The sequence below is a fragment of the Clinocottus analis genome, unplaced genomic scaffold, assembly GCF_023055335.1.
Source record: "Clinocottus analis isolate CAN_PGR_092001 unplaced genomic scaffold, fCliAna1.0.p SCAF_5, whole genome shotgun sequence".
Taxonomy (NCBI): domain Eukaryota; kingdom Metazoa; phylum Chordata; class Actinopteri; order Perciformes; family Cottidae; genus Clinocottus; species Clinocottus analis.
The window spans coordinates 3,565,783-3,668,194 of record NW_027176207.1 but is presented as its reverse complement, the minus strand read 5'-3'; the positions used below and the strand labels follow the sequence as shown (position 1 = coordinate 3,668,194).

General features: G+C 44.4%; 1 protein-coding gene across 4 annotated transcripts; it reads left to right on the top strand.

Moving 5' to 3' along the window:
• The first annotated feature begins 8,576 nt into the window (after positions 1–8,576).
• Positions 8,577–98,764, top strand: dscama (Down syndrome cell adhesion molecule a). Of its 4 annotated transcripts, none has more exons than XM_068600200.1 (33): positions 8,577–9,015; positions 28,591–28,908; positions 29,029–29,178; positions 65,897–66,043; positions 67,464–67,742; positions 67,940–68,215; positions 69,206–69,502; positions 70,849–71,124; positions 72,391–72,669; positions 73,016–73,135; positions 74,386–74,565; positions 82,797–82,993; positions 83,465–83,561; positions 83,742–83,870; positions 84,064–84,231; positions 84,820–84,890; positions 85,931–86,174; positions 86,473–86,619; positions 89,091–89,246; positions 89,531–89,664; positions 90,610–90,763; positions 91,370–91,487; positions 91,605–91,768; positions 91,928–92,026; positions 92,145–92,333; positions 93,018–93,308; positions 94,000–94,176; positions 94,273–94,303; positions 94,392–94,507; positions 94,601–94,750; positions 95,182–95,379; positions 95,534–95,836; positions 96,747–98,764. In XM_068600200.1, the coding sequence occupies exons 1-33, from the start codon at positions 8,973–8,975 to the stop codon at positions 97,124–97,126; spliced, it is 6,078 nt and encodes a 2,025-aa protein (XP_068456301.1). In that variant the 5' UTR covers positions 8,577–8,972; the 3' UTR covers positions 97,127–98,764. The 4 variants fall into 4 exon arrangements, with proteins under 4 accessions (XP_068456301.1, XP_068456300.1, XP_068456302.1 ...); XM_068600199.1 differs by having other exon boundaries at positions 94,601–94,759; XM_068600201.1 differs by lacking the exon at positions 95,534–95,836 and having other exon boundaries at positions 94,601–94,759.
• Positions 98,765–102,412: the final 3,648 nt, after the last annotated feature.

Below are 102,412 nucleotides of genomic sequence, written 5' to 3'. Positions count from 1 at the left end.
TCCCTCCCTCCCTCCCACTCTCCCTCCTCCCCCTCCACCCCGTGCCAGTCCCCTGAGACCCCCTTCTGCCATCTGTGCCGACCTGCCCCTAGCTGTCAACAGTTCAAGAGCGGGCGGTGGCGTCTCCCGCCTGTGCGTGGCAGCCGACGACACAGCTGTGCAGATGTTGCCGGTTAAAAAAAAAAAAAAAGAAAAGATGGCGACGGCGGCGACAGCGAGTCCTAACATCTGTGCTCCCTGTGGGAACAACCGAGCAGCACTTTGCGAGGAAGCCCGGTCGCTGTGATACAGTGTCATCGAGCTGATGGACGAGCTTCTAAACGTCCCGCGCGGAGTCACCGGCTCGTCAAGGCCTCGGAAAAACCCCTGCGCAGTCGCATAATACTTTGTCAGCCCCATAAATATGTTCTGAGGATTAATTCCAGATTAAGACGCTTTAAACAAAACAGATTTACATCAACTAAGTAGATCACAGGGATGTGATACTGAAAACACCCATGTCATAGGTTACACAACTCATCATCCAAATATTGATGTTCCTTAAATCTGCATAACAAATAATGATGTTTAAAAACATCCAAATGAAAATGTATCTTTATTGGCGTGATATAGATGTTTCAGTGAATGTGAAGCTGCTCTCACTCCTCTGCTGTTTTCCTGTCACTGGATGCTCTCCCCCCACTTCACCGCCTGCATGCTGCTTGATGCAGTCTGTGGCATGTGTCAGGTATTCCCTTCATTACCATCCTGCTGCTTGCTTGCTCTCTCTCTCTCACACACACACACACACACACACACACACACACACACACACACACACACACACACACACACACACAATGTGAGAGAGAGAGAGAGAAAACAGAAGGCAAAATGAATAAAAGGACTTCATACATTTTTATGACCGCACCGATAAGGTCAGTCATGTGCTGTGGTTACTAAGCAACACTGCCACCCCATGTTGGACAGTTACGGACCAGAAGAGTCCGACTCAAATATGTTTACTATTGCTTTGTAAATGGTAGTCGACCAGCCTCTCGCCTTCCCATATATATCTTGTCAGTGTAGTGGCAGTCTCATGAAGATGAACAAAAGCATAAATTCATCCCAATTTATGGAAATAAATCTCCCCAGCTAAATGTCTCCAAATGATCCAGTGATTTCATAGATATATGTAAAAGTTCAAGCAAGGCGAGCAGGATTATTTTGAACAAGGCCTCAAAATGCAAAATCAGTGCAAGTCATAGTCCATTATGGCTCAAGTAGTGCAAATATTGTACAATATTAGGTTGGACCATCACGATTTCCCTTTTGGTAATCATATTTAAAAAAAAATCTTTTTGGAAATGATTACCTTTTAGGTACATCTTTGTACATAAACATACTACATTTTACTTGCACTCTTTGTGTTCTATTAATTGGCCGTATTGCTCCATAAATATGGCCAACAAGAAGACATTAGAGCTTCTCTCCGGAGCCTTCAGAGTAACTAACTGACTTTTTAAATAGCTCGCAAACAATGTCACGTAATGTTTAGCGAATACAGAGTAGCTGAACGTTAACGGTTCTCCTTTCTTTCTTACTACTTTCTGGATCCCGACAGCATGCAAAGTTTTTATTTATTTAAATAAAGCACCTGCATACTGATTAAACTCTCGGAAATCCAACTTTGAATCATAATGAACTAAACAGAGACTTCTTAATGTGTTTTGTCTTCCATCTTTCTGCTTAGATTTGTTCTCTACTCGGCAGGACGCAACCTTACAGCTGACTGCGCTTCGACATATTCATATAGAGCATGTGGGGGCGGGACGGATGATGTTTTGATGCTAGTGGTCAAAAAATGTACATGCATAGTGAATCGCAACTTGTTAATCAAAACTGTTTTATTAGAATCATATTAAATTAGTAAATTTCCATGTAAAAATAAAGTCACAGTGTGAACTATTAACTGTCCATTCATCTCTACCCATTAAAGTTCACTCCCATAATGCCAGTTTTTGTCTCCAAACGGTATAAATCGGGGAGTAATGTCCTGTATGTACAAACATGAATGGGTGCCTTAATAAATACTCCATTTGCCGGTTGTGAATTTTGCTCCTTAACTTCCTTGAAATCTTAGAATTACCTCTGGATGACCCTGCTGTCCACTCAATCAGGACCGGACAGCAGTGCATTGAGCCGACAGATGCAAAGTAGTCAATGAGTGTGATCAATGTATAGACCCACTAAGGTTGGCCATCAAGGAGCTCTGCCCTGTCCATTCAATTGGTCACTGCCTTACAAGGGAAGGTGATTATGGAAACCAATGAGATAAAATGGGGGTTTTCAGCCATGTTAGTTCTCTATTCCTGGAAAAACAACAGCCATGCACATTTGGACTACTGCAGCTAACATAAGGAAAAATAGATGCGTCGGTTTGTGTTGTAGTCTAATGCCATGGATAATTGGCCAACCTTGGGGTCTGAAATGTGAGGCCGGTGTTGAAGTGCATTAAATTAGCATTCTTCCTGTTGACCAGCACTCCTTAGGTTGCAAATATAAGTCAGATTGTATAAAAGTCGACAAGAAAATGATTCTACTTCTCCCTTGATTTATTCCCTGAGTAAACATGAGTTTACATGTATAGTTCTAAGTCTTAAATACAGCATGATGTTCATTTAGTAAATTATTGTAAATCATGGTGATTTTAAAAGTAAAATATACCACAGGCTTTAGGGCGGGGCTACTGTGATTGACAGGTTGCTTCATTCATGATTCATCTTTTTGCGAAGAGACATTCCAGCATGAAAAGACGGTTTGTAAGAAATGAGCAAACCGCTTAACATTTCTACTGCAGCGAACATAATACAAGGCAGGCTGTACTAAATAGTCTCAAGCTTCAATGATAACTTGATTAAAGTTATGAAGTTATGATTGTATTTAAGATTACATTTGAATTATTAATAATATTTTACAGAAACATGCCACGCAAATACCACATTCCACCTTCTCTGGTAGCTATTATTTGACGTATGATATAATAAATCATATTAAATGAACTTGTTTTTAACTCAAATATTCTGCTTCAATCCATATTTGATGTTGTTCAGGCTTTCAAAAACAAGGCTTTCTGGTCCTGGCATGTCACATTTTTACCTGTATTCATCCATTTCTCTAAATCCATCATACCTTGCTTGCATGTATGTGTATATATATGTTTATACTTATTCTTGCTTGCATGTATGTGTGCATATATGTTTATACTTATTTCTTACTTATGTATACATCTGTTACCCCCTGTTCCTGTTATTATTTATTTTATTTTATCATCTGTGTGTTTAGCTTAGTTTATGGCATTGGGATGCTGCTAGTACGACAAAAAATTTCTCCTTGGAGATTAATAAAGTACTTTTCATTCATTCATTTCATTTCATTCATTCATAGATCATGGAAATAGTTTAAATTCTCCATCAGCAGTAACCTCATATATATTATCTATACCGCTGCAGATGTGTCTTTTTCTTAATGTGGACAAACATCAACAGATCGATGATATCAACTGTTGAAGTATCCGAGGCTGAATCTGTTTTTTTGTGTAACCTTCAGTGGAAAGCGTATCGCACATAGCTTATTTTCCAGCACACACAGCACTCTCCACCCTCTAATGGCGAGGTATTACTCTCAAAGGGGAACACTCGTTCCACATTTCTTTATCCTCGAGACATGTCGACTCATTAAACTTGAATTGTGACTTTGTCTCCCGTTCTGTTCAGAGTTTATGGGCAGAGAGCAGGATCCGAAGATGATCTAATGAAATGAGGGTCTCAAGATGTACGTTAGACTTCTGTTCCTCCATCTCTACCTCGTAATGTGGTTTGAATTATTCAGCAGCTGGACGCCGGCAACAAAGCTCCCTTATTCCTTAAGAGTCGCAGATTGAGATGAACCTGCCGTTATTGGTCATTTTTAAGACCTTATTATACATAGATTTGAGTGGGTTGTTTGAATATCATCAAAATACTTGAGAGTATTTAGTGAATAAGAGCCATAAAAGATTCCCTTGGGGCATTCAGCTCTTTGTAGTTAAGATTAATGGGTATGGTTATAATGTACATACATTAGGTCGTAAATGAGCTGCTACAAACCTGGAATCTCACGGAATAATTGAAGTAAACAGGAGAACATTAACGCACAAATAGCTTGACTGAACATTATTTTGAAACTGCTGAATATAAAGTTTTATATTGAGGATATAAACCTGTCTGAAGATTCCCTCATGACGAGCCGCTCCACAGCTCCGTTCTCTATTCATTACAACTGGAAAGGAGTTCCCCAACCCGACAAGCGTTCGCCACAAGGTGTGTGTGTGTGTGTGTGTGTGTGTGTGTGTGTGTGTGTTTTTAAAAGGCCTTGCTCTGGCCTCCATGTTTAATAATGAGCTCAGACTTCCTGTTGTAATCACGTTCCCTCACAGTATTACCGGCCCTGGCGTAAACGTTTCAACCTTTCGACTTCGTTTGTAAATCATCAAAAACCCCTAAAAGCCTGGAGCAAATTGGACAAGTGTTAGCTGTTTAAGCTAAACAAAACTGTCAACACAAACAAAGTATTATTACTTTACATTTATTAAAGATCATTAAGAGGGAGGGGCATAGTAACAGATGTTAATGCTGGTTGGCAGCGCTCTCTCTCTTCCTTGTGTTGTGTTCCTTATATGTTTGGTTTTCTACAATCTGTGGAAAAAAGGAATTTGGGCTGAAAGTTCGAGATTACAACCACAAAAAGCAAGAAGGCTGATGAACCACAACTTGTTCTGTGCGTCTGTCTGTTGATCTCACATGCACCCATTCAATCCACCATATTAGCCTCAAGCTGGTCTCTTTTCAGCGTTCGTAGCTATACTTACAAAAAGTCAAGCGAGGCGCGTGGGTCCAACAAATTGACATATTTCGGAAAGACCATATGCATCTATTGAGCGGAAATTGACACGTGCTGCTGTCTTTCCTAGGAAAATGCACCAAAAACGGGAAGTAACTTCTCCTAAGATCTACGAATCGTTGTATGAGAATACATAAAACACACTCTTGCTTTGCTGTTATGTTTTTATTTTAGTTTTCATACCTTTTTTCCGTTAAGATACGGCCCTGACCTCCTTTATTCTACATTTGGATGTCAATGCCCGCGGCGAGGTCCACCACATCCCTCCAAACTGAAACATTCCTATCATCAGGTGGATTGGTAGTCCATGATGTGTCCGAGGTCATCAGGTTGCTTTTCCTCCAGCACCTCTGTGAGGTTGACGTGTGGTACACACATTCATCAAACCTCTAGACGAATTGTAATACCATTTTAATAACCAGATCCAAAATAATCTGTCCAAGCCTTTAGTTTTTGGCCTAATACCTGCAAAACTATTAACGTTCCCATCAGCCCTAGCTGTACCTAGTGCTAATAGGAAAATCTTAAAATGCTCACACACTAAACTATGATGGCGGTCACTATACAGCTTCATATAAAGAATACACACCTGCAGTCACTAGTGAAAAATACCAGTTGACACTTGCTGAACATCACTGTCAATGTGAGCAACATTAGCATGTAGCCACAGTAGAAATGCATTTTCCCGCTTGACACAACAGCAGGTAACATGTCATTTATTCTCAGTCAGCCACAGCATCATCACTGCATCATGAACACCTTCACCATCATGCTGTCTATTGTAACATTTCACCGACTCATTCCTGATGAAAACATGTTCGTTACAGATGTTGAGGATGTTGAAAACTTGAAAACATTCACAAAGTTGTCATTTCTCTTTTCAAATGTATTTTGCATGCAGCAGTTTAAAGTACGTCCAAGTTGTTTTTCTTTCTTTTCTTTTTCTTTCTTCTTTTTTTCTTTACAACAAAGCTCACTCCTTTATCGGAGCTAAAACAGAAGTCCCAGAATTGTCTGGGACGGTTTTACCGTTTAAATAACAGAAGGGCTTAAAGAGGATAATACCTTTTGATTTGATCATAACCTCACAACATATCATGGAGTTAAAGCGGGGATTAAAGGAATAGGGATTGAGCTCTTTATGACCATGCAGAGCAGTGATTTTAATCCAATCTCTGTGCCCGAACATTGAAGAGAATCATTAACCATATGGCTGAGTGATTGGACACAACAAGACCAACAAAAAAAATGGGCAATGAATCAACAAGCCTGGCGAGGAAATGGGTCAGTGCCAAGTTAATTGGTACTCTCGGCTGTGTGCGTGTGTGTGCTTGTGCGTGTGTGTGTGTTTTGTCAACAGCACAAACCAGTGACTGTGTGTCTGTTGTAAATAGGTTAAATTTACTTGTTTGGATTTTGTTCCGTCTCATGTTGTAGCACTTACATATGATTGTCTGAATTTAGCTGTTTCGCAAAGTAACTTTTCTTCACTTCCATTTTTGACTGGAAAAGAGATGAGATGAGGAGAAAAAAAGTATATATCACAGACTTAAAAAAAAAAAGACTTTCTGAAGACATTCTGATTCAGTAGTGCGACTGCAAGCAAAATGTGTATATGGTTTCTAATATTAAATTAAAAGGTCGTGGGGTGCTGTGAGTGCCAGGCTGCTGACCAGTGCTGTGCAGCGGCAAGTAGAGGAGGCGTGAACATTACAATAAACACCAGGAATGGAAGACCAACAAACCCCCCTCAAAGAAGCTGAGTATGGGGGGGGGGGGGAGTAGATTAGGCAAATTCACCACAAACAAAAACCACAAACTTTGTATTCAATGTGTGTGTGTGTGTGTTGTGGGGGGGGAATCCCACCGCCTTGGTTTGGCATGGTTGGCCTCGGCGATAATGATCAGTTTTATTTCGGGGATGCCTGGCTGGAAGCGTCACGCAGGGCCCCAGACAGGCGGTGACAGGTTCCTGTATTCCTGGTGCAGAGCAAGCTCGTGTGCGGGGGTCTGTGATGTGGACGCTAAGTCTAAGAGACAGACACTGTATCTGGGCGTGGGGGGGTGGGAGGTTTGGGTGGGGGGGTGAAGCCCGACTCGCCCAGCTACTGCTGAACATAAATGGGCCACGTTAAGATTCAAACCGTCACATGACAGTGGATGTCGCCGCAGTAACAAAATCATTTCAAATTCAGCATAAAAAGCCAATGTGACTTTGTTATCCCAACACTGCCTGAAAAAAACACCACATGGATCTCTGAGCTCAATTCAAAATGTATTGCATGCATGTTCCACTCACATTTCTTTCAATAATCATGAAGGAAATGTGCAGATTCTGCTCCGTTGTTCATTGCTACATTTTAATACGGAGGTCACGTCTCAGTTCAAATGAGATGTATTGACACTGTTAAATCTTCAGCGCGGGGGTGCTTTAGTTTTCACATATTAATCCGCTGCCTCCTCCTGTGTGACTTGAATGGGGTGTGTGTGTGTGGGGGGGCAAACTCATGCAAGGGGGCTGTGGATGTCTGACATGGCTGCTGTTTGATGCCCCCTGGTGCATTGGGGGGGTCGCTGCTTATAGTTGTCAAGGTCAATTAATGAATGCAGGCGAGAGGCTGTCAGGAGTCCCCACCGAAATGCCCTCAGGGCTCATAAATTATCCAGAAACACACATTAAAAGACAGGATCTGATCTCCTCCAATTAAGATAATTTAGCATTTATTTTCCCCTCACCAAATGCTTACACTGTTTCCAGTCAGGTGTAGCCTACATCCCTCCCTCCCTCTCCATCCCTCCCTCTCTCTCCCTCCCTCAGCATCCATCCTCCAGCTTGCTACACCACAGCAGCACCAGCAAACCACAGAAGGATGTCCTGCACGGGCTAATTCTCTCCTGCTCATGCACACTTCCCCTCCTCTCTTGAGTGGGACACCTTGATCCTCCACCTCAGTGTTAAAACAATAGAGTTCTTCTTTTTCTTTCTTTCTTGCTGTCTCTAAACGCTCCTTCAGAGGCTCAGCTGTGCGCCCCCTCAAACACCCCCCACCACCCCTGCACCTTTAAGGCAATGGAGAGGGAGACAATCGGCTGCGGAGAAGGAGGCGAGGGTTTATTCCACGGTGCTCTGAGGCAGGGCAGGTTGTAAGCGCGGGGACCAGTGTGCGCAGTTTGTGTGTGCGGCTGCGGGGGGAAGATGCGTGTGCTTGTTGCTCGCCGGACGGAGAGAGGCGGCGAAGAGAGAATGAGTTCCCAGCGCAGCTAACAATCAACTCCACGCGCTTTTTAATCCTCGAGAAGAAGAAGAAAAAAAATCCAACTTTTACGCATTTTCTCCCCCCCCCCCCTCTCCTCTCTCCTCTCCTCGCCTCACATACCTGAGATGATACGCGCGGCCGTTTTCCGTGCATAGACTTCTAATTTATTTATTTATTATTTATTGATTGGTTTTTTTTTTCCGATTTTGGAGCATTTTTTTTTGTGTTTCGTTTTTGTTTTGGCTTCTTTTAATTGTTTAACCGTGGAGTTGCGTGCGCGCAGAGGCAGTTTGTCCTATGCGTCTCCAGCCTCTGACTCAGCAGCAGCAGCAGCAGCAGCAGCAGCAGCAGCAGCAGCGGCGGCACAGCTCACCTGGACCGGAGCGCACGGAGCCGAGCTCCCCCATGATCCACGCAGAGCCGCGCTCCGACACGGGGACACGGCTGCACTGAGGCCCGGCGCGGTGCGGGGCGTCCACAACACAAGGGGAGACGCGCAGCTCGTGGATCATACACCAGCTCCCGCCGTAGCACAAGACAATCAGCAGCAGCAAAGAAGCTCAAACCGCCTCCTCTTCATCTTCTTCCCAACGTGAAGGATTGAGAGGGAGAGAGGGAGAGAGAGGAAGAGAGAGGGAGAGAGCGAGAGAGAGAGAGAGAGAGAGATTTGCAAGCTCCCCTTTCTTTCATTGCAAATGACTTGTTGAAGAAATAAAAGGAAGAAATAACAAGAAGAAAGAGTGCAGGGAGAGAGAGAAGAAAAAGCATAAGCTTGGATATTGAACGGAGCGGGGCATGTGGATATTGGCTCTTATCTTTTCCCAGTGCATCTTGAATGGTAGGTGATGCGTTTGTGCACGTTAAACTTCAAATGTTTGTTCATTATTCCAGTGTACAAAGAATCTCCTAAATAGCCTTGTAAGAATTTCCATTTTGAAGATCTTGATTTTTTTTTTTAAATGTCCTTATCATGGAAATTAGAAGCAAAACAGGCTGTTGCCATGTCCTGACAGGCAGTGGGGCTTTTTGTGAGGTTCGATAGTTCTATCTACAGTAACCTTTATGTATGAACCCTGAATAAATCGTGTGTTTTTTCTACATTTAAGATAAGCCTTTTATCAAATGCAGACACACAACACAGAGCGAGAGAGGAGAAATGTAGGTTGAGTGATGGGTCTAGCCTGTGCTGCATGAGGAGCAGGGCATTTAAATGTGTTTGTTATTTTTAGTGCAATTTGTTTTTGTTTTTTGGGGGGAAATCCTAGGCCAAAAAAAAGAAACCTCTGAATTATTTCCCCCCTCAGCTCGCACCATGAAGGGTTATTTATCGCTCCTCATCAAACTGCATTGGGCCTCAGCCTGGGTGCATTTTCCTACATCATTTTTTAGATGCTTCGTGTGCATATAAACAGTTTGGCTTTCACAGTTTCACACGTGTGTCTTCGTAAAAATTATCCTTAAGTGAATCATTTAGTTGTAACACATTTACACCCACACCTGGCGCGTTCATTATGTGTTCGTTAGAAATCTTCAAACCTGCCTGTGAATTACATGCATACAAAAATTCACTCAATGAAATTAAAATAATTTCTTTGTGGACATAAAACATATTTCTCAGTTCAGAGATCCACTCAAAAGCATATCAATGACAAAATGTAGCATCTTTACTTTCATGCATTAATATATTAAGTACATGTTTTTAACATGTATATAGCATTTAAGGTATTAAATAACTTGCACAAATGATTGCATGTTTGCAAGCTTTCTGTTAGATCTGTCGAGAGTATTCTTCGAAAAGGTTTACATAGGTTGGCTGTGCTTTTTTTTTTTTTTCTGGCATTGCACCCGCCATATTAGAAGCACAGACATGGAGTCATTTTGGATTGGAGAAAAAAAAAATAGACAAGCCCTTATCACCCTTGCCCAACTGCACATCTCGCAAAATGCATTCAAATCCTCTTTTGTGCTCAGTGGATTCCTCTAAAGATTGGTTTGATAGGGGGCAATAGTGTTTGTTTTTCGACTAAGGGGGTCTGATTCTTTTTTTTTTACAGCGGATACAAGAAGGGTGTGTGAGGAAAGGGGGGGCAATGAGGAGGACAGGGGGCTGTGGGGTAGGGGGTGGGATGTGGCGTGTTGGGGGGCAGAAATGAGCTGGAAAAGAAAATTGGGGGCATTTAGACCTTTTTAAAAGGTAGAGGAAAGCGAAAGGGGGTTTTAAAAAAATCTAGAGTGGACACAATGTAAACTGAGAGTAGAGGGCGATGCGTCAAGCTAAGATGACAGGAAAACCATTTTGTGGCCATGCTGGAGGGTTCAATGAAGGCAGTGGTTATTTATAGGAGAGAATGGAGCCAAAGCAGTGACGACGGTGTCGCAAAGACCCCTTTTTCTTTCACCGAGGCGAGACAATCTCAAGAAACAGAGGACACCGTTGTCCATTTCACTTAGTGCTGTGCTGAAATCTCTGTTGGCTGAGCACGATCCATTGCTTCGCTTGTTGAATGGCTTTTTTTGTCAGTCTCTTTGGTCCAGGCAACAGCGTTGCAAAATGGCTGCTGCTAGAGACATCTACATGGAAACTTTGAATGGCAGCCGCGACACTTGTGATGAACGCCGCCGCGCTTGTGGCCGCGGCGGATGCAGTGCCGTCCATATATTGACAGACTCTGGGCTCATCTGACACTGACCTTTTCTATTGATTCAGAGATTGAAATGTGTTTTTTTTTATTTTGGTGTTTTTTTGTTTTGTTGTGGCAGCAATTAGAATTACCCAGAGTGCATTCTGACAATCCTCTCTTTGTATTACGCTGTATTTCTGCACCACGCTAAATCAACTGCAGGCAGATTAAAGGGCAGCGATTGCTGATCTTAGACGGTATTCTCTCTGCTGCACATCCCCCCCCCCGAACAGACCTGCAAAGATTAGCCTTAATGAGCAGCTTCCATCAGAAGCGAGCGTTTTGCACCTCTCCTGGACACGTAGCTTCCTGAAAGGAAAGCTTTTAGGGCTCTGGTCCAGTGCCGGCTGCTGAGGTTGTCTCTATGGAGACCTGGGTAATGAGTGCTGCTGCAGTGTGGGCTCTGGGCTTGAGCAACACTGCACTCTGTTCAGGTGACCCTGGCAATGCTTCCTGATAGATTTAAGCCCGCCACACACACTCTCTTGCTCTCTCTCTCTCTCGCTCTCTCTTAATAGTTCTGGGAGTCGCGTTTCATTTCAACACTCGGAATCTGATTGAAAAGGTTTTTATTGCCCAAACGCATGAATTGATTTTTGTCTGTTCGGTGTTTTATGAATGTTTGTGTTGATATTGATATTTGCATTGCCGTAGAATATATCGGACTACAGCTCTGGCTTCGCAGTGGTCATTTATGCAGAGTACCAACCGCGCAAACTCCATTTTGCTCTGAATTGGCGTTTGCCAATTTGAGGACACATTTGCAAGCTCATCTACAGTAGATATAAACAATTCACAGCGGTGGAGAGTAAAATCTGCTGCAGAGTTCACTCCAGTGGTGCTTCAGCTTTTAAAGTGCTCTGGCAGAAGTGTCTATTAAAGCCTAAATGGAATGGGAACAACGTATTCCAGTTATGAAGAGATGAAATTGGGGGAATGACATAATGTTGTTTTTGCTCAGCTAAGCTTGGAAAGAGGGGGAAGCGGGGCATCTGACACATGCTCAATTGGACGCTAATAAGCTGTGTACATATACAGCGAAGCTCCTCAATTGGCTCTTAGTATCGTTCTGTGCATGTGTATTTTTAGCTTGCCGTTTAGGATGGCGAGAGTCCGGCTGAGAAACAGTACCTCCGACTATTAAAGCATAAGGACTTTCAGAATGACTTGATCCAGACATCAAACATGATTAATGTGGGAGCAGCATTTTGTTTCTACCTCCCCGGTACAGATCTTCATAGCAACAAATCAAAAGGCAGAAAACAGTGGAGCGCCTGCATACCTGTCCTCAGCAGCTCCACTGTTCACTTTGATCAGGAGTAACTAAGGCACGCCGCTGACCCTGATGAGGACAGAGATTACAATCAATTACGCACAGAGTTTGCGATGAAGATATCACACATGTGGCCTTCATTCAACGGCGTGTATCCATATAATTATACCACTTAAGGGCAACTGATTGATTTTAATATCTGCCTGCAGGTCACTCGGTCTGAGAAAGATGGTGGAAACAAAGTAAATAGGGATTTAGAGCATGAAGTTTGCTCGTTTAAATTCCACCAAAGCTGCAATCTTTCCGAAACCAAAAATGCTTTTGTTATCGAAAACTAACCGTGAGTCAGCGACCCCGGGTCTCCAGTGTCAAAGTCCAGTCTGGACAACCATCCACCCGAACACATCGCTATGACTTGGGTGTTGTTTTTTTTTACAAAAACACTGGCAACGCAAAACGTTGCCAGGGAAAATAATCCAGAAAGAAATTATGTTTCCCTCAAAACCTGCTAGTTTGCGGTTTACTTCCTCAAACTTTCATTGACGTGTCATTTGGGTTTCAGACCCGCGTTCCTCCCTACAAACCAGAATATTTTGAGTTTGACCATTCGAAGATGCTTCCAAAGTTTGCTGCTATTTCAGCGTTGCGTGGAGGTCGCGTCGAGGTCAGTGGGAAACTAGGTCTGTGCAGACTGGTGTCGTTTGGTATACATCTGTCACTTCACATAGAGCCAGGACGGGGTTGACGGAGTCACGGCAACACACATCAGCAAACAACCAGTGAGCTCAGCTCCTCGGCCGCACACAATATCAGCACACCAGTCACCACGATGTAGGCCACCGGAAATGCTGAGATTCTTCTTTTTCTGTAAGTCGTAGCGATGTCTTGTTTCAGGTCCGACCAGACGACGCTATTTGCTGATGCTGCGGTGTTCATCACTGTTGACAAGAGGAGAATATCCATGTATGCGTTTAACCCACATTTTTAGCATTCCATGTTATGATAATGTTCAGTCACCACAGGCAAGTATTTCTTCACTTAATACAGAAGGAAAAAAAACAAACACAGAATGTAAAATGCCCAGAAGATTTAAAATGATGTCATATGAATTTCACAAAGAATTAGTATCGCATGTATTAATATGTAAATCTGAGCGTTTGCATCGGGGTCAGAGCTTTGATTCGTAAACTTAAAGGTGTTCAAGTCAAGTTTATGTTTTCTCTTGATTATAAATTCATGTTATGCATCAGGATTATTATTAGAAGGTATTAGTGACGCGCTGTTTTCACAGAATCACTGTTCACACCAGGATTTGTCAGTGCCATCGGGTCAAGATTTCTTTGTGCCGCTCCACTGTGTGTGTGCGTGTGTGCTTACGCCTTGGCCGACGAGAGTAGACTGAAGCATATGTTAATGGTTGCACATTGAACTGTTAAAGGTTTCATTTAACCCAGACCAGAATGCTTAAGGAGATGATGGAGTGTAGTGAGGCAGAAAAAGAGGAGGAAGCGAGGGTGGAAGAGGGACAGCGAGTCCGCTTGTGTTATGCGGTATCTAAAGCTCAAAGAATCACATCACATCAGCCTGGTTCCCCAAGCACAAACCAGGCTATTTTAGACACTTCCATAAGTATTCGACAGTCGTATTGTTGTGCTCCGATTAAGACTCGACAATCTTTATTGTACATCCAATCAGAAAAAAAGCCGAGGCTTTTACTTCATCATTTGGTCCAGTTATATCTCACAGAGCCATAATCTACTTTAATTGGTACAAGTCTTTGCACTTGTATGCATGTAAGGTTAAATAATGTCAAAACAATACTTTGCCCTGGTTTTTGCTGACGACAATTCGTGACGCAACGGACAAGAGAACAGTGTGATGATTTATTAAATGTCAGGAAAAATATGAAGTTGAATTTAATAAGGTCAAAGCAAATGGGGTGGAAAAACGCTCTGCCATCATTAGAAAGCCAGATACTAACAGCTATTAAGAGACTTCCAAGCTTGTGAATGTTTTATAGATAACGTGGACATTGTAATAGGCGCTTACCAGAATCTGGCATTCATATACTGTACATCTGCCACGTCACATGGATGTGGTCTTTAATTTGTGAAATACTCATTAACTGCGGCCGAATTGGACAGAATATTGCTTCAGGTTTGTTTTACCTCTTCTATTCGAGGGAGGCAGTACTTCTTTGAGATGGCACAGCGTGTCACCAGTATTACTTTGAAGTTTTGTGGCACATATCGCCAGAGTTCTTGAATGTGTACTAGTACAAGCGGTGATACAGTATCGGTGAGTAAACAATTTAGTTGTTTGCCGTCCGTTTGTTGGGCTGATGACTTAACAAGATGACAATTAGTTGTTTTGTTCGCGTCTGTAGGCTTTCATCATAAAATAGGGCAGTAGGTTAAAGCTGTGGACGCTCAGGTACAGCGAGAAGTCAAGGCCACGGCCAATGCTCTTACCTCATTGTCTAGTTTACACTTGATGCCAATGTGATGGATGATGGTGTACCGGCAGGCTAATTAAAATAATGTTATGTCTAGAAACTAAAAAGCAGACCGACTCAGGACCTTTCAGACATTTCTGGGCAGCTCCAGCTCAGCTAAAGACGACCCACTGGAAACTGTTCAACAGCAGAGGAAGCTGTGTGAGATATAGGATGAAGACTGAGCTTTCTGCTCATCATGCGTCACGTTTATGCGATTTGCAATAATAATTCATGTTTACTGGCAGCGCAGGCTCGGAGGCAGGGTGACATTCAGAAAGTGCCGTGAAATGGGCAAACACCTCACTCCATAGATCAGGGTTTGTGTTGAGTCTTGCCTCCACATTTACATATTTAACCAGCACATTTTTCCCCCTTGATCTGACCAAATGATTTTACTTGCCTGAACCCTCATCACGCTCTAGTTGCCTCAAGCTGATTTTCGTCAATCAAAGTCTCCATTTCAGGGAGCTACGTGTGCTCAGAAGAGGCGGAAAATGCTCAATTTTGATGGAATCAAACATTTTGAAATGTTGGTGCGTTGGCAAATAAACATTTTTGAACCTAGTAAGTAAAGTAGTGACTTCTCTGCATGTTCAAGTACAGCTGTTACTAGATGTACAGTAAGACGGTGCCCTGTGAGACGCTGTTATTCCTCAACATAAAACCCTTTAACTACCATAATAATAACTCTGTGATATACGTTGCATTATCTCACATTGCAGTGTTTGCCATCATCTTCTGTTTATACTTCCTACGATAAATACTTTCGGTTATTTCAGTTATGAACTTATTGTACGATATATGGACCTGACCACGATTAATTTTATATTATCGATTCATTGTACCATATATGGACATGACCTGGATAATTTTACATTGTTGACTTATCGATGGACATGACCTTGATCACTTTTGCTGACCTTGATATTGCCTTCTGTCTTTACATGTGTGTTTGTTGACATTTTATTTTTTCTTTTAGGTGTGATTTTATTTAAATTACTTTATTCATTTACAAATTTTAAAAAATCACATTCAAATCTCAATTTTCTTCCAATTTAGAGGTCCATTGCTCTTTGAAAGGGTGTACTTGCATTATTTTGTTTTTATATCATAATTATATATATACGTACATTATATATATACATTGCAAAGATGAATACGCAACAGAGTACTCAATATTCTTTACAAATCAAACGTGGGAAAAATATTTTTTTTTAAATACTGTAGTCTTTAAAAGGCTCAAACAACATGTTATTCTTGGCAGTGACATTTTGTATATTGCTACTTATGTGTAATATATCCATTGTTTGTTATTTTTGCCTCAATTACCAACTTAAGACTTCTTAATGAGCCAATAAAGGCTAATAATCTATTTCTGGTGACCGGGGAAAAATACCAGAATGATGCTCTGCGAGAGCTGGACGTGGCTTCATGGGGTCAGATAGATAGAACAGGAACCCAAAACATATTAAATTGAACATTAAACATAATGATGAACCATGTTATATTATTTTTTGTGAAGGAAAAAAAAAGGATTATTAAACCGTCAAAGCCTTTCCTCGGGAGCAAAAAATGATAAAATTGTAGAATCTGGATCTCACTTTGCAGTTTCTTCCCCCTGTGGCTGACTGCTGGACGGGTTCATTAGGCGTAACCAAACCGTGCTGATTAGCATTCCAAACCCAGCGCTCGTCCTGTTGCCCCGAATGTGTAACATTTTCAAACATTATGGCGAATGTTTCATTAAAGTGTTGCTCGCTCCCAGCTCCATTCCGCTCCAGTCTCCACTCTATCAGGCCTTCCCCAGAAGTGATTATGCTAATTGCTGTTTGATCAGATGATTAAATTATAATTTGATTAATCCCGGGCACTAAACGCTCTGAATACATTGATGTGTATTTTGCTGGCTGGCAGTGTTTGCACCCCCCCCCCCTAGGCCCCACTCCCGATCACCAGCCAAGCTGTCTGATGCACACCGTCCAGGTATGGGACAGGGATAGATGCATAAGGCTACACAGGGACGTGGTTATGAACAGGAACGAAACACAGTTTTTTCATGAAAACATGCTGATTAATAAAGGCTCACTCTCGCCTGTGTAGATTGAGTGCAGCTCTAATGCAGATCGCTGCCATTCTCTCCCCATTGCCTGTCTCTGTTACTCTCAATTGGCTGTGTATCCATCATAGTGATTTATAGTAGCGCTGCATGGACGGGCTCCTCTAGGACTAAATAATGAGGGTCCTATGCTGTGTGCCCACTATAGAAGTCAATGCCCCTCTGGCATCACCCGGTGTATTTTTAGTTTTGACTATTCTGCTTTTCCAGTCCAGTTATTATTTATTATTTTTTTTAAATTGAAGGGTAAAGGTGAGAATGTTCTAATATATATTTAAAAAGAAACAGAAGCTCTCATCTGAATAGAGTGGCTCACGATGTGTTTGCATTGGAGCAATAAGGGAGGACTCTTCTCCTGCGGTGGGGTTACTGAAGATGAAATACTCTCCCCTTTGAGGCAAATGAGGGCTGTTGAGGGGAGTGGATGCAGAGATGGGGGCGCGGTGTGGGGGGGGGGGGGGGGGGGGGCTTCTGAGGCACAAGAGGATGGCTGTGGGCAAAATGGCAACCGTGTCTAGTCATCTGACCCACAATCCCATTTAACCCCAGGACTTTGAGTTGCCCTCCACTGTCAACTGCTTATTTCGCCTCTTTGTTTCTCTCCTGCAAATGGCTTTTTATTTTCACCACCTCGAGATGAGGCAGAATCAACACAGCAATTCCTGCCGCCGCTTTTTACAGAGCCACAGGAATAACAAAAAAAAAAATACAAAAATAGCAAACGATTTTATGGTCCTGCACTCTTTTTGTCGGTTTTGACACAATTCAACCATACCAATGCAATTATGAAGATGTAAGCACAAGTATTCTGCATTCTTCCCCATAAATCCTGTCAATAAATCTAAGCAAAACTAAGGCAGCACTCACACTCTTACACACACAAAAAGTCTCTTTGCATGGACATTTCATGTTTATTGGTAGTGGTACTAGATGCACTGCGAAATACAAATGTTGAATGTATTTTTTGCGGAAGAATAAAGTCTTTTGCAGGATTTGAGAAGGTAAAGAAAAAGGAAATCCAAAACGTGGACAAAGTTACAGCATCTCCCTGCTTCCCCAGTGTGGATTACTGGTTCAAACAAGGCCCAAAGACCTAAATCCGATGCACTGATCAGAAAGAAGTATGTCTGAATGGACCCACGTCTGGCAGAAAAGGACACTTTTTTGAAAATTGAACAACAAGTCAAACCAAACAACGGCAGACAGCCTTGAACACATCGACCTCCAGCAAACATTTCCCAGTCTCATATCTCCGGCCGGTGGTTTGCTCACCAGCCATGTTGCATTTTTAGCTCTCAGTCAGGCATGTCAACATGTTTCGTCACCACTCGCCTTCAGTCATATGTCAAATCGAGTCAAATTCATTTATGAACAAGTAATTTAAGGAAAAAACGATTAGTCATGAAAAACATTGCAGAGTGCACATCATAAGGCACTAAAAGGTTTATTTTAACAGCAAAGACCGCCCTTTAATGTAGAATTCAATACATTGCTTTAAAGTTATGGCTCCGCTGCAAGGTTGGAACCCTCACAGCCGAAATGAGTTCAAACTCTGCTCGGATTTCTATTTTAATATTGTAATTTTTCAAATGGTGAACCGTGTGTATCGGCTATAGGCTCCTGTGCCGTGCTATAGGATGATATGTAGACGATCCTCGAGCTGCCAGCCTTCCTCCTTCAGCTAATCTCCTCGTTCATCCCTCCCCGCTGAGTTTAATGTCCTCTCTCTCAGCTCACCTGAGAGCCAGAGCCTCTCTGCCTCTCTCCGTCTATCAGCTCAGTCACAGTTGCACTTGACAGTACTGCCAGCCGGGGTGGGAAGGAATTTTACCGAAACGGAAATAATGCCTCTCCTCCAGTCTCTAAAAGCATGCACACAGTGGATATTGTGCTACGATATATTACATGGAAATCTAAGTCGAGTGCTGCAGAACTGTTGAGGCAAGAAAAGTCAATAACTAACAGCTCTAACTAAAAATCCTCTCACTGGAAATGTACTCCAGCAATATGCCTTTTGAAGACGGCACTACAAATGTGCCAAAAGTATCTATATTTTTTATAGTTATTTAAAAGCAGAAAGGGGCATTTAAAACTGCTCAAGCTAAAGTATTCCTGAACATGTACTGGAAATATACGGATTTAATTGGTTGCAGAGAGCGAGCTTTACTGTGTAATAGGATTGATATGTCATCCTGCTGGCATGCTAAATATGAAAAAAAGGTGAAAGAAACTTCTACATCAGCACCTTTAAGGCTCCTTCAGGGCTCGACATGGGCCAGTGAACTCTTGGGGCTAGTGAAAAATACATGTGCTCTTTATTAGGGATGCCCTGATTGATCAGCGGATACGATGTGCACCTCTGAATGTTTGGACCCAGATGGCCAATTAGTTTTCTGATGCTTTAAACAAAAGGTTTTAAACATCTTCATTTCAGGTAATATTTTTCAGGCCAAATCAAATCGTTTACAGGATATTCAACCTTTGTTTCCTATAAAAGCATATGTAATACTTGACTTCTTATCTGTTAAACCTTGCTAGTTCAAAACCAAAACGTAAAAACAGCACATTGCGGTTATCCGGGGGTTACGTTGGCACAACAATGCTTTCATCTAAATGCTAACATTAGAATATTACCATGCTCACAATGTTCACCATCGCAACTATCTGGTATCTGAATATGTGCGATATTTGTCTGGATCAAAGTGGAGGCCTGGCGTTGGCCAGCGTGGCTTCCAACGGTGATTACTTATTAGTTTGTTCAGAACATTTCAATCCCAAAGGCGAAAAACAATGTCGAAACACAGGCAGACATGAGCAGGGTATGTTACGGGTTTTAACTGGCTCTGTGATACAATATGTGCGCTAACTTCTGTGTCTCCAGCGCTCTGGAAGGAAAAAAAACGGCTTCTACATCAAGCTCTGATTCACACTTTGATGTTCGTGTGGAATACATGTTAGAATTTGATGCGTTCGGGAACATCCTGTCATTTCAACGCTGTGTCTCTTAGGAAGGCTAATGGAGCATTATGAATGTCTCATATGGTTGTTTCTTTACCTCTTGCTTCTTTCCCTTGATGTGCCTTTGCATATTAGCTTCAGCGGCAGCAGCTCGAATTTGTTTACTCGCTCGCAGGACTTTCCCTCCTCACCCGTCTCTCTCTTCTATTTCTCTCTCTCTTTGTCTCTCTCTCTCTCTCTCTCTCTCTCCCAGTTGATTTGCAGTATTAGTCCATTTCCACCTCGGTGATGTAACTGATTAAGGTCTTCAAAGCGCCCGGTACGTGGGAACTCCCTCCTCTACCGTTTTGGCGCTCATGTAAATGAGCGTTCATATGCATCAACTAACCCACTCCACGGCGACTCTCATCGCTCCCCTCCGGAGAGTTGACATCAGAGGAGGGTATCATTGGTTTTACATAGCGGCCGCGTGGCACTGAGCGCCGAGCCGCTCAACATTATTCATGAGGGCAAAATGGGAGCCGGTGATTTGGGAGAGCGAAGGGGACCCTGCTCTAAGATCTGCGCATCTCAGATCAGCGCCGCACTGCTCTCTGCTGATTATTGTGTAAGCCCCTCGGGCAGGAGGGGAGGGGGCTTGGCTGCTTACGCTGTCATCGCGAGGCCCTCCATCCCCCCCCCGTCTCCACTATCCCTCCCACTTTTTGCGACCCCAGCCCCCTTCTCTCCACCCTCCCTAGGCGGTCTCTGCAGAGCTCTGCCTTAATTACCTGCATCGGCTGCCATGAGCTGTCAGTGTGGCTCAGTGCTTGTTTGCCCCTGTGGAGCTGCCCTAATGTCTTGATGCCCTGGTACCCACCGTGGCTCCGCAGAGCTCTACGAACCCGGCGGAGGCCACACCGTGGCCCAGAGCCAACTGGACTCTAACGCTTAAACACACCAGCGACATCGGGGCGGGGGCAGACATGCCGCGGCTAATGGCTAATTCGCATGTGATAAAAAATCGTGGGAGGAAAGGTGAATATCAGGAGGCTGTCGCGGGGAACAAAACGGTGAGCGCCATGAACACCATGGAATAATGGCGAACCACCAAATGAGTTTGAGTCATTTTCAACAAGAAAACAAGAGGCGCCCGAGCCCATTCATCCAAAGGTTGATTAATGGTGTTTGGTTGAGGTAAACACCGGCCGAGCAAAAAGCCCCTGACACATCAGCGGGCTAATGCAGGGGCTAATGCATAGGCCTATTTATGTTGTGTGTTCGTGGGGCCTGTATTGATCACACATTTACTTAAATAAATTGCCTGGGTGATTTGGAAGCAGCCGCCAATGGGCGCCATTGCAGTGGAGGTCGACGGGTCTCGATGAGCACACAATACAAGGGAAAAATAATAGGCTTGTTTGTCATATTCTTCTGGAAAAGAGTTATTAATGAGTATCTCAGCAGCTGCTGCCTGCGCTCACAACACTACAGCAGCAACATCACTGCCTGCATTGACTCCTCACCGGCCGCGTCAGCACTCTATGTTTGTGGGGGCTTACAGACCCTAACGCTGCATCCACCCCCCACTACACACACACACACACACACATTCCTCTGACACGCCCGCCTGCACTCTCCTTGACCGAAGCGCGTCTGGTGCCCTTGAGCTCCAAGTGCATCAGCAGAGGCTCCGCACCTGCAGATCCACGGTCGGAGGCCTCAGCGCGCCCCGCCACCAATAGGTGCTGACATGCGGGACTGTCCTAAGCATTATTTCGCACTGCAAGAAGAAGAGACCTTCACAAACCCAACTTGATACCCCCCCCCCCCTCTCCATCCCTTTCCTACCTCCGCCTTTGAGCTTTGCTAAGACCAAAAACACAGGAAAAAAAGAGAGCGCATCTATTATACATGTGTGGGATTCATAATTGAACGATATCACTTTTTCCTCTTTGTGGTTTTGGCTCATGGAAAGATGATGTCGATTAAGACGGGCTCTGGCACAGTCAGGCATATGGTGACTGCGAGTGTGTGTGTGTGTGTGTGTGTGTGGGCATGATAGGCATGGGAGTGCGTTGGTGTTGGGTATATTATATTGTAACGTGTTTGATGCCAAAGCCGTCCTGAGAAGACAGATAGAATAACTTGGAAGGATTTGTACAGTTTGTACATTTGCTGAATTAAATATATAGGTAAGAACGCATCAACTTGTTTTTAATCCCAAAAATCTCAGGACGAAATTTAATAATTAATAATCCTTTATCATAGAGGAGGTAAATAAAGATTTGCGGTGCGATAAATAAGCAGCCGAGACATCTTTAGAAAATAATTCATTTCTAAAGTAAGATTCAGAAAACCAGCACTATGAGACAGAAATGCTTTGAGATGCGAACCAAAGCGTTGCACGGCTGACCGACTATCGATAGGGTCCACATAAATCTTTCATCTCCCTTTTCAAGACTCAGCCTCCTCTGGTTTTGATCTCTCCCAGCATTATCAATAGATCCTCAAAAGTGCGGCCTCTTCAGTCTTCAAAAACAATGCATTTCATATCTCCGAGATGCGCATTTGTATGTGTTACATCTTACTATTCTGTGACAGCCGTTAATGAGATTATTATTTAACGGTGCCGTACACAAACACACTTGATGACAGCCAACAGCCACCCACACTCTGTCTCCTTTGCTTGCAAGCAGCCGTATGATAAATTGTGCCGGTTTTTCTTGGGCTATAAATTTGCAACTGAATATTCATGTGATATTCTGGCGAAATGCAAAATTCTGTTTCTGTCATTTCTGCTTTATTAGATAATTCTAAGTAAGGAAGCAGAAGGAAATGAAGTGCGAGGAGTCAGGGTCTACCATTAAACTGATTTGAATGCACGATTGGATAAGTGGTCCAAGTCGGGTAACGTCTGATTTGTTTCTGAAGGTGCTAAATATGATATTGGGAGCATTTCTATTGTCGCCAACAGGCTTGTGATGGTTGAGTCGGCTTCTAGCGGCCAACTGATAACAGCGGCAACCGCGCAAACGATGGGGAAAAATGCTAACACTGTATCTTCACATATCTAATAGTTGTTTGCTGCTATATTCACGCTCTGAATAATATATTTAGCACCTTTTAATAATCAAATCACTTTCCCAGACTGCACCTTTTGCTCTTTAACCAGGACACTGCAGAGCGTAGCAAACATTTCCTCCAGCTGTACCGAGCCGTACTGCTTTTCCAGTCGCAGGGGCCCGTGATGGTCCAGCGGCTGATAGATTGAGATGAGTGCAGTGCGACCTCCTCTCCGGCTCTCTTCCCTTCACACGCGTTTGTTTGTTTTGCACCTGCATCCTGGTGTGAAGGTGGAGCGAGCCGGGACGTGAGAGACGGGGGTCAGAGGAGCGTGAAGGAGAGATGAAGGTGACTGAAGAACGCAGACAGACTGAGCAGAGCTTGCAGAGAAAGAGAGCGAACGGAGAAGGAATGAGGATTAAATGTATTCATTTGACGGAGGCTGTGGGACACAACTGAGACGGAGCGTGTCTTTGACCTCTCGTCATGGCGTCTCCCAGATCCGTCTCCCTTTTTCTTTGCATTCTCTTCCAGTCCATCTCTGGTGATAGCAGCCTGCTCGTCACCGCCGGAGTGCTTTCCAGCTTACCCGCCTCCCCACTCAAACCCCGCCCTCGCTGTTTTCCTTGGCACTGTGCTGAAAAATAAATGCACTCCCACTGTATGTACGTGAACCGGTGGGATCTGGCGGGGTTTCGTGTCCATCAGGCTTTCTTAATCTGAAGGAATCAGCCACCCAGAAATGGGTGGTGGTAGGTGGGGAGGGGGTCTCAATTTTTTATGAGTCGGTGCAAAGCGGATAGAGACAAAAGCAGTTCGGAGGCAGCCGCTCTTCTTCGCCCAGTCACCTTTCAAACACACTCAGACCGGAGGCTGCGTGATGTTTTGTTTTGGTTCACAGTCTCAGCTTCTGCAGACACTGTTCAAACCTTCTTCTTTTGATCTCTCTTTAAGGGTCGGGGTTCAAATACAAATCATGCATTATTACTTGATCCTTTGAGGTACAAATTGTACATTTTCATTACTTCATTTTCACAAAACGACCTGTTTGTGGAACAAAACAGACAATGGCTCAACGTGATGATACCGTATAACATAACAGTAATGTGAAATACTAATACACACGTGATTGCTACCGACCCATAGTTTCACTGTGACACTTTTGTGCTTCACTAAGACAGAAATATGAAGACATTATTCTTCTTGTTGTGCATATTTTATGAACTACAAGTCTTCAAAATATAGAATTTGTGACAGTGGCTGTCAAAATCAATAAAAGTCTGCCACCGCCTAGTATAGTTTGGATAATGTAGTGTATTGCTAATTACCTGTAACTACAAGGAGTCAGACGGTGTCACAATAACAGCTCTGTCTGTTATGGAGCAACAGTCGCACGGCAGCTCCCTGCTATTCCTAACAGATGCTGAGATTTTATGATCATCTTAATGGCAGATTTTCCTACTTGAGGAAACGGCTGACAAGCTGTTCCTCTGTGTTTACAAGTAAATTAACTCTCGATAAGCTCTTTGTGTATCATTATGGGTAGTGAGCCGTTTAGGATGTCTCTTTTTTCTTTTTTTTTGCTTGTACTTCGCGATTTACGGCGTTTTCACAGCTGCTTTTTTTTTTGTAACTGTGCTGCATTATTTGTGCAGCTGTGTTGAACACGTTGATTTAGCATATGCATCATTTTGAGGAAATCTTAAATAATGACAAATGTAATATGAAGGTTAATGCTGAGTATGGATCCACGTCTCTTGCACGAACACACTGAATGATCTGCGCGTCAACTACGAAACAGGATCAACTGTCACAAAGTACACACACGCACAACACGACCTCACGTGAGTCGGCAGGTTACTCATGTGTTGGTAAAATGACACCTGAATGTTTAAGGGTCAAGTTCTCGCGTGGCCAAACCGCCAATCAATAATAAATGACAAAAAAAATCCCCTGGAACCGAGATGTGTCATGGCTCCTCTGGCCTTATCTCTCCTCCCCTCGGATGCGGTGCTACAACCCGTCTGCCTCTCAACACCTCGGGGCCTCGTCCTCGGAAGCACCGCACGTGTGAAGTGAGTGCAGCTCGAAAATGTGCGGAAACATGTGTCCTCGGCGGTGTTTGTTTGTCTTAACAGGTTGAACGACCGGTGGGTGGAAGTGGCCGGTGATTTGAGCTCGCTCATTAGGAATTTATGAAGCGCTAAAATGTTGTGTCTCCGGGGAGGGGGGATTGGCAGCTGTCGCGCAGGCAGGCTGGCGACAGGAAAAAGGGAGCGAGGCCCGCCGCGACACAGAGAGTAAAGGCTGCGGAGCTACAGTGGAGGAGCCTGAAGTATTTCCAGCCGGTGAGTGGCTGTTCACAGAAAGCCACTGCTGAGCTTCAAAGGTCCACGCTGTACATCTTTTTATATTGTAAATAGGACCAATACTATCATCGATTGTTCACTGTGGAGTCATCATTTCGAAATTAGCATTTTTTCCTTTGGTTTGACCTGCAGATGTAACTCATTTGAATAATCCATGAGACACACTTTCATATTTTCATTGCAGTACCAATCAACCATTAACCTTGTATGGCCTCAATAAGACATTTTTGACTTAGCTGAAATAGCCTTGGTGCTGACCGCACTGCAGCGGAGACCCCATTAGTGTGATCGCCCTGAGAGGCGTCTTAAGAAAACACAGCGAGCATTTAGGGAAAATAAACTGCTGCAAAGAAATGACACATTAGCAAATTCACAAAAACATACACTGATTTGACAATATGCAGTACATGTAAAAACAGATGTATATATAAGGGCAGATCACTGACAATTTCCGCGAGCACAAATATCTCCTTTGCAAGGGCAGAATATCTCGTCCCCCTTCACTGCTCCTCTCGCAAAACTTTCACCTGCTCGCTCACCAAGGATCTTTCTGTTTGATCAAATCAGGGTTGTTGTAGGGTGGAAGCTATAAATGCAATCTATGAGGTACACCTAGCGAAAACATCTGCAGTATAATACATATATAATTACCCTACCTTCATTGCCATAATATTTCAGTGAAAAATGAACACTACAACCTTCTAGAAGGTTATTGGTGTATTAGACTGCATTGCTATTAGTGAGGCGACTTAACCTGCTGCTGCGTGTTGATTTGGATTGTACCGGCTAACAGAGCTAGCATCGTGCTCAGTTGTAGAGTGATAAGGCCCTGTTTCTTTTGTTTTGAAGCTCAGTTGTCAGTCAGTTCTGTGCAACTTGTGTTTTCTCCGTTTGCTGCTCATTTAGTCAAATAGGTGACGTTGTTCTCTTGATTTGATTGTGTTTTTGTCTATTTGCATGTGTTCAACATGTGTCTGCAGAAAATGTAGATAAGCGTCTGCTTTGGCGTTTATCCATTGGAGCGACACACATTTTTTATTGTCATTGCAAGTGGAATAGATGTGATATATGCTCAGAAACTCAGATCTCAGCCATTCAGTCTATAATGGTTATCAAAGGCGATGGAATTGATTAGAAAAATTCCAACATTGTTTTATAATGATTTGGCTCGAGTTAACAGTTTTACACCAGGTATTTTTTATTTTTTTATTTTGCTTTTACATTACTGTCGTTAGATGTACTGGCATCTACAGTATCGAGATAATGATTGCTAAGGCTATTTATTTAGTCGGTCCATAAAAAAAAAAAAGATTGATTGCGTAAGTTACCTGTCAATCAGAAAATAAGCAGCTATGAGATCACTTGTTTGTGCAGTGACTCCTCACAGAATGCCGTTTGAAGGATGCTATCCTTCTTTAAAGTGGAGAGACATTCAATATATTAACTACTACACTGGTACACAAAGAGTCTCCCAAACTGCATATATGGAAATATGCAACAAACAAAGGGAAAGGGGGGGCGGGGCAGTTGTCTTGCATTGTTTATTTTTCATTTTTCTCCACAACTCAGACACAACAGGGAAAATACTCAAAAGACGGTGGATGTATTAAACAAGTCCTCCACCCTTTCTTGGGATCCAGCCAGTATACATACCCTGGCCCTGTGCCAACAGTGTGGGTTGTCCATTACAGCAAAGAGTTGCACTGTCAGTTTTCTATCCAGCACAGTAACTTACTACAGGGGAAGTGCATCGCATTACATTGACTCGCTTCATTAGTTAAGATGACTTGGAAACATGCTCTGCTGCACACTGTGCTGGTGAACATGACAAATAGACTGCATATCAGCTTTTAAGACCTTTTATTTTTGCTGCCAATATCCAAATTGTAATTACGGAAACTGATTCTCAGTGAATGTTTGACACCAGGACAACAATGCATTTGTTAACAGTGATAGATTACCTGTTTCGATCGAAGATGGAACCTTTTTGGATGCAACCAAAGCCGCGTGACAGCTTTTAATTCGGATGAAAGCAGAGATGCAAATGAGTTTGTCAAGAGAGAATGTATGGTCGTTCGGCCGCGCGAGGGCAAACACAAGAGCAACGGAAAAGACGATAAATAACAACTCAAACACCTAAATATCTGGTGAACATTGTTGCTCACACTACGCGACACTGACCCTTCTATTATACATGTGTGCTTGCTCAAGCTGGAATAGTGATGCGCTTCTCCTCCATATGTTTACCAAGAAAGGCCTCTGTTGTTGAAAAATGACCCCTGAAGCCACTGAGAACTCTGTTGGGTTGCGTTGCCCTCTGAGCTTTTCGCTCAGCACAGAAAAGGATTGTGGGTATGTATATTCGTGCGTAGTATGTCGGGCTGATAAATCAGCTGAGTTTTTTCTAGATATATCATGAACACGTCACTTTTTCAGTGCCCGTGCACATACATTTGTGTATCCGGAGCACCTACCAACCCACAAACTGTGAAATAAGACGTCTGTTCATTTTGTGTATTGCTCGGATCAGAAAGCATGTGATTCAATGAGCCAATCAGATTTGGCTCCTCATCATATCGATGGCCGAAGAGCAAAAAAACCTATCTGAAAGATTCACTTTTTTGAGAATACAAAAACAAACTTGGTGTGGTCTTGCAGAATGCTATTTGTTAAAGATACACAATACAAAATACAAAAGAGAAAAAAAGAAGGAAAACAATACACAAAGTGCAGATAGGAGGTTCCCCCACACTTATCCTGGATCCTTTTTGCAGATATCAGGTTTTACACTTTGACCATCGATATGTCACATGCTGATTATCAACAGTTAACATTGTTACGTGTTGTGTTTTTGTTTGACGAACAGCCCCAAAACAACACCAAAATATTCACTTTACGATGATATAAAAAAGAGAAAAGCTTTAAATCCTTTCATGTTAGAGAATGTCTGACATTTTTGAGCAATTTCTTTCTCGACTATCAGAATAGATGCTTTATCAATACATTGATTGATCGTCTCTGGAGCTCCGTGTGGTTTTTACACGTGCATGTTTTCGAGGGAGGGTGTAAACTACAGACATGGATGTTGTGAAGGCGGTTCTGGCGCTCTGCCAGCTCTGTTATTTCCCATCCATCGCTGCTCCACCAGAGCTTTGCTGCAATGTCTCTTCATAGACAACAAGAGACGCTCCTGCAGCCTCGCTCCACTGCAGTGAGCACAAACACAATGGTCAACCAGGGAAAAACACACTCGGCCTAAATTCAAAGAAAAGCAGAGATGCAGGATAGCACAATTCTGTCAGATCATATGAGAGCTCCTCTGTTATGTGGTGGGGTTTAACAATAGTGGGTACAGTTTGTCAGTTTAATTATTTAAAGACCTCTGATATACAATGTTCGACTTTTGATAGGAAGTCAGAAAAAAATAAACCGTCTCTAACATTTCGCTTTTCAATGTCATTTCTCTCTCCGCAGTTTTCTGTGAAGATCTACGTTCCAGCTTATATTTTGTCAATGCATCTGTGCAAGAGGTAGTGTTTGCCAGCACCACAGGGACATCGGTGGCCTGTCCCGCCGCAGGCGTGTCCCCTATCTCACTGCGCTGGTACCTGGCCACCAGCGAGGAGATCTATGATGTGCCAGGGATCCGCCATGTGCACCCCAATGGCACCCTTCAGATCTTCCACATCCCCCCTTCCAGCTTCAGCAAACTCATCCACGACAACACCTACTATTGCACAGCGGAGAACCCCTCAGGGAGAATCAGGAGCCAAGATGTCCACATTAAGGCGGGTGAGTTTCTCTGCTTGTGGATGTCTGCACGACTGCAATTTCATAACGAGTAGCTTGTCGTTCAGTATTAGCAATGTTACCTGTCTCATGCACATCACCTCTCTGTCCCGTCCTCCCCAGTCCTACGAGAGCCCTACACAGTCCGGGTGGAGGACCAGAAAGCCATGAGGGGCAATGTGGCGGTCTTCAAGTGCATTATCCCTGCCTCAGTGGAGGCCTACATCACTGTTGTGTCCTGGGAGAAAGACACACTGTCAATCAACGCTGAAAGTAAGTCGTGTGCATCCCTCTTTATGAGAGTAACTACAGCGTCATGTCTGAAAGTTCAAATTCAAGAACATAGATGGTAGTTTGGAGTTAGTCGCCGATGAGGATCTCGTGTGGAACACTGTGACAGCGGAGGTGTGCGCGGTCTTGAGCTCCCCGTAGGACGTGAACCCACACAAAGGCCTCGCTCGTACCAGCCGACTGGGCCAATTTTGTGTGTGTGTGTGTGTGTGTGTGTGCCTGCACATCCACGTCTGTCTGACCCAATGACGGTGAGGTCCCGCTCCTCTTCCTCTGCCCGGTCTTCCACCAGAGTGCAGGCTGCCAGCCATGTCACTTAGTCTCAGTGTATTGACCCATTTCTCCGGTTGATAGGAAGCACCGCAGCACTCCGATCATTCAAATCACTTAAATGGAACGCTCGCCTGCGTGATTGTTTCCCAGCCCTGGGGGGCAAATTCACTTTATGTGGGGCATTTAGCAAACTCAATAGACAAGGGCTAATGTCATTTTGCTTTTGGGTGGAGGGCAAATGCTGGCAAGTGACCGCTTTCTTTTTTTTTGTTGTTGACGTTTCACATTTGCCCGTTGATGCGAAATCGTCCATGTTGAGATCTATAGCAATCTCTTAATTGTTCTTAAATGGATTTGCCGCGAGCGTGTTTTCAGATATGGCTATTTACAGGGATGGAATGTACACTGTAGGTTTTCTTGTTTTTAATACATTTTGGGTGTTTTGAACTTATTACTGAACTGCGAAATAGTTTTGCAGTGTGGCTGCAAGGTTTGAATATGTTTCGAATGCTGGATCTTTCAGAGGAAAAGAAATGAGGGAAAAAGGGTCTACACTGTCAAAACAAAGTTTATCTAAAGCCGTAAAAATCCTCACATCTGTAGCCATCAGCCATGTAAACGCTGTCAGAAAAATCAGCCAGCCACCAATCCACTGCTCTTCTCCACGCTAAATAATGGATGACGGAAGCCTATGAATCCATGAGCAAATGGTCTTTATTCACGTCTCAGTGCACGCATCCTACTGACGCACCGTCCATTCCCCTCATCCTCTTCTACACACATTTTAAGTGCACTGTGTGTGTGTGTGTGTGTGTGTGTGTGTGTCCATGTCTGTGAGTTTGTTGGCACACTACAGAGACTGACAGCTCAATGCAAGATGGCCTGACCCCTTCATCTCGATGACCGCGCTTCGATATTTAAATTTTTCATGAACAAAAACAATATCAACACTTTGGTCCTCAAACAACAAAAAAATGTGAAATATAGCTTTTCTGTCTTGGCTATGAATTATTGAATTGGCTTTTCTGTTGAGAAGGTGTAGCATGGTGTGCAGCGCCCGACAGACAAGGCCCTCTGTAAGTCTCACTGGACATGGACCTTTTTGAGCTCTGCAGGGCGGACTAACAAAGCACCACTTAGAGAACCCTGGTGTCCATTAGAAAAGAATGGGAAATTATGATGAAAAATGCATTCAGTCCGGACGTCCAATAAAAGTACCAGTGCAGTATAGCGTCTGATACGGTGTCATAACAGTGGTTTGGGGTTTTAACTGAATCAATGTGGAAAATGTTCCGTTCTCTTGACTCTGGTTCTTGTTTTGTCCGAGGGAGAAAAAGATAATTTCTTCTTATGAGATTATTTAAAGATTAAACATTTTGCTCAGTTTAATTATTTCACCAAATGGGACACATTTGAACAATTTCCACTCATACGGTACTAAACTAAAACACTTGTTTGTAAAAATGGATATTGTTTTGTATTCTGATTCATCCAACATATGTGGAAACAGGGATTAAGCTAACTCGCTACGCTCGATTCTTGGATGCATGAATCACTTTGACCAATGAAATCCCTTTAAAATTGTGTTGAGGTGGAGGTATGCTAGCTGTGGCTAAGTATGGGATGAAAGCAGCTGTGGGTCTTTCATTTATCTGTGAGTATCAAGTGGGGAGGGTGCATCGGTTCAAAAGCCGCAAACTGTCCTGAATAAGAGGATTTCAGTTATTGTTTAGAGGAGGAAGCCAATCAGGACCAAGTCTGATTGTGATGGACTTACTGGTTTACTCTGATTTATGGACACAATGGAGAGAAATCTGTCATTGTACAATAAGGCTGTTAAAGATGGCTCATCATCAGGAGGGATGGAAAATAGCAACGTTGACCTCAGTCTATGTTTGATGCCACGTATAATGCACACACGGAATATTACACAGAACATGTATTTACTTAACTGACAATAGAATACATACTGTATTTTGGTGACAAGAAATGTGTTGTCACTATAATGTAACACATTTCACATCTCACTGTTACTAGTTTGGTAAGCTTCATTCACAATGTGGACAATCAAATCCAAATTAAATATTCCAAAGCTTTTCTATTTTTATTAATTCTGTTTGAATTCTGTATTCTTGCACAGTTTCAGATAAAGATCAGACTACACTAATATTATAAGAATTATCCTGTTTGTAGAATTTAATTTCAGCGGTTGCTGTTGGATCCAAACATATTCAATAACTCAAGAAAGTTTTAAAGGCCAAAAGTGAATGAATATTGAAAAAAGACACATTTAATGATTTCCAAAATTAACAAAATGTCTAACAAAATGTCCTGCTTCAATAGATATTTGTTGGCGTTTAGCCTTTCAAAAACATAATTTTCACTGTGGTCAAAAAAACGTTTGCTCTCCAGCTTACAGCACACAAATTATGTTCATTAGAGAAAGTCGATTTTAATAAAAAAAATAAAAAATTAAATAAACCCGACAAATTCATTAAATACAATTTGTTCAAGGATTTGTATGTATTTTTTTTATGGGGTTTCATTTAATTTCATCACCTGTTGTAATGCAGTTAAAAGCTCAGATTGATGACATTTAAAAGCTGCTTGCTTAAAAAAAACAACTGTTTTTCTTTCTTGTTTTAGGTACTTAAGACACCGCCTGGTCTCCTAAGAATTGCATTCCTATACAAACAAATATTTTTTTACGTATCACAACTACATCCCTAGTCGTGGTCCACGCAGGTTAGTGCCGAGAGGTCGTTGGGGTGGATGGTTTGGTCCAACCAACGCAGAACCGTTCCATCCGTAGAGTGCTGTTTGTTTTCGTTGTTTCACATCAAACTGCATCCAATAATCAGGGAGAAAATACGCTCCCCTTGAACCCTAATTGAAAAGGCAGTTTAGCTGAATGGTAATGTAATTTTGTTGCAGACATGGTTGAAAAAAACAAAAAAAGACAGGAATTAATTTGAAATGAGAGTTAATGTGTTTCGTGGTCATTTCCGTTTTCTTCATTTTCTACGTCTTGATCTCATGGGAGCACATAATTGTGTTGATTCATCAGACTTGTTATGACATGTTGAGACGATGCTGAGAAACTACACAGAATGTGTTAAGCACGCCGGAGCGGTTTTGAAAAAAAAAATGGTGTTGGTAATAGTGGAATGAAGCAGAAAACGTGTGTGTTTGTGTATGAAGGTGTTTGTGTGATGACCTGTGTGGTGGATGACCCATGTCCTACATTACAAATGTCTGACTTGCCTCTACAATATTATATATCTTATAACACTATCTGCCATGTGAAACAATAAGAAGGCCCGGATGTGAAGGCCCACTGTGATTATCATTCTCATTTAAAAAATCATATTAAAAAACCTTGTGCTTTCAGTTACGGAGCATGTGTAGTGGAAACGCGGTGCACTTCCTGCTGCTTGCTGTTTGGGTTGCGCCGTGATGGACTGTGCTGCTGTGCAGGGCCGTCCCCAGGTGCAGCCTGCGCCGCAGTCACTGAGGAGGCCTTGTAGTCGTTTGCCTCGGCCCGATGCTGCTCTGCATTCAGCACCACCAGGGCTTAGCGGGGGCCGACTCCCCAGCACTACTGCAGAGACTCGCTCACACACATACACACACACGCACACACACACACTGGGGCTTCTTTCCATTCAGCACACGAGCTGAGCACAAGGGCCGTCGGCCATCACACAGATTCTCTTTGCTCGGCTCAGTCCTCCCTCATCTCTTAGCCGTCTTTTTTTTTCTCACTATCTCGTGCACACATGCATGAACTGGTAGATTGTTAAACATGCCTTGAACCCGCTGCTACTTCTTTGGCAAGAACACAAGATGAACGCCAATGATTACGGGTTACCCGCTTAATATATCAGCCGTCCCCAGAACGGCTTGGTTTTGGTTGCACGGAGGGACGGTTTGTTTAAGGATAGCGCAGACTGCTCCAACGCTTTCAGTCCGGCCATTTGCTGAGCCATCTTGTGCATTTCACAGTTTCCTTCATGTTTGTTGACATTTGGGGATGTGTGTGTGTGTTGGGAGTTATTTCTGCAGCCAGCCTGCATTCCCTGCAGCCATCGCCCAGAGGGAGAAGAGCCAGCCACACTATGTAGGTTTAATTGGCTGTGCATAATTCAAGCAAATATCAAGAGTTACCATCCAAAGGCTACCGGGCATTATCATGTGTTTCAACAGTGTCCACTCCCACTGTTTCTTCTCCAGTCCTCCTCCTCCATTTTAAAGGCAGCGATAAAGCCAGCTGGTGTGTAGCCATTAATGCCGGTGGGTTTAGGGTCACACAGTTGCTATTGATGGAAGCAAAAACTAAGCTGATCTGTGTGCTTTTAACTTGCCAGTATGGATCAGGTGACAACCTCCAATACAGAAGTGCCTTAAACTTGCATTCTTTCTACTGGCCATCAGGAGGCGACTCTTCTGGTTGCAAAAAGGTTGTATAGAAGTCTATGAGAAAATGACTCTACTTCTCTCTTGATTTATTCCCTCAGTAAACATTGTAAACATGAGGTTATGTCCCAATCTCTAGTTTCAAGTCTTCATCAATACAACATGATATTCATTTTGTAAGTTATGGTCCATTTAGAGTCAAATAGACCATACAACAGGGGATGCTTTAAGGCGGGCTTACTGTGATTGACTGGTTTTCTTCCATCTTCTAAACTTTAATCCTTTTTGGTCCCCTAAAAATATCCTATTCAGCATTCGGGTGTACTTAGCTCCACCCTCTCGTGTCACTTCTGGTTGCAAAAAAACAAGATGGCGACAGCCAAAATCCCCATACTCAAAGCTTCAAAATGGCAGTTCACAAACCAATGAGGGACAACGCGTCGACCACCTCCACTTCTTATAGACAGTCTCTGCTGTGGATACATGCAGTCAACTCTGTCAGCTCTGTCATATATATATATATATATATATATATATATATATATATATATATATATATATATATATATATATATATACACACATACTGTGTGTTGTAGCCAGAGGTAGCATGGTGTAATGAATGTCTTTTGTTGGGAGCAGCCTTGAAGCTGGCTCGCTATCAGTTTTGCCCTTTTCTTAGCGTGCTATGTAGGAAGCGCAGCCATTGGTGCTGCACAACCTTGAGTTGGGGGCTGGGCTGTGTGGGTAATGGTTTTACTGGTCCCTCTGTGGTGGAGACGTAGAGGGAGGGGAGCCAAGGAGGGGGAGAGAAGAGAGAGGATTACTAACTCTCTCTCTCTCTCTCTCTCTCTCTCTCTCTCTCTCTCTCTCTCTCTCTCTCTCTCTCTCTCTCCCTCTCTCTCTCTCTCCATCCCTCTCTCTGTCGACAGGCAGGGTTGGGACTCTGACGTGTGACAGGCTGGATGTTGAGCCTTTTTTCTTCCAGCACTCGCCATTTCGGTCCGCCCATGATTGGCTGGAGTATTGTTATTCACACAGAAAAATGGGTCAGGTGGCCTGTGGAGAACATTGTGTTTTGCGTGGACGGACGGACGATACAAATACACGCACGCGCACATGCATACCTACACATGCATCCCACACAGAGCCCGGATTATGCTCTGCAGCAGAGCGGCGGTGGCAGATAAATGACAGATAAATGAAAATAAATCCACGTTACGTGGTAAGCGTCTCTCGCGTTGAATTCAGTGTGTGTCCTCTCACAAGCTGCGAGCCGGTTCTCTCCTCTCACCCAGTGGCAGGGGCTTAGCGAGATAAATAAAGGGTTGCACTGAAGGGAAAAAAAACAACAGCAAAAAAAAAAACTGGGAAGAAAATCAATACCTGTGTGCATGAATCTGGCTGCAGCTGCCACAAAGCATTATGGGAACATGACGGGTAGATACACTTGGGCTGGGCAGGTTGCAGGCAGCATAATAAGCCATCGGAGAAAAAACAACAACTACTGAGCCCCATGAAAACAATATATGTTACTTTTGATATGCAACGATCAGTGCATAGATAGATACATATTCATATGTTACCATTTTGTAAGGATGACCAGCACGGTCACAATTATTTTGAACTTAACCTCGGTAATAATGGTTTATAGATTTGAATCTTCAAAAGGCTTGATATGAGAAATATAAAATAGAATAATTATTTTAATAATTAATTTCTCGGACAAACCAAAATGTATATTTAACAGTTTAAAAGCATACAAAATAAATCAGATGAAAAAGATGTGGGTAAATTGTGTCATAACTATAACTGTCCTCCTTCTCCACAAATATAATATGCGTGGCTTTCTGGAAGCAAAACATAAGTAATAGTTACTTTGCCTGTCATGAGTAACATGATTGTGTCAGATTTCACAATAAGACTATTTTGAATGCTGCAGTGCAACATTGCAGGTCGAAAACCCGACTGTGTGTGTGTGATGTTGCACTTCAGATGACGGGCTTCTCCAGGGTCACGAAAGTCCCCTCAAGCGTCCGGCAGCATGTAACACGTCAGCGTCAGATTATGCTCTCGCTGCGTGCTCATACACAGCCTCCCTCCACACAGCCGGCCGCCGCAGCCCGGAGACTGACAGAGATATTAGTTAAATTGGCGGATGCCCTTTCCGTCTCCGTACCGCACTGGCGCTGCGATGATCACACTCCCACCTCCGTACTGTGCTGTTTGCTCACCAATAACCGCAATTTGTTCTTTATTAAACTCTCAGGGCGGGGAAACAATTAGGGTGCGAGCTGGAGGTGGTGTGTGAGTGTGTGTGCATACATATATCTGAGCGCAGGCAGGAGGAGGACGAGGAGGAGGAGGAGGAGGTGGAGGGCCGGGGGAGAGATACTAAACACTGCTTAATCTTTGATAAACAGTGAGGTCTCCTTTGTGCCGCCGCAGTTTGGCACATCTTCTCCGGGCCCCTCAGTGCTGCGCCGGAGCTACAGCTCCCGGCTGCTTCCTCCGTAGGCTCCCAGACCTGGATGCAAGCCAGGTCATGCGTGGCTCCCTGCCAAGATACAGATTAGCTATAAGCGCAACACAAGCTAATCGCGGATGGAGCCGCCAATTAATTGGCACTTAGACGGTCCGTGGACTGTATGGATTCGGGGGGCTGGATGTTATCAGTGGATCTGAGTGATTGGCATGAAAGTCACTGGCGGTTAGATATGTTCACATGTCCTATATTTGAGGGGAAAAACTGATTTGATAAGGCTGCAGCTGTATGTAAAGCACAAGGCTGAAAGCTGGATATTAAACTGTTAGGAGTGCTGAGCTGGGCCATGTTGTGTGTGTTTGATCCCTTCCTGGGCAACATGACATGGATGATGCATTGAAGCGTAAATGTGTTTGAAATGCAAGGTGACATAATGCAAGTCGCGGTTTTGGCGCATCGACGCTGATCAGCGACAGTTAAACATCTCGCTGTCTTTATGGCATGGTGATTTTTTTTTTAACAGGCATTTCAGACCAATCCGCTCTCTGTTGTGAGATCACCTGGGGGTGGCAGATATTAAACAAACGAAGCTCGACTCGGTGGCGGCGGACAGCGAGAGGAGCGTCAGTCACGTCGCAGAAGAAACGCTTGTGTCGCTGAGCGCTACGGGATTGCTCTCAGCAAAAAAATTATAAGAGAAAGGTGATCCCTCTCCCACCCCTATGTCTCCGTCTCATCCGTGCTCAACCCTGCTGTACTTTGACGTCACAAAACAAAAAAAAAACGGCTTGCGGGGAAGACCGTTGACTGGCGACGAAAAAAAGGCGGCTTGAAATCTCAGCATCTTTGTAGGAACCTGCAGAGAGGCCGGAGTGCGTGTAAACGTGTGTGCTGTAGAGAGACAGAGATGCTATTGGTGTGTGTGTTGGTGTGTAGGAGGAGGAAAACGGGGAGGGGACTGGGGGGGGTTTGACTGTGAATGGTTGCTCTTATCGCGTGCATGCAGCTGCTGCAGTGTCTTTGAGAGACAGAGGGGCTGTCCATGCATGCCACTCTGCCTATTCACAGCCTCCCTCCCTCTCTATGTACCTCCATCTCCCCCTCTCTTCCCCTTTTCTGTCCCCGTCTGTGGTGGATTTGACGCTGAGGAAGTGAGGGAAAGAAAGGCGGACACACACACACACACACACACACACACACATCACGACTCGAGCTTTAATGCAGACTCATGACATGCGAGCCCTCTTGATTTTTCTTTCCTCTACATCCTCCCAACGAGCAAGAAATTAAATGTCGGTCGCTGCGACAGACGTGCGATTGTTTGCGCGAGGACCCGGCTCCTCCCTCTGTTGACACACTTTTTAAAAAAAAACCTTTCAATACATCACGGTTGTTTACGTCGAAGGCCTCAAACGTAGCTCGTGCTGCAACAATATCATTTTAAAGATGTCTTTTTTCAGTTAAATCAGTTTGTTTTCTCACCACAGGATCACCTCAGTCGCAATTACGAGGAGATTCATGTATTGCGTAAGAATTAAGATGCAAGCAACTAAAACTCAGACTTGCACAGAGGTAAAGACTGAGGTTGCAGCCGACAAGTCAGTCAGAACATAATGGCGATGAAGATTCCTCCCGTACAAATAATGAAGTGGATTAATTTCCCGGTGCCAATATATCGGTGACCTGTGGAAAGATGTAACCAAGATGAGTCGCCGTGGGAAATCACCTTGATAGATGGGCGTCTCAGGGCGGCGACGTCTCTCCCCCACCCCTCCCTCGCATGCGCCGCCCGTCGCTTCGTCTTCGCCCAGGTGCCCTGTCATGTATCGCCACAGTCCTGCAGCAGTGTTTCTCGAGCCGTGATGTGTAACCTTGACTCTGGAATACAGAGCGAAGGAGCAGATGGTGAGAACGGCTGATTAGGAATCGGTTTTGGAGCAGCAGATCTGGGAGGCCTTGAGACAGGCCGTCCATGTGTTTATTTAAGGTGACTCAGAGGAAGAGGAAGATGTTTTTACTCTTTTTTTTTTGCGGACTAACATTTCCTCACCAGGATGGTATTTATTTATCTGATTGAACTAGCATTTTTTTGTTCTTTTTCTTTTTCTCCACGAATTACAAGATTTTAAATTAGACAGGCAATGCAGATTTTTTAATTAACTATCTACATTTAAGTTTTATGATTTTATAGTATTTCTGACAGTATATACTTTTTTAATAAACGCTAACAGATTTGTGACATATTCAAGGCCCAAAAAATAATTGCAAAGCTGCATATTTTTAGTTTTTTATAAAATGTAGGATTTATCGGGTTTATTAAACCAAGGAAAATATATTTTAGGAATTTACTGAATTATTAAATCTTATTTTTTTTGTTTTAATAAAATGAAACCTTATACAGTCACATGTAGATTTATTGTAGAGCTAATTATTCTGATAACAAAGATCTTTTTCTTATTTAAATACAAGATTTAAAAATAATTATGCAATATTTCGTTTATATATGTTTAAGCTGAACGGCTTGAAATAATTTTACAAACTCCTGGTGTTGAAAACGCTGAAATGAAACTGTTCTATTGGTCGCCAACCCGCTCCTTACATTATTTTGTCTAAAGTGAGGAAACCAAATTTTTCGGAAATGCTTGCATAATCCTTTAGTTCCACTCGGCGACTATACAGAGAGGTACAATACGGAGGGATGCTGTGTAAAAATACTTCTGAGGACAAAGAAATTAAAACTGATAAGTGAGCGAATAAAAGGTCCTTTGCATAATCCGAGTTAATTCACAATGCAGAATACGGAGTGAGCCTTCCGGAAGCTTGTGAAACACGTTTCATTTGCATGTTCGCTGCCTTGTTTTCTGCAGCCGTCAAAAAATCTCACATGTTTGTTTTTCACACAGCGTCGCCTCTAACGCACTAACAACACGACTGCCGATGTTTCAATGCAACCTCATGAATCAAATACAAACAGTACGTTCATGTATGAAGAAAATTGAATGCAACCTCTTTGTGCTTGTGGCTCGTTGGACGAGCAGTGATGAACCCCAAATAGATTTTTCTTCGTGCATACAGTAAATAGTCATGTTGTTGCTGAGGGCCTGAGTTGATGCTGTGCGCTCAGCCTGATTGGCTGGAGCTGGCTATGACTCGTTGTGCGTTTGGCCAATACGGTTCGCTCGGATTCGCTCCTCTCCCCCTTTTTCTTTTTTCTTTTTTTACCCCCACCCTAAATAAATTGCCTGGAGAAATTTAACAAAAAAAAAAATTAGAGAACGAGAGAGAGCCTTTCATCTAATTGAGAAGCTCATATTAGCTGTGGTGGGAAGATAAGCCTCCTCTCTCTCAGCAGCTATTAAGATCACTCTATGTTAGCCAGCTTCTTCTAGTTTTTTATTTATTTCTCACTTTAGCTGCATTTTTCTCAGCTTGCGAGGTCTATACGTATACGTGTAGTTAACGGGCACGCTCGCGTTTGTGTGTGTGTTTGTGTGTTTTATCTGTGTGTGTCCCAGGCATGTCTTGACAGGCTGCTGTACCTGCACACATGTACAGCACTCCAAAATGGAGACCAGATCACGTGACCTTGTGCATCCATTTAGACACAGGGGGCGTTTACTAATTTGCTCACCCTCCTAAACTTATGGGGACAAACATATTATAAGCTTTTTATATATATATATATATATATATATATATATATATATATATATATATATATATATATATATATATATATATATACTGTGTCAAATATCCTGGGAGTAAATTGCCTTTCACACGATCATATATTCATGCAATGAATCCCTCTCTATATATATTTATTTATAAATTAATTAATAATAGAACCTCTTAAATGTACAAAACTATTCAAATAAAAAAAGTGTGCGTTGTCCTCGGCATGCGCGAGCGAGCCGACATTCAGTAAGTGTGCCATGCCTCAATTAATGTGTCCCAACATATGTCCTCATTGACGTCGTGGATAACCCCCGGCTCGGACTTATCTTGCCGTCTGATTCTTGGGGTGTAGACGTTCTCCCTGATTACATTGTGTCCTCTAGCCCCTTGATCCCTTTAGCCCCCCCAAAACCAGGATTACATTTCCACAGTGTAATCCCGGTTGGGCGGCAAGAGGGTCACACTGCTGCAACCCCCCCCCTTCCCCTTCGATATGTCGATGCTGTGGGACTATTGGAGGGGGGGCAATCAAGTGGTGGTGCGCTGGCAATTTGTCAATCTTCCCTCAATAGCAGTGAGGAAAGAGGGAGACCAGTAAAAGGTTTGCTGTGTCTGCTGCTGCTGCTGCTGCTCTGGCTCGCTGCCTCTTTGAGTCCAAGGCAGCCATTTTGTGTCCGTCAGTCTGTGTTGCGAGAACAGTGCCGGCTCTCCTCAGTTAACACTGAAGAAGACGAGCTGACAAAAACGGCACAATTCTTTTTTTTTTCTCCTTTTTTTTTCGAACATGGCTTTTTTTTGCTCAGCTTGGAAAGAGGACATTTAGAAGACTGTATTATTAATGTGGTGGAGGCCCCTTAGAAAGCTGTATAGAGAAAGAACGAAGTGCAGCTGAATGCTTGGCTTGTGTCAGTCTTGGTATATAAGCTGTTTGGTATTTGAGTTGCTGTATGTGATTTTAGTTGTCTAAAAATGAGCAAATAATGAAACATATAGAAAAAATAGCATCCAGTGTGTCCTAGCAATGTTTCGCTGCAATATATTTCAGTTACAGTATCAAGTCTGTATTCTGAGCCAGAGAGGGACACACACCTATCCTCTTCAGTGGCAGGTGCAACGCTCATCAGCAGCAATCATTCTCCTGAAGCTCAAACAGTTCCTCCCCTGTGTGAAAGCAGCAGCGGCGTGCGTACGTAGGGCCTGAGCAAACACGGAGCGCGAGCACGCGATCGGTCGGCCCATTCAAAGAGGCCCCATAATGGCCGGCTTCTCCCTCGCCTTGTTTGCTCTGTGTTTTGTGGCTTTGGCGTCTGGCAGATGGGCCATCGGGGATTATACCTTCTAATGAAGAGGGGTGGAAGAGGGGTGGAGGGGCGGGCGAAGCTTTATTACGAGTTATGATGTGACCGAGCCGAGGGCAAAACTACAGGTGCTTCCTGAGCTAATTGGAACGTGTGTGTTTAAAGTTGACAGTGTCTATCTTCACGGTTTATTCAGTCATTTACAGGCTGTTTGCTTCGGCGCTTACAGCTTCTGTGAGGCAGGTGGCTTCGTTGTGTGGCTCTGAAGGGAGTTGCAGAGAAAGATCACAGTCTCGTTGGCAGCATTAGCAGATTCAACAAATTCTCCAACTAACACGATGCAACAGCACAGCACATAATGCTGAATTCATGCTACGTGAGCCAGAGTTTCAGAGCTAATTATGTATAGCTATTATAACATATTATTTCAGTCCATTTTACATTTCCATCTCCTTTGTATTTAAATGTAAAGGGGCCATTGAGATAGTGACATGGTGTCCCGGGGCCCATGGACTTATACTAGACGCAGAGATGCACAATGACCAGCCCTTCCAGCGTGATTACACGCAGCGTATGTCCAGACATGATGGCCTAATCCCTGACACCCGCCACCCCCCCCCTATGTCCATAGACACACTACCCCCCCTCCCCCTCCCTTCCTCACATCTCCTCAACATATGGAGATGGGAGGAATTAGCGCAGTGGAAGAAAATAAATGAGTTAAAGCGGCCAGCAGCTTAGAGCCCACCATATTTGTTCCTGGGTGACGCTTGGTGAGTTTCTTAGAAGTGGTGCGCTCGTGGAGGACAGTCTCTTCCTCCTTAATTTAGCGCAACAACAACAACAACAAAACCACACATTTCAGTTTCCAAGCAGAAATGCATCTCTGTTGGGGATTATGGATGAGCGCAGCCAGAGAGGTGTGGTGTACACAGTTTTTTTAAAAGATGCTCAGTGTCCAGGGACCACACCTCCGACAAAGCCACAGGCTGACCCCGCCGTGCTCCTCGCGTGACCCCCAACCAACACGCCCCACCCCAGATTCAGCCCAGATCTCTCGTTAAATAGGATTAGGCTGGCTACCTGCCATTCAGTGGCTTTGACAGGACTTCTTATCTCTTGTCTTCAGATGGCTGCCAGGAACAACAGAATGCACAGCGACCTACATTAAACAATGCCACCGCATGCGTGCGGGCCTGTGTCTTAGTATCTTAGGTATTGTCTTCACCATGCTGATTTGTATGCTGAGTGTCGGTCACCAGGTCAATTACGTCCCTAAGTGGGATCTCATGACTGGCCCCTGCTAAAAGAAATTCATGCTCAAGCCAATTAAATGTTTTGGTGCTGGCCACGGCTAGTCCTGTGTCTGTGTGTGTGTGTGTGTGTGTGTGTGTCTTGTCCAGGTTCTTGAGCAAGCAGAGGTGTCGCATGTTTACTTTGTAAAGCGTGTCTTAATTCCCTCTTCCTCCCCCGTACTAATGCACAGGGTTTGTCTATGTATTTAGCAGGATAGCGCCACGATAGACACTAGAGAGAGCAGCGGAGTCCACGTCCTCCAAAGTACATGTGACGTGTGTCGAGCACCCTCCCATACTCTCCCCCTCGAGGCAGGGACACCAATTCAGCGGCGTAAGAGGCTTTGTCGCCAAATCCCCAGTTGATCTTCATAAAGTTTGTGTCTTACAATTAAGTACAGATGGTTTGCAGCTGGTTGTAAGGCTAGTAAATAACTCGGTCCTCTATTTTCGCCAGGGATTTGGTGGGGTAATCCCTCTCTCTGACAGTTTACCAGATTCAAATCAGTCTGGGCTTTGCTTTCCTTCCTCCACTCCTTTGACCTTTTTTCTTTTTTCTCCTCTCTCCCTCCTATCCCCCTCATTCCAACAAAAGCCCCTTATCCTCATTTGAATACGTGATCATTTAGTGGGAGCACACACATGACGTGACTGTATCTAAGAACAGGGACGTGGGGGACTCAAGATTCTCACTCAATTACCCCCTAAACCCCCTTTTTCAATCTAAAAAGCCTGGAGCGTCGGGTGGATTCAGTGTTTACGGGGCTGGAGACAGAAATCCAGGGACAGCATGGACCTCGGGAAGATTAGCAACTATTATGGAAGATACTAATGACGATTCACTAAGATCAACACACACATTGCAGGCTGCCATGTTCACACACATATAGTACTTTTATTTGTCTAATAAACAGAGGCTCGACAAAACAAACTACCATTTTCTAAACTGTACCTTTTTTTATTATTATTTGTGACATTCTTTCCTTAAAAAATCTTTCCAACTCGTTGGTCACTGTATAACACGCTGAGTATCTAATTCTGTTTATCCCAAAGAAGCCAAAAGTTACTCACAGGAAGCTAAAATGTCTCACACAAGATATTCCCCCCTTGAGGAAGACCTAGCAGTATTTAGAGTAATAAATGTAAATGCTCACAGATTTATTATAATGAATTAAAACAGTGAAAACCCACTTACTGCTCAGAAACAAAACAGGTTTGAAATACTGAAGCAACTGAAAACACTGTGACTTTATCAGTATTGCTTAGAACTGCACCACATCTTTAGAGCTCCTATTATGCATGTCGGTGTGCGTGGAGGACCCTGTTAAGCAGATCTCTCTCATGGGACGGCCGACCCTAATGAGAACGCAGTTACTGCGCTCGCACATCCTGAGAGAGCTGTGATCATCGGATGGTAAAAGAACTAAACAAGCGCTCCCTCGGAAACAGTCTGACCCCGCCGCTCCTTGTTTCTCCCCCCGTACCTCCCGTCCCCCGTCCTGCCATTCCTATTATTCAAATATATTTATATCCTTATTTATCTGCTGTTAGCGGAAGGAGGCGGCCCAGCAACACCTCATCTGCATAAGACAGTAGCTAACTGCCCCGGTGGCGCCTCGGGATACGAACAGATGGGAGTGTTTAGCAATCGTACCCACCTACCCCTACCTCCCAAAACACACATGCGTAACATAACCCACACCTCCCCTTCCCTCCTCCACCTCTCCTCTACACTTTTTCCTCCCCGTGCACCCCTCCCCGCCAAATGTTCAGTTAACCTGTCAGTTCTCGTCGCCCAAATTCAAGATGCCATATGCCTCGCTCTGACTTCTAACCCCCCCCACCACTCTGTCTCCTTCATGGCGACATGAAAGTCCCTCCTTGAAACACGAGGACGTCTCTGCGCCGCCGTTTGATTCGTGAACGCCTGGCTGAGATCACAGCCGTCGCAGGCGTGTCGCTTGTCTCGTGTAATAAAAGCAGTCACTTAGCGCCGCGCGACGCGCTGGGAGCGCGTTCGCCGCGGCGCCGTCGACGGGACTTTTGATGATCTACCTGGGTAACGCGACAAATAACTTCTGATGTGCCATCCTCGGTTTGTAAGACGGCTACGTCGCGAAAGGGAGAATCGACTGATGTGTGCAGCATCTAACGCCGGTTGAGGGAGGAATCTAAACGTTTGGCAGATTATTAAAACGAGAGCACAATAAGAAATGAACAACAAGCATGCATGCCCAGAAGCCTGTGCTGTGTTACAACATCTAATGACTGTCTCCTCTCGGCGCCCTGGCAGCCCTGTCCAGTGAATTCAAGGCCATTTGCCCTTGCACAGAGGGCAGCTCCCAGCAGGCCTGGCCATAGTGACAGTTTGTTGTTGTTTATAAGGTCATCCCCACCATAGGGGGCAGCATATTCATTACACCCACCCCATGGCTCTGTTTGTCTCTGGCAGTCTGTTTCTCTGTGGGCTCCTGTCATAAGGTCAGAGGCGACTTCCTATCATCCTCCCCAGCAAAGTCATAACGCCTCTGGAATGAGGTAGAAAGAAGGAGGAAAAAAAAAGGTTAATTGTCCTGATCTGATGAAAATGCTTGACAGATGGTGGTCAAATTGTCCCGCATACGGGTGTTACAAGATCTGGGAGCCAATTATCAAGTGTCTCCTGGATTTATAGAAAACCAGCTACTTTTTTGAGGATGAATTAAAAGTTTAACACAAGAACAGCCATGGCTCGCCGTATACCAACAAACACGCAAGTTACACACTATTAGCATGCACAGATCTTCACATCGTCATCAGGACACATCGCTCAGTCCGGGAACGTCCCCGCCATCAGACTCTTCTTCACTCAATGCATGGAGCAGGTCTAATCTTCATGTATACAACCCGTAGTAGTGCCTCTGGCTCGCAATGCAGCCCTTTTACACGTAGTAGTAGACAAAGGATGTTGCCTTAGCGTTTATCTTAACGAGCAAAAAGAATAGCGCGAAAATGGTCGCATTCTAAGGGGTGTATTGAAACGACCCACTTCCTACCCCCCTTCCTCCCGCCGACCTCGCTGAGACCACACCCACCTTCAAACTCGATTTCAACTGCACATCTCTAAAGTTTCTTGACGGCGTCTTGCACGGTTATCGCTGTGACAAAATCTGCCCACAAACCGTTTGTTCCACGATTGTCCCTTGGAGGCCACCGTGGTTGCTGTCCAACTAAAGTCACATTATCTTGCTGCAAAGGGAGACGATGTAACTGTTGTCGATCAGCGACATATGTGGAATAATAGTAACTAGTAGTTTAACGGTAGCACACAAAGACCGTGGCGCTCTTGCTTTGAAGTGAGCGATGGTGCGTTCACTTGATTTGGAAGAACGTGATATTTCTTCTCCCGAAAGCTTCATTGGCTCGCTTTAAGTTATTCATCAGGGAAAAATAACAAACTTGTGATGGTTCCAGCCTCTCAAATGCGATCGTTTCCTGCTTTTCCTTCGCTGAACATTTTGGACTATTGGTCGGACAAAACAAAATTGGGTTTTTGGAACATTAGAAAAGGTTTTCTGGAATTGGAGAAAGTAATCAGCAAATAAATTAAACACGAAAAGAAACGTTAGTTGCAGCCCTAATTGAAATAATTGACAAACATACACAAGTGGGAAGTTTGTTTAATTAATTTTAAAGCTGAAATGGTTGATTCCCACCAATTAGCAACTGTATCAGGAGCAAATTTCAATCTGAGAATCACATGCAATAGAGTGAAGCGTGCATAGTGCTCTGAAAGGAGAGAGAGAGAGAGAGAGAGAGAGAGAGAGAGAGAGAGAGAGAGAGTGAGGAAGTGTCTGGAAGTGGGAGCAGCAAGCTAAGTGAGGTTGTTAGGAGGAAGCGCTGACAGTCCAATCCAGCAGCGACCATTCAAAAGACAGCTCCCTTTTGTTTCTGCCTCCCTTTCTTCTGCCAGGGGGAGAAAAAAAGAGGGTGAATCTCTCTCTGTGCGCAGTAACCCACTGACACCTCCCTCTGATCTGCCTCCTGCACTCCACCTCCTCCACCCCCAAGCCCACACCCTCCCTCTGCTCCAGCCCTTCACCAGCGCCCCCCCCCCCTCTTCCTCCCCAAATGCATATGCCATTGCAAGAGTCACTCTCCTGGTTGCCACAGTAACCGGCTCACCTCTCTCCTCCTCGTCTTTCTCCCTCTCACAATGCACCTAAACAGGAGAATCTGTCTCAGTCTGTCAGAGACGGGGGAAAACTGGGGGGTGTGAGGGACGAGAAGGGGAGGGGGGGGGATATTTCAAGGAAGATTGTTGCACAATTGTCTTCCTTTTTACAACCCTTATCTACGCACGCACCGCAGAGCAGACAAGACAACGGAACAAGACGGTTCCCTGTGGTTCCCTCAACGCACTATAGGGAATAAAAGATGTGAAATATAAAAAAAAAAAAAAAGAACTATGAATAAGAATAACCACGAGACCACATGTGTACAAACCACAAAGGTTTTTTTTATACATTCACAGCACCAGTAGCACGCCCGCTACCCAGCGTCCTCCACCTGCTCCAGCCATGTTTCCCCTCCCCCACCTCCTGCTCCCCCCTCTCCTCCGCCTGGCCGTCTGTGAGTGGCACTCAGGTGCTGGTGGTGTTGGAGAGTCTGGCCATACAGCGTCATCCATTTTTAGACAAGTCATTCAGCTCCTTCTCCGTCTGTCTGTCTGTCTGTCTGTCTGTCTGTCTGTCTGTCTCTTTGTGTCTGTCTGTCTGTCTGTCTCTTTGTGTGTGTCTGTCTGTCTGTCTCTTTGTGTTTGCTTGTCTGTCTGTCTGCCTGCCTGCCCGTCTGTCTGTCTGTTTGTCGCTGTGTGTGTGTCTGTCTGTCTGTCCGCCTGTCTATATGTCTGTGTGTGTGTGTGTGTGTGTGTCTGTCTGTTTGTCTGCCCGCCTGTCTGTCAGTCTGCCTGTCTGTCTGCCTGCCTGTCTGTCTGTCTGTCTGTCTGTCTGTCTGTCTGCGAGCATCTCTCTGTCTCCAAATGCCCAATTACACTCTCATTACCTCCTAATTACCCTGGACACAACAGCAACTGGTAGCACAACCACAAAGAGAGCAGAATGCAAATCAGCGACATTCGTTCCGACATTATTTGCGGGACATTTTTTTCTCCCCCTCCACTGGGTGGTGGCATGTTAAATGTTCCCCCGGTGATGGTGGTAATTTAGAGCAATATGGTAATAGGGGTGCTGATGGCTATTTCTGCTCTCACCAGACGCTGTTTTAGTCCTTTCACGAGCTGTTGTCGGCTAAATTACATCCAAGCTTTAATTGGCTATTTTAGATCACAGTTGATGAATTTAAAGAAGAAAAAAAATCAGCTCAGTGATCACTGATTATCACTTTTCAGAGCATGCATCATAAATTAAACCATCATTGGCTCATGCTGTTTTAATCATATACGCTAAATAAGACTAGCAGGGAGCACATGCTCTTAAGGGCAGACTGAGCGGAGTAATAGATACCACCATGGATCTTCCCCAGTTGATTACTTACATTTAGACGATCATTTCTGTGCTCGGAAATGTTATGTTTAAATATGCAAACGAGGCATTAACTGGTGGTCACTTTTGCTCCATTTAAGATAAATCTATAAATGCAAAATAATCAAAGTAGTGAAATGAAGACTTAAATGTGTATTTTAGATGTTTTCTTTTCCCTAGTCTGAAAGAAGACATCTTATGAGAGTAAACTAGTACATAATCTCTAAATTGACCAGTGCATGAAAAACTATGGAGCCTTGAAGGCTGTGATCTGTGCGCCATCACTGCCAAGTGGAGAGATACTCTCCACCATCAGTGTTCTATCCATTTACTTAGTTTGATTGCTGGTACAAATATATTACACTACACACAGCTCAGAGGAAACATGTACCCTGACAATGTGGCTTTTCGTAGATTTAAAGAAGTCAATTCAGTTCATACTTTGGCCGACTGATGCCCATCCGCTTGTCTGCAGGGCAGGACGTGTGTCTGTGTTTCATTTAAAATATAGAAGTCCAGCACATCTTAGATGAGGTATATTTATTTGGTGTGTGTGTGTGTGTGTGTGTGCGTGTGCGTGTGTGTGTGTAATGGTCTTCAGCTACGCAGCCTCCTTTTAGCCTCCGCATCCCCCTCTTGGCAACATGTCTTCCAAGTTATCAAAATATCTGCTCCCAAAAAATGACACGTTGTTATTTGACGAGCCTCAGCAGGACACCGTCTGTCACTCAAACTGTTACATTTAAGGTGAAGAAATAGACGGTATGATTGAAAACCATGATCCATTTAGCGTCACAGCTGCTGCACCTGCCCATGCGTGTCTTTGTCCTTCTCTTTGGCTCCCCTGTTGTCTCAGAAGACACTTCCTGATTCGGTCAAGTTTCTTTTTGAGCGCACAGACATGAAAGTTTTTTTCACTCTGCTCACACGCACACATACACACACACACTAATGCTTTTAATTGCGCGGTTACACACTACTCTCTCCTCCTGGAAGGCTGCACAAACCTTAATGAGTCTGAGGAAATCAGCTGCTGGATTTAGCTGGATTTTTCTCCTGTTTCTTTATCGAGAATAAAATAAACATTGAACTCCCGCGCATTGCCCTGCACTTAACCTATAGTCATATGTTTCTGTCATGTTCCATTAACAACCAGTCACATGGTCGGTTGCTGGTTTTCATGGACTTGCCATTCTTATCTTATCTGAATAGCTACTAGAACAATTCATCCAGCTGTTGTGACATAATAAGTTCCTCACCAAGATCCCTTCCTATGCTTCATCTTCTCTCACGCTCAAGTCCAGGCAGTGGATGTGCCGACTGCAGCTCACTGGCAACAGTTGAAGCTATATAACGCCACTTATTTCACATTTTTGTTCTTCAGACGTGCTTCAGTGAGTTTGAAATCTCAGACGCTGACGGTACATTATAGATTTTTAGCCACAGTGACCCTCCGGGAGGCCGGTCTATTGTCCTGCCAATCAACCGCTGTGCTCAAGACTGAAAGATTTTAGAAATTCAAGCTCTTCACAGGATGAACCCCAAAAATTTGAGTTATCCTTCTGACTTTCAATCTAGCACCACCAGCATGAAGGTTGATTTGGGTCTCTATCGCGCAAACAAAAAAACATGTTTTTGATTTGGCAGCAAATATTTGTATTTGTTTTAATTGTCGTCAGAAATGAGCCAAAAACAAGAAAGTAGCTCTCAAAACATGATTTTATCTTTGTGTAATAAAGACACAAATCTTTATACACCAGCAAGTTTTTATTTTTTTATTGACAACGACTTGATAAATTGTCTTGTAATTTAGTAAAATAAATACCACACGGTGCTTAGACTACGAATCGTAGCACCAGAGAGTCCCACTGATTAATGTTTCAAAAAACGGCGGTCTTAAAGTCAAACTCTTTCAAACACCGGTCCTTCATCCATCCATCCACTCATCCATCCATCCCTCTGTCCCTCCATCCATCCATCCATCCATCCATCCGTCCCTCCGTCCGTCCGTCCCTCCTTCCTCCGCCCATGCAGGCAGGCGTCTGGCGTGCACGGGCTCCGTCAGCGGGCAGGCTTGTTTAACGAGGGCAGGGGGACAGCGTGGCACTAATTGCTGTGTGTGATTTATACCAGGCTGGGACCAGGCGGGAACACAGGCAGACGACGGCACTCCGAGAGCAGCTGCTTTGCCCAATATTTACTTAACCCTCCGCTGGCGGGCCTGGCACTGGTGCCACTGACGATGGGTCTGTGGGGAGTCATTTCGCTGCTTAGTGTTATGTGTAGCAGCAGGGTTGGGGCCATGTTTGGATGGGGGGGTGGGATGGGGGGTTGGAGGCTCAGAGTGTGGTGTGTGAGCCGTATGGGAAGTAGATTGGAGCAATTAGAGGGAAGAGTGTGATTGGTCTCCTGACAGTTTGGCCATGCAGGAGGAATTGTTGCTAGGTGATGTAATCAAAACCTATTTTCAAGATAGTAGGATTATTTTTTTTTTTCTCCAAAATGTGTGTTTTTCCTTACTAGGTTCCTACTTATAATCAAATGCTAAATATTTAATACAACAGGTGAAATCAAAAGTATTTTTTTCCTTCTGCATGGATGAACAGAGCAGTCCTTAATGGCGATTAGTAGCGCTTTGATTGCGGTCCTATATCGAGCAGCACGATTTGTACAGTGCTCACTCTCCTGTCATGTGTTAGCAGTGACAGACACTTCCATCCCACGCCTGTCTACCCGGCTCATCCGGAGTGATAGTCTGAGACATCGTTGGGTTCACATCCGCAGCTCAATTAGTCACACCTCAAGTAAATTAGCAGCGAGAGGTGCCAACGTATTCCGCTGTAATAGATCGGCTGGAGATCTGAAATTATACCTTGGTACCCGTGCCGGGATCCCTTCGCAACTGTGGAGAAACAAACAAACAAACGGCGTATGATGCTCAGCCCACGGTCAGCAGCATGCGAGACTAAGACGACGGAGAAAAGGAGGGCTGGAAAATGCAGGAGGGGGAGCGTAATTCTGTCTCCACAGCAACATTGATTGATATTCTTCAGGTGGAGCAGCTGTCAAGCGGCCTGACCACTGCAAGCTAATGCTCTGCGGGGACAGAGCTACGGGGAGGAGGGGGGAAGAGGAGGAGGAGGAGGAGGTAGAGGAGGAGGAGGAAGAGGGAAACACCATGGAAAAAAAGGCAAGAGAAGAAAAGCAAGGAGACAGAGGGGACAGTGATGCAGACGAGGAGGGATGTGGAAATTGAAACGCGTGACATGCAGGGAAGGAGAGATATTTTTTTGTGTTGCGATTTTTAGCCATTACAGGAAAGGTGTAGGCCGCCGGGATAATTACATCACACTACATTACACGACGGTGAAGTCGTCCTGTAAGCGAGGGGCGTGTCCGCAGTCTCTCCTCTGGAGGCGTTAAAGGGGATAAACGGCGTGCGGCGTCGGGTTGCCTCTCACATCGCAGGTGTTAGTCAGAGGATGTGCGTTCAGCTTTGGCCGTCCTCTCTGAACGTCGCGAACATATCGCAGTCGTCATATTTGTTATGTACTTGTCCAATATCACTCTTATTACCAGGACTTAATGTTAACTTTTGAAAGTTGACAGTATATTTTCCATTTGTAGTCTTTATTTCAAGATTCAAGATGTTTTACTGTCCTACGCACAGATTTCTGACTTTAACAGCAGTCTTTAAATATCACTAATGCAACAAATATCTAAAATGTATTAATTGTAAGCACATCTGGCTATTTGCTGTCCCTATTTCTAGATTATAAGAAAGTTTTTTATAAAGGTTTTCATGAAAAATTGGTTGCCCTTTTTTTAATTACCCTTATTGTTAATCCCTTTTTACTTATTACATCTATTATGATTATTATTATGCTTATGGCCAAATTGTGAAACAAAAATCTGTCCTCAGCTTTTATTTATTCAGACCTATAAGTGTCAGAATCCTGATTAAAAGATGAGAACGCTGACGTTTACCAGAGCTTTGTGTGTGAATCTAAGTAGCTTGGACAACTGAACGTTGACCTTAGTGAAGCAACCTGGCAATCTAAGTGTTGCCACGGAGGTTGGTCAACAGGCCAGTGTGAACCTTCCTCAGTTCCTCACGGAGAACACATGTTTATTTGCCAATTTTCAAGTAGATTCGTAATGCGTTGTCTGCCAGGAATTGTTTATCCGTTTACATCGGCAACCATAATTACTCCGACATGTATGTGTAATTGATGTTCCAGAGGATCCTCATAAATAATGTCTGTTTTGCAACTACAGGTTGTCATCTTCATTAATCAGAAACATGTTGACGCAGGTAAACCAGGCCGCCGTTTGCAGAAACAACATAATAAGCTTGATAATCAGCTGCTCTCGGTCTTGCTCTGTCTCGCTTTGCATCATTTTTACGAGTAATAGAAAAGTGTGTACATGAGTTTTGTGAAATAAGGTACTACTGCTACTACTAAAAAGTGCACATATATACAATTTGAAGAACAAAATCCTTTCTTCAGTCCTTTTTTCCAGCTTTGCATCTGCTGTGCTTTTTCAGCTTTGGGAAATTGTTATGATTATTTTCAGGGTTTTGGTGAAAGCAAACAAAAATTGTATTTGAAGTGTCTTTGCATGTGTCAGTCACAGGGTTTATTTATCATGATTTAGCACTGGTGGAATGTTCATGAAGTACATTTACTCAAGTGTTGTAATTAACTCCAGTTCAGAGGTACTTGTACTCTATTTGAGCATTCAAATGTTTTGCTACTTTATAATTTTACTGCATTTATCCGTCAGCTGTAGTTACTTAGCAAATGAAAATTTGTAATCAGCATCAGTGTGTTGTTGTACATAAAACAAAACCAGACAACAGTACATAAAACAGCTAGTTAGCTTCATTCACGACATTAAAATACTGCTCTCATGATAATGCTCAGTATAATATATTAGACCCTTTTAGTACTTTCACACTGTCAGCTGAGTCGACATTAAGCCATCATTTTAGTACATATTCATTTATATTTCTGTTTCTAAAACACTTTTACAACATGTACTATTGTATATGTACTAGTACACATGCGATGCTGTTGCCATAAGGCAGCTGCGTGGACTGGTACCTCGATAAAAAAATACAAACTGTAAACAAAGAAAGCGATGCAAAACCGCCCCGACGCAAATATGATGGTAAAGAAAGTTGCCATCTTATGCGGCAACGTTAACTAATACTGAGCTCGATGCACCAACTGACTCATGTCAGCACACGATAGTGATTAGTGTATGATTATTAATCTGGGCTCATTTCACGTTAAAATCAACTATATGCACTATTTACGATATTAAATTATCACTGACATCACCGTTCAGCCAGAGGGCCGCGTGATAGGACATAACACTGGGAAGGATGAGCAATTGATGTCATTTGTATATACATAGAATAATCTCAAAACAAATTTCTCCTACCAGATATACAAAAAATAAAGAAATTGTTAATTTTATAAAACTTTAAAATTTCAATCCCCTGCTACATTTAAGAGACACATTGTGCTTTTTCTTCCAGTACATTTCTTTCCCAGCAATAATGACGTATTTCTTTATTTGTATTAGTATAGAATAATATTTTAAATGCAAAATAGAAATAAACTTTATTTGTCATATTACGTAGAATAGGTCTTCTGCCTTTAACCCAGCCTCAGCAGGAGCAGTGCGCTGCTGAAAAGCACCCGGAGAGCAACTAAGGGTTCAGTGTCTTGCTCAAGGACACTTCCACATGCAAACTAGGAGGAGACCAGGGATCGAACCGTGTTCCTTGCTGTTTCAGGACGACCACTCATCCCCATGAGCTCCATAATCAACTTCAAAGATACAACGCACTATCAAAGATTTAAGACCCTGCAGACACCCACACCGGTGGGTTTTTATTATTGAGGCCAGCCGGTTGGAGTTGTGCGAACCTGCAGTGTGTTGTGATGTAAGTCAGCGATATGAACCTCCTTGCATAAGGATGCTAAAGTTGGAACTTCTCCCTGACCAAAATACGAGGACAGAGAGGGAGATGTCAGTCAAGCCCAGTCCGTGCACGCCCACATGGCCTTGAGAAAAGGTCTAATCAGGCGAAATAAGTGACGATACCCAGTGCTGCTCTCACAGCTACCCTGCACTCTTTCCAATTCTTCAAAATAGCTCCATCAACCAGCTCCATCGTAAGCATTTTTGATAAGATATATAGTTGTATGGGTTTTAATGAATTCGATTATAGTTTGAAATAAAGCACTCGTATGTGGGGACCAGGATAATGCCACTTGATTCACACTAAACTCTTTAAACAAGCTGATTTGCATGTGAGGTGAGAGAAATGATTTCCCTCGATTGGGAGACTTATGATTCTAATTTTATGACCCCAAAAAAAAAGGTCTTTAACGGACTGAGTAGCAGAGAAAATGTCATGTCAAGATGTAGTTTCTGCAGTGTTGTGGAGGCTGCAGCTCAGACAGGGTGACTCATTAGAGAGCCGCACTCCATCTCTTCACTTCCTTCTCCATAATCACTTTAATGTGGTTTTACAGTCTTTTCATTTGTCGACTTTCATACCCACAGCATGTCAGAGTGGTTTTAACCTGTCTGGAGTTTTTAGACTAGTTCCATTAGTACGTAAAATAACAGTTTGATCCACTAATAGAGCAGCGCTGTCAGTTTAATACAGCGCAGTTCCCTCAGTTTGTGAATGAAATTGTCTTTGAATGAGGTTTCGTGATTAATTGAACTGTCTGTGTTCTGTCCACAAGGCTTCTGCACAGTCCTGCTTCTCATCGGTGAGCTCGTTGGTTCGGTAGTTCCAGCTTCCTGTTTTTAGTTGGTCGGTCGCGGCACAGTTCAGCACCACGGAGAGCTCCACTGCTCAGTCGGAAGAGGTCCAGTCATTTTAACCACACATTTCTCCTTTCTTTCTTTTTGTTTTATTTAACTTAAATAGTTGTCAACGACACCTTTGTTTGGGTTGCTGTTTCGGTTTTACTTGGTTGCTTATTGAGCTCAATAATTGTTCAATGATTATAAATAGATGATTTTTTTGCATCACTTAAAAGTGAAAAAAACTGTACAGATAAACAAAGGTTTAATGATTTATTGTAGTTTTAATTTGTATAACTGCGAATGTTCTCCGACATTTTTCTCGATCAACCAACATGCATAGCTGCGATTTTTGCCTCTAAAAGTAGACACTTTAATTATTATTTAAAATGCACTTGCTTTCCTCTACGTTATTCAGTTCGACCCGACTCTGTCCCGTAAGTCCGTTCACTCCGTCGGCCTCGTTCAGGGCGGTTCAGTGGGCCTTCGTGCTGCTGGTCATGCGGCCCGCCAACAGGATTTACCAGATAAAATGACACAAACGAATGTGTTTACTGTGTCAAACGTTGCATATAAATAATGCCCTTGTCGTAATGAATGAATGAATCCTGATTTAGTCTCAAACAAAGGGAGAAGAGAGAGATGGCGTTTAATAAGCGTTACACATGTTACTGATGTCAAATGAACCCACGCTGTTTCTTTCACTTTAGTTCTTTGTAACACAAGGACCCGATGTCCTCCTTTTTCTGCGTTTATTGAGGCATTTTATCACAATGATAAAAAAAGTGATGATTTAAAATTCCATGATATTGATGCGTTTTAACTGTAAATACCAATTGCTTCAAGTTTACCATCGTTCAGTGTTACAGACAGCGAACAGCCCGCCAAGCCTAAAGGGTTACCCGAACATTACGGTGGTATTCCTCGCTCTTTTGCTCCTTATTGAAGTTCCCTCAACAGGAAACGCACAAACCTGGCAACACTTCAATTGACGCCATCGTGTTCAGTAGCACCATGACATTTCCCCAAAATCTGCACCGATGATGTAAAGACATCCAGTCATTATTTGCACAAAAAAAAACTAAAAACATGCCCCGTTCAGGCTTCCTTAATAAATAAAACAGGGGTCTTTCTTCACAGCGGGGATCAAAGTACATCTCTGTCTCAATCTTTGTCAAGCAGTGCACACAGGCCTCGTCTCGTCACAACTTCCTCCCACTCTTTTTCCCTTCGCTCCTCTCCGGCTTCATCCTCCTCCCTCCGTTCCCTCCCCTTCCTCAGCGTGGCTGCTGAATATTTAATAAGCCTGAATTACCGAGGCCCTCAACCGTAATGACGGGGAAATCAGACAATTAAATCAGAAGGGCTCCGGCTTTAAGTCTCACCTCCCCCAGAGGAGCCAGAGATTATTTAAAGTGGCACACTGTTTGATTATCTAATCCTCCTCTTGCCCCCTCTGCTTTACTCACAGAGAGCCATCGCCCGCTCCACTTGCCAGCACAAATTACCATGAAACACCAATGAGCACTGTATTTAAGGCCCTTTCCATAATGCGGGAATGTGGTGCCGTGAAGTCCCAATGGGAATGGCAGTATGGGAGCAGCTTGCGTAAAAACTGCTCATTTCTGAGCGCGTGCCGCTGTTAGAAGCGGGCGACACTTTCTCTTTCCCAGGCGACACGAAGGGTAAAATTCAACCCTGAGCTTTCAACAAGCGTGAGTGAAAGAGGGAAAGCATGAAGAATGTATGTGTGCAAACAAACAAAATGGTGAGAACAGACTGTGGGTGGGGGAAAGGGACCCGCTAAGATGACCCTGACCTGTCACGCTGCTCTTTTGAAGTGAAAAGCTGCAGGGCGGGATGCAGGACGGGATGCAGGACGGGATGCAGGGCGGGATGCAGGACGGGATGCAGGACGGGATGCAGGGCGGGATGCAGGACGGGATGCAGGACGGGATGCAGGGCGGGATGCAGGACGGGATGCAGGCGGCGCTCCCGAGTCTAAGGCGGTTTTTGTTTGGGTTTTGGCGAAAAAGTGGAATTGTTGTCAGCTTGACTTATCATCCACACAAAGTGATGGATTGTGATTGAGTAGATAGTAATAGCTTCCTTAATGCCAGCCAGTGCAGCGCAGACACACATACACACACACACACACACACACACACACACACACACACACACACACACACACACACACACACACACAGAGGTTCTCACAGACAGAGAGATGAATATTCATGATTATACAGCTGAGGCTCAACACTGCTTCATTTAGTGTTGGCCAGAGAGAGGCCAATGATAGCATTGTAAACACACAACCATTGGGGGTTTAATAGCTTGACTCCAGTACTGGCTAATTACGCCCCACACACACACACACACACACACACACACACATAGGCACACACATACGCACACACACTGCTGATAGAAACACAGGCGCAGATTTGAAAGCTTTTGCGGGTAGAGATGTCTTTCCTCAGACAAACATTTGTCTGGTAGAGAGAAAGAAACGTGCTCACACAGCTGCCTGGAAACCGTCTGGTGGAGAGAAGAGACGTGCTGTCATCGTATGTCAAATAAGTCTCGTACAAATAAACCCCATTCTTCCACCGTCCATTGTTTTCGATGATTGTGTTTGATGAGACAGAGTTCCAGTCAGGAGCCGTCACACATGAAGCTGCTGACAATGACTTTAATGCGGAACTCCCTCCGATTTTGCACATCCGAGCGAGCGGGTGTCGGGGAGTACTTCCTCTGCATAGTGGAATAAACTGGACGAGGCCTGGTGTGTGGCCAGAGTGAGTTGTGTGAAATTTGATCAGTGGACTCAGGTGGCGCTGTAGGTTGGTTCCTGAAAGTGTAGGCTGGGTGGTTTTGTTGCCTCAACTTAACTTTTTGTAAAGACGGAAGTTCATTTTGAAAAGACACGATGCGTGTTACAAGTGCAAATCGACACGCCGTCCCCGACACGCCCCGAACTCTGGGCGACCTCATATTGTGAAGCGTATAGGACCACTGACCCAGCGTGAGAATGTGTTGTTTGGACACACACGTTCAGTCCTTCATCCTGCTTAAAAAATCTTGCACCTCTTCAAACAATCCAGTTTAAAATGTTTGTGTATCAGTTTGTGTAACACGGCCTCAAACGGGGAAACGTGTCCCAGCGTTCCATCCTGCAATCGTACGAGGAAAACATCTAGCGCGAATCATTACTGAATTGTTATTCCTCTCCTTCTGGTATCGCTTCGTGGTGATCTGGGACGTCTCATAGAACATCGCTCCGGAGACAGACAGTATCTAAAATCTCTCTTTCTTTTAACACGACAGAGGAATGTGGGGCAACGGCGAGGCCAAGCGCCTCAGGGTCTGAGCTTCCCCGTTGCCTCCCCATTTGAATATCGTTCAGCGTCCATTTGCATCTACTTTCTAATAGCAGTTTATTCAGTCAAGCAGAAGATGACATCTTTATCTGTGGTTGACATATGAGGCCGTTAGCCTCGGGCTAGCGTGTGTCTAGTTAATGAGCAGAGCGATGCCGCCGCTGATTGGGAGCGGCAATGGAGGAAAAAAAAAAAAGGAGAAGATTCTCAGCCTTCCACTCCGACTCAACGCTGTAGTGCAGATACGGTCCGGACCCCAGAAAGGCTGCTCCCAGTTTGTAGTCCAGGTGTGAGGAGAAACTAGGGCATGGCTTGGTGTGTGTGTGTTTCTGTGGTCCTGAATTTGCACACTTGTGAGGCCCAAATGTACTGCAGACTCTTTTTTTGGGGAAGGGAGAGCGAGATTAATAGCATTTTATGGACAAGGAACAACTCCAGGAAGTAGCCAGGAATCCCTGTTCCAGAAAGAATAGACGTGCAATAGACGTCAAATAACAGCATAATAGTATAACAAATACATGTTTTCATCCAACTGACACTATTAGGGAAGTAAATTACGAATATACAGTATATGAAGGATATTGTAGCACAGTTGATAGAATTCATACAGAATGCATTGTGGCATATCTTTATAAATAGATTTATTGCATGTGTCTAAGGTTTGAAACATTTGGCTGGATAGTATATGTGTGTGTGTGTGTGTGTTTCCACCTCTTTGCCATTTGTCTAAGGCTTAAAACATTCGGCTGGACAGTATACGTGTGTGTGTATGTGTGTGTCTGTGTGTGTCTGTGTGTTTTTACCTCTTTACCTCTTTTGTTGGACAGTATATGTGTGTCTGTCCGTGTGTGTGTGTCTGTCTGTCTGTGTGTGTGTTTGTGTGTGTGTGTGTGTGTGTGTGTGTGTGTTTCCACCTCTTCACCATTTGTCTAAGCATTGGCATTGAATGATGTGTGTGTGTGTGTGTGTGTGTGTGTGTGTGTGTGTGTGTGTGTGTGTGTGTGTGTGTGTGTGTGTGTGTGTGTGTGTGTGTGTGTGTCTGTGTCTGTGTCTGTGAGTGTCTGTCTGTCTGTGTGTTTTTACCTTTTTTGCTGGACAGTATATGTGTGTCTGTCCGTGTGTGTGTGTGTCTGTCTGTCTGTCTGTCTGTGTGTGTGTGTGTGTGTGTGTGTGTGTGTGTGTGTGTGTGTGTGTGTGTGTGTGTTTCCACCTCTTCAACATTTGTCTAAGCATTGAAACATTTGGCTGGACAGTATATGTCTGTCTGTCTGTGTGTGTATGTGTCTGCCTGTGTGTGTCCGTGTGTGTGTGTGTGTGTGTGTCTGTGTCTGTGTCTGTGAGTGTCTGTCTGTCTGTGTGTTTTTACCTTTTTTGCTGGACAGTATATGTGTGTCTGTCCGTGTGTGTGTGTGTGTGTGTCTGTCTGCCTGTGTGTGTGTGTGTGTGTGTGTGTGTGTGTGTGTGTGTGTGTGTGTGTGTTTCCACCTCTTTACCATTTGTCTAAGCATTGAAACATTTGGCTGGACAGTATATGTCTGTCTGTCTGTCTGTGTCTGTGTGTGTCCGTGTGTGTGTGTGTGTGTCTCCACCTCCTTCACCATTTACAGTACTGGGAATATGGCCGGTGCGTTGCCATGCCAACCCTCAGCAGCTGTCAGTGGGCCTCCTGTAAGAATGACAAATGGTTTTTATTAGAGGGGCTCTAAATTGGTGGGATCCCCTCTCTCTCCACGGAGATGCTTATCCCGGCCCGATGCGACCGGAGTCACTCTGCCAATAACTCTGAGCGGCCTGATTACAGCGCGGCTCCTCCCGGCCTCATCACGCACTGATTATTACTCGCTGCCGGGGAAGTCAACGTGACGACGGCGTTCGTGAATTCATGCGGTACATTTGTCACGGTTACACAAACGAAAAAAAATGAAAACATCATTTTTTATACATTTTGTTCCCCCTTTGTAATCAAATGAATAGATTCAAAAACTGCGTTAAAAATGCAGACGCTCCAGATGCTGCATCACCTCCAGGACGCACCGGCGCTGTACGAGCAGCATTCATTATCTTTATTTATTTATTTTTGTCAAGCTGTTTGACCGTTCCAAGGTCGCGGTGACACCGCGGGCCCCGGCTGTCTCCTGGGGGATCGCACTCCACTCACTAATACACTCCAAGACAGTCGCACAGCGGGGACGCTGCCAGCAGAGTGATGAGGAAGCAATTTCTATTTTATTTTTTTTCAACCAGCTTTGTTTAGCTGACTCAGTGGGTTTCCTGTAAGTGGCGTCCAGACCGGCGGCGCTGATAGGTCGGACGACTCCAAGTTCCTCAGGTTGAGGTGCTCAAGGTCGCAAAGGGAAAATAATTTGTCTCATCTGTGCTGTGTGTGTGTGTGTGTGTCAATGTCCACACGTTAATATACTTAGTGGAGTGCGCTGCTTGCAGAGATGTTACGTTCTCATGAGTCCTCGCACACTGTGCCGTGAGCGGTGCTTGCTTGTGCAACGGCATATTTCATTTGAAGAAGACGGCAAACAGTGTAAGGAACTGAGACCGAGGCGACGGGTTTCCTGTTGAGATCTGTCAGACAGACAGGGCTGACAGATCTTTTTTTTTTTTTTGTGATAATTACTCTGCCTAGCCATGATCTGAATTAGCATATGAAAGTTGTCTCGCCTTCACTGGGAGCGCATAGCTGTAAGCTAATTTGTAAGTCGTTGCAGATGACAGAGAGTGGTTGTATCCCAGAGGTGCTCTTTCTCTCTTGATCCTTGATTTCTCTCTCTCTGTCTCATCTCTCCCTCCTCCCATCTCGTCTATCCACCACTCATGGCTCAATTATTAGAATATTGAAATGACTCTAAAACTGATTTAACTTTCTCCCCTCTGTTTTTTGGGCAGAGGGTCGCCCGGCGAGCGCCGGTCAAGGTGCTCGATGTCACAGCGTATCGTTGTGTTCGACCTTACCGGAAGTCCTCCTTCTCTCTTAAGTCCTTGTCACGGGAAAACCTGCAAGTCCACACCAGCGTAAACTGTCTTTGGCCCAAAATGTAACAATAGCAGTGTGATACGGACATGATTCAGCCTTTTCTCTCTGTCTCTATTATGTCTCAGAGGTTTCAGTAAAAAAAACAACAACGACAGAGCCGATCCCCATTTGAATGAACAAAGAGTCCACTAGCAGGCTCAGTGTGGCTTATGTGGGGATTAATTGTAGCTATTGAGTGCGGTGGACCCACAGAAAGGGACCTGTGTTTGTGGCACAGTCGATGCCAAAGCAGCTGGGCGGGCCCCGAGGAAGGGAAGAGGAGACGACCCGCAGTCCAGAGGGGCCACCTGCGATGAAGTGAAGCCATAGTTTCAGAAATATACACTAATAGCCTTATCCCACCCAAATTGGCGCGCTTTATGACCCGCTAAAAATAGGCGGAAGGCTCCTTTACCATTGCGAGTGTGCCGTGCTCTTGCACTAGCCTTTCTGTTTTTGTTTCTGTTTTCCTGGTGTGTCTTATTTGAAGCTACTGATGCAAGGGTTAGTAAACAGTGAACATGTAAAGGCAGTTATTTCTTCAGTTTTTGCATCGTCGCTGATTCCGTTTGTCTTTCAAACTCTCAAACCACAGCCGGTGATGCTGGAACAGTGGAAAGACTAACAGATAACAACAGTTTAGATGAGTTTCGTTTTGTTTCTGTCCGGTTTGAACGAAGCGTGTTTCGATGATCAGCGAGAGGAAATGACCGTTTTCTGACTGGAATCTAGTGGCTTTGAGGGGAGCATATAAAATGTATGTTTTGTACGTTAATAGAGTATAACAATGGTCCTTATCGCTGTACATTTTATTCATTATATTCTCTTCCACGCACATCATGGCGGAAATAAGTGGGGATCGGATCTGGAGCCGATAAATACCTGTAAGTCATTTGTCGTGGGAATGAATGCATAATCGTCACCTTTCCCGCTGAAGACAAAAGCCAGATGTTTGTGGGGTTTTTTTTTGTCCTGTGGGAAATGTGCTTTACTGCATCCAGGTGTGGACACAAACGCCTACTCATGTGTCTCGCATGTTAACACCAACACACCGCAAGAACAGCGGAGGCTGTGTCTCAGGCGGCGTTAGTATGCAGTAGGTGGAGCAGAGAGAAGAGCAGGGAAAAGCCTTCGATCGTTATTATTGAGCATTTCTCCATGCAGCAGCGTGCTGCATGAACACATTCACACACAAAGACTTTAATATACAGACACACAAGCCAGTGGGGTTGGAGATAACTGCAGTGGTACGAGCATAACGCAGAAAATGCCCTCAGCTTACTGTACAAGGACATGCAAATACAATACAGTTCTGCAGGCCTGTGTCTCTGTGTGAAGCAATCGATTGTGTGTGTTTGAGAGGGAGCACGGGGCTGGCTACGGGATAAAGGAAGCTCATCCAGAATCCAGAATGTAATCAATTGCAGGAGTTGTGGATATTTTTGATATATTAAACCACCACCAACTTCTGTTCTCATTTCAATGGTCTTAATACAGTCTTAATACGGTCTTAATACGGTCTTGTCAGTTCACCTTGAGCAGATGCACAGCAGAGATCTCAAACTGTAAAGGTGCAAAACTGAAACAAGGGGCACTTAACATTTATAGCAATCTAAACACAAACGTTTCTGCTAGATTTCGGTATTTCTTGGCTGCTACAGGGGAACGCAGACAGCACCCAGAGGCTGTACACGTGTTCTGGAGACCCGGAAGTGGCCATCTTCAAGGATTGAAGATGATGTACTGTGTTTTCACAGTGAAGGGGGGGTGGAGGGGAGTGAAAAAACGTACCAAGATGCAACTTTAGTTGCACATACCGAAAGTGTAAGTTGTCAACCTCCATTCTAAGGAGCTGAGTAGCTTACTCTGAAGAAACGCACTGATGTTTAAACACACACGTTTTCTTTCTTGCCGAGTGAGATGAGAAGATCGATCCCACGCTCGTGTTTTTACACTAAATATGAAGCTGACACCAGGAGACGGATTAGCCGAAAGACGGAGTGAACAGCTCGCCTCGCCAAAAGTAGATAATCCACCTCTAAAGCTCACTAATTGATAAGTTCTATCCCAAAAAGCAAAGGTTGTGGTTTGAGCTGGGGAGATGCTCGTGGGGGGTTATTTTATCTCCCGTTTCCTAAACCAGAATGAGGAAAATATGCAACGTTGATATCAAACATGGGCCGACCTGACTGAACTTCACTGACGATCCAGTTACAGTTTTCCATACATGTAAACACGCGCATCTGTTTTAACATGCATTTAAAACACAGGCGTACTCCCCTCTCCCACCCTGCTCTTTTGTCCCAGTGACAGCCAGTCTGTTCTCATGAAAGCTGCTCTCATTCATAAGCTGCCTTGTCGACGTCTGATGCCAGACAACTTTCAGAGGGGGAAGAAGATAAGGGGGAAAAGAGGCAGCCCGCTTTGCTTTTCCCCTCTTTGATATCCGCTTTCTCTGAATTGTTTCCGTCTCTAAAAATGTGCATTTGCAACCAACAAAAATAACAATGTGGTAATATTCTCGCTTGTCTGTGGTTATGATGGTCAGTCACACTCGAGAGTACCTCGACCTCAAGCTGGAGAAAGAAAAAAATTGCCTTCAGGATATCAAATCTACGGGTTCTCATTTCTAACTAGGTCATCACTTGCTCACAATAGCATCCTCACCACCCTCCTCTGTGTATTCCTCCCTCTTCTTCTCTGTTTCCTCCCCGCGCTCTCATTCATCCTTTCTCATTGCACCATTACTGGGATCTGTAAACATGTTGGTAGTCGTTTGTTTGTAACTAAAGGAAGCTCAAAGATGGTTTGCATATCATACCACAACTACACAAGGTTTCGCTTCGATGTGCAGAACAGTTTTCTTGGGATTTTCAAGGCATAAATGTCGAAGCAGATAGCCACCAAATATATTTTTGATCGGGTTTGAAGTCGAGACAATTTGTTTATTCATTGTGTTTTCCGGCTGGAGGGGTTTTCCGTCTCTTGAACGAGATATCTCAGGAACTTCTGGAGGGAACCTCTTCCAATTTGGCATAAAACGTCCACCTGGACTCGAGTAGGCCACTGTGACCTCTCCAAACACGTTTTTGACCATAACTCAAACATTTGTATGCAAATTATGACAATGTTAGACAAATGCCCAATAGATTCCAAATGATAAAGTGGGGACATTTGAGACAGAGATGGATGGAAACTGCAGCCCGGCTGGTTCGGCGGAGGCTTTCAACCGTGAGGTGGAAATTCCTGTTCTAGCATGCGCTGTGCCAGCAGCCTTAGTCTGTGTTAAAGTGTCGTGACGGGACTAAATGAGAGTAATTCAACAACACATAAAGTGTGCGTTATGATATCTCTACCAGAACCCCTTCACCGTACGGCGGGCCCCTTTGATCGCTGTCTCAGATTGGCTTCTCCGTCATCTGTGACATGAAAATACCTCCGGCAGCCGGCGGGCTACTGCACACATCACTCCTCATAAACACTGACTACCTCTCTCTACCTCCATGTGTTCACGCACATTTGCATAACATTAGCATGATATTAGCACATCCGACCTGTGCAGGCGTGCCTTATCAAAGCGCTCTGTGATCCCTGGCTGCCTGCACTTTTTGCTGGAGCGGAGGGAAAGAAAGAAAGAGAAAGAGACGGAGAGTTCCCCCAAGAGAGAGAGGAAGAGAGAGAGCGATGAGCTACATGATAACGAGCTGTGTTACACTGCTACACAAACACACAGCCGTCACAGAGCCTCAGAGCCGCGAAGAGCTAAATGGGCTGCAGCAGATGTTTGGTGACTTCAACCACACAGCGCTACGTACCTCACTTGACTTGCAAATATTTGCTAAGAGACTTCAAAATTGGATTTTTTTGTTCTGTCTGGTCTTCTCTTCGAGTGTGTAAGCTCGTGATTCCAGTGCGTACGGATGAATACACACAGTGTGACTATAGAATATTATTTGTTGTAAAAATGTCTCCCTCGATGAAATACGGAGGCAACGAGCCCTTTTGTTTGCTCCTTTCATGTGTCACACATGCAGTGTTGCAGACGTTGACACGATGCGTTCGGGGGTTACGCTACAGGTTCAGGACGTTTGTCCAGATTGGTGTGCCTTCATCGGGATGAAATATGTTTTTAAGTTATACAAAGTAAGCACACCACACTCAACGCTTGTTGCATTAGACAATTGAGGTGAGCGTGTTGTCAGTGGGGAAATGAGAACAAATGATGGATTCTGTCCAGAAGGTTCCCTCTGCAGGCCGTAGACGCTCCCTAACGTTCTCTTTGTGGAGAATCTGCAAGCTACAGATAGCTTTTCCAAACACCACTGGCTGGTTATGCAGGTTGCATAAAGGTCACATATTTGGTGCCGATTGGCCCACAGGCAGTAACGACATTCATGCTTTCATTGTTCCTCTAAAACTGTTCCTTTTGTTTGAAGATTGCACCATGCATCAATAATGATTTTATTTATTGATTTTTTTTTGCAGTGTCACGGTTTCTCATCACATCCACGGGAGCCCTGTATATCCTGGATGTGCAAATGGAGGACGGGCTCTACAACTACCGGTGTATGACACGCCACCGGTACACAGGAGAGACCCGACAGAGCAATAGTGCCCGCCTCATTGTCTCAGGTAAGAAGAAGAGCAATCGATGCAAACCTTAAAGTTTGACTTCAGCAAAAACATCGCGTAGACAAATACATCCTGTAGCTAAATCTATCAGCTCAAGTTCTTTATTTTATTCTCTGATGTAAATGACACAAGACAAGTTAAGAAATGTGGTATTCAAATTCTGTCCTCGTAAACAATACACAATGCCCTCTTTTAGTTCAACTGATGCTTTTGGTTGGTTTCAAAGATAGTGCAAAGTGACAGAGGACCATATGGAAATAAATCTGTGCTTAAATCTAGACATAGTGAATAGAATGGAGAGTGACAGGAAAAGCCCATGAATTAAAGAGGAGATGGCATGTGATAAAGGTCAGCAGAACCGTGCCAACACAGTTTGTGGGGGCGGCTTCAGGACAGAAAATCGTCCTCCCTCACTTACCCCGAACCATTTAAAGGGACAGATTTTAAACACATGAAGATCAGTTGACTTGTCGCGAGGGGTAGTATTCAACCTGTGAAGTCATGATGTCATCGGAGTCATCTCAGATTGGGTTTAAGACTACCGAATACCAGGGAGGGTCGAAACAAAGAGGCTATTCTGTCGCATTATAAATTGCAAGATCCAGTGATTTGGGAGCTTTAATCAGGACGAAAAATTTATCCATCTGCTTAGAGTCCCCCAAAGTTATGTGTGGCGCTTAATTGCTAGAGACCCAAACGATGTTGTGTTCAAATATTTCTGTAGGACATCCCACCAAGTGAAATGAAAGATTTTTTATCAAAATAACAATCGAAACAACAGGTTTAAAGTGACTTTTAGCCTTCTTAAATTGGACAATGTATCTACTCAGTTTAAACAAACTGAGTAGATATTTTTGACATATTAGCTTTTAGTAGTGTGTGGGTAGCAGATATAACACACAAACAGGGCTCAACAATAAGGATGGCTCAGAGCGAGTAAAAGGCCACGTCGGCCTCGTAAATCTAGCAACTCGCCGGATCGGATAGGTGGGAAAACATTATGAAATTCATTGATTTTTCTGCAGCTGATGATGAAGGTAAGGAGTGAGCCATCTCTCTTCCTTCTCATCTCTGTTGAGCGGTGAACATGAACAGTACCGATCGGGCCCTCGCGAGGAAATGGCGGCGATGCGCATTTTCGATTGACCGAGAAACAGGATGTTAGGTTGGTCGTGTTAGAGAGGACGTGAGCGAAACTCAAACTAAGTATTGTGCAGTTTGCCGAAGGTTTGAGAGCATTTACTAAAATATAGATTAAACATGTCAATTACTGTAAACAATTGGTCTAATGGCAAGAATATTTTTACTTTGGGAAAGTAGATTTAGACCCACTTGCCCAACCGGACAAGTGAAAGAAAAAGACTTTACTTGACAAGCATCAAAACTAACAAACAAGTGACAACAAATGTACCCCATGCAGACCCCGCCAATTCAGCACCACACATCCTGGACAGCTTTGAGCGGCGTGAGGTGATGGCGTCTCATCGGGTGGAGTTGCCCTGCAAGGCCTCCGGGCACCCCGCACCCAAATACCGTTGGCTGAAGGACAACCGGCCGCTGGAGCCCGACACTCGCTTCAGACAGAGTGTGACAGGCCTGCTCATCGAGAGAGCGCAGCCCAGCGACACAGGGACGTACGTGTGTGAGGTGTGGAACGGCTACGGCAATGCTGAGGTGGCCGGCATGCTGCTGGTAAAAGGTCAGTATCGTGGGCTGGTGGTCATTTGGCTTTGACTTTTATCAGCGCTATGATGTAACACTGGCAAGCTAGGAAGCTAAAGATGCTGCTTCAGACTTGTATGGTTCTACAGGTAGCATTTTTAGTCTTTCTCTGGCAAAATAATGCCGCCTTGTGATATTCCAAAACAAATAATACCGGAAATTCCTAACCTGCAGAGCTACTGAAGGTCGTGGTCAGCCCGCGCAAGGTGAAAGGCAGCGTGGGAAGCCAGGTGTCACTGTCGTGCAGTGTAACCGGCTCCGAGGAGTACCAGTTGTCCTGGTACCGCAACGGAGAGCTCATCTACCCCAGTAACAGCGTTCGCATGACCGGCCAAAACAGGGAGAACCTGGTCATGGCCGGCATGGCCAAGAGCGATGGAGGAGCCTATCAGTGTTTCGCCAGACACGGCAAGATGTCCGCCCAGGACTTCGTTCAAGTCATACTGGAAGGTCAGAATTCACAGTCGTCTTACTGTGTGTGTCTTACTGTGTGTGTGCCGGAGCAGTAATCGTACAGTACTTTGTATGTGCAATGTGTTTCGATTGTGTGTTCATGTATCTGTGTGTGCACATGTGAAGCCGAACTGTGCGTCTGTGTGTTCATGTTCAAATGCAGTTTACATGTGGCACTGAGTGCTGCAGCGCAGCTCAGCTTTATTAGATTTTCTGGAAGCGGCTTGCATAGTGTTACACAAGCCGGGTTGCTGCAGTGTCTCCCATGACCACGCCAATGTAAGGAGAATATTGATAATCAATAGAGCTGTGGAGCCAGAGAAAGGAGCTCTATTAATCTGCCTTACACTCTGATTTAGCTTTTCATGCAGTGGACATGAATGTATTGCAATGGAAAATAAATCGGAATAGAGTCTCATTTGTAAAAGGATCTATTGTTAGGGCCGGACCGAATATCTTTCCTTTAGACATTTGAATCTTCTATTGAGGTTTTCTAATGAAACGTTGAATGTGTGCCGTAGTGTTTCATGACGTCATGACCCTAAAAGAAAGGGGAAAAGAGAATGGTATTAATGGTGCTGTGAGATTGCTGCTGGGCCACACTGTTAATACAGGTGCTGGCTCCCTTTTGCATGCAGCAACCAGGAGAGCAAACCCTTTTTTAACCGCAGTGAAAATGTAGTTTTTAAAGGCTGAAGACCAACAAATGTGGATTGAAGCAGAATATTTCTAAAATGATCTGTCTTTTTATTAAAATAATGTATCTTTTGGACTCACTCTATCCACCATTGGAATCTAATTCGACAAATAGGACAATACTAATAACCTTAGTGTAACCTAATCTATATCTGAAAGTGTGCAGCAATACCAGATTTAAACAGAATGAATAGACATGTAAAATAAAAGCTTTGCCGCATTTCAAGTTTTATTTAGAAGTTGAATATCAACATTATAAATGAAGCTTGTGTATCTCCTTCCACGACCCAGATGGCACCCCCAAGATTCTGTCTTCGTTCAGCGAGAAGGTCTACAACATCAACGAGTTTGTGTCGCTGTCGTGCACGGTGAAGGGCACGCCGGAGCCCCGGGTGACGTGGACCCTGGACGACGATCCCGTGGTGCGGGACAGCCGCCACCGCATCTCCCACTACACCAACGCCGAGGGCCACGCGGTCAGCCACCTCAACATCAGCCAGACCCAGGTGCCCGACGGAGGGGTGTACCGCTGCATCTGCAACAACTCGGCCGGCACAGTTTCCTACCAGGCGCGAATAAACGTAAGAGGTGCTTGTCAGATCAACTCTTCCAACACACCATCACATATACACATCAACATGTCTTGATTTATTCTGTTTTGAATTGGCTATGTTTTAAAGTACCTCGGCTGTGCAGAGGTTGAAAGAAGGCCTGACTCAATTTTGCAATTATTTTTTATTTTTAGTCATCCAATGCGCTGCTAGTATTTCCCCTTAGAGACCTGATATTGGAGCTTCAGTGCTCAGAATGCGACAGATACTTGAATAGCCTCCTGCACTGGCTCCTCTTTATCATCAGTCACTGCTGTCAGCATTAACTTTTCTAATGCCCCGCATCCTACCCAACACCTGCTGATAGCTTTATATTGGGACGCCATTAGGGTGATTTAGTGTTAGCTCCCGTGTATGACTGTATTGCTATCTGTTCTCTACAGGGACATGGTTGGCTGGGTTGCTTGTTGTCATGTAGCGGTAATACCGGGACGCTCAAGCTTTGCTGTACTTGGTTCAAGGCTATTAGTATTTCTCTCTTGCAGATGGGGAATGGCACTTTCTGTGCACTGATTGGTTTAATTTGATTGTGTTCACTCTTGCATGTTGCAAGGCTAAATAGGGCGATCCTCCAGCCCTTAAGCGAGGGTCCGTGGATGCTGAATGCAGCCAAGCAATGAAGATAAATCTCCACAGGTGCCATTGCAGAGAAAGCGTAATGACTGTTTCTCACATCGTTGGCTCCTTAATCGTGCTAAAGAGAGTAGCAACCCAGGATAGGCTTGTGCTCAAAGTACACTACAGAGCCTAGTTAAACTGTCTTCTATAGTGCTTTAAAGAGAAGCCTAATAGTCCATTTCCCTGATAGACACTGAGCTATGGAAGCCCATTGGTTATTCTGTTGGTTTTTCACAAGTGTGTGCGAAAGCTGGCAACATGAGTAATGGTTTTGATAATAGCTTCATGAGTGGAGAGAGGGAACATTCCACTCTAATGCTTGTCAGAGGCAATCACAGGCGGCACCGAAGAGGTGGCAGCGCAAGGTAATATTCACTACAGGCTCGACTAGAAGGGTACATGAGTCCCTGGTTCTCACAAGGCAAATGGAGGGAAACAAAACAGAGCAGAGCAGAACGGGTCCACTGGTAATGACTTCCTTTTTCTTTGACTTTCCACGAGGAATTCTTAGTCAGCCGGTCTGGATCCTCTCAATCAATCCAGGCAATGTTTTGATTTCTTGCTTGTCAGAATGAATCAAGGCATGTAAACGGCATGTTTGTGGTGTCCTGAAAACACACAAAACACAGCACAGCTGTCTTTTATAGCACCCCCCCTGCCTCAAAATCATTTTAAGAGAGTTGTCTCTCCAATGTGTCCTTCAAGGGCCTGCCAGCATCAGACCAATGAAAAACCTCACTGCCATCGCTGGGCGGGACATGTACATCCACTGCCGCGTCATTGGCTACCCGTACTACTCCATCAAGTGGTACAAGGACTCCAATTTGCTGCCGTACAACCACCGGCAGCGGGCCTTCGAGAACAACGGCACCCTGAAGCTGTTTGACGTGCAGAAGGACGTGGACGAAGGCGAATACACGTGCAACGTGCTGGTGCAGCCACAGCTCTCCACACACCAGAGCGTCTACGTTACTGTGAAAGGTATGAACCTCAGTTCCAGTTCATGACTCAACACTGGATGTTAACGCGGGACTTTATTTTTAGAAATATAGCATTAGATTTAGGCGTCGTAGGTTCTCCATCAGGATTATTATCAACTTGAAGTGTCAAGTAAGAAGCTTAGGCCATTTATTTAAGGTTGACATACAGACGGAATCATACGCCAGTCTCTTCATGTTTACTCCATCATTAATCTCTTTTGGATACCAAGACTGAATCTCTTTATCAGTCCGCACACTGACAATGTGTCTTTCCATTTGGCGTACATGCAGCTCATCGCATTTAAAAGACGCATTAAAGCATCGCCTTAGTATCTAAACATTTCCTTGTCGCAGAAAACACAGATAGGCAGAGGGATATTTCTATACCCACAGCCTGTAATGAAAACACACTCGCATCACTGATAGCGAAGCGCCATCTCCATCATCCCGGCCAGCTTATCTGGGGCTCATCTGAATATGCAGCGGCGCTCAGCTGAGCCTGGACAATGATAACCTCAGATGGCTTTCTTTCTTCAGTGACGCTGCATGGTTTGAAATGTCGGAATGGGCAACACCCCCACCCTCTCTCTCTGACGTGCTAACAAGTGTGCGGGTGGAGGGGAGAGTTGGGTGGGGGGGGGGGGGGGGCAGCACAGCGTAGACAAAGCTACGCCGCCATTCCGCTTCGGCTAATTTGCCTCTCGGCTGCTTAGCATTCCAGCGCTGCCGAGAGGGAATCCCCAGGAGCCTATTATGCCTATTTTGTTGTGAATTAAATAAGCGCTGAAGTGCAGCTTATTCCAATGTTATTTTAAATAATTCATTTTCCAAAGCATCTGGTTCTCACGATGGCGACGGTGTCCCCAGAGAGAGCAAAAGACCGTGAGAGAGAATGTTCCATGCATGTTGTTTGAGTGAGAATTCAGCCGCTTCACGTGGGTGGAGGTAATACAATATTTCTCTCATTCCTGGAAAATCACAGCCTTGGGAACTAGGTGATGAAGAGAGAATTGTGACTAATGAGTTTCTATGGGTGTGAGTTATTATACAGTGTTTTATATGGACGTATGACATAGGTCACAAAGTGCTAAACAATGGCATTATACCATACATAAAAAAGTAAAACTCAATACATTGTGAAAAAAATAAAACAAAATAATACAAAAACAATACATTTTGAGCTTCATTTTGTTTTGTTGAACCTAAATTGAACTTATGCTGGTCAGACTCCTGCGATGCAACTTTAATTTGAACATCTCATCCTCAGTTCCACCGACCATCCACCCATTTGAGTTCCCTCGGTTTTCCATCGGCCAGCGAGTCTTCATCCCCTGCGTGGTCATGTCCGGTGACCAGCCCGTCTTCATCACCTGGCAGAAGGACGGTCGGCCCATCCCGGCCAGCCTGAGCGTCACCATCGACAACATCGACTTTACCAGCTCCCTGCGTGTCTCCAACCTCACGCTGAATCACAACGGAAACTACACCTGCATCGCGCGCAACCAGGCCGCCGCCGTGGAGCACCAGAGCCAACTCATTGTCCGAGGTGAGTCCGGGCGAGGCGGGAAGAGAAGCGGGTTGGTTAGGAGATATAAGCAGAGACCCTTGTGTCTTTTTGCTGCTAAAAGTTTTCGGGACAAAACTGATTGAAAACATATTGGTGGGTCAGTATCTAATCCAAATGATTAGTTTTTCTACTAGTATCTGTCAGGTTTATATTGGTCCTTGATCTTTCTCCCTGAATACGATGACAAACACTTAAGACTGAGGATTGGTTTGTGAAAGACGTCGAGAGATTTCTTTCAAAGTCAGCTGTTGGTGATCAGTAGACCTACTGTATGTATTGCATGTTGGGATTAAAAAGTGTAATGTAATGTCTACTTGACTTGCAGTTCCGCCCAAATTTGTGGTGCAACCGAAGGACCAGGACGGCATCTACGGAAAGGCGGTGATACTCAACTGCTCAGCTGAAGGCTATCCTGTTCCTACCATCCAGTGGGAGTACTCTAAAGGCAAGCGTCCAGCAAAACACATTCATGTACATGTACCGTTTCAGCACACGCTCACACACATAGTACATGTAGTAACATCTGTCCCTTCCAGGTATCGGCGAAAGTGTCGGACGTGTTTTCAAAGACTTTTAACTGGAGAACTTGTCTTCTCTTTTGACAATCGCACTGGATTGTATGTTCAGATTTTTTGTTCCCTGTCCTACGGCAAGCGTTTTCTCCATGATAGATGTTTTTTTTTTTTTTTTAAGCCAACACAACAAATATAATGTCCACAGCCTTGAGGTTGAACGCATAATAACACCCACCTCAAGTCCACACGAGCACTGTGAGATGAGAAGCGAGAGCTTTTCTGTTCTCCGGGAGAGAGATTATGTAACTACTCAACTAACATGATCCCGTCCCGGCTGGACACAATACCAGTGATTCTTGAAATGAAAAAGGATCTGCATTGACATATGTCATTGCTTGCAAGTTTTGTAATAACTTTAGCGATCCTCTGACGTTTCACTCACCACCATCATCCGCTCACTACTATCGTTCATGACTAAATACTTGCTAAACTTTGAAGGTCCCATCAGCCTTAAAGGTTTGAATGCCAAAAATGCTCAACAAAGATGGTGACCAACATTATTCCTGCTAAACATCAACCTGTAAACATTACGCTCTGTGCATGTCAGCTTGCTGACAATAGCATTTAGTTCTAAGCACTGTCTCTTAATTACAGCCTCAGTGAGCCACAGGCGTGGACGTAGACATCCATTAGCCCCTCAACACACCCTCAGACCCTACATCTCCACTAATGAATACATTGTAATAGTATACAATGGTAAGACACAGTTTACAAGCTTTAACAGTGCACCATCTGCACCTTAGTGAGGGGAGAGGCGTGACCCTAGCTCCGGCTCGACCAGCAGCAGCAACAACAACAGCGCTGTGGCTTGTTAATGATTAAATACAACTGCAGATATAAAAAAAAAAAAAGCAACACAACCAGCATTTAACTCACCCACATGCCCATAACCCTCTGTGCAAAAGGCGTCATCATTAAATTCACCAGAAAGGTAGCTTTTTGGTTCGAGGTAGAAGCGAGAAGTGTTGGCATTTAGCCTTTAAAGAAACCACAAGAGTCATACCAGAAAGTTATTTTTTTTTAACTAAATAATTTAATGTGATAAGAGACACCTTATGGATCCTTTATATTTTATTATATATGTTATCCTGATCGACTCTCACTCTGTGCCCTCTGACAGGCGCCGGCGTCCCTCAGTTCAAACCCATCGCCCTCAACTCAGGCTTCCGCATCGAGGTGCTGGTCAACGGCTCTCTGTTCATCAAGCATGTGCTGGAAGAAGACAGCGGCTTCTACCTGTGCAGAGTCAGCAACGACGTTGGAGCTGATGTCAGCAAGTCCATGTATCTCAATGTGAAAAGTAAGTGTCATGGGAAAACACCACCCAAAACCTGAAGACGTGAACGTGAAACTTGTCTTTGTGTGTAGTGTATTCGTAAGGCCAGCTTTGCACAAATCACTGTATTATTTTTCTCATGCTCAATGCTGCCGGTGACATTAAAGTAAAAATTAAACTCTAAAGCACAAAGGTTAAGTGAGTTCAACTAGAGCCGGCTTTGTCCGCGACAGTCAGGCCACCAGCAAGATGCCGTCACGGTGCCTGCTCTGTGCTTTCTGCCTGAATGAATCCCACGAAAGCAACGTGCATAGCCAGCGCCATCGCATCGCTCAGAAAGTACAGCATTTATCCGCTGTGTGGCCAAGGACTTAGCTCCCCTCCATTAAGCCTTGAATTCTGCATGGAGGCAGGAGCTGCCATGTGGAAAAGAGGGCTGAGGGATGGAGGGGAAAAGGGAAAAAAGGGGTTAGAGGAGGAATGGGTTATCCATGTTCCCTCTATCTCTTCTCTTTTCCTTAGTTCCTTTTACAGTACATATCTCTCTGTCTCTCTCTCCATATATATATATATATATACATATATATATATATACATACATACATACATACATACATACATACATACATACATATGTCCTCCCCTTCGTGCCTGAGTAACGTTATATTTGCCATTTGTTATTTTTACCAACCAGGTAGTTATGGATTTACTCTTTTAAAGTTTTAACCAATAACGGATCACGACCAGGAACAACAAAAGATTTTTTACGGTGATATTTTTGAGCCCATTACTGTACAATCACAATCACGAGACACAAATCATGTGTTTTCTTCTGAAGAGTAGCTTTCAAAGTCATGCAAGTCTCAGACATTTCACTGTTTGTTTACTCCAAAGTGTTTTTATAACGAGCAAACTCTTTTTGTCTGTATGAGTGCTGCCCTCCTCAGGTTGAAAGCGCACTTAATGTATGTTCCCAAAGAGAGAGGGAGACGCTAAAAGCATAGATTTGACAGTCTACATCCTTCTTCTGTGAGAAAAGGCCGCGTCGCATGTATTTCTGAGTCTGAGCTGGTGCACGTGATGGTGGCTTTGCATGTGCGAGTGTGATCTGGAGCCAGTCCGCAGGGGCTGGGCGCTCATTTTGATCAGTCGCTGCGAGATGAGGCTTATGCCCCCGTGGCTCTTATCAAGCCAGAGCAGAGCTCTGCTCCCCTGCTGAGCGTCTCACTGTCTGCCAGCCGCTGCCAAAATAGGCTACCACTCCTTCATGACCCCTCCTGTCTGACGATCATGCTCCTCACAGACAGACATGCACCGAGTCCCTCAGTACATTCTCTTCACACAATCAAGTGGGATTTACAATCAAATATCTTTTGAAGGTTCCCACAGTAGGATGCTGCCGGTGATTAGTCCTCCGTGGTCTGAAGTTGTTGTAAATCCTTGCCTTTGACTGGAGAAAGAGGTTTTTACTCTTTAAGTCCTCGGATTTCCAGCTGATTAGCAAGCTTCTAAATTGTATTTCTTCCTTTCACTTACATTTAAAAGATAATATTGCTGATTGTAGATTGAATCCATCGACTAGCCTCATTTTCGTTTTACAAAATTCTAAAAGATAGCTCTTCTCACTCGGTGCTCCACCTAGTCGAGCGCTGTTACTGCCGAATGGTTCGTTTGAATACAAGAAAATGTGGGGGGGTAATTTACAAAGCTAATTATTTTCATATCTAAATGTGCTCAAGAACTAATTAAATACTAGTAATTCAAACAAAGCACAGTTTTAATGACCTGTTACGTTTGAATGTAACCACAGCGAACACTGCACATGTCCAGGTCGAGACCAGGTGGAGTCTTTTGCCACCGTTAGCTCGAGTCAGCGCTGCCTTTTAGTTTATTAAACGCAGATTCATAATGGCAGGCAGTGACGGGTCATTACAGCTTTAATTGTGCAATGCCCAGTTCATTTTCTTCTCCTTTTGTCTTCATGTTGTGCTTTTACTCTCATTTATTTGGAAAGGTGGTCCTCGGAAAACCATCAGAAGTTACACAAGGTTGAGTACCCCTGGTATACACTATTGCAGGTCAACAGTCAGCTGTGGTGTTTCATGGTGGATAAACCATAGAACAGGTGGAGAGGCAAGAAAAAAACATCTTTGCACTGCGCTCAGTATAATTAGCATAAATTAGCTTACAGAGCAGACTGCAGCCAGCAAACTAAAAATCTCGTGATGACATTTCTTTGTTTCTTTGTCTATTTTTCAGTGTGAAGATTTACTGCTCTCATGTCATGGTAATCTGATTGTTGCACAGGCAAAGTTTGGTCACTCAGTGCAACTGCATCTGCATTTAGATTTTGAGAACCAGTTAGTTTTGGAACTAGTTTCACTGGTGCGGCAGACTTGTACACTAACCAGATCCCTGTGTGACATGATCCTGGAAAAACAAATACAATGCGAGATTCTTTTTTTCTTTTTTTTTATGCACGCATTATTGATCTTTGTCTCTTTATGTCTTCGGGGTTTTGTGTTTGTGCGTGTCAGCAGTCCCTAAGCTGCGTGCTCCGCTCCTGAAGTGTCAGGCTGTTGTTGTGATAGTTGTGCTGTCCTGATTTGTGTCTCTTTGCTCTCTTTGGTAACCCGAATCTCCCCGGGCGCCAAGGGAGCCACACCTCATCCTGCCTCCCCTGTGTGTGTGTGTGTGTGTGTGTGTGTGTGTGTGTGTGTGTGTGTGTGTGTGTGCGCGTTCAGACAACAAGCTCAGGAACCCTTAAAGCCTCTCCGTGTACTTAACAGGCCCAGCGCTGAGCCTGTGCGGTCCACCAGTGCGTTTGAGGCCGTAATGCTCGGTAATGTTGGACGCGGTGATGTTCTGTACACTCTGTGCTGGGTTTTTTCCGTTGTTTATCCAGGCCAGCCTCCGCCACTTGAGCAGCGGCAGCTACTTAAGAGGCTTAGGAGCCAATTAGGGAAGCCCACGAGCTGACGCACGGCGAAGTCCTCACGTGATGGATAGTATGATCTTCGCTGTGTATTATTGGCTGTCCGAGTGGGGCTTGATGCATGAGTAAACAAACGGTGGGAGAAAAAAACAATAGATTCAATGTATTGACTGATGTGCGGTATAGACGCATGCATGGCGAAGAGGCTGTCGGGTCGTGTGTGTGTGTGTGTGACACAGGTGAGCGGGCGAGGCCCATACGCACACACAGAGACACAAAGCACCGCACGCGTCGATGCAAAAGGCGTAATGTAAAGGCACAGATACGGGGGTGAGGGGGACATTACAAAAGAGTAATGGGCCGCGCGGCTAATGCAGCGCTTCAGATAGATCCCTCTCCGCCAGGCTATTGTGGTCGGACTCCCAGGGAAATGAATTGCTGCTATTGTGATGTCCTAGCTTGGCACTTTCATTGTGACGAGCGTCTGTGCTTCGGCTGGTGCCTCGTCATAATACACCATGCATCACCCGCCAGCAGAAATGGCTTTGCATCCACCGCGCCAGGATGAAGCTGCGCATCTTCATAGGAGAAGTGTTTGTTTTCCTATTTTGACACCGGTTGCAGGTGGAGGCTGAAACGAATGTTGTTTTTTTTTGTTGCAATTTCCAGTCAAGTCGCCCCAACGCCAAAACAGACGCACTTCAGTCAATTCATTACCAATCCACAGCGGATGCTATCAGAGTCAGTCAACAGCCACTCAATGTTTATCAGGACCAATTAAGACCAATCAAGCCTATTAGACATCATAATGTTGGCAGACACAGGTGGGGAGGGCAGAGCATCTAATGAGGCTTCACTGAAGAGAAGGGTTAAACGTCCTTGTGGTCACTGAGCGGCCTCCGGAGCGCGACGTCCTTCAGACGAGCATAAGGAAGTCCCCTCTTCCTGTGATCTCCGTTTCTTTCATCCCATTTACTCATCTGCATCCCCCCCCCGACTTCCACCCCCCCACCTCGCCACAGAAGCCCGCCCAGTGTGCGAGCATGCATTGGTTCATGCTCCACGTCCAAGCCAATTGTGCAGCTAAGAGAATTATTTCAGTACATTGCAGGCGGCCAGTGAACCAGTCATCTCTGTGCTGTTGCTGCAGAGCGCCCCCACCCCATCCCCGCATCCCCATCCACACCGTCTCCTCTCCTCAGCCCACTTACAGTGCGCCCCCGGGGCAGGGAGCTATACGCATCTCGGCTCGTCGTCTCTCGTCGTCCGGCCCCCTCGTGGCCCCGCCGAGCCGGGGTGCCCTGTGGCGAATGCTGGCCGGCGAGGCATTCAGTGACACAGTGTGGGATGAAATGTAGGCTCGCATCCCAGCGCGCTCAACGTGGGCGATACTGTCATGACGCCAGCTCATCAGGCGAGGAAATGGCACACCAGGGCAGTGTTTTGTTGTTTTTGGCTTTAATTAAACATTTTCAGCCCTTTCAGAATGATGGAAAAAATAATTATTTGTAGGGTTCAACTTTGACAGTCAGATACGGACGATCAAGAAAATAGTGTTTCTCCCTGAAAGAGATTCATGCTTCAACAAGAGAAAACAACCAACTCGTAGAGTTTAGTGCATCACAAACATCAGACACCTCATAACCTCATCTGACTTCCAAAATGGAGCTTGATGGAGTCCTTTCCTTTTTGTCGTTATTAACAATTAAGGTGCCTCGTAATGCCTTTTCATCCCATTGAACGCGTGAGATGGTCTCTCTGCTCTCGTTCTTTGATCACAGATGAATTGCCCCACGCTGAAGGAGGGTAGCTGTTCTGCTGTAATTACGTGTTATTATTATTCTCCTGACTCCTCCATTTGACTAATTCTGTTTTCCACATTACTACCACCGCCAGTTAGAGACACGAGACACTTCTTTTTTGTATTTTCTTCTCTTTTTTTGGCCCTGCATTGCGACATTCGGGGCGTGATTGTGTAATCATCATCATACTCCTGTGAAAATCAATGGCAGGTCCATGTTCTATTCCTGGCTACTAGAAATGGCCCTTTTTTCAAAGAGTGGAGACTGGGGGGAGAGAGAGAGAGAGAGAGAGAGAGAGAGAGAGGCAGGAGGGAGGCGAGGTGGAGAGAGGAGAGACTGTCCGACGCTGGTTGGCATGGTAACCTGGCCAGGTGAAAGGGAGCCTGGGAGAAGGGAGGGAGGAGGGGTGCTTTTGTCTCACGGGAGTAGCCTATCAGCAGCCAGCCTATCCCCCACAATCCCCTGCAGGCTTAAGCGTATCATCACTGCCCTCTGGGTTGCTGTGGAGGAACAGGGCTCTCCTCACCTCCACATGAAAGACACATTGTGAGCGCACACCGCTCACTCTGCTTGGTATTCCTAGGTTTCCGAGCACTGTATTGCGGATGTTTTCTTTCTTCTTTGCCAAAGCAAGCTGCAGATAATGCCCCGGATTTTCCAGGAAAAATCAACATGTTTGTCCTCCGGCATCATCCTCCCTTCTTCCCCCATAAACACATCACATATTGCTTTCTGAAGAGGGGCAGTGCTGTGACAGTGAGCACTATTTTAGTCTCTATTACAGTGCTCCCTACTTACGCTTCATCTGAGCGCGTCAATAAGTATTTTTCCAGACATGTGCATCACAGCAAGTTATTAATATTACAGTGCGAGACATATAAGCAAAGATTTCAATGGTGAGATGAAGGCGAGATGATTCAAAGTGGCTCACAGTGATGAGATTTATGATGAAATCTCCCCTTTCTGTCCAGCTGTGCATTCGCCGTGCGCTTTGCCCGATGTGTTGTGTTCAAGGCTGAATTAGATGTCAGGGGAGCTGATGCCTAATGAGACGGGGGACTCCCTCTTTCCTCCCTCACCTCCTCTCTGCCTCTTTATTTCTTTTCTTCCTCCGTCTCTCGTCACTCCTCCCCGTCGTCCCGTTCCCATAATTCCACTGGATATTAAAGAAATACATCAACACAACAATTACAGGGCTACAAAGTGTGCCTCAGGGCTGGCTCAGCTGGGCTGCTTGCACACACACACACACACACACACACATTTATACACACATGCATATACATAGACACAAGTTGATGCACGTTTAAACACACAGAGAATCAGGCGTATAAACTGTGCACGCCTCGTTTCTGAGGCCTCTTCATGTCGCATGGACACTCTCATTGTTTACTTTTGTGTCTCCGGCTTCCTACACATTCAAGACGTCTCGTTGTAAAATAGATTTAGTTCGATGTTTGCGTCACATTAACTGCAGAGCGGCTGTCTGGCTCACATACTCAAAATAAATGTGACTTTAGAAGTCAGAGAAGCACATAACATTTCCTATATGCTGAGGTCAGTAACTGATTCGAAAAACAAATGAACAGTGGCGATGATCAATGATTTGGATCAACAATAAATTCACATTTTCTTCAATGGTTGAATGAAGGATGGAAAGTATACTTTGTCAGATCAATTTCAGTTTTTACAGTTTATTTTTTATCTTATTTTATTTTATCTACGTATCGATCTGTCCTGTTTCTGTCCTGGTGCTCAAACGTGGATTTGTTATCACTTTTCCTACAATGCTTGCATCATGTTTCAATCAATGAGATCTATTTTTCTCTGTTGCCCCGCCCAACTAAAAGAGACATGTATTCTGGCGTGACCAGCGGCTCAGAAGACCGATCAATTCGATTGGCTGTAAAAATCAAAACCCAACCCCCCTCACTCCCCCTCAACACACACAGCCGATTGGTCGACACCATTTGGTTCAAACCCCCAGCTGATCATGCTCAGACCTGCCCCTTTGAGGTATTGTTATTCTACATGCAAACAAGAAATACAAAAATAAAAATGTATCATTATTTTGAGGAAAGAAAACACAAAATATCACTCTATTTCTAGATATGTTCCTTTTTAAAACGTTTTCAATAAGTGCAGTGTTTTTGTAAATGTTATTAACCCGTTCCATCAGCGGCTGTATCTCCCCTCCAGAGCCTGGACGCTGTAAGACATCCTCTGCAACGCGTAGCCGTCTTGATCTTCTCGCCGTCTTTGCTTTTTGTCACCTCGCACAGTGTCAACAACATCGCCCTGCGCCACCTCTGAGCCGCTCACGCTGCACAAATGAAAAGCAGCTGTGCACTAAAACGATAACGTTTAAATAAAGCTTTGGCTTCTTCTTCTTTTTCCTCTCCCTGCTCACTTTTCCAAACGGGTCTCACAAAAAATTCATACTTGTCATGCAAAATAAATCAGCGTTCTTTTTCCGTAGCCGAGCCCCAAATGGCTGCCGAGTGAATAAGAAATGAGGCTTAAATGTTTGCAACCTCTTGCCTGACACTTCCCATCACATCACTGAAGTCACGCTTTGTGTGTTTGTGTGTGCATGTGTGTGTGTGTGTGTGTTTGTGTGTGTGTGTGTGTCTGTGTGTTTAAATGCAAGAGCTCACATTTGTGTGCTTGCACAAGCGTGTGTGGGTGTGGGTGTGAGTGTTTGTGTGTGCATGATCATCTGGGAGCAAGGGGTTGTTATACACTCTGCTGTGGGTGTAATGAGGCATGCATGTCGTTAGTGTGCGTTTAGTGTGGTGTCTTCAGAGTGTTGTTAGAGCATCAGTGTACCATTTAGGGCCCTCAGATACAAGATGCACAGCAAAAGAGAAGCTGTACATTCAGTAACACTACATTCTCAATGCTGGGAATACTGTATGTTGGTGTTTTTTTTCACGCAACTGCTGTAAAACATGGAAAGTAAGCTTCGTTTTTTTGCATTACAGGACCCAACAACTTTTAAAACTGATTGGCAACCAGGCAAACTGGAATATGGTTGCCATTAAGATACTCCTGTTCAGCTCTTCAACACTTCACAAATGGAGTTTTTCCTTCAGATTCATCTGGTTCTTCTATCAGTTGTGGATGCTCTGAACTCTGAAGAAAGAATAAAAACATTATTTAATGGTTTCATTCAAGTTCTTCAGTAACTGAATTAGCCAGCGAGATTGTTGAACTCACAAAAAGAGTCTGCGGGCATCTTATTGGCAGAAAGTTGAGGGGACGGAGACATGATGAATGAAGGAAAATACAATCATTAAATAAAAGCAGTCTTTTGAATAAAGATCATTTTGAAATAATAATGTGTAATCTTAATATTTTACTGATTAATTCGACTATATATTTTTATAAATATTTATTTTGTAATGTCTCATTTAGAGGGGGTCCCTGGATAAATGGGTCCTCTGCTCCTCCTTATAACACACGTGGTTCATCCAGATAACCTTCTGCTCTTCCTCTCCTCTTACTTCTGTCCCCAGTCCCTGCCATGATCACGTCCTACCCCAACACCACGCTGGCCACGCAGGGCGAGGAGAAGAAGATGAGCTGCACGGCCCACGGTGAGAAACCCATCATGGTGCGCTGGGAGAAGGAGGAACGCATCATCAACCCTGAGACCAGCCGCTACGTGGTTTCTGTCAAGGAGGTGGGCGACGAGGTCATCTCCACCCTGCAGGTAGGAGGCTGTGACACCTGGAAAAGTATAATTTAATTCAGGGCAATATATTGTATTGTTGCTATTTTTATATATATAATGTATTCTCTTCTTTCTTTTGTTTCTCATTTAATACTGAAACTGTTACTCTTCCTGATTGTGAAATCCGTCTTAAAACATAGTATGATAGACTCTTTGGTTAAACTATTCACTACTCGTGTCTACGCTACGACCAGAACCTGTTCTGATGGGTCACCTATCAAGTTGAAATAGTGTTAAAATATAGATATGAAAATAAAAGTACATTATAAGTGTTTACTACTGCCTTTTCCTTTTACACATTATATATTTTATCTTCATTTTTTTTACAATTTTTTACTATTAGAATGTGTTTACTGCTCATTTAAATATTTTTCTCTCCCAGTGACCAGTGGACATAGTATGCATAGTATTTCTTGATTTAAACTTGTCTTATTGGCCTGCCTCCTACAGATCATGCCCACAGTGAGGGAGGACTCCGGCTTCTTCTCTTGCCACGCCATCAACTCCTTCGGTGAAGACAGAGGAATCATACAGCTCACAGTGCAAGGTATGACTTCACCTTCCTCAGCTGCTCCAAGAAGACAAACTGAAAAATGCTCTGACGAAGCTTTTCCTCCACAACAACTGCACACGATGTTGTTTTTCCATTCTGCCCGCCTTCACCTGCCATTTTGAAGTTCATTAACACTGAAATAACAAAGTGTCGATCACCTTTTTTTCCCTGTAGAGCCCCCGGACCCTCCAGAGGTGGAGATCAGAGAAGTGAAGGACAGGACCATTGCACTGCGCTGGACGATGGGTTTTGATGGCAACAGCCCAATCACAGGCTTCGACATTGAAAGCAAGAACAAATCAGGTACTAGAAAACACACTTATATCAAAGATAAGACGGCATGATTATACAATGCATTTGGTTCAGATGTGTTTTGGTTGATTATCCCTGCTTTCACTTGTCTCGGTGATGTGATTTGATATCACCCGACTTAATACACTTAGCTTTGACGTCTCCCCTGACTTCAGCGACCCCAATAAACCTCTCCCCTCCACAGCCTCCTGGGACACCGCTCAAAAGACCAAAGATGTCTCACCTCAGCTCAACCAGGCCACCATCATCGACCTCCACCCCTCCTCCACCTACAACATCCGCATGTTCGCCAAGAACCTCATCGGCAAGAGCGAGGCCAGCAACGAGCTCACCATCACCACGGACGAAGCAGGTGAGAAATGAACTGACGCCGTTACTATCACGCTCACATGGTTCACGCACTCACTTTTCACTCTTTTTCTGTGGTGCATAAACCATATGCAGGTGCAATAGCGAGAGTAAATCTAATGTGGTACTATGACACGACAAATCAGAGCAACAAAAAGCATGTGAGCGAAGGGTGAGTGAAAGACGAGAGGCAAAAGGAGGTAAAGGGCCAGCTGAGTCGATTCATTAACAGCCTGGTGACATCAGCCCCGTTGGCTCTGTTGCATTATTGAACACACGCTGACCCCGCATTAAAAGCTGAAATTTTCAATTAGCGGCCTCAGTAGTAAATGTCACACTATAGACTGAGGCTGGACCCCATCTGCAAATCAGACCCCCCACACCCTTCACCTTCATCTCTCTGCACCCCCACCCCACAGAGAACGTCTCCTCACCCGCAGCAGCCACCTACAAATACAACCGCCACATGTGTTAAAATAGCCAAACTCAGACTGTTTATTTCAGAACGATGTTGTTTGGCTCTGGAAAACACTTGAGATTGTCGAATGTGTACAGTTTTATAATGTGTGCATGTTGGCGAATGTGATCTCAGCTCCTGATGGACCCCCGCAGGAGGTGCAGCTGGAAGCCCTCTCCTCCCAGAGCATCCGAGTCTCTTGGCGGGTAAGTTGATCCAACCACGAGGGTTGATCGTGTGTGTTTGGGTCCAGAAAGGTACCATCCGGGGCATTTGTTACCGTTATCAGACTTATTGTTGCCATTATCATTAAAGCTGATTCTGATTATTCTCATGTCTGGTGGTTCAGGTGAGGTGAGCCATTTTCTGCAAGTTAGGTTTATTATTTCCATCATGTGAACAGACATTTTAGCCAGATTACCTCTAGATATATACAGAATGCCTCAAATAACAACTTGTAATCACATTTTACTTCCTCTCTCTTATTCTGTTTTCTTCATATAAAATATAGTGCACATTTTCCCTCAACCCTGCAGAGAAAGAATAGCATTGTGTTGGTTGCATTTTGGGATTATTACTTAATTTTAGGGTTGGCTCTCGTGGAAACGACCAGCTTTTTGATTTGTCATCCCATTATCCAAGAAGCATTTTATTGTCAGATGCTGTGTGAAAGACGAAAGAGCCGAACCTGGACCTTGAAGGTCTCAGGTGGACAAGGCACTCAGGGGAAGACAGACAACATAAATAATGTGAAAAGTGTTTTTCACAAATTGGTAAAAGTAAAGCATTCTCTCGTCTCTGTGGTAGAAGGTGATTAACGTTTGGATGAAAATTGCTGAATCATCTGTTTTAATTACTTAAAGGGGTTATTGAGACCTTTAAGCATCCTTTGACATTAGAGTGGATCGAGGCTGCCCAGACGGAGAGTATCAGTGTGTCTCATTTCTGGTTTTGTTGACAAGAGAGATAAGAAGAGGGTGTCTGGGGGTATATCTAGGAGTGATCACAAGCTCACACCATACCATATTGTGCATTATGTGTGGCTTTGTGGTACCAGAACGTAATAAAATGCATTCATGAAAGTGCTACGTTTAATTTTTTCATCAAAATAGAGACTGACCTGCTACTTCATCTTTCTCTGTGTGTTTTATTTCTATCTTCTGATACTTTTGCACTCGAGTAAACCATAAATATATAAAGAAGAAACGTTGAACCCCCTTGTTTCAAATTGTCATGCCCTCATTAGGCGCCTCGGAAGCACCTCCAGAACGGAGCCATCAGGGGCTACCAGGTGGGCTACAGGGAGTACAGCTCCGGTGGGAACTACCAGTTCAGTGTGATCAGCGTGGAGACCACAGGGGACAACGCAGAGAGCCTGGTGCTGGACAACCTGAAGAAGTTCACCCAGTACGGAGTCGTGGTGCAGGCCAGCAACAGCGCCGGGACGGGGCCCTCCTCCACCGAGGTGGCCTCCACCACGCTGGAAGACGGTGAGGCAGAATTACAATATCAAACTATGTGATGTGCAGAATATACCGAACAAAAGTCACTATATCTATTTGCTGAAAGTCATCACAAGTATTCGAGATTTTCAATGTGTTCAATATGTATTTACATTCCTGTTCATGGTGCCAGCACAACACAGCGGTGAATTCCTTGTTCTCACAGAGGAGACATTAGTGAGGATCTATCGCAGCCTAGTGGAGATCCGAGGGTGCTGCCACATGTTGTCCGTCCGAAGGGTTCCACTGTTTTTGACGGCCTGTCTCCTGGTTCTCCCCCCCCCAGTGCCCAGTCGTCCTCCAGAGAACGTCCAGGCCACTGCAACGTCTCCGGAGGTCATCTCTCTGTCCTGGCTGACCCCTCCCAAAGACGCCCTCAACGGCAACCTGCTGGGCTTCAGGGTCATCTACTGGGCCAACCTGCCCGATGGAGGTACGCATCTGTTCACTCATTAAAAGCATGAAATGTTTTGTAAATTGTCCTCGGGCATCTTCATTCATATATAAAGTGTAAACACATTTATTTGTTGTCATTAATATATTCAGAAATAAATTGAGAGCTGCTTTATTGCATTTTTTAATGAGGTAGTGGAAGTGTTTTCGAAATGCAACAAACAACTAATACATCAAATGTTAAAGAGTGTTTTCCACAGCTTCATGTGGCGTTGAACTATTGGTGATACAACACAACTGGTCTGCACTTACGGAAAGGCTCACATGATCATGTTTACCTGAGCAGCAGGGAGGGTGTCACAGTAGCCTACTTAATGGGTGAGAATGACAATTCTGCAAAATATTTAATAAACGATCAAATGCTTTCTATGTAAAAACGTCTATCGGCAGCCACCCTCCAACATCACAGATCCAGTGAAAATGCACATGGGCCATAACCTGTAGCTTAAGACGGTGTCCCCGCCTTCATTCAACTGGCTTGTCACAAACAGGGATGTATGTAAATGTAAATGCTGGATTTCAAATGCAAAAAAATGAGGAAAAAAAAAGAGTTCTCACACAATGCAATTTGGTGAATAACACTGAATTTAAACACAACTTGTGTTTGTTTACAAGAAAACTCCACAGGACCCCTTTAAGAGTCAGACTGGACCAATCACAGCAGAGCTCCATTACACTGTCTGATATTCCTATACAGGATACACACCACATATGGAAAAGGGTAAAATACAGTTAAAAGACAAAGTGTAAAACATGAGTCACATTAGTTATCCAAAAAGGAAACCATGAGAACAATCATTACTATTTCTACACAGAAAACACAATAAAAATATGAAAGATATATCACTCTCGAAATGCTTTAAATGGCAGTTCAGTCATTATTGTGTTACTGATAAATGTAGAAAACCACTGCAGGTTTCCACACAGAGGAGGATACAGAGAGCAACCTTTGTGTTTGAATTGTGTCAAACTGAAACTTTGTTGCTGACTGGCTGATATCCAGTATTTATTCTGCTGAATCCAAAGGTGAAAAGCTAAAAACCTTGAACTTTGCTGTGTTTTTTACAACGAATAAAGTAATAGGGACTGCCGGTAAAGCTTATGAGTAAACGACAGCTAATAGTTCCCAGGATGCATCGCGTTGCATCTGGTTAACCTCCACGACGGGCCGAAAGTCTGCGCGGTCGAGTTGAAGTCAGAGAGCATGCCTCGTCATTGTCACATGGCGGGTTTGTGTCCGCGGGATTGGTTGTGACAGCGCGATTACCTTTGACCTCTGCACTGTCACATCATGTTGGCCTGCCTGCAGAGCATGACCGCTCCAGACTTGACAGCCAGGACTAGTTTGCATGGTAACAGTCCGCAGCTCCGCTGGTGGACGGACTCTCAGAGTTCAATTTCGGTGTTGCTGTTTATAAATGGCTTGGATTACATTGTTTGTAAATATGACATCCATAATTACAGCCTCTTTACACTTAACGTGTATCTTTTGCAATCAAACTTTTCACTACTCTATTGGATACCACTCGATTTGAAACCACAGCTGTTCCTCAGTCGGAGCGCTGTACTGTCATTGACCAGCAGAGGGAGACACAAGCCCTCTCTCACAAACAGGGCGGGTTGTTCCAGTTGCACCAGCTCGGTGTCGCCATGTCTTCCTTTGTAGACGGTTACAGTTCAGGGTTTATGTTCATGTCACACTAAATCATTTCCTGTGAATGGACTGCTGCACGTACAGGTGTAACTTGCATTCATTAAAAAAAAAAGGCGGTAAAATACTTTATCTGTTTCGTCTCGACTCAATAGAGCACTAATGAGCTCCACACAACTCCAGCCAGAGCAGGACAGATTGCAGGTCATATCTACTTCTGGTTTTAAATAGAGACAACAAAGTGAGGCCAAGGCAACAGGGGCAATTTAAGTGGTGATTTTCATTTTTGTATCTAGATAACAGGAATTCAAGACACGAGGCAAACACACAATCATGCATGAAAGCATTTACTGTGCGAGAGGTATTCCAGGCATTTATTGCTCATTAAAAGCCAGAGAAGAAGAGGTGCAGCTGGCCTCTTAGATCTCCTGAGAATTGAAAAGAGAGACAGTAAGGAGAGGAAACACTGTTAAGGAGCGACAAGGACAGAGATTGACACATTAATGTAAAGCCTACCAGTCAAGGCTGGCAAATGCAGCAGACCTTGGACGCAGGGTTGTTTAAACTTTGTGATTGAGTACGGCATCACGTCCAAGGCTGTGCTATGTCAACCTTGGGCTCGACATCTCCTTTTATGTCTCTGATCTACTGTATAATATATATGAGTCCCATGTCTGGACCGGCGGCAGCTTTTCATATCGCTGGGTTTATTTACAATAAGAAACCTGAGGTGTCGTCACTAAATCTTTTCTTTTACGTCACTAAATCTTTACTTTACATCTCTCTCTCCTGTCCGCCAGAGCTCGGAGAGATCAGGAATGTGACGACCTCCAAGCCCTCCCTGGACCTGGACGGACTGGAGAAGTACACCAACTACAGCATCCAGGTGTTGACCTTCACCAGAGCTGGAGACGGCGTTCGCAGCGAACAGATTTACACCCGCACCAAGGAGGACGGTAGGAAGATTAAGTCGCCTCTACCAGTACAATCACAAGGCCAGCGCTCACATTGCTCTTGTTAAGGCTTGTGCCGAAGTGTTGTGAAGTTTGACTCAAGGAATAACAGTATGTCTGGTTTAACGTTTGATGGAGAAATGTGCTCATTAGAAGGGTGTAATTGGCCTGTAGAATCTGTTATCCTGCTTTATAATCAGTGTAAAAAGCCCCATAAAAATCCTCCTGAGTAACAATACGAGGCTTAATGTTTGAAATATATCAACCAGATCCTCTTTTCCTTTTAGTTCCCGGGCCTCCGGCGGGCGTGAAGGCGGCCGCCGCATCAAACTCTGTGGTGTTTGTGTCCTGGCTCCCTCCTCTCAAAGTGAACGGCATCATCAGGAAATACACCGTGTTCTGCTCCAACCCGCACCCCACGGTACGAACAGAGGGAGCAGTTCACAGCCTTGAGTCGAGTGGATTTCAAACTGTTCATTTGGGCCATTGAGCCATGTAACTTAACTAGCATGATTTAAGGGATATATTTATATTCGTCTTATTGTCAATAAATCCCATGAATAGACCATTCTGCCCCTACCCTGTCTGCGGCTCTCAGTGCCGAGCTGTTTGTTACTAAACTTAGGTATTTTCCTTAAACAGGCGGACACGGTAGTTTTTAACACACATTGGTTCAAAAGTTTAAAGCAGCTATAACCAATATATTTTCCCCTGAGCACTACTGAGCTTCAGCATCTCAAAAGTCCTTGTTTTAGTATTTTGACCCCTCTGGACATTACCTGCACAGCACTGAACAGCAGACAGGCTGCGTTAGTGACGAGCCAGTGATCATAGTGGCACAATGAGCCGCTAAAGAGCCAAATGAATGCTGATATTATTAATCTGTAACTAAGTTATGAATTGTTAAAACACATCGTGGCTTTGCTAACCCCGAGTGGTTTGACTTCTCACGTGCTTCAGTGATTTGTAGACAGTTATTCAAGTGTCAGTATACTGTGACATCACATCTGGGCCCAACACAGCTGGAACCTTCAACCAGAGATTAACCAGGCTGACCGGTCTGCTTGGTGTAGGCGGGACCTACCAACACAGAACCACATGGCTCATTAATTAGTTTTTATAGTTATTGGACAGTAGACTTCTATTAAACGGAGGAAAAAAAGATATATCTGCACTATATGTATTAGTAGGATACATTTTTTACAGTTAAACTCTATCCATTGCTGTCTCTCTTGACCTCCAGCTGTTGCCACATCCGTTTGTCAGTCCCTTTGTTTGTACTAAGTCAGCATTTAATGTCTTGGTAGAATATGGTTTGATCTGCAGCAGCACGTTGTGACCCTCCTGAATGTCTTCCCTCGCCCAGGTGAGCAGTGAGTTTGAGGCGGCCCCAGACGTTTTCTACTACCGCATCCCCAACCTGAGCAGGAACCGTCAGTACAGCATCTGGGTGGTGGCCGTCACCGCCGCGGGCCGTGGAAACGCCAGTGAAATCATCACCGTTAAACCCATGGCTGAAGGTAGGTGGAGCCCATCTGTGGCGCAGTTCGACAAAAGCGAAACCGTGTGTCACGTTGGGTCTAAAGGCCGATGAGAAGTAATCTCCTGGTGGTCTATACTTGGCATTTAAAAGGCAAATGCTGTCATCGTCTACACGCCTAAAGAGACTAGCATCTGGCAGCATATCATATAAAGTATACCATGTTACTGCAGTAGGTCCAATTATTTACTTTTACTGCCTTTTACTGCAAGTAAGTTCAAATTCATCAGATTTCCCCTTATTCCTTGTATCTCCTTACAAGAAGACCGGAAAGCAAGCATCAGCTGGATGTAAATAACCTGTGCTTGACCCTTCCGATAAGCTGATTGTGGAGGAAGTCTATTTTGTATAGCCCAAAATCAGATGCTTTACAATCTGTACACATACAACATCCCCGTCCCAGGACCTCACATCGGATCTGGAAAAACTCCTGATCTGTTCACATCCTGTCTGAGATTTATATGTGATGGCTTAGAGAGTGAATGAAAGCACATAAAATGAGGAGAAGTCATTTAGAAAAGTAACAGCACATGTGTTAGTTACTGTGTCCTCTGTGGGCTGATGAAGCATGTGTGTGTTTCTGCAGCTCCGGCTCGGATCCTGACCTTCAACAGGACTGTAACGACCCCCTGGATGCGGGACATTGTGCTGCCTTGTAAAGCAGTGGGTGATCCTTCCCCAACCATTAAGTGGCTGAAGGAGATGTGAGTACAGTGGACCGTGTTGGGAGAGATGAATAATGTGACGGGGCTCTCAAACAGTCGTTGAACTGGAAGTTGCTGTGTGACAAGACGCCGGTGCTAAACCCATCTGTGTTTCAGCAATGGAACGCCAGCACCTGTCGTGATTGACAGCCGGCGCAGCGTCCACGGCAACGGCAGCCTTGTTATCCGCACGGTGAAAGCGGAGGATTCTGGGAACTACACTTGCGTGGCCAGCAACAGCTTCGGCTCGGACAAGATCGTCCTCAACCTGCAGGTTCAAGGTGAGACGAGCAACACGCTGAAACAGATCAGCGTCTCTGTACCCTTTACTACTCGTGCCCGTCGGAGCTTAAAAAAACGTTTAGATCCCGTGGATTCATGCTGTGACACAACAAATAGTAAATGCTCTTTGTGGGCTTGGTCTTTTCTCTTTGCTTCAGTTCCACCTGACCAGCCTCGTCTCACAGTGACGAAGACCACCACCACCTCGATAACCCTCTCCTGGATCCCTGGAGACAACGGGGGCAGCTCCATACGAGGTCAGGCTACTGCACGACTCGTCTTTTGCTGTCTGTTGTGTTTTCCACCGTTTCCTTAAAGTAATCATCTCTATAATAATAATAATAATAACAACAAATACAACATGTTCTTTTCCAGGCTACATTCTGCAGTACTCAGAGGATAACAGCGAGCAGTGGGGCAACTTCGCCATCAGTCCCAGTGAGCGCTCCTATCGGCTGGAGAACCTCAAGTGTGGCACCTGGTACAAGTTCACGCTCACAGCCCAGAATGCAGTGGGGCCGGGACGCATCAGTGAGATCATTGAGGCAAAGACCCATGGGAAAGGTAGAAAGAAACTCTTTTGAGAGACGCATCATATTAGAGTTGATTCTAGAGGTTTTCAGACGCTATCCAAGTATTTTATTATTACTTTCATAAGTAGAGGATTCACAAAAGTTGAAAACGTTGTGGGTTTTTTTTAGTAAACTTGTATTCATGTGATAAACACGATAAGAATAGTTTTCTAAAATTTTAAATCATAATATAACCGCCCTCTAAAAACGATTGTTATGAGATTTAATTGTGATTTTATCGTCATTTATTTACCCACATGTTGCTTTTTTCTTTCCCAATGATGTAATTTATTATTAGATGCACCAACATACTGCAAAATATCAAGTAACATGATTTTAAACATGGTACATTACAGTCACATTTCATCAGAAGTAAATAATTGGAACTAATAGGCAAACTATTTGGGTTATTGATTTATATTGCTATCAGCCTTTTTTATTTACAAAATAAAAACATATCCAGTCTTCAACTTTAGTTTTGGTTCCAAATGTAAACTTTTGCTGGTTTTCTTTGCCTTTAAATTAATGGATCGTGTATAAGATTTTATAATTGAATAACATAATAATAAAAACGTGTTAGTTGGAGCCCAACATTTATTCTGCTAACCTGTGATTATTATCAGCACTAAGCACATCTGGTTAACACGCTGAGGCTTCTCCTCTCTGCTGTCTGCAGAGCCTCAGTACTCTAAAGATCAGGAGCTGTTCACCAGCATCAACGCCACCCGGGTCAAGCTCAACCTGAACGGCTGGAACAACGGCGGATGCCCCATCACCTCCTTCACCCTGGAGTATCGGGCCGACGAGGCGCCCACGTGGACCACGGCACAGCGCACCTCCCTCACCAAGAGCTACATCCTGTACGACCTGCAGGAGGCCACCTGGTACGAGCTGCAGATGAAAGTCTACAACAGCGCCGGCTACGCCGAGAAGAGAGTCAAGTTCGCCACACTCAGCTATGATGGCAGTAAGTTTAACGCACCGGTACCGTTTACGACTCATTTATTCGCAGGGAATGGAGCCACTGAAATATCTGTCACGGCCTGCTGGAAGTGGCAGGGAAGTGTATGATTCACCCGCTGCTCCGTAGGTAGTATAACAGGAGCACTGGCAGTCTGACGGCTGAGCCAGCAGAGGATCTGTGACAAAACACCCATGTTTCCAGGAACTGGAGCCCAGCGAGTCTGGCTAACAGTAGCAGTTTAACACAAAGAGGAATAAATCCCCTTTTCTGATAATGGCAGAACTCGAGATGATTGGACTGGACCACATAAAACACGCTGGTACTCTGCCATAACCAGATCTGAAGACCAGCTAACTCACTTCCTGCTTCAGTTACATCCTGCAGCTGTTGAAGTGAACAGTCAGCCTCAACATTTAGCCTTAAAGGATGAGGTCATTTGCATTTTAAATACCGTTAACCAGGAACCAGGTGTTAGAGACGAGAAAGTCAAGAGATCAAGAGAATGCAGCAGCTTGTGTTGCAATGGATGAACTCATCGTTCAGCAGTTATCATTAAATAACACAAATCAAATGGTTTTATTTTTTGGATTCCTACAACAACGCTGTTCTCTTTCATGGGAATAATAATGTCTTAAAGCCTTTTTGTGGGCGGGGCACCAGCATCTGTCAAAATAACCATGTGACCTCCCCACAGGTACCATCGCACCGTTGGTGAAGGCGCCCAATGTGAGCGAGGACCACTCCGGGGGCGGCGAGGGGTTGAAGATGATGGTGACCATTTCCTGCGTGCTGGTGGGCATCGTCGTCATCTTCATCGGGCTGCTGGTGCTCAGGAGGAGGAGGAGGGAGCAGAGGCTCAAGAGGCTCCGTGGTGAGATGAGAGCAATCTCCTAACCAGATGATTTTAGCCTCTTTTGGTCCTCAGGTTCAAATCATTTAATGATGTTTTCTCCGTTTGTTTTCCCAGATGCAAAAAGTTTGGCTGAGATGCTCATGAGGTGAGGATGGTCAACAGCTCTCTGACCTTCACGAGTACCGACAGGAGATGCCGTAGTTAACTTGTGTTGTTGTTGTTGTGCTCCCCAGTAAAAACACGCGTCCAGCAGAGCCAATTAACAAGCAGCAGCAGACGCTCCGCATGCACATTGACATCCCCAGAGCCCAGCTCCTGATCGAGGAGAGAGACACCATGGAGACTGTTGGTAAGCCCCGGCACCAGAGAAGAAAGTCACCAGTAACTCTCACAGCAGGTGAAGATGGCTATCGCAGTGCTGAGCTTATGTTCTAACCCACAGACGACAGGTCCACCGTGCTGCTGACTGATAACGACTTCGGGGAGACCCAGAAGCAGAAGTCGTCCACAGTCACCCACACAGTCCACTACCAGTCCCTGTCCCAGGCCACCGGTCCACTGGTGGACGTGTCCGATGCCAGACCAGGAACCAGTAAGTCCAGTACGGACGTCTTTTATTGTTTTTCTTCATAGCACATGAAATATAATACGTGAGTGTTTCGTTTCCGTTGTTCGTTTTCCCGGATTTGTTTCCAGGCAGTGTTTTCTTTACCTTTCTATTTTTACTCTTGTTTGTTTACAACCATGTGTCTTACTTACACCCCTGGGATCATTTCCTTTCTTGAAAGAACATTTGCAAGGCCGACTTTACGTTCACGTCTTGCACTGTTGTTTTCAGCCTCCTTTTCCTTCTGCTTTTGCTGCATATTTTAGAGCATCAATACCACTTTTATCTTTGGTGATGTCAGTCAATAGCTCCATGTGTGTCCATCTTTTTCTTCTTTTTGTTATATTCGCCGTTACCACTGATAAGTTGATTCTTCTCTCGGTATAAACACCCCGCGCTCTCCTCCTCCCTCTCAGACCCCACCGCCCGCCGCACGGCCAAAGCCGGCCCGGCCGCTCGCAACCGCTACGCCAGCCAGTGGACCCTGAACCGCCCGCACCCCCCTGTCTCCTCCCACACTCTCAGCACCGACTGGAGGCTGCCCACCCCCAGGGTGGCGGGCTCCGTGGACAAGGAGAGCGACAGCTACAGCGTCAGCCCATCTCAGGACACAGGTAAGCCGTCGGGACACGCAGCCCCACCAGCGTAACGTCACTCGCCATCTCTAACAGCCAATCGGTGTCTTTAACAAAGTGACATCCCAATAATTCTGCCACTAACTCTCGACACTAATCCCCCCCCTCCCGCTAACCCCGGCCCCGTGTCCAGACCGAGCACGGAGCAGCATGGTGTCGACCGAGAGCGCGTCCTCCACCTACGAGGAGCTCGCCAGAGCCTACGAGCACGCCAAGATGGAGGAGCAGCTGCGCCACGCCAAGTTCACCATCACCGAGTGCTTCATCTCTGACACTTCCTCCGAGCAGATGACGGCGGGCACCAACGACTACACGGACAGCCTGACCTCCAGCACGCCGTCCGAATCGGGCATCTGCCGCTTCACCGCTTCCCCGCCCAAGCCTCAGGACGTCAGCCGGGTCATGAACATGGCCGCGCCCAAGGCCCACAGACCGGGTGAGGCCACAGACCCGTCTGCCCAAACCCCCGCACCCGGCTAGCATGCTAACCTTTAATTTCAACTGGCCTCTACTCTGACACTAATCCCTAAACTTCCACTTCCTGTCTAATACTAATATCCAACCTGTAACTGATACCGACAGTGAATCCAGATGAAGGGCTGAACGTGTCTTTAAGTTCATGATTGTCTCAGTCACACTGGGATCAAAGTCTTTATGACAGAAACTGGCGAACCATAAAAGCGAAACTTCAAACCGTGTTAAATCAAATTGGACATTCCAGAATATTAGTAGTTCATTAATATTTCACACGGCCGACTAAAATATTCATGAGCGCTCAATTCAAATCCAAGGATGGACCCTGCGGATGCTTAGTTAAAACTGAACGAGAAAGCCAATTTATTTGTATTTTTTTGACAAACATGAATGAGGTTTTTACACATAAATAGAGCTGCTAATGAGACGCTGCATGACAACGCTTTGTATCCGAGCTATCGTTCTGTAAAGGTAATATTGTAATGGTGAGTCCATTGTGACGGGTTGAAGGCTGAGGGTTAGATCTCAGATGAGGTCGCTCACAGAGCAAGGACACACGAGACGGCTGTAATGTCTGTGTGGTCCTACTGAAGAAACACTTGATTTATTGCTTAATAAGATGATGATAAAGATGTATTTCCATCACCTATGAAGGTGAGTAATAAGATGGACCACATTATGAACAAAGTCTTCTAAAACAAACGTGGAGTCATCTCCAAGTGGAACGTTAGCTTGCTACAGCTACTTGGTGTCTTTTAACAGCTTTTTGATGCCATGTGGATTCTCACATTAAAGATTGAAGTTATTAAATACAATACAGGAATGTGTTCTCGTATGCCTAATAACTCTGATCCGTGTGCGTTGTCCTGCAGGGGGCGAGCTGGTTCACCTTCCTCCGTACCTGCGCATGGACTTCCTGTTAAACCGAGGCATGACCTGCTCGGGGTCGTCCAGGGGGACAGCTAGCGGGGAGCGGGCGGCCATGGGCCAGGCCTGCCTGGAGCCCCAGAAGAGTCGCTCGCTGAAGCGGCCCTCGCGCATGGCGCCCCCGACGCCCACGGAGGCCCCTCAGGCCAACAGGGACCCAGTGGCCCAGTGGCAGCCCGGCTCCGCGGCCACACTCCCCCACAGAGAGGGCTCGGAGCTGGCCCAGGCCGCCAAGCTCAGCACCTCCCAGGAGTCCCTGCTGGACTCGCGAGGACATCTCAAACCGAGCAGCAACCCCTACGCAAAGTCCTACACGCTGGTATAACAGCAGGGGCGCCGAGCGCGGGACAGGAACGCTAACACTGGACTTAACACTCAAGTGCAGTAAACTGACTTTCACCACGCAGTTCTGTATATACGCCCCCTCTCTCTCCAAGGGCGGGGTCACTTTTACTAATCTCCTTTTATTTATTTTAGAGCTTTCTTTTATCTCTTGTTTGTATTTCTTTCTTCTTTTTTTTTTTTCTTTTTGTTTCACTTGAGAAAAAATTCACTCATCGGAAACGACTCCAGCCGGAGTTTTGCCAAACTAATTGAGTAACGAGGGAGCGTTATTTATTCTTGATTCTTGTTCATTCTTTATAATTAATCAGTGATTATTAATTGTTAGTTGTCAGCTATTAATGATCATTAATTATTGATTACCAAATGATCTATTATCACCATTAATACGATGTTTTCATAAGAACCCGGACATCCTTTTTTTCTGGAGTGGAAGATGACGATTTGGAGTCATTTTTTTCCTATGGAATATCCTTCTGAAACATTGAATGAAACTCGGGAGAAATCTTGGAATGAAAGCAATTGACACCAGTCCAAACTTTTCAGCTGCTCTCAAATTGTTACTTTTTTTGAAGAAAAAAAAATCTATTTCCTATGGATGCATGGGGACTGACCAATTAAAAGACAATGAGGATTACGATCATCGAGGCCGGACAGCCCAGTCCAGCATTTTGTCACACTATGAAATGATCCAATGTGAAGATTTATTATTCTTATTACTATAAATATATATATAAAAAGAGAAATCACTTTTATTTGTGGATATTACAGGGAAGAATTGATTTGGTTAATAAAGTCCTTAGTCATGTTTGCACATATCTCGTTTTAATTAGGAAATGGAGTCTCTGTTGATCTTTCTCTGTGTCCCATTCTCTGATGGTGCAATATGAAAAAAGATATGAAAAGTATATGAAAACTATTGCTCTATACTGTACTGTAATGATGAAAAATAACTATGTTGTGAGTATACTTACAGGGCCGGTCACACTCCAGCTATGTATTCAGGTGTAGTTTGCCACTGCTTGTTTGCCAGGGTGGTGAATGATGTTAGCTAGAATAGGGAGGGTTTAGAGAACTAATGGTTTGCACTTCACAACACCCCGACTCAAGTGTGTCCAGATAGATCCCCTTACTCTCAGTGCACTAGGTAGAGTCTTCAGGGCTCTCACTCCTCAGTAGATTTACTGCCGCTGCATCGCAGTGACGCTCCTCTACAGGGAAAAGAAGAAAAAAAGAATCGTGAGACAATCCAGCAGAATCCCCCCTTCAAACCAAACCTATAATGTCTATGGGAAATATCAAAAAAAAAAAAAATGTGGATATACGTAAGAAGCTGTTTTTTGTTCCTGTCTACTCTGGCCCATTTCTGTTCTTTCTGTTTCTTTGAGTTAGCCTGAAGGGAGAAGAGTTTGATCCAAAATGCTGTGAGGTCATTATGTCAGTTTCTATGATTAGTTTCTATGATTAACTGTCTTCATTATGATTATACATTTTAACGAGGAAAAAAAAAGAATAAAAAAAAAGATGTCACTTTTTATTTTTAACATGAGTGTTCACCATGGTGGCACTGGAATAAAGAGAAACTAACACAAAAGTTCAAATTTGATTAATAAAATGGCTGTTCCCCAAAGTGTCCTCCACGGGTTTGACATGAGTGACTGATGGCGGGGCGGAGGCGGGGCGGAGGCGGGGCGGAGGCGGGGCGGGCGCCGCGGGGCTCTGCTCTCTGGCTGTTTGGGTCAAGGACTCGGGGGGGAAAGGAGGGAGGAGTAGGAGGGGGAGAACCCGAATCCTCGTTGAATGATGACTCCTCCTCAGTGTGGGTCAGTCGGATGGGACGGTCCTCTGTGGGGCTGCACTGCAGCGCCGCTGCCCGCCTGCAGGTGGCGATGTTTAATTCACTTTCACCCCAGATCTCCTCAGCAACATAAGCCGGCTGTGAGAAGAGTTCTACTCTGTGCCGCCTGACACATTTAAAGGTTTGCAGTGAACAAATTAAAAAAAGTGGTTTGAACTTCTGGGCCATTCTGTTGGTTGTTGGTGATTTAATGTGATTCTCTTCCCAGTGCATGCTGGGATAAGCTCCATCTTTCCAGAAATAGCAGGTTGAGGGAAATTAAAGAATGACTGAGCAAGTTTGGACAACCTGAGGAATCAGTTCCCCCAGCGACTACGCCTCAATGGACCAGAATGCAATGCGGCTGGAGACTCGTTATGCCCCCTTCAAGCAGTTGGTCACCAACATGTCTGCCGTCAAAAGGCCTGCGAGCAGAAGTCGGCGATCACAGGATTAAGTTTATTATAAACAGCTGAGCAGTAAAACCCGCCGCTGTCTCAGGGTCCATCATCCTTTCATACATTTAAATCTCAACGCTTCTACAAACGACACCAACGTCTTCTGAAGAGGAGCTCCAAATCTCACCAGAGGTCAAATCGTCTTGAGCATTGTAAAGACTTTCCTCCTTAAATTGGTTTAAGATGGGAAGCTTCTGCTGAGCGTCACACGTCCGGCCTGCTCGGTGACTTGCGTGCAGACGGGAGGATGCGTCGCTCAGCATCACACACGCGTCCGCCATCCAGCTCTGAAGTCCACAACAAATCCATTAATCAGGTGCAGGTGACATAAACTCCTTCTGATCAGCCAGAGAAATACGAAGCGGTCGCTGGGGAAATGACAGTGAAAATTATGACGTGATAAACGTGCAGAGTTGAGCGATGACGACTTCTTTCCTGAGCGCTGTGCAGCTGGCAGAGTCAAGCGCGTGCTTTTGAATTAATACACGAGTATTGATGGAGAGACAGGAGATCTTCTAAATGAGTACGACGACGTACAGGCGGCCTGTTCATCTTCAGTCGGTTTATGCATCAACAGATCTTATCAAAGATGACTGGAAAAACAAGATGGGACCAAAAACAATGGATGAATTCTTATTTATTCATAAATCCCATTTCCACAGGTTTATTACTCTGAGTTGTTTTGGTATGTTGTGTGTGTCCCTGTCTTGGTTTGACCACTCAGAGCCACCGTACAAATGCAAATGTCTTTATCTAAAATAAATTAATAAGTAAATTAAAAAGTACAGAGATTTGACATTAGTTAGAACTATTTATTAAATACTATACTACAAAATGTCTTATGGCAAACTATACTATGACATTTTTATGGCATACTACACTTCCTGAACCATCACGAAGAAGACATATGAGCTCCTTCAGAGATAAACATTCATGGGAAGTAAATGACATTGAACGATGTCTGAATGTCGAGTTGTATTCTATCATATTATCATATCCAGAATTTTCAAGAAAGTTATTAACGAACTAAAGATAACAACACAGCTGGTAATGCTATTAAATATTCTAAAGCAGAGCTTCAGCACAGAGAAGATCCTCTCCTCTTCTTCCCAGACGTCTTCCATTGAGGCCAAATGTCTGTGTGTGTGTGTGTGTGTGTGTGTGTGTGTGTGTGTGTGTGTGTGTGTGTGATAACTAACATAAAGTATCAACCATACACCAATTACACACTTTTATTATACATTCCTTCATGAATATATTGCTTATATATATTATTATTGTATATATTATATATTGCCTCATGAATTGGAGGCAATTCATAAAATTATGAATTGAGTTTTTGCTCATCTCCCTTCCTCTTTTAGTTTAATCCCCGATTGTGTGATCATAGCTCTCTGTTCAGAAGAGCCTCCTTAATCTTTCAGAGCTCCTCCACGGGCATAAAGCGATGCGCATATCCTTCTATTAAGATTCATAGCAATATATATCCTTGACTATGATGTTAAACAACACTGGACTATGATGACACTTCCTTGAGGGATTCTGTTGTCTGTATCGACAGCTCTGGCCCCACTTTATCTCTCCATCCACCCCATAGTGAAACCTTCCACCTCTGACCATCTATTCACTTGAATCAGCAGTCCTTCACTCCAATAGATTCATTGGATTATTGGATATCTTTCATTGTAAAAGATTTCTCTTTTTCGTGACTTAGCAGATCTTCCTCTCCTGAATCATTCTGGTGTGAACTAATAATCCTCTCTGCTCTGTTGATTTCATTCACAGTCAACTCGCCATCAAGGGTTAAGTCTTTATTATCTGTGTCTTTAATTACATCAATGTTTTCACTTCCTCTGTCCTCTTTGGTTGCAGATCATCCACTTGAGTATCAGCAAAGCTTCTACTTGACATATAGGCCCTGACCATCTGTACCACTCGTTTTCTTTAACAGTGTATTTCAGGAAAGTGTTGTTTGTCTTTAGCACTTTGAGAAGTTTGAATATTTAAAACATATGTTGTATGCTCTCATTGAGTAGATTCAGTTAACTTTATACCTGCCGGAAGCTAAGATTGTGTTCATCAAAGAGTTACCAACTGTTTAGGATGAAGTCAAGTTGACCTTTCTCTACGATCATTACTTTGACTCTCCTTTTCTTATGTTGGACACCACTGACCGAGCTAACAGAGGATCACATGTGAGGGTCCCGCCCACCTTCATGACGGCTTGCTGCAGCTTGACAGGATGCGATGACTCGCTCACTGGGAGTCATTCGGACCGGTGGAATATATTTCTGCGATGAAAGTGCAACACCACGGAACAGTCCTGTTTAGAAAGTCGATATATTCCAGTTGTATCAGCAGTTTATTTATTGGATTGATTCAATGTTAAAAATGGAAGAGTGAGTTCATCGTAAAGTTCAGTTAATAATCCAAAATACATTATGCAACCTCTAGTTTGGGTTTTACAAAAAGGGATAAATGGCAATAAATAAATCCAGCAATGATTTACAGCACACACTGCGTGTAGCATCATGTCTGATTCATATGTTTGATATATTTGGACTCTTCATACACAGCAGACCGCTCTCGTTCATTTACAGACATCGTTCCTCCCTCGACACTCACATCCGCTAACTGGAACACTTTGGTTGAAAGTAAATCAACTTGCACTCCTTTACAATGTCTTTATTTATTTCTCCGTATGTGTGTGTATCTGTGCAGGAGGGTTGCATGCAAACGAGTGTGTGTGTGTGTGTGTGTGTGTGTGCTTGTACAGTTTCACATGTGTGAGGCAACTGAACAATGACCGTGGTTTAAAATCACGTCGGAACAACAGCGATGGAAACAAAACACGAGTGGCATCAATTCACGAGCACAACATCTAGCGTGTCTACACGGACGCACAACTCGGGGAGGCTCACGTCATCGGAGGAAAAGAAGTGATGGAGAGGAGACATCGCTGTGAAAGCACTGG

Bases quoted from the DNA above. Each gene is read 5' to 3' on its own strand.
- dscama (XM_068600199.1), top strand. From the start codon at position 8,973: ATGTGGATATTGGCTCTTATCTTTTCCCAGTGCATCTTGAATG. The intron at 92,027-92,144 runs GTCAGGCTACTG...GTTCTTTTCCAG, and splicing joins CGGGGGCAGCTCCATACGAG to GCTACATTCTGCAGTACTCA. The intron at 94,304-94,391 runs GTGAGGATGGTC...TGTGCTCCCCAG, and splicing joins TTGGCTGAGATGCTCATGAG to TAAAAACACGCGTCCAGCAG.